Source organism: Phytophthora ramorum (genome assembly GCF_020800215.1).
Source record: "Phytophthora ramorum isolate Pr-102 chromosome Unknown Phyram_PR-102_s0002, whole genome shotgun sequence".
NCBI classification, from domain to species: domain Eukaryota; phylum Oomycota; class Peronosporomycetes; order Peronosporales; family Peronosporaceae; genus Phytophthora; species Phytophthora ramorum.
In genome coordinates this window covers 74,790-214,204 of record NW_027150648.1, presented here as the reverse complement: position 1 = coordinate 214,204, position 139,415 = coordinate 74,790, and the positions used below count along the sequence as shown (strand labels likewise).

Sequence of the window (139,415 nt, the reverse complement as noted above, 5' to 3'; positions counted from 1 at the left end):
TTTCGTTGTGTTCCGTCACGGTTCAAGCAGTGTCTTGTATTCACCACGTACGATCCAGCGACCAAGGGATACTATCCTTGTGCTTTCGTTCTCTGTACTTCTAAAAAATACGCTGTGTATTTCCACGCAATGCGACTCATATTCGATTTCACCGACGAATGTATGGATCCTGAGTTCGTTTACTGTGATTTTGAGGCCGGATTGATTAAAGCTGTTCGAGATCATTACCCGAATGCAGCACCAATTGGGTGTCTGTTCCATTTCAAACAGGCGTGCAAGAGGAAAATGAAGAAGTACAGAATTCCTGAAGCCGAGTCTAGAATTGCAATGAGGAGTGGGGTATTGGATATGTTAACCGTAGTACCTCAGATGAAAGTGGAGAAGCAAGGCGTGACCTGGGTGAAGTCCCACATTGCAGATAAGTGTGTCGCAGCAGGCTTAGTCTATTCAATGGACAAGTGGAACGAGTTCTGGGGGTATTTCCAGCGAACATGGATTGTCAAATTTCCGCCGAAACTTTGGAATGTGGAGCCGTACACGCGCAATGTCGTGAGTAGGACCAACAACCCGCTAGAGCGTTTCAATCGCGAATTGAACGCAGCCATTCCGGGGTCACATACTAACCTGCCCGACTTCGCTGCTAGCATCGAGAAATTAGCCCGTCGATACGCAAATCTTAAATCTGATATTGAGTATGGAAGAGCTAGACAACCTCAACGACCGCCGATCAGACTCCCTCGGCCTGTTCAGCTTCCTGACATCACCCCCGATATGACAACCAATAATCTTCAAGACGGCATTGCTGACGATTCCAGTGATGATGGTGAGCTGAATTTGATTCGAAGTGACTCTAGAAGACTGGTTGTTCGGAGCCGGGATTCATCAGCGCCTGAAAGCCTTTCTCGGGTATTACAGGCTGGAATTCCTTACGATAGCTCCGAAAACGAAGATTATGCAATCCGTAGCGAATCCGACTCCATTTACTAAGAATGTGTTGGAAATCAATACAAAGCGTTTAGTTTTAGTGTGTGTTCGCGCTTATTACGTTGTACTAGCTATTGGGGGTGTTGTCCGCAGGTTGAGCTTGGCCAAACCACGGGTAGCCATATGATAGTAGTGGAGCATCGAGATCCGCGTTGTAGTCTGCTGAAGCCTTCATCCTTGCTACTGATTCTCGGTATCGCGCGTAAGCCTGGCTCAGTCTCGCCAGCGCAAATTCCTCGCTCGGGCCATCGCTTGTCGGATCTGGTCCCTCCATCGTTGTCGCTCTGACGATGGCAAATACATCACATAATCTCGAAGCTATTGTGTTAAACGCCTCATCAGAAGTGGTCGATCGATCTTTATACTTTGCAACATGGACAGCTCCTTCGATGCTTCTGAGTAGAGCCTCAAGAACTCCCGCGAAACTTCCGTTGTTGTATGAGATCTGCATGCGCACGAGCTCTTCACTCGCTACTATTTCGTAGTAGCGAGTGCGCGCAGTTCGAAATTGCTGCTTCAGATTATCTCCAACCGTTGCAGATGAAGGCACTTGAACGGAGTTGGAAGTTGCAGAACAGGATTCTGTGATCAACTTGGCCATCGGCTTCCTTTTCACCTTCTTCATGGATCGTAAGGATGTACGTCTGTTCAGGCGCCTCTCATCGATAATCCCTGAAGTCGTAAAGGGAAAAGAAGAGTCAGGGGTTTCTTTCATCAAATTGATACGAGTGGGCTCTGGAATCGAAAGCCACGATCTCCGCAGCGCCAAGCCGCCTCGACTGCATAGCCACTTAGTGTCGCTAACGACTAGGTCGTCTCCGACGAGGGACTGTCGTTTCCGAGAGTACAGCTGAGCGAAGGCACTTCCGCTGCCCTCCGCAAACTTCCAGAGTGCTTGGTGGCCTCTCATTGCTAGGGTGAGTGGCACTCTACTGTGCAGTTTGAATATGAACAAACGTTTGTCCGTATCGACGCAGTACTGAACAAATAGCTTTGGAGTGATCTAATAGGCCAGTATAGAAAACCCAAGTAAAACAGCAGTGCTCTTAATATAACATTTTACATTGGAGAGAGTCGATAGGCCAGGAATATATCGTTTATAAATAGTTTTGTACGGCAGCGTAGTCTTAACGGAGTGTTTTGTATTGGGATGAACAAATAGGCCAGTAATACGCAGTATAGAAAACCCAAGTAAAACAGCAGTGCTCTTAATATAACATTTTACATTGGAGAGAGTCGATAGGCCAGGAATATATCGTTTATAAATAGTTTTGTACGGCAGCGTAGTCTTAACGGAGTGTTTTGTATTGGGATGAACAAATAGGCCAGTAATACGCAGTATAGAAAACCCAAGTAAAACAGCAGTGCTCTTAATATAACATTTTACATTGGAGAGAGTCGATAGGCCAGGAATATATCGTTTACAAATAGTTTTGTACGGCAGTGTAGTCTTAACGGAGTGTTTTGTATTGGGATGAACAAATAGGCCTGTAATATCTAGGATACAATAGGCAAGTATGACAACATCGTCTTTAAAAAACGTTTTTGCATTGACCAGAAATATACAGTCGACAACGCTTCAGTATAACAGCACCGAGCATAATATCCAGTATATCGTTGGCCAGGAGTAGACACTATGCTATGCTTATAACAGCTGCCGCCTTAAATTATAGGTTTGCCTTCCAGTATAATTAAATCTAATATAAAATTGACTTTTCTGATCCACTCATTTCTGCACTACGCAGATTTTGCTGTTCGCGAAAAAATATGCATTCGCCTTTAGCCCGCCCGTCTGACCATGTCAGATCGAAAGGCATTCCGCCAGGCCTGCGTCCTTCACCTTCGACCTCAAGGCCGTTACATGAGCGACCAAGCAAGCCGCCATCTGCGAAGCAGGCTTCTGCACGAGCTACATAATGCTACCGATACGGGTGAGCTTCTTGGGTCGGCAAGGGCTATTCTCGATCAAATACCTCTACGGCGTATTACGCTCGACGAGTTGAAACGATTTCTAAATCCTCAGGTTTTGCGAGGACCCCAAGAAGGCCAAGACGTAGAAGAAGCACAAGCCGAGCCGGAGATGCAGCCCCGCCAGCTACATATTGAAGCCAATACGACGAGTCCAAGAAACCCTCCGGCGCCTCCAACCCCACCGGCATCGCGTCCAAGCACTCCACCGGCTCCCGATCATCGCCGTGAGCGCGACAGTTCAAGGCTCAGAGTGTTCCCTGCAACCGGTGGCGGGGAATACCCATTCATGGCGCTTTTGGGGCAGCGTTACGTCGAAGGTGAGGTTGAAGTGCAAGTCCAGTGGATGCCCACGTGGGAGCCAGTCTCTAACCTAGACAGGGCTGATGTTGCAGCACTGCAGCGAGAGCTGCGGGGCCAACGCTGCTCCAGGCGCATCTAGGCATTTGCAGAGTGTACTCACAGCTATTCTAAAGGCGAATACAGATAAGGTTGTGTACATCGTTGGTCTAATTGCTTAATATCTCTGCCATTAAAATGCTAGTGTCTTATTGCATGGTAGTCTAACGTTCAACGCCAGTAGGCTACAGGCTCAACACCATCAGGCTACAGGTTCCACGCCAAAAGGCTACAGAATACCCACACCTTTAGGTTACAGAGGACCCACACCAATAGGCTACAGAACATCAACACAACCCGCCAAATGCACACCAATATAAATCCAATACATACAAGTATACAAGTCGAAGCAGTATGCAGCGACAAGAACCAAACAAGCGACGAGAGAAAGAAGTCGAGGTGTGATATTTATCTCTTTAGACTATAAGCAAACAAGCGTATAATAAAACATTGCATGAGTTAGTCTATCAGGCCACTGTAACAAGTGAAATATGAAGCAAAACGTACCGTGTATACAATAAACAAGCTCCCAGTGACTCTCCAGTGTCCACGGGGGCGCTTTCGATCTCCGCGGCGCTTCCGGACTCCTGCTGCTTCGGCGCGCTTCGAGTCTCCTCGTGCTTGGTGTCTCCGCGGCGAATGTTGGACTGATGCTGACTTTGTCCGCCACGCTGTTTTTTTAGAGCAGGCGAGACGACTGGCTACGGCAGTACCATGTAAAGACGGGTGTGTTCGCAATCGTATAAAGCGTAATCATGCGACAGTATACGTGCTTTTTCTGTTTGTGATTTTTTTTGACCTGATCTGCCTTTGATCAGTAAAGAATGCTATCCTATGGATTGCTGTATTGCACTCTGGGGGGGGGGGGGATCGTGAGCAGCGAGGGTCCCAACTCCTTTATGCGTTGGTGCTTGAACGGGAACGCGAGGGGCTTACCAGACCCGATACGTCTTGGTGTGTGAGATCTTGAGCACGTGGAGAGTCTCCATGCCCTTCGTGCTTTGGTGTTTGAGCTGCGTGTGCGCGAGGGTTCACCATGTCAATGCGCCTTGGTATTTGCTTGTCCTGAGCGCTCCGAGGGTTACTGGGTCCTTGGTGCGCCTTGGCGATGCGATCTTCTTCAACGCGAAGAGTCCGCCAGGTCCATCGCGAGTTGGTGTGTGTCCTTCTTTGAAGGTCCGCGGGGTCACCATGTCCGCCTCCCGTGGCTTATGAAGAACTGTGTGGCACTTGGCAGGTGGTGGCCTTCACCCCCTGACGCACGGAGAGCAGCTCCTCGTTCCAGCCTTGGTCCTACATGGGGGTTCACGTCCAAGAGAAGGAAAGATCCTGTTACGCCGGCCATTCGGAGAGCGCGAATTGCGAACTGCTTCTACACGTATATCCATGGGAGTTCTAGGTTATGAAGGCACTTGAGTATAAATACGTAGCTCAGCACAACACAGCGGACCAGCAGGTAAACGGAAACACCACTTGTGTAACCGATACCCATTCGACACAACATGAATGGCGAGACCCCATCCAGTATGGAATGACCCCATGATTGTATGTTTTCGCCCCACAATCTGTATAATCTGACACCCTCCTCCTCTTATCTTACTCTTTGCGCTATCCTCCGCTCTCGTAATCCTCTGCAAATCATTACATTTACTTTAACAATTGCGTCAGATCATAAACCGGCTTGCACTTCCAGAATTCAAATTGTATCAAGCACAACTCCTACATGTATGTACGATGCGGGAGATGAAAGTTCCGTCCTGAGGATCAGGCAACTGAGGCCTCGGCAGAGATGCTGACCCACTCGACCGTCGACAGTAACGCTTATCAATCTCGTGCTGCTCGAGATTGAAAAGCAAAATGCCCCCCAAGCGAATCTATCTTCGTGGCTTCTTTACCAGCCGAAGATTCTACAGTCCTCGACTCGCACGTGGCTTGTCTGGATCTTGTCATCCGATGAGCTATGTTCTAGTTTACCCGAAAGTACAGTCCAACCGTTTCCAAAGAAATGTACTGAATGGATTCACAGGCAACTCATCACGGTAATTGTGAGGTCGCGGACTACATTTACGTTGCTGTGGTATACTGCTATAACCACGGAGCATGCCACAAACTACTTACGAAGGTTCGAGGAAGGCTGAACAGTACCTGTTTCGCCGTTAAGCGTGTTGAAAGTCATCGACTGCTGCTCGGTCGACGGGGCTTGAGTCCACTGCGTAGACGGAGCCTGAGTCCATTGCGACGATGGAGCTTGGGTCCACGGAGTAGGGGTCCACTGGTTTGATGGTGCTTGGGTGGGCTGCTGCTCAGTTGACGGAGCTTGGGTCGCTTGCTGCTCAGGCGAAGGGGCCTGCGTCGGCTGTTGTTCCGGAGATGGAGCCTGGGTGGACTGCTGCTCCGATGAAGGGGTCTGCGTCGACGGGGCTTGGGTATCTTGTTGTTCGGCAGAAGGGGCCTGCGTCGGTTGTTGTTCCGGAGATGGAGCCTGGGTGGACTGCTGCTCCGATGAAGGGGCCTGCGTCGACGGAGCTTGAGTTGACTGCTGCTCAGTTGACGGGGCTTGGGTCTCTTGTTGTTCGGCAGAAGGGGCCTCAGCCGACTGCTGTTCCGAAGAAGCCTGGGTCGCCGGCGCCTGGGTCGAAGGGGTCTCAGTCGACTGCTGTTCCGAAGAAGGAGCCTGGGTGGACTGCTGCTCCGATGAAGGTGCTTCGGTTGCTGATGAGTCTGCTTCCCCCTGTTCCGACGAAGACCCCTGCGTCGCCGGTGTCTCTTGAGCGCTCGTGGATGAACCTGCGGTAGACTGCGTCTGAGTCGCAGACCCGCTTCCCGATAGGGGAACACAATTGACTGTTACAATAGACACACAGAAACACAAGTCAGAAACAGGCTCCACAGCACTGCAAACGTAGCCGACTTACCATACGCCTGCCATTGGGCGTTCTGGAACGCCAGCCAGTAGATGGTCAAGGTGCACTTCCCGTTGCACGACGAGTAGTCCACCGGCATGTCCGACGTTTGAGTCGACCCGACATCACCACCGGGGTAGTCGTCCTGGCAGTTGTCGCTGTGGAGCACCATCGTATCGTCGAGATAAATCTCACAGGGGCCAACGTGCGTGAAGCCACCACCTCCGTTGCCCAGCCATTTCGCTTTCCCATCGCTGGGAATTGGCTGAGGGCTTGCGCTGTCGTCGGTGTTACCGCACTTCTGGCCCTTGACAATATCCAGCACAACATCGCGGACAGTCATTTTCTTCTCCGCAGCCATGGTCTTGTACAGGCCGCATTGATCTCCACCCGAGCCGATATCCCAGTAGTTGTCAACCATGGTAATCCACCCAGGGTTGGCACTTCCACTGGTCCAGCTCGGCTTGGGCTCTTCGAGGTACCCGTGGGCGTTGGCAGGAGAGGTGAGCACCACCAGGGCAACGGCGGCCGACAGGGCAAGTCCAGAAAGCATTTCGATGCTTCTTGGTTGGTCGAGCGCAGATTTTCGAATGAGCTCTTCCTACCGATTCCTTGATAACCAACAGGGTGCCTCTGGCCCAGGGTCTGGGATACGATTGAACGAACGGGAAACGACAATTCGGACACTGGCTGGTGGCTTTTTACGAACGCAAACAGCGATGATGTTACACCATTATTTACGCGAAGACATCTCGGTCAAAGAGTGTCCGTGCTCACCAAAGAGCCATATGCTGCATGTGAACATGATGACGGGATGCCGAAACCATTAATACTAGTTTTAGTATGGCCGTGGCAAGTACACGGAGAGTATTTCTCACAATCGAAGGATCATGAATTTTTAGACCCCAGAGCTTGTCGCTTGTAAAAGCTCGCCTCTGTTTTCGGTGCGTCATATCGATGTTCGTTAGATCCGTTCGGGAGACTTCCCACCGAGTGGCATGTGTAATGCCGCGCCACACACGAAAACGAAAGGAACGTAGAACACATCAACACGTGCTTTTCCTTTCAAGACGAAGGAAGATGCATCCTTACGAGTGGATATCGCTTGCTTTAGGTTAATATAACCGATATGTAACAGGCTCGTGCCAAGACTGAAATTTATTTCAGGGTGAATCCCAACAATTTTGTTTAATAATAACAGGACCAATACTTGAGGACCTCGCTTGGCAGGATTTGATGATGCCACGTTTTGATGCCAAGTTTGTTTAGATAGATGTTGTGCCTTTCATTGCTTTTGGCAAACCGGACTTGAAAAAGTGCCCTTTTCAATGGTGCGGCTAGGTGTCAGGTGCTGAGTTGATACACAATATCTTACAAGTTATAATCTCTTTTGGCAGGGAGTGTACGGGGGGTTACATGAAGAGTGCCCATCACTCTTCCGAGTTGGGTACATGGTGTATCTAACACCACTGACACGTGGATGGTGGCTCACAGCAACTCATACATAAAATATATATAGGAGAAACTACAGTTAACTTAGGAATTGTATTGCAAGATGATCTCTAGGTAACTAACTATAAATATATCAGTGTATAATCTACGTTGTCTAAGTCAACCGTTCTCCAAGACCGGGAACTAGTGAACCATCGTTCACTTGGAGTTTGTATACTCCTAGCACTTCCTCAAGCGCAAGGTGCTGTGTGACTCCCGTCACACTTGGTAGCACTTGTAGTCAATCCACGCCGACGCGGGTAGGATTGGGCTACCTGAATCCTCTGTGGTCTCAAGTGTTGAGTGTAGCGGGGCTACACAGTCAGTTCACCTCCTACCTTAGTGCAGCATGCACTAATGGATACATTCAGGTGACCACCACAGGGTGGTCCACATTCATAGCAAAAGGCATATGACTGGTAGAAAGTAACACCTTTCTACCAACGAGAGTCATTCAATAGATAGGGGTTCTGCCAGCCATCCAATGGCAGAACCTCTCATTAGAAATATCAGTTTTAGGAGGAAACCCCATTTACAATCAATACAGTTCTCATTTACCACCAAAGCTTTCGTTTGGTTCATTTATCTAGGTTTAAGTATACTTGTGGATACAAGTATACTGAACTTAAGTAAATTACTCCTACGCTTCCTCCTACACGTGCGCACACGTGTAAGCTTAAGTAGTGGGTCTAAGCAGACCCATTACACCTGGTAGCACTTTGTAGTCCGTCCAACGACCGACTAACACGTTCGTATGGAATACGAACGCGGGGCTGAGAACCTGCCCTCGGACAGTAACATGTCCGTGGGTAGCCCAAACACGTCTGCAACGCATGTTGCGCGTGCAGACTGCCCCCACCTGTCGGAACCAGAGTGGGAGGCCCTCCAACGACTGTCAACAGTCATTGGGGAAGCGGCGGTAGCAACGATGTTGCGAACGCTATCGCCGACGGAGCAACACGGTGTTGCTCTGGGTTTCATCGTGAAGGAACAGCGTGAAACCGCTGCTCGAACTTCGGTGTCGCCATCGGCCACACCGCGCGTGGAGTCATTAAAACTCCACGTAAGCAACTACGTTGGAAGAGAGGGAGAGTCTCTCCTCCGTTGGCTTGTCGAGGTCGACACTGCCATTACGGCTCGACGTATCGTCGACCCGTTGTCGAAGGTTGCGTTCGCCATGTCATGTCTTGGCGGACGAGCGAGGAGTTGGGCGTACGGACGCCGACTCACAGATCCTACGTGCTTTAGCACGTACGAAGAGTTCAAGGAGGAGCTCAAACTAGCGTTTGAGCCCCCGCAAAACGAGTTCCGATCGAGGGCGGAGTTCCTCGATCTGCAACAGGGCAAGCATGACGTGCATGCTTACGCCCAAAGAGCACGGTACTTGGTCTCGAATATCGTGACCAACCCGATTGACGAGGCGACAAAGGTCGTCACGTTCATGAAGGGCCTTAGAGATGGGCCTGTGAAGACCTATCTCTTCCGAGAGTATCCAAATACTCTCGAGGCTGCAATTGCGCTTGCAATGCAAGAAGAGTTTAGCCTGCGGCAGGCTAAACTGCATGTGAACGCCCCACGGCTAATGCCACGACCGGTGGCAAGACCGTCGGGAGGTCCCGAACCAATGGACCTCTCGAGTGCGACCGCTGCTGGTTCCCAGCAGCGTCGTGGATCAACGAATGTGCGTTGTTTCCGCTGCGGAAACATCGGTCACTACGCCCGCGAGTGCACAGCACCTGTGCACGCGGCGAGGAGCCGTCGTGGCGATACCCAGTATCGCCACGGGCAATCAAAAAACTAAAGGGACCAGCAGGGCGCCCCGCGCCCTGCTGGTGATGCGATCGAGCGTGTCGACATCGGACACGCTGCAATGAAGATCGCTGCCCCCAGTGAGAGTCAATCTCACTGCAAGAAGCAAGATGACAAGTCGAACCTTGCCATCCAGAAGGTAAGCTCGAAGAGAGAGAAGTCTCTTCGTGCTCTAGTGGACTATGGAGCGTCGAACAACTTTGTTCGACTGCAGAGCCTTCCAAGGCTTGACTTCGAGGAGGTGGAAACACCTCGAAGTCTATTGGAAGTGAGGCTAGCAACGGGTGTCGTTGTTAGAACCGAGAAGCGTATCGTACGCGTACGCTTCTCTTACCAAGAGAAGGAGTTCGTCGACGAGCTTATCGTCCTCGAACTGGACGATAAGTTCGATATGGTGTTGGGCATACCGTGGCTTGCACGGCATGATCCGGTGATCGACTGGACGAAGCGCACGATCGTGCGCTTCGGGAGCAGCAGCAGCGCGACAGAGAGCGATGGCCCTGTCGGCGCAGCACATGCACCGCGTGGTGCATGCGGCCCTCCATCAGAGACAGCGCGGAATGCGGCTGTCTCCGGTCACCCCAAGCGAACGCCAACGACTGCGAGAGTCGTTGGAAGAAGATGTGAAACGAATCAGCAGGGCCTGGTTCAATCCGATTCGAGAGGGTCTCGAAGCGTCCGGGGCGACGCGGTAGTGTCGACAGGTAATGTCGACACACAATTTGTCGAAAGACACTCCGCCGTTAGGCGTAGAGGTAAAGAAGACGCGTCGGCTCTGGGAGCCGACGCTGCAAGCAGTGCGGACGGTTGCAAACGTCCCGCACCGGAAATGCTTGCGAGCTCGCGTGCAGCCGGGCTTGAACGCGTGCGCCCGCGGGCAAAACCCGCCGGCGAATACAAGGAACAACTGTCCACGGCCGGGCCTGAACAAGAAGAAACTCGCGGAGCCGGGCTCCGCACGAGAAGTGAACGACGCAAGCGAGCAAAGCTGCGCAAGTCTCGGTCAGGGACCGAGACGCTACAAGCAGTGTCTGCCGGGCAGACACAGGAGTTGGAGACGACCGTCGAGACATTGAGTGTCTTGACGCGTACAAGTATTGGTCTCCAATACAAGAAGATGAGGCTGGATAATCCTCCGACGTTAGCGTTGGAGTTGATGTCGCTCTCAGTCACAAGCTGGAAGCGTTTCGCTCGGGAACTGCACGATGGACGCATCGAGCAGATCTGCATCCTCTCTGACGTCGAGAGGATGACGTGTGAAGCAGAAGAGCTGAATCAGCTCATCTCTGAGGGCGCGGACGCCCTCAGCGCGAAGTCGAAGAAGGAACGCTTCGACGAGCAAGGCTGGGACTCGCTCAAGGCGAGCCCCTTTTACAAGGTCTTGCATGAGTACAAGGATGTACTCCCGGACGACATTCCTGCGGAGTTACCGCAGGACAAGGGTGTTCAGCACAAGATTGATCTCGTGCCGGGAACGAAGTATTGCGTTATGCGACAGTGGCCACTGCCGCGTGAGCAAGTCAAGGCAATCGACGACTTCTTTGAAAGTCGTCGCAATGCAGGACAAGTGCGGGAATCGAAGTCCCCGCACAGCGCGCCTACGTTCTGTGTCAAGAAGCCACAGGGCGGGTGGCGCATCGTTCATGCGTATAACAAGCTGAACGATGCGACGGTACCGGCGCAGACACCGATACCTCGAAAAGATGTGATCATCGATTCGATGACCTCGAGTACTATCTTCAGTACTCTGGATCTGAGAGACGGGTTCTATCAGATCCTCATGCGTGAGAGCGATATCCCTCTCACAGTGGTAAGCACTCCGAGCGGCATGCTCTGGGAGTGGCTCGTAATGCCGCATGGGCTGAATAACGCCCCAGCGGCGTCCAACAGGTGCGTTACGCACTTGTTGCGCTCGGTGCGCGACTTCGCACCGAGCTATTTCGACGACGTGTTCATTCACAGCCGGGCTGTGAATGGGAGATCGGATGTGGAGATGCATACAGAGCATCTCCGCAAGTTGCTTGAGCTCATGCGAAAGCACAAGCTCTACGCGAACCTGAAGAAGTGTATCTTCGGGGCGACTGAGATACCCGTCCTTGGGTGTCTCGTGGGGAAGAACGGCGTACGCCCTGACCCGGTAAAGGTCAGAGTGATCAATGAATGGCCTACGCCTTCAAATGTAAAGGAACTGCGGCAGTTCCTTGGACTCGCCACGTACTTGTGCAAGTACGTGAGCAACTACGCGGGCAAGATTCGCCCGCTGTCGCAGCTCTTAAAGAAAGAGGCTGCATGGGAATGGACTGCTGATTGTCAGCAGGCCTTCGAAGCAGTCAAGCAGGGCTTGACTGAGGCGCCGATCTTGGCGGTGGCCGACCAAGATCGCCCATTCCACGTGGTGTGCGATGCATCCGATTTAGCGATCGGATGCGCACTGATGCAACTCGATCACGAAGGTCGTGATCGTGTGGTTTACTACCAATCGCGTCAGCTGAAGCCAGCTGAGCGCAATTACCCGGTACATGACAAGGAACTCCTTGTCATGAAGTATGCACTCGCAAAGTTTCGAGTGTATCTACTTGGGAGTAGACCATTCGTGGTCTACACCGACCACGCATCGTTGTGTACGGTGATCAAGTTGCCGCACATATCACAAAGAATGGCACCGTGGCTGTCATTCTTTGCTGAATACAACTTCCAGGTTGAGTACAAACCTGGAAGGTTGAATGTCGTGGCCGACGCGCTTTCGCGTCGACCAGATTATGCGGTGCAAGAGACCGACGCCAACGCAGTTGGCGTCGTCAGGACGACTACACCCTCGTCGTCCTTGCTGGACGAAGTGAAGGCCGCATACGCACATGATGCGGATGCGAAGCAATTGTTGGAGTACTTCTCCACACCTTCTGACAAGTCCCGTCAGAAGCTGGCCAAACACCTTCGTGCCCGTGTACACCGTTATCGTGTACACAATGGTCTGCTGCTTTACAGCGCAGTCGACGACAACGCAGATCGCATTGTCGTGCCGGATGATCATGAACTGAAGCTCAAGATCACGTATGAGTACCACGATGCCCCGACATCGGGACATCCTGGCCGTGAGAAGACATATTTACTTCTCACGCGTGACTTCTATTGGAGTCACCAGTACAAATGGGTACGCAAGTGCGTTCGTGCTTGCGAGGTATGACAGCGTGTGAAGCCTGCGCCCAACTCGCAGGCTCCGCTTCAATCACTACCGACTCCGTCGGAGTGCTGGCAGTCCATTTCAATGGACTTTGTTTTTGGTCTTCCGCAAGACAACAAGCGGAGGACTGGTATTGTGGTCTTTGTTGACCGCTTCAGCAAGATGGTGCATCTTGCTGCAGTACCAGCCGAGGTGACAGCCAAACAGACGGCATGTCTGTTTGTCGACATGGTGTTTAGACACCATGGTATGCCACTCGACATCGTGTCGGATCGGGATCCGCGCTTTACAGCGCGATTCTGGCAAGAAGTGTTTACACTTCTTGGGACGCAGTTGTCCATGTCGACTGCGGATCACCCGCAGACCGACGGACAAACAGAGCGTGTCAACCGCGTGTTGGTTGACACCACGAAGAGCTACGCGCACTCGTTCCATCAATGGAGCGACTGCTTGCCGATGGCGGAGTTCTCCATCAACAACTTGGTGCATGTCTCGACAGGACACACACCGTTCTACGTGAATGCCATGAGGCACCCACGCGTACCGAGCGTACTCGGTGCGGTAGCTCCTTCCTTAAGTGGGGGAGGATATCCGGCTAATTCAAAACAACCGGATAAGCACGCTGATACAAGCAATGTATCAGCTGTGACGACTCGCGCACGTACTGCACGCAGTCATGGCGACGGCAACACAGTGTCTACGACGGGCGTAGACACTTCAAACGACAACGAACATCACGCGCAGTCCGGGCCTGCTGCGAACAAGGAGCATGAACTGAACCAGGGGTTCAGCTCGGATGCAATGGACTTTGTCCAGCGTAATTCGGTTTGTCCAAGATGCGATAGCAGCTTCTGTCGATCGACAGGAGCTGAATGCCGATAACACCGTCAGGGGAAACACAAATGAATTCAACGTTGGTTCATTAGTTCTGTTAGCTACGCAGAAGGTAGCTAAACATGCAGTTTCCGATTTCGGAGCAAGAAAGCTTGCTCCGCGCTTCATTGGGCCATTCACCGTGTTGGCGAAGCATGGCAACGCGTACACACTGGACATACCGTCCAGCATGCGCCTGCACCCAACGTTTTACGTTGGGCGACTGAAGCCGTACGTGCAGCACGAGTCACCTACGTCTGGTGACTCGCCAAAGCGCTCTCGAGCGCGGCGACGCGCTTCAAGGCGCCAGAGAGCCTCGTCCCGACCTCGACCTTTACGTTCGAGGTCGTCTGCGCAACCTCCGCGAGCTGAGCCTTTAACAAGCTCAGCTCCTGACGCAGAGCAGCGAACTGCGACGCTTGGAGACGCTCAACAGCCTCCAAACGAGACTCAAGGTTTGGTTGACCAAACCCGGGGCGTCTACCCGCCCCCCCCCCCCCCGCCCCCGTTGCGAGACGCACGCGGGGCAACTCGCTGGATCGTCCAGCGAATTGTTGGTCATCGGAACCAGACCCAAGGTCCGGTTCATTTTCGAATTCGTTGGAGAGGATTTCCTCCCCAACACGATACGTGGGAATCACGGATTGCCCTGATGGAGGACATTCCGGAAATGGTGACGGCGTACGAAGACCGCCACCGCCACCTCCGCCGCAGGGCGTAAAACTTGGGCGAGCGCTGTAGTCGCCTACAGCACTCGAATAAGTGCTGCGATTATCCGCAGCACTAGAAGATGCCTGCGCCTGAAAACTAGCGCTCAGGGTCTTGAGATCGTCAGGTACACACATGGACGTGTACCCGTTGACGTCCCGCTCGGTAATGCGTGCTGCCCCGGGGTAGCAGTACTCACAAGCAGTGTCATAAGGCACTGCGCAAGGAAGTCCAATGCCGACTGCACCATGGTGCAGTCGTTCAAGTTTACCACGCTTCGAGAACTTCTCGTAGCGCTCCCGCGCCTGGCTAATCCGGTCGCGATAGCCAGCGGGGTTCTTGTTGAAGTTTTCAACAAAGGCACTCCAACTTTGACAAAGTGCCTGCCACTCGGGCACTTTGCTTCTGCGAGAAGTCTTCTTGCTCGCAAACCATCGGAGCTCATGGAAGAGCCCGATGTAGTAATCGCGCCTTTGGTCCGTCATCGGATCAAAGTGCAATCGCTTCGCAACGTCATCGTCAACGATGGCGTTGCACGAATACAGCGCGTACAGATTCGGTGGCACGGTCGCACCGAATCGGCTGCTGATCTCAAACTGAGACGGCATCCACGGCTCGCGCACTGGCTCAGTGCGCGAGGCCGCAACAACAGCGGATGGAGTGGAGTCATCTCCATCCCGCGGAGTCGTTAAGGCTCCAGCGACAGCGAGCGGTGTTCCACTGCCGCTGCGCGAACGCTTCGAGCCCGAAGCGTTCGAGTCGTCCTCGCGTGGACGACGCAAACCCACATTGGGGTCAGTGTGGCCCGGAGACAAGGTGTCCTTGTCTCCTTCGAGTTCCCCCTCCTCGACTTCACTTCCATAGTCGAGGGGAACTCCCTCTCCACCCGGAGAGTAGATACCCACTCCGGTTTCGACAGCAATGATCTTGCCTGTCTTGTTTTGGATGGCATGTTTCTCATGCCATCTCGAGTGGTATCCAGCAACAGAGAGGCGACTCCCTGTTGCCGCGCTTGTCGACATCGCCGTCGAGGCGATGTCAGTAGCGGTCGTGGCTGAGGCAGCGGCCGTCGTCGCCTTGGAGGCGACGACAGCACTAGCTATTGCCGAAGCGACCGGCGTCTTAGACGAATACGTCGTTGGCGTGCTCATTGGGAATGAGCACGTGCTCTCCCGAAGAAAATACGGATTGACGTGTCGAGACCGGCACGTCAAATCCTAACGGGGGATGTTATAGCGGGGCTACACAGTCGGTTCACCTCCTACCTTAGTGCAACATGCACTAATGGATACATTCAGATTGACCACTCCACAGGGTGGCCCACATTCATCGCAAAAGCATATGACTGGTAGAAAGTAACATCTTTCTACCAATGAGAGTCATTTAATAGATAGGGGTTCTGCCAGCCATCCAATGGCAGAACCTCTCTGTTGATAGCAAGCGAACCGCACCCAGACTTGAGTCGGTTGGTATGCCTTTGAGCGGGCCGCAGACGTTGGACTAGACGCCGGCATGAATACAAACAACGGGTAGCAACAGCTTCACAGAGTCGTGGAGGACGGAGCCTTGCAGCTCGCACAGCAAAATGGAGCAAGTACAGCATGTCAGCGGCAAATGGACTGACGAAGCTTGACGGAAGGCGTTTGCGCAAGATTGTTGGAATGGGACCATGGGGAGAGCAGCTACTTCAGCGGCTCAAACTGCATGCGTTTTCTACATACGACCCTCTCAATGACAAAGTCGGTTGCCCCCATGAGGAATGCGTACATCTGACTGATGTCACCCTACATCACGTATTTTGGGAATGCGCGGCGGCCACACACCTACGTCGTCACATGCTACTACCTTGGCGTAGGCTTGGAGTCCCAGCGGCTGGCCTGGAGAGAGCGATTTTTGGACTAAGGCTTCAGGAGACACCATCAGGCATTTGGGATATCATGGACACTGTTTGGAATGTGTCGGATGACCCTTACCAACAGTTGACTGCAATAGTCACTATTATGACGGAATGTTGCTGGCAATTGTGTGCAGCGGTGTATCTGCAATCTGTATGGAGATGGTGTGTACACCATTTTGACCAACACAACAATATCACTAGAGGTAACCATACGGCAACGATGCTGAACAAGTTGAATCAGGGATACAGCACGGTGCAAAACTATAGCAAGGCGGCCGCTACACCACAAATTGGAGACGTGGCAGCGAACGTTCTACACAGAGCTCTACGGGGACCCACAATGGAACTTAACCCCCACTTGGCGACATCCACGGGCACCCGCTACCTACTCTTCTTCGGAGGGAGAGCGCGAGGAAACAAACGCGCGGCTGGCAGTGGAGCAATAGTGATTGCAATGGTCTACACCTTTCAAGACAACTCAGCGGTCTGGCAAGCCTCGATGTCGTATGCAACTGGAGGACTATCGGCCCACACGGCCAGCGGACTTGGGTTATATACGGGACTACGGGAATGCGCGAGAAAACAATACACACCACTACACGTGGTTGGGGATAACCCACACGTAGTGGCACAGCAACGACGACGGAACCCACCGCAGGCAAAGCACTTGCGTGCGACATACTGGAAGAGCCGCCGGCTCGCGGACAGGATTGCAATACAAGGCTGGCATCACCAGGCACGAGACGACAATAGGATGGTTGGGGAGCTGGCGCTGACGGCAATGGATCGGAAGCAAAGCTTCCAGACCAAAGTATTTTGTAGAGACGACACCTCGTCGGACTTGGGAAAGATCACAAAACATATGGGCACAGACCTGATGGCTTGGCTGGCAACAATGGAAGACACGGCACAGGAGGATGCCGTGGCCGCCTCCCAATAAGAGAGACGGCAAGCAGCGGTGAAGCGTGAGCTTGGGCCGTAAGGAAAGATAGTGATCGACTTAAGGACGGTAGCTAGAACGGACATAAGACGTCGTTAGGATACCTAAGTGACATCAATGTACCTCACTGAAAAACGAAAACGAATGGCAGAACCTCTCATTAGAAATATCATTTTTAGGAGGAAACCCCATTTACAATCAATGCAGTTCTCATTTGGCACCAAAGCTATCGTTCGGTCCCTTTATCTAGGTTTAAGTATACTTGCGGATACAAGTAGACTGAACTTAAGTAAATTACTCCCACGCTTCCTCATACACGTGCGCACACGTGTAAGCTTAAGTAGTGGGTCCATTACAATAAGCAGAAATAACAAAGCGAGCATAGGACACGAAGTTTATATTGATTTAAGTATGCATGTGAAAAAAAGAAAACGTACCCACAGAGGAAACTCATGGAGGGGCCCCGACGGCGCCTCCTGGAGCGCATGCATGCCGTAGCTAAGAAACCAACCATCAATTCAATTCATTCCAAAACATTCCAAGAACCCCACACGTCATCCAACGTACCTGCGCCTCCTCCGCCTCAACAACGTCTCTACAGAATATCTGCTGCCGGTTGTGCAGTCCAGCATCAATCAAACTCTAGTGCGCTCATTAATGAGGAAATCACCCATGACGTTTTCACAGGACTGGACAGAGAACCAGTGATCAATGTGATTTTGAAGCCAAGCACAACGGCGATAACATACGAGGTAGTGCAGGGAGATACGAGGAAGTATGACGTGCAATTTGAGGCGCTACGAGCAAGTTTAAGTGAGCTTCATGCCAAAGTCGAGACAAAGGAACATCGACGTCTTCAATAACAAGCAGCGAAGAAGGAAGAGCGCAAAACAGGTCATTGGTAGATCAAGTCAAGTTAGGTCAGGAAATAAACACGCCATGCAGCTGGTACTGCAGAACGAAATCTGCGGAGTGCAAAAGTAGTTTATGGAAATGTGCATACAGAACATTTAAGAGTAAGCAGAAATGATGTTAACCGCCCATCGGACCTCATTAACCGCCCGGGATCAAGCGACGCTGGCAACAGACATATAGAACGACAGTATATAACGCACGCCTTTTAAACGATTCCCTCATTCTTTCTTTTCCCGGGTATTCCTCACCTAGCAGAGTTTTGCGCCACGTCTTTGGAGGAGATAATGAGGCCTCGCCTGCGTCGATCGGCCAGGCTTCACCTGCGACAACTTCGAGACCATCATCTGAACAGCAGTCTACAGAGTCAAGCAATTCTCCTATCGGTAAAATATGTTGCTGGAACGTTTATGGGTTATATAGGAGGCTAACATTGTGTACTTGGCCAGACACACCGATGCTACCTCATACACAAGCCAATACAGCCCGACAAGTCGCTGTGCTTACGACGGAAAATGCAACCCTCCTTTCTACACAATTAAATATGAATTTCTTACTGAACCCTGCATCAAGTTCTGAGGACTCGCTAAGTGAACCGCGTGACGATAACTCGAGTAATTTTGACTCTGATTTTGAATTTGGGTTCGGTAATTTTGACGAAGTGGGTTTCACCGCTGGCCTCCACGATGATGACGACGGAAATCGCAATATCGATACAGAGTCTAACCGCAGAACTGGTCGAACCACTCGATGGATCGGTGGGTACAAGTATACACGCGCAAACAAATCCATGGCGAAGTTGTCGTACAGATGCAGTCACTATCGATTACAATGTAAGGGGAAATGTGATTTTGTTTTTCGTCTACAAAGGTACACAACCTTTGTCGCCCATACTTGTGGACGTTTTGCTGGAGATGCGGATGCCGATGATGATCAGCCTAGCATTGTGCGAGACGTAACTCTGGCAATGAAGCGGGAAGTGGATAGGATGGCTGTCACTTTAACGGTTACTAGATCCAGTATTTGGGAGATGGTAAGAGCGAAATTTTATGGCACGCGCGATCAAACTACAGGGGCTGTAGGCTTGACACGTGAGTACGTGCTCCGTCGTGTTAACCGTGTGCGCGCTGAAGAATTTGGTGGGTCTGTGTTTGGTCAGATTGAAGTTTCACCATGGTCTCAGGTCCTTGCAGAAGATGGGACGGCTACAGACACAAATTTCCACCTCTTTCACTTTTCCTACTACGACAAAGCCAGCAAGACTCGCGAGCGTCTACTCGGCTGGGGTCACCCTGTTCTTCTCAATATGTTGAAGCAAAACAAGTCATCCGTATTCATTGATGGCACTTTTCGTTGTGTTCCGTCACGGTTCAAGCAGTGCCTTGTATTCACCACGTACGATCCAGCGACCAAGGGATACTATCCTTGTGCTTTCGTTCTTGTACTTCTAAAAAATACGCTGTGTATTTCCACGTAATGCGACTCATATTCGATTTCACCGACGAATGTATGGATCCTGAGTTCGTTTACTGTGATTTTGAGGCCGGGTTGATCAAAGCTGTTCGAGATCACTATCCGAATGCAGCACCAATTGGGTGTCTGTTCCATTTCAAACAGGCGTGCAAGAGGAAAATGGAGAAGTACAGAATTCCTGAAGCCGAGTCTAGAATTGCAATGAGGAGTGGGGTATTGGACATGTTAACCGTAGTACCTCAGGTGAAAGTGGAGAAGCAAGGCGTGACCTGGGTGAAGTCCCACATTGCAGACAAGTGTGTCGCAGCAGGCTTAGTCTATTCAATGGACAAGTGGAACGAGTTTTGGGGGTATTTCCAGCGAACGTGGATTGTCAAATTTCCGCCGAAACCTTGGAATGCGGAGCCTTACACTCGCAATGTAGTGAGTAGGACCAACAACCCGCTAGAGCGTTTCAATCGCGAATTGAACGCAGCCATTCCGGGGTCACATACTAACCTGCCCGACTTCGCTGCTAGCATCGAGAAATTAGCCCGTCGATACGCAAATCTTAAATCTGATATTTAGTATGGAAGAGCTAGACAACCTCAACGACCGCCGATCAGACTCCCTCGGCCTGTTCAGCTTCCTGACATCACCCCCGATATGGCAACCAATAATCTTCAAGACGGCATTGCTGACGATTCCAGTGATGATGGTGAGCTGAATTTGATGTGAAGTGACTCTAGTAGACTGGTTGTTCGGAGCCGGGACTCATCAGCGCCTGAAAGCCTTTCTCGGGTATTACAGGCTGGAATTCCTTACGATAGCTCCGAAAACGAAGATTATGCAATCCGTAGCGAATTCGACTCCATTTACTAAGAACGTATTGGAAATCAATACAAAACGTTTTGTTTTAGTGTGTGTTCGCGCTTATTACGTTGTACTATCTATTGGGGGTGTTGTCCGCAGGCTGAGCTTGGCCAAACCACGGGTAGCCACATGATAGTAGTGGAGCATCGAGATCCGCGTTGTAGTCTGCTGATGCCTTCATCCTTGCTACTGATTCTCCGTATCGCGCGTAAGCCTGGCTCAGTCTCGCTAGCGCAAATTCCTCGCTCGGGCCATCGCTTGTCGGATCTGGTCCCTCCATCGTTGTCTCTCTGACGATGGCAAATACATAACATAATCTCGAAGCTATTGTCATCAGAAGTGGTCGATCGATCTTTATACTTTGCAACATGGACAGCTCCTTCGATGCTTCTGGGTAGAGCCTCAAGAACTCCCGCGAAACTTCCGCTGTTGTATGAGATCTGCATGCGCACGAGCTCTTCACTCGCTACTATTTCGTAGTAGCGAGTGCGCGCAGTTCGAAATTGCTGCTTCAGATTATCTCCAACCGTTGCAGATGAAGGCACTTGAACGGAGTTGGAAGTTGCAGAACAGGATTCTGTGATCAACTTGGCCATCGGCTTCCTTTTCACCTTCTTCATGGATCGTAAGGATGTACGTCTGTTCAGGCGCCTCTCATCGATAATCCCTGAAGTCGTAAAGGGAAAAGAAGAGTCAGGGGTTTCTTTCATCAAATTGATACGAGTGGGCTCTGGAATCAAAAGCCACGATCTCCGCAGCGCCAAGCCGCCTCGACTGCATAGCCACTTAGTGTCGCTAACGACTAGGTCGTCTCCGACGAGGGACTGGCGTTTCCGAGCGTACAGCTGAGCGAAGGCACTTCCGCTGCCCTCCGCAAACTTCCAGAGTGCTTGGTGGCCTCTCATTTCCAGGTTGAGTGGCACTCTACTGTGCAGTTTGAATATGAACAAACGTTTGTCCGTACCGACGCAGTACTGAACAAATAGCTTTGGAGTGAACTAATAGGCCAGGAATACGCAGTATAGAAAACCCAAGTAAAACAGCAGTGCTCTTAATATAACATTTTACATTGGAGAGAGTCGATCGGCCAGGAATATATCGTTTACAAATAGTTTTGTACGACAGCGTAGTCTTAACGGAGTGTATTGTATTGGGATGAACAAATAGGCCTGTAATATCCAGAATACAATGGGCAAGTATGACAGCATCGTCTTTAAAAAATGTTTTTGCATTGACCAGAAATATACAGTCGACAACGCTTCAGTATAACAGCACCAAGCATAATATCCAGTATATCGTTGGCCAGGAGTAGACATTATGCTATGCTTCTGGATACAGCTGCCGTCTTAAATTACAGCTTTGCCTTCCAGTATAATTAAATCCAATATAAAATTGACTTTTCTGATCCACTCATTTGTGCACTACGCAGATTTTGCTGTTCGCGAAAAATATGCATTCGCCTTGAGCCCGCCCGACTGACCATGTCAGATCGAAAGGCATTCCGCCAGGCTTGCGTCCTTCACCTTCGACCTCAAGGCCGTTACATGAGCGACCAAGCAAGCCGCCATCTGCGAAGCAGGCTTCTGCACGAGCTACATAATGCTACCGATACGGGTGAGCTTCTTGGGTCAGCAAGGGCGATTCTCGACCAAATACCTCTACGGCGTATTACGCTCGACGAGTTGAAACGATTTCTAAATCCCCAGGTTTTGCGAGGACCCCAAGAAGGCCTAGACGTAGAAGAAGCACAAGCCGAGCCGGAGATGCAGCCCCGCCAGCTACATATTGAAGCCAATACGACGAGCCCAAGAAACCCTCCGGCGACTCCAACCCCACCGGCATCGCGTCTGAGCACTCCACCGGCCCCCGATCATCGCCGCGAGCGCGACAGTTCAAGGCTCAGAGTGTTCCCTGCAACCGGTGGCGGGGAATACCCATTCATGGCGCTTTTCGGGCAGCGTTACGTCGAAGGTGAGGTTGAAGTGCAAGTCCAGTGGATGCCCACGTGGGAGCCAGTCTATAACCTAGACAGGGCTGATGTTGCAGCATTGCAGCGAGAGCTGCGGGACCAACGCTGCTCCAGGCGCATCTAGGCGCTTGCTGAGTGTACTCACAGCTATTCTGAAGGCGAATACAGATAAGGTTGTGTACATCGTTGGTCTAATTGCTTAATATCTCTGCCATTAAAATGCTAGTGTCTTATTGCATGGTAGTCTAACGTTCAACGCCAGTAGGCTACAGGCTCAACACCATCAGGCTACAGGTTCCACGCCAAAAGGCTACAGAATACCCACATCTTTAGGTTACAGAGGACCTACACCAATAGGCTACAGAACATCAACACAACCCGCCAAATGCACACCGATATAAATCCAATACATGCAAGTATACAAGTCGCAGCAGTATGCAGCGACAAGAACCAAACAAGCGACGAGAGAAAGAAGTCGAGGTGTGATATTTATCTCTTTAGACTATAAGCAAACAAACGTATAATAAAACATTGCATGAGTTAGTCAATCAGGCCACTGTAACAAGTGAAATATGAAGCAAAACGTACCGTGTATAAAATAGACAAGCTCTCAGTGACGCTCCAGTGTTCACGGGGGCGCTTTCGATCGCGGTGCTTCCGGACTCCTGCTGCTTCGGCGCGCTTCCAGTCTCCTTGTGCTTGGTGTCTCCGCGGCAAATGTTGGACTGATGCTGATTTTGTCCGCCACGCTGTTTTTTAGAGCAGGCGAGACGACTGGCTACGGCAGTACCATGTAAAGACGGGCGTGTTCGCAATCGTACAAAGCGTAATCATGCGACAATATACGTGCTTTTTCTGTTCGTGATCTTATTTGACCTGATCTGCCTTTGATCAGTTAAGAATGCTATCGCGAAGAAGGGACGTGAATGTACATTTTCCGTCGGTGACTTTGTCTTGTGGTCGAGAGCAGGGCCAAGAATGGCAGGTCGGAATCTGATGGTACGTTAGGTAGGGCCCTTTCGAATTGTCGAAGAGCTCCCGACTAGGTTCATGATTGAGCACTTGCTCACCAGTGAAACTTTTGACGTGCACGCGATCCGTCTAATACACTATGCGGACAGCCAAACTGGAAGTCACAGAGGAATTGAAGCACCACGTAGCTTTACAAGGGATCAAGTTGGGTGTTCGAGCAGTCCATGAGGGGAGATACAACCGACAAGCAAAAGAATGGCAATTGCCTGTGAGTTGGCAAGGGCTTGGAGATTCAGAGCAGTCGTGGGAAGCATTCGAAGGCATCTACAAGGCAGTTCAGAATATGGTGAAGCAGGTTGTTCACAACTGCGCAGACAGCAAGATCAAGAAGTATTGCAGAGGCCTTCAGGAGGACACTGGAAGGTAATCAAGACTTCGGGGTCACCCTCGACTGCTCGTACGCCGAGCTAACCACGATGGACGCATGTGTCATTTGGTGCGAGCAGTACGACGCCGGGATCCTGTCCGAGCGCGTTTGCTGCGCTTCGTGCGCTATTATTTTTCAAGTGGAAGACTCTGTTTGCAGGAGTATTGATGCTACCTGCGAGCACGTGGATATCCTTCACTGGTTTCGCGAATCTGGCAGCGTCCGGTTCACGACCATTGTGGAACTGGCTCGTGTCTGGTTGGCCAGAGCTCCTTCCAACGTGCTTCAAGAGCGCATCTTCGCGACTGGAGGTATTGCCATGAGCAACGTACGCAAGAACGGACAACGATCACGCAGGGATGCAAGTGCTATTGAAGTATAATTGAAAAGCCTGCCCGTCGAGTACCATACGATCTATCTGATCGTTTCTCTGGTCGACGGTAGTATTATCTCTATATTATATTGATAGTACTATAGTATTCTAGGTACAGATTCTAATGCTACTGTTCTAATAGTAGCTTTGTAGTCGCTACTAGAGAGCTACTATTGTAATTTGGAGGGGGGGAATCGTTCTACTGTCAATCCCTGCCCACAGCGTCCGTGTAGTGGGTGCTCAGAGTGCTAGTCGGGCGAGTACGTTATAATAGTAGTAGTAGTAGTGTCCGTCCCGCGTCAAACTCCCAGCTATTATAATAGTTGGATAGTAGTCGACTATTTGATATTACTGAAGTAGTATTCTACGACGATCCAGGTTATTGGCGCTGATTTACTATACATGTACAGTGCATCGATCATTATCAGACGCTGAAATGAGCTGCTCGAGACTCCAGCAGCTCTCTCAAGGCTCGAGGCTCGAGCGCACGAAAGCGGGAAGCTCGCCAGACCTGCGGGAATCTGGAGATTGGACGAGTCTTAATCGATTGTGAGATGTCGAGGCATCCAGCACCAACCAACGCGGGAAGTAATGCAGTTAAAGCGCCATGGTGCGTCAGCCTGGAATCTAGGAACTGTCCCTTTGATCCTTTGATCCACATGGCGTAGGAATTATCTTATCTCAGTTATGCAATGCACGCCAAAATCACCCACCACAGACCTTCACGGAACTCTGGTCGTCAATTCTTACGCCGCCACTATAATAATAGCCCATGATTAATGTATAGACCGACTGAAGTTCAGTCTGAACGGACCTGCCGAAAATGCAAAGGTGTTTGCGACCAGCCAATCTTCGCTGCCGCTCGATTCAAAAGCTTAAGATCTGCATCGGAGTCGCTAATCGCGCCTCCAGCCGCGTGCATTGTTTAAAGACCGATTTTGAGGAATTATTGTCGAGGTAGCCGACAAGCTGACGTTGGACTCCGCAAAGTCTTTCCCCTCGTCAATTTCCCCGTCGGTGTCGATATCAGTCGTCGCCAAACCGTCGTGAACGGACCTTATGCACATTATGCATGGACTTGACCTGCTTTCACAACGACGCAAAGGTCTGCAGCGTCTCGGCGAAGATGGCGTCGGCCATGTCCGTCAACGTCTCCTGCTGTGAATCAGACATATGATTGATTGCATCTGCAGGTGCGATTCCTCTGCTAGTAAAGTTGGTGCGTGCAGGCAACTCTCGTCAGAAAGAAATCGCTACAGCGGTACTGTGGAGTCTGTCCGACATTCCTGATACTCAGATAGCGATGGCAAATGCAGGTGGCGTTCCGACTTTGCAGGCGTTGATCAGAAGAAGAGGGCTTTAGACTCTGAAGTTCAGAGACAGTTGGCCGTTTGCGATTCTGCCCCACACGCCACTATGTATACGATCGATGATGACTCGGTCAGATTTAGTCTATCAAGTTTGCTCTTCACTTTATTCATGTCGATACAATTCACTTAGATAAGGTAATTCCTCCATGTGGCGTTGACGATGCACTGCGTTCGCCAGTGAGGTACAAGTGGAGTAATCACGCCAAATGTGACAGTGTCGGGCACTGAACAAGACAACCGATGGTTGTACATGCACATGTAGCACGACATGTTACCCTCCACCGGGTCTTAGCATTATAGTAGTTGAGTCAAGTCATGTACTGCGCCACAGCCTTCTCAATCCGCATACTAGTACCTGCTAGAGCTAACATCAAGGTGTCTACCCCAATAAAGGCGATTTCGAGTCTGGATTCTCACGTTTTACCAAACAATCCAGTGAAGATGAGTTTACGGCCGCAGGTTCCCGTGTTGTACCTTCGGACGCTGTGTCCGCTCATTTAGATCGAGGATTGTGCTCCCAGTCGCGAGGAACTGTCTTCCAGGAGGACCGTTTGTTTCCCACTGTCCTGGCGCGACCAACCACTGGTCAGCGCTGAGAGGTTTCTCCTTCATCTTCACGCCCCACTTTTCAATTTGCACGACCGTCTACAGCACACTCCAGAAAGATGCGTCTGGGCCATCTCCTGTTAGCGATGCTAATCGTCCTTCTTGCAATTTCCAACGGGATTGACGCGGCCAGCACGAATGGTGCCACAACGACGGTCACTACCGAGAAGATTCGCAATGTGGTATCTTTCGAGGACGCCAGCCCTAACAAACGGGAGTCGACTGGTCTTTCTTCGGCTGAAGAAGAGCGAGGAGCAGCCGGGACCGCAGCTGCGGCTGGAGCGCCTGCAGGAGTGAATTTTCCTGTTCGGGATGGGGTCTCTGAGGGACAGAAGACCATTGTGACTACCTACAACGGGAACGGTCTGTTGCAGAAATTTAAGAAGTGGTGGAGGCGGCACTTCGGCAACGACGCTAAAGCTTCGCGTTCGACTCGTCGACTCCGGCAAACAACGAAATGACGGTGTTATTGATATTTATCTCCGGCCGGTTTAATGGGCACTTCAAAAGTAGAAACAAATAGAGGCAATGTCGACATTGCCAAGTATGGATGTGGAAGTAGATTTAAAAATGATGCGTTCTTCAAAGTGCTTCGTGACCGATATTGAATCAACCACAGAGCGCCTCTCTCATGACAAGATCTGAAGGAGATTGCACGCAGTCAGGACGCTGAATCTAGTACGGAGGCTCAGTGCTTAGCTTTGGTCTAGAACACTTCTACTGTCAGGCACTTGACTTGACTTGTATTCCGCTGCTATGATGGGGTACAGTGCCGTGCATTGTACTTATCGAGAAGTCAAGCGTCTTGTACCAATCGCTCCGACGTAAATCTCCAGGCCCTTGTTCCGACGTTCTTGCTTTTGTCGTCCTCTCGTTTCCGCACAGGATCCCCAGCTCGCGATTAACATGTAAACACCGTAAACAACGGGGTGGGGCCATCCATTAATCGTCAATCGACGAGCCGTCGACCACCAGTTCTCTTCCCGAATCTACATGTAGGCTTTGCGATGGCGTTCGTGGCGAACTGTATGCTAAGTGCGTCAAATGCTTAGTCCTGGCACAGTACGTACTGTACGTTTCTTTCGGTCTTGACATGCCAGTCCGCATTTTGCGCTCAGCCACCAACATAGCGGATAGCTTCCTGTTCTCAAGAAAAATGCGTCTGAGTCAAGTTCTTCTCGCTGCAGCGGTTGTTCTACTTGCAAGCAGTAACGATATTGCTTCGGCCACCAAGACTGAAGTCTCAACTAATGCTGGCGCCGTCACTGCCAAAGCTGCTCGTACATTGATGTCCTTCGAGGAAATCAACTTGAATCAAGATCTGGTCGTCTCTAACGAGGAGGAACGAGCTGGAGGAACGGTTGGAGCGGCAGCGGCGCGCGCAGGAGCGGGAGACAACACTGGGTTTCACGATAGACATCAAGGAGATGGCGAGCAGGTTACTGTGACGACTTACCACAACAACGGCCTATTTCAGCAATTACAGAAGTGGTGGAAGCGGACGTTTCAGGGCGAGTCTGAATCTTCAACCAAGACTCAGCGCCTTCGGCATGACACGAAAACCCAAGAAAGTTGAAGATCGTCGAATTATTTATCGCTGCTGGCTGGTATTAGGAGACTTCACAAGATCCGACATACATATTAAACTGATGACTGTTCACGAACAACTTTATACGAGAACATGCAACCAGAGGGCACCCACTGCCCAATTTCATCATTTTTCTTGATAGATACTTATTATTATATTCCTGGACCAACCTACCGAACAAGAGCGACGTGGGCTGCAGGGATTCATTACTGTAGCTACCGCTAGGAGGATCTGTGCTGGCTAAGCAATGTATAGGGGGAGTTAGGATAATTCATTGCGTTCAATAGTTACTTGTTCAAGTAATCCGACGCTCGTGTTGGTTGCCATAGTACATGTAGCAGCGCAGCTTGCAGGCAATCCCGCTCTGTCTTTTATCTTGCTGGCTCAACTTCCGTGCAGGTTACATGCACACCGCAGACATCACAAGGGGCTGCACATCAGAGTACTGGTAAGGGTCAATTTTACCTACACGTACAGTGCACTAGACAACATCGCACGGGGCCCCTGAGTCAGGGCCTGACGTGCGATTTCAGAACAAAATCTGATCGAGGAAGATATCCAGCACAAATCTCTGATCCGCTCCATATCCTACCAAACATCGTTTTGCTTCGAAGTGTACAGATAAGTATCGTTCAACGTGTACATACCGTAGGTGTATGGCACAGTCAAACATTAGCCATCCAGGAGCCATCGGTGAAGTGTAGAATTGACCGGTCAACCAGCACCGTAATATCTAACCATCGCTATTACAATAGTACAAGCATTTACATGTACTGTCGCCACGACTTGAGTCAGCTTCTTTTCGCTGCCCTATGTAAGATTCATACAGACGAGCCTCTCTGACAATGAGTCAGTATTGCAGACGAATGGATAGCTCTGAGTCAGGCTCTTACGGGGGGTAAGAGGTCCTCTATTTGTGTTTAGCTAAGAAACTAAAGAGTCCTGGTATCGTTAGGGTCTTTGCCTGATTGATAAACCGTTCTGTGGCGCGTTGTCGCTGCTAGTTTTCAACAGCTCGTCTTGTATGCGGATCCGTAGTGTTGCGGGTACGCTGTCGTGGCGGACCAACTCTTTCGTATATTTTGCCAATTGGTGCGACTTGAGTAATGCTCCAACTGCTTTTTGTTAGTCAGTCAGGCTCTTACCGTAGGTTCGAAGAGACTTCTATCGCTGCTTTCAGTACATGTGTGTGAACTCACTGCATCCCATTTCTACAACGCCAATTGATTATACAGTGCATGTAGTGGGCGGCTTTAAGCATTGGAACCCACTTTGGACGGTGCTATCTCCGTAGTGTGGTATGCATTATTGACACTGATGGCACTGACCCGGTCCAAAGGATTGTGAATGTGAAGAACTGTCGTGTACGCTGTATCTATATGTATACATGTAGAGTTGGTTCCGTCCGTATATTTGGCCATGGTATGGCGAGCTGACACGGCCAACCAGGCTGAAAGCATCTTCATCGTCTCCACCAGCCATTTCGTAACTTGCGCCAGTCAGTAGATTCCTCCAGTCTGGTCTCGAGAAATATGCGTCTGGTTCGAGTCCTCGTGGTGGCCGTGGTCGTTATGCTCGCCTCTTTCGACGAAAGCACAGCCACCAGTAACAACGAAGTTCCTGCGGTGGCCACTACCACGACAGCCGACAACATTCGAAACTTCTTGTCTGCTGAGGACTCCAACTTGAATAAGCGCACCGAGTTGACAGGTCTCTCGTCGACGGAGGAAGAGCGACTCAGTCCAGGCGCCATTTCAGGGGAAGGAGGACGCACAGGAGCTGGTGGCACAGTGGTGTCGTCCAGCACTGCCAACACGGGTGGGACTATCACCATCTCAACGTATTACAACAACGGTCTCTTGCAGAGAATTCAGAGCTGGTGGAAAAATCTGTTTCAACACGGAGCTTCAAGCTCAACTCGCCGCCTTCGGCAGCTGACAAACGGCGAGAAGAAATGAAAGTGTAGTGCGTTTATTAGGGACTGCAGAGTAGGTCCCAAATACCAAGGGATAAGAATCAGAGCGATAAGTCACCACATGCAGCAAAAATGTTATTCGAAGTTACATATCTTCGTTTCGTTTTTCAGTGAGGTACATTGATGTCACTTAGTGGTGCTAACGACTTCCTATGTCCGTTCTAACCATCGCCCCTATGTCGGTAGTTAGCCTTCTCCAGGTCCTAGCTTACGCTTCCCCGTTACGTGCCGGTGTCCTTACTGACTGTCGGCCACGACGTCCGCTTGCGCCGCGTTGTCCTCGTGTGTTTTCCATTGTATCATGTCTCCATCTAGGTGGCGGAGTACTTTCCTCCATTTCCCTGAATCGGTGCCCGTGTCAGCCGTGTACTGTTGTACGCTCGTTCTGCTTTCGAGCGCTGCGTTTGTTAGCTCCATCGCCATACGGTTGGCTTCTTTGGCGTGGTGTAACCATTCTACTTCCCGGAACCGATCCACGATGCGCCGACTCCTCCAGTAGATTTGTGTTAAATGCCGTGCCTTTGGGGCTTGCGTTGCCGATGCTGTGCAATCAGCATCTTGTTCGTGCTCACCACCCATAGCGGCCAGTACCGCTTCTTCTCGCACGCCTTGAGTCCCATGAGGAGCCCTAAGTGTTCCGCTTCCGTGGTCGTCGGTGACGAGCTGGCGTATGACATGTGCCCGCTCGATATGTCATTACAGCTGACAATGATCGCCCCGCAAGCTCCTGATCGTTTTGTTCCTGCCACCCGTCCGGCCACGTACAGTATGTACCTGGTTCCTCCCTCGGCGTGATCCACTGCTGGCAGTGTGTCCCCTCCCGAGTGAAGGGCTCTACCGACGATCTTCGCCGCCGTCGCTCCAACTACTAGTGATGGCGCTGCCCGTAAGTGTGCCTGGACAGTATTGTAACCCTCTCGTAGCCGCTTGTTAAGGAGTGCCACGTGGTGCCCTTCCGTGATGTTGTTCGACTCGTCAAAGTGGTTGACCCGCCACCGCCAAGCTGCGTGGAGATAGATGGCTACCCCAATGCGCCAGCTGCTCTCAACGAGCAAAGTCACCTCCTCCGCAATCTGAGGGCGCAAGTCCATCACTTCCCGCTGTACTGTAGTCATGCTGCCCCATACGCCTGCCGGTATTTTCGTAAGTTGCATCCCGAATACCTCCTGCTGCAGTCCGTCGTCTGTCAGTCCGAGTTGTCGCCATGGCTGGAGTAGGTGCCTCCGTAATTTTCGCGTCGCTGGGCATCCCCAGAAGACGTGTTCCAGATCCACGTCCAGCAAGTGTACACAGGATTCATGTGGGCAGCCGATCTTGTCGTGTCGCCTGTCAAACATCGAGAGTGCTCTGAGCTTGAGGAGCAGTAGTAGTTGTTCTCCCCACGGATTGAGGCCCACTACTCTCCGGATGCGTTTCCATTCGAGTAGTGCAAGCCCTTCCGCCAGTTGTGGGCTCCGTTCCTGCCATTTTTTGGTCCTGCCGTCGAGATCTATAGCCCCTCGACGTCGTTTCGCCGCTGCCACGCGCTCTTTGTACTCACGGCGAGTCCGTGTCCACCTGCGGCGTCCCGCCCGAAGTTACATATCTTGAACTGAACTGGCGAATTTATTGTTGACTTTGGAGTTTATATTTACGCCTTATAAAACCTTGCATTCCTTCTCTTGGACTGCGTACTATCGAATAGATGTACTCGTAAGCCCTAGCATTAGTGGACGCGACAAAGATGGAGGTTAATTAGGAAGTCGTTATCACACCGGTACCTACGTGACATCAATGTATCTCACTGAAAAACGAAAACGAGGTTGAGATAGCATTCTGAAGACACTGCCCCCCCCCCCCCCCCCCCCCCGATGTCCCAGCTATATGGTAGCGGACACTTGTTAGCCGAAATACGTGACTCGTTCGATTCTAGCTTTGACCCTCGACGACCAAGCTCTGATAAAAGATGAAGGAAACTGGCGTTTTTGGTCTCTTTGCGACCCAGGCTTAGCTATAGAATTTCAATTCCTTAAGTACCTTAGTCTTCGCTCAGCCCCAGTATATTATATTGATCGGGTCACTTTTATTTATTTATTTGGGGGGGGGGGGACAGCAGTCATTTGAATCGACTGCGAGGGTCGCTTACCTATCGTCAAGATTGGGATTCCGATACACGACTGGCAATAGTACGCCGTCTCCTCACTTCATTGCATTCTCAATCTCCGACCTGATGAGGATGATGATAAGTAGCCTTCTATTTGCCGAGTACTAGCAGACAAATGCAACGTGCGCCATTGGACTCACCACTTACGAGCTTTCAACGAAACGGCTGACGGATTAGCCAACTTAGTCATGGACGCTACACGCACCAGACAAGCGGTACTGGAGGACACAGAGCGCACGGACGCCTTGTGGAGGACGGTAATTACGTACTGCGGAGAAGATGTACGGCATTGGCTCGACGGCAACAGACTGAAGAACAACTCGTACAAGAGGACTACTACCACGAAACTTCAGAAAAGTACTTTGGGATTACCCACTGGGACGATTCGCCAGCGACGCACATAGGCGATGGCGGATCATGTGTGATTAGCGGTCGTTAGGATACTAGATACTCTATAATAAGTGACTACAATACACCTTCCAAAACAAAGTGGTCTTCTATTTGATGTTTAAGAAGTTAGATACGCATACATTACCGGCCATTTGCAACCGGGGTAGTTTTTTCTGGAGACTGTATGGTGGTAAGGTGGCCTTCTATTTGATGTTTATGTGTTTTTTCCTATAGAAGTATGGAGACTGTATGCGTATCTTCTGCCTTGATGTTTATGTGTTTTTTCTCAGTCTCCGACCTGTGGCTACAAAATCGTAACTGGGTGAAGTGCGGCCCGCCAGTGGTTGCCTGTGACGCTCGGTCCTTCTATGTGGACTTCATCGAGCAATCGCAGTCAAGTTCAAGGTCGAGCGGGTTTTTGTTGCGCGAACGCGGTGCAGAAGATTGCCATACGGTACCGACATCCTCAGCATTCGTGAAGTTGGAAAACTATAAATACTACACAGTAATGGAAAACTTTTCCGAGGCAGACGCAACTGCTTCGTGCATGATTTCCAGGACTTCATAGCTTACCAGTCTATTCGCTGTCTTCGGACAGCCCTACGATGCAGTCCACCCTTCAGTCGCTTTTGTGACCTGAGGCGGGCGAACTGTATCCTGGGCTGTGTTCATCAGTTCCGTACGTATTCCGATCATAGAGCTTGGTCCTGGTATCATCTCTCTCGCCTTGAGCCTTCATTGTGTAATTCGCGTCCACCAAAGTAGCTGGTAGCTGAAGACCTGGCCTGACTCGAGAAGAATGCGCCTTATTCAAGTCGTCCACGTCGTCTTGGTGGCCATGGTTGCGCTACTTGCAAGCTGCGATAGTGTCGCAGGAGACAGTAACAACGCTATCACATCGGCTGGCACTACTTCCATTTTCGAGAGCATTCGCCGCATATTGTCTGACAAGGACACTATTTCAAATAAGCGAGGGTCGATCGGTCATTCCGCGACTGAGGAAGAGCGACTCAGTTCAGCTGCTACGGCAGCGGGCGAAGGAGGACGTACTGGAGCAGGAGGAAACTCGGGCACTTCTACGGCTACCACCACCACCACCAGTGGAGGAACCGTAACCGTGTCGAAGTACTGGAATAATGGTCTGGTGCAGAGATTCGAGAAATGGTTCAAGCACTTGTTTCACCGGAACTCTTCTAACAAGGTTCGGCGACTTCGTCAGCTGTGAAGAAATGAAAGCACCCGCCTGGCCCACTGGATAGTATAAAGCGTTTCCCAGCGCGTTCGTGTGACGTTGTAGACCATGAGCAGGTGTTTGCAAACGTTAGAATTGTTAGAGATGAAACCACAATAAAAGTGTGTCGTTCAGCTGATGTAAGTACATTCATTACCTTTGTTGGGCTACAACTATCAGATAACGATGCTTTAAAACAAACTCCGAACGCCACGCTCAGCTGCAGGCTCCGACCGACCAACACGGTGGTAGTACACCTCGCAAGAGCTGTTTGATAAAAGATAGGTATGCTTTCAAAGCGCGTTATTGCCGATGAGCGATAGTCTCGTCAAAGTGGATGCCGGCTATTATTCCTAACCTATAAACACTCTTTCTCCAGCAATGGCCAGTATTGAAGTACTCACAAACAACAGCATAAATATCTTGCGGTGCTTGTACCTTCTACCGTCGTCCACTGGTAGGCCAATCCGTCGTGAGGGCAGCCTAGCTCCGTGCAGCATGTAGCACAAGCAGAAAGATCTACGATACCGATATTGCGCGGTGTCGTACATGTAATAGCCAGCAAGGGATTGCTTCAGGTTTCACTTCGATCGTTGAATGGTACAGTACGCGAGTAAATAGTCTATCCAACGGCGATGCGAAGGGCAGTGGTGGCACCACTGATGCGTCCTTCCTGCTGATGAATTTTCTGGGTGATCTCGCCCTGTTTCGGTAGGAGGGCCACAAATCACTTTTGAAGTCGGGCAAAATTCCAAGCTTCTCGAGCTAATCGTCGTTTCAACAGAAAGTCAGCTTTCAAATCCCAAAACAAATCGAATGAAAACCCGCTGCTTTCCCGAAATTCCTTGTTGGCAGGTTATCCACAACTTTCATGTACAGTACGCGCCGAAATTATAGCCGCACCGGACAAGCGGAGCTCTTGCGCCGGGAACTGAGAACTTCCTGCAAACTGACGGCTCCGAGGCCGTCGTAAAGAAATAGAAAACTTATGCAGCAAGCGAAGTTGAAAAAGACCAAGATGGCTTGGAGCCAGGAGGCAAAATCTGGTTTCAGGTCGGGTCAGAAGTATAGCCGCACTTGGAAGCTCTACATGCTAACGGCTCTAGTAACCTGTCTTGGCTCGTTTTAACAGCCGCGTCGCTTCCAGACGCTTCGGGACGCTTCGCACTAACTTCTTAACATACGCAGGGTCAATGCGAGACCATTCCAACGTGATCTGTCTGATCAAGTCGGCAGGCTTGTCAAATTGGAGCCCGTTGGCGTGCACCCGGCGAGCCAGGAGCCCCCACACGTTCTCTATGATGTTCAGATTGGGGCTCGTGGCAGGCCACGGCAGCGTTTCGATGTTATGGGTGGCTAGGAATCCCTTGGTGAGCCTCGAGGCATGTACGGACGCGTTATCCTGCTGGAAAATTGGGGTCAAATTGCCCAATTTTGACCCCAGTTCTCGAAGGCAAGGAAGCATGCTGGAGGTCAGCGTCTCGGTGTACTTGACAGAGTTCTGCTTCCCCTTCAGGAAGAGCAGCTCGGTTTCGCCATGCCAGCTCACCCCCGCCCAAATCATGACGCTTCCGCCACCGTTGACCCGCTTCGACATGAGTTTGGGTTCTGCTCGCAAGTCGTGCCAGTAGAATCTAAACCCATCCAGGCCATCTAAGTTGAACTTCTTCTCATCCGTGAACAGCACGCGTCTCCAAAAGACCCTTTTACCGGCGTAACGCTCCGCAAAGCGACCCTAGCCTTCTTATGATGCGGCTTGATGGCAGGGGTGAGTTTTCTCTTCGCGTACGTGACGTAGCGGTTGCTACGCAGTACGCGGAGTACCGTAGACTTGCTTGGTTTCGATGGTAGCAGTCCTGCGATCTCTTGGGCGGACAGGTTTCGGACAATTGCCAGTCGAATGACGCGCCTGGCCTCCCGGCCAACTATTTTCGGCCTTCTTCCTGTCCTCTTCGTCACCGACGACGCCTTCCCGCGCTTCAAGTAGTTCCTCATAGCCTTCTCGTCGCGCCTGATGAGCCTCCCGATCTCTCGGTTGCTTTTGCCGCCTCTGAAGTGTGCGTTTATCTTCATGCACTCCTCCTCGGTTAGCTGCTTGCCTCGTGGCATCGTTTCCAGCTTCCTCACGAATCCAAGAACAGATTCTAAAAGGTCTTTCACAAAGCTGTCCACAGGTCTCATTTATTACGTTTAATAGCCCTTCAATTTTGTTTATTACTCCACTGAACTTTATAATACCAAGTGCGGCTATACTTCTGACTCGACCTGAAACCAGATTTTGCCTCCTGGCTCCAAGCCATCTTGGTCTTTTTCAACTTCGCTTGCTGCATAAGTTTTCTATTCCTTTACGACGGCCTCGGAGCCGTCAGTTTGCAGGAAGTTCTCAGTTCCCGGCGCAAGAGCTCCGCTTGTCCGGTGCGGCTATAATTTCGGCGCGTACTGTACACTGTAAGTAAATTACAGCGCCTGCTCCTTTCTCCAAGACCTTGATCTAACCGTGATACATGTACATTTGTATTGGAACCAGATTCCCCATACATGTAGCGATATTCGTATTGTAAATTAGTATTCGTTTCCGCGTTTATACTGCACGGCATGCGTACAATACATTGCACCCCATCACTCCCATGCCGCTTTTTTCGCGAGCTCAAGTTCAATCGCGCCGCTGATCGTTTCTCCAGTAAGGATTGTGACTCAAGTCAAGCCTTTGAAAAACTCTATCCTCAGTGCTCTGCTTTATACCGTATGTTTGATTTGGTATCAAGTCTGGTTAGGTCTGCAGACTCTGCAGTGCAGCCCCTCACAGTGTGAGGGGCACACGCCACTTCCCAATTTGCGTCACCAGAGCAACCGCAAACCCTGCTTTCAAGAAAGATGCGTCTGGGTCAAGTCGTGTTGGTGGCCATGGTGGCTCTGCTGGCGTGCAGCATTGGACGCGCTTCTGCCAACAAGAACGAGGTTGTTTCGACAACGGCGACGATTGCTCGAAACTTGTTGTCGTTCCTGGACGTTGACAAGAAATCCCCCACCAAGGAGGAGCGAGCTAGTACAGGTGTTGTTCCCGGGTCAGAAGGAGGACGCACTGGAGCTGGAACCACGGTGGTGACAGACAGCACTGCCAACGGAGGCGGTACCATCACTGTGACGGTCTACAGTAACAACGGCCTCTGGCAGAGAATCAAGCGGTGGTGGCTGGGTCTGTTTAGCCAGGAAGATCGAGCTAGCTCGGGTGTCGTCGCGGGAGAAGGAGGGCGTACAGGTGCTGGAGGTACTGTGGTGACATCGAACAACAACAACGGAGGCGGAACCGTGACCGTGACCATTTTCAACAACAATGGCCTCTTCACGCGAGTCAAGAAGTGGTGGAAGAATCTAATCGGCCAGCAAGGGGTTCCTAACTCTCGTCGACTTCGGTAAACGGTGTAAGATTGGTAAAAACGTTCGCTTCACTCGGTTTGGTATAATGGACCCGTACCGGATGGGGTTTACACAGGTTCAAGCGGCAGAATTGTTGTAGAATAGATGTAAGCAAAATGTGCTTCTCGAACCGATGCGGGTATGTTACAAGCGTTGACTGAACTCGGCGTCTCTTTGCCGAACTGTATCCGGATGCATTTTGCGTTTCCACACAGCGAGCTGGCGTTTTACAGTTGTATTGACATCGAAAACAAACGTAAGACATTCTTGTGCAGCGGCCTAAGGTTCCGGCCATTTTCATGTGTCCTGCACCTTGTGAAGTTCTCACGCACACACTGTACAGTAAAACCTAACTGTCTTCAAACTGGTACAAACCCCTTCCAGTCCCTTTAAAACGACAATCTATCAGTCGGGCAGCATACTACAACATGCCACCAAGCTGCTTACTGGTGCAGCGTCTTCATCTTGGCGATAATGGCAGCACCCATGGCCTTGGTTCCCACCACAGCAGACTGGTCCTTCGTCAGGTCACCCGTGCGCACGCCGTCCAGTAGCACCTGCTCCACGGCCTTCTCAATAAGCTGCGCCTCAGCCTCCATCTGGAACGAGTACCGCAGCAGAAGAGCGGCTGAGAGAATCTGCGCGATCGGGTTGGCGAAATCCTTGCCAGCGATGTCGGGCGCCGATCCGCCGATAGGCTCAAACAGATGCACCTTGTTGCCCAGACTGGCCGAGGGCATGAGCCCCAGCGAGCCCGGCAGCACCGAAGCAGCATCCGACAGAATGTCGCCGAACATGTTGCCCGTCACGATCACATCGAACTGCGATGGGTTGCGGATGAGCTGCATCACGGCGTTGTCAATGTACCTATGGCAACAACCCTCCCACTCAGTATTCCACTCTTACACAGTACCAGCCACCTCTGCTGTACGTACATGAAGTCGAACTGCACCTCCGGGTAGTCCTTCGCCACGTCCTTGGCGACCTTGCGCCACAGACGACTGCAGTCCAGCACGTTGGCCTTGTCCACCACGGTGAGTCTCTTAGAACGCTGCATCATAAAACAAAACAAAAACATCAGCCCCGTCCTCATAGTAAACATCTCAGCTAGAACGTACGTTCATGGCCGTCTCAAAGGCGAACTTCATAGGCTTGGCAATCTGTCACCAGTGCAACAGTGTAAGCATCTCAACGCAGCAAGGGTTCAACTAGCAGCCACGCACCTCCGCCTCCGTGTACTTCATCACGTCCGTGGCCGTGTCGCCGTTCGTCTCGTGCTCTCCGAAGTAGATGCCCGACACGAGCTCACGCACGATGACCATATCCACACCGTTGGCGATGACGCTGGGCTTGAGCGGCGACAGGTCCGGCAGCATGGAGTAGATCTTGGCCGGGCGGATGTTCACAGCCAGCTGGAAGTTCTTGCGCAGGCCCAGCAGACAGTTCTTCTCGGCGTCCTTCCACTTGGGGTCCTCCTGCGCGTCCGTGGGGCCGCCCACCGAGCCGAAGAGCACGGCGTCCGAGGCCGCCACTGTGTCCACCGTGGACTGCGGCAGGTGGGTCTTATGAGCCGCGTAGGCCGCGCCGCCGCACAGCGCAGTGGTGAAGGAGAAGTCGTGTTGGAAGAGTGCACCCGCGGTCTGCAGAACTTGCACTGCCTGGTCGCACACCTCCGGGCCGATGCCGTCGCCCGGCAGCACCGCGATCTTGTACGTCTTGCCGCTCATTCTGGGAGAGTCTTGTGTTTGCTATCGGGTAAATTGGATTGTGCCGCCTCAAGGCCACGCACGTCCTCTGCCAGAAGTACCGTTTACAAGATATTGTAGTATATAGTAGTAATGGTTTGTACAAGCTTAGGATATCATGATGTGATATGATTGGACGAAATCGAACGAATGCGCAAACACTTGGGGTGTTTAACACCAGAACAGATGTAGCCATTTGAGGGAAGTGAATGGCTACCTTGTTGAAAATGGAAAGGTTTGTGCTGCGTGGGGACGCCGCGGCGGCGTTGGCGGCTTCACTGGCGGATGTGGCACCGCCTGCGTCACAAAAGAAGCGGAAGCGACAGACGACCATCCACCACGGAGACAAGGTGGTGGCCCAGGAGCACGTGCAGTACCTGAAAGAGGAGCTGGACGACGCCAAGACCAGCGCAAACATGCTCGTGGTGTTGGAGGCGTTGGAGCAGCTCTTCGTGTCGCTCGAGATGCTGGAGAAGACGCGCATCGGCGCTGCACTCACGAGACTCTCGCGCCGAGCGGAGTCAACTGAGGTGCAGGAGAGAGCCACGAAGCTGCTCAAGGTGTGGAAGTCCCGGGCCAAAACGGCCATGCGCCGCCGAGCCAGAAGAGTTGAGACCTACGGACGCAACTACGCCGAGTGAAGCTGCCGCGCTTTATCATTTATGTAGCTCAGGTGAAGAGCTCTTTTTTCTCTATTTCTTTGCATCTTTTAGTGCACTTCTACAGTCTTGTCGTAGTACTAAACGTCTTGGGAGATGCGGCGAGAGCTGGAGGCTGTGCGCGCGCGTTGAGCAGACAGAGTCATGTCGGCGCGAGCTAGGTACCCCAGGAAGCCAAAGTACAAGCAACAGGTGCCTCCTAGCGCGACAAGCCCGACAGCACCGAGAGCGAGCCCTTCGAGGTTCGTGAAGATCAGGTACAGGTTGATGACGCACACGAGGCCGCCTAGCATCCAGCCAGCCACAACTGTTGCTTTGCTGTTTGCAAAGTCGCCCATGATCGCAGGTGAGCTCGTGAAAATGAGCACGGGAAGCAGTGCGAAAGGAAGCTGGATCGACTGCAGTACATTGAGCAACTCGTCCATATGGTCGCTGTCCGCCGGGTTTTGCTGGCTCAGGATGGCCACTGTCATCGCAGGGACGAGCGACACGCATCGTGTTAGTGCCACACGCTTCCACGGCGAGATGTGAAGCTGCAGAAATCCCTCCATGACGAATTGACCTGCGTACGTTCCCGTCATGGTAGAGCTTTGGCCTGCTGCCAAAAGGCCGACAGCCCAAATGATGTCTGCGTACTGACCGAGCATTCCACTTAGCGCCACACCAGCTTGGGATAGGCCGATCTCCTGACACATGCCCTCGCCGCCGCTAGCGAGTTGGCAGTGGCCGTAGGTTTCGCCATCAGCAATCGCTCCAGGCACACAAGCTGTGTTGACTCCAGTCGAGTCATAGGAGCTCGTGCAGTCTGGTGAGAAGAAACCCTTCGCGAAAACTGCCAGCACTGCCAGGTTAATCAGAAACGACACGAACAACGCGAAGCCTGACTCGATCGCAAAGTATTTGTTGGCCTCGCGCACTTTGCGCCCATCATGCCGGTTCACTTGCCTCGTCTGGACGAGCGCCGAATGCAAGAAGATGTTGTGCGGCATGATCACCGCGCCAAGAATCCCCACAGCCTGCGTCACGGCGTAGCGATCCACTCGAGGCACAAAGCCACTCACGACATCCTCAGACGCAACCTCTCCGCGCACCAAATTGGCGCAGAAGCATACCAGCATCACCCCAATCAGCACCACGAAGAACGCCTCCAGCTTCCGGATGCCATAACGGTGCAGCAGCAAGAACGTGAACGTGTCGAAGCCCGTGATCAGGCATCCGACCCACAGCGGGAAGCCAAACAGAACCTGGAAGGCAATGGACGACCCGAGCACCTCCTGCACGTCACTGGCCACAATTGCAATCTCCGTCATGATCCACAGCGTTAACGACGCCCAGCGCGGATACACCGCCGTGCACATCTCGGCCAAGTTCTTCCCCGTGACCACCCCGAGCCGTGCAGCCAGCACCTGCAGGAAGAATCCCATGGCCGTCGCTCCAAACAGCACCCACGTCAACTGGTAGCCGGCATAAGCTCCCGCTTGAAGGTCACTCTCCAGGTTGCCGGGGTCCACGTACGCGATGCTCATGAGCCAGCCCGGCCCTGCATACGCCCACAGCGTCCGCCAGCTGCAGCCAAACGCCTGTGAGTCTCATTGCAACCAACTATTCAACCAATTGCATATGTATACCTGAAGCCGCGTGTCGTGGGCTCCTCGTCCGGGGCCTGAATCTCCCCCACCGACAGAGCGATGGCCTTGTCCACTGCGTCGTAAGTGGCCACGTCCTCCACGTCGTCCCCCAGCAGCAGATCCAGCTCCGATGCCCGCGTCTGGGGCATCCCCGGGCTCGTCGCAGCGGGGCTCATGGTGCAAGTGTCTGCAACGTACGTCTCTAGCAAGTGCTGAGACATGGCAACGTGTCGTCGGGCGGTTATTGGGAACTTGTAAAGTTTAAATTGTATTGTAAATTTGTGGTCCAGCTAGGTGCGACCCACAGTTAAGTGCGACCTCGATTAGGTGCGATCGAAAAATGCCCGTTTCCCGGCGCCAACTTCTTCCTCGGGCGAGAGTTAAGGCTAACTGCTGGTATAATCCCAACACGTCTCTTCGCAAGCAAGTGCACGAGGTGTGCAGCAAGTATAAGTAGCGAGAGCAGGACTACTTTTGCCTGATGACAGAGCACTAAACGAGAAAGGCTACAGGAGTGGCATATGGGCAGGAGTAGTTGATGCCAAGGCTGAGGTAACATTCCCCGACTTCACTCCGCCCAAGGAAAAGAACCCATCGTCGCGGTCGAGCGAGCACCCGGAGGAGCAAATACCTTTTTCCGACTTATGTACTGACGCATACAGTGGATGCGTTTTTGCATGGCGATACTCTTTACTTCAAAGCGCTGGTTGTTTTGGGCGAGGAAGAGCGTCTTCCGTTGGAATGGAACGCACTTGGTGTCGATGGGTCGCCCTCTTTGGAAAAGCTTCATTGACGAAGATACGGCATTGTCCGTGCAGCAGAAAGCTGTGTTGGACCTTGCGGCGTCCAAACTGTTGCTGGGCCAGCCGATTCGGGATGGAAAGAGTTACAGCGAATGCACGATGTACGGCGTCGCACCGCTATTATGCCGACTCGGATTGCGACCACATTCGAGCTCGGCTCTGTCAACACAGGTCGTGGCAGCTTTCATGGGTGTGCTCAGCTACGTGGCCTTCGTAAATGACAATCATATCACCAGCTATCTATTGGAGCCTGTTCTTGCTTTCAACCAACTTCGTTGGAGAAATATCTTCCACCTCCTTGACGGTGCAGAACTACCCCGCAAAGACAACATTTTCCTTCGCCGTCGGCCCAGGCAGACCTTTGCCAGCAGCAGGAAAGTACGTGCTACGCGATATCGACGACGCGCTGTATGAGCATTTCTTGGAAACGCCCCCGCGGCCTGAGGAGGTCGAACAAGAAGAAGAAGAGCCCCTCAGCGGGGGACACAAAGTTATCACGTGTTAAGTAACCGCTACGATCACTTCATTCCACAACAGGAAAGCGATCACAGGGCCTGGATGGACAAATGGGAGAACTGGAAGATGGGATTTGGTCAATTCCAAGATCTAGACGAGGAGCCTACGGAGCCTACGTTGTGGCAATTGTTAGGTCGACGTGCCGCTGGAATGCTTCGTCGATCTCAAGCAGGTATCGACTTGCTGATCCCCATCTTCTCCGGGGAAGAGGCCTCGTTTGTCGTGCTTCAGGTGAAAAACCGAGAGAAGGATACCAGTGTCCCGTCCAGTTTTCTGCCCAAGCTGCTTCCTTCAATGGAACGAACCCACTTTCGACGACGTAGCCTCGGGATATCCTCTCAATCTACACCAGCTTGCGCGAAGAATCCACCGAGCTTGTGCCCGAGCAGATGTATATGGACACGACGACCAAGCCCTTGACCGAACGCCAAAGCGGCAAGCTTGAAGGTAAAAATGCAGTGGCAAAAAGTAAACCGCCGGGATACACGCTGTGCCTTAGAAGTACATGTCGGCAATGCCAGTCTTCCAAAGAGGCTGAAGAGTCAATCCCGTGGTCTTTCGTATCATCAGCAGCGTCGAATTGCTTGGAGCAAATGTGCAACTCGGCTTGGTGGGACGCAGAAGAACGGGTCCGAAGTGACCCCGATAAACCGTTTTGCCAAGCGAAGATACTTTCCCAGGAGGAGCTGTTGGAGGCTGTGAGGTGCACAATGATCATCAAGCGGCAAAACGACCGCAAGAAACGTAAACGCGGCTCCGAGGGCAAATGATGTAAAATTCTTGCCGCGCAGAAGGAAGAAATACGAACAATTGGTTTAAAAAATTCCAACGACCTCGTGATTGTGTAGTGCCAAGGATTGCCCAGTACTCAATTCAAGCGACACAAAAATGAATGAAGAAAGGTGTCATGATTTAGTTTTGAACACTACAGTGTTTTCCTCGGTACAGATAGGCCGAACACAAAATCATCTTACTCCAGTCGGAGTCTGCGCGAGTTCAACTTGTCGCTACCGAAGGCGTCGTTCCACCATGACTTGGCATTCTTCCAGAAACCCCATCCGCCACTGCTGGAACCACTTCCGCTTCCCTGTGTCGTTGGTGCCGTCGTTGGCGAGGGAGTATCACTGCTTCCCGAATCAGCAGTGTTGGCCTTGGTCGATACCGGGCTGGGCGACACCGTCTCCTTGGGCAGGAGGTCACTGCCGCTCAGCGACATCAAGCCGCTCAAGAAACTACTGTCACCGCTCGATTCCGAGGACGATGCTGCCGGCTTTTTCGTCTTCTTGGGGGTTGCTTCAGAAGAACTGCCAGACGTGCTGCCGAGCGAAGACAACAGAGCGTCCAAGTCCAGGCTCCCAGAGTCACTCGAATCCAACAGAGCGCTCCAGTCGATGCTTCCAGAAGTGCTGTCACTCGCATCCAGCAAGGCGCTCCAGTCAATGCTTCCAGACTCGCTGTCGCTCGAAAGCAAGCCACTCAAGTCGAGACTGCCAGAGTCACTGTCGCTCGAAAGCAAGCCACTCAAGTCGAGACTGCCAGAGTCGCTGTCGCTCGCTAGTAGCGAATCAGCACGGTCTTCGCTTGACCCTGACGCAGACGCAACCGTTGCCTTGGATTTGGTCTTGGTCGGCGCCTTCGTCGCTGCCTCAGAAGAACTACCGCTGCTTCCAGAGGCACTGGCACTCGACGAGTCCAAGTCGAGACTTCCGGAGTTGCTGTCGCTCGCAACGAGCATATCACTGCCGTATCCCCTCGATCCCGACGCAGACGCAACCGTTGCCTTCGTCTTGGTCTTGGTCGGAGCCTTCGTCGCTGCCTCAGAAGAACTACCGCTGCTTCCAGAGGCACTGGCACTCGACGAGTCCAAGTCGAGACTTCCGGAGTTGCTGTCGCTCGCAACGAGCATATCACTGCCGTATCCCCTCGATCCCGACGCAGACGCAACCGTTGCCTTCGTCTTGGTCTTGGTCGGAGCCTTCGTCGCTGCCTCAGAAGAACTACCGCTGCTTCCAGAGGCACTGGCACTCGACGAGTCCAAGTCGAGACTTCCGGAGTTGCTGTCGCTCGCAACGAGCATATCACTGCCGTATCCCCTCGATCCCGACGCAGACGCAACCGTTGCCTTCGTCTTGGTCTTGGTCGGAGCCTTCGTCGCTGCCTCAGAAGAACTACCGCTGCTTCCAGAGGCACTGGCACTCGACGAGTCCAAGTCGAGACTTCCGGAGTTGCTGTCGCTCGCAACGAGCATATCACTGCCGTATCCCCTCGATCCCGACGCAGACGCAACCGTTGCCTTCGTCTTGGTCTTGGTCGGAGCCTTCGTCGCTGCCTCAGAAGAACTACCGCTGCTTCCAGAGGCACTGGCACTCGACGAGTCCAAGTCGAGACTTCCGGAGTTGCTGTCGCTCGCAACGAGCATATCACTGCCGTATCCCCTCGATCCCGACGCAGACGCAACCGTTGCCTTCGTCTTGGTCTTGGTCGGAGCCTTCGTCGCTGCCTCAGAAGAACTACCACTGCTTCCAGAGGCACTGGCGCTCGAGGACAGCAGGGAGTCCAAGTCGAGGCTACTGGAAGTGCTGTCACTCGAAAGGAAAGCGCTCAAGTCGATGCTTCCCGAAGTGCTATCACTTGAAAGGAAAGCGCTCAAGTCAAAGCTGTCAGAAGTGCTGTCGCTCGAGTCCAACAAGGCGCTCAAGTCAAGACTGCCGGAATCGCTGTCACTCCCAAATAGCGAATCACTTGCATCTCCACTCGATCCTGAGGCCGGTGTTGCCGGTGCCTTTGTCGCCTTTAAAGCCTTCGGGGCCTTCGTTGCTACAGCATCAGAGGAGCTACCGCTGCTCACCGCCGGTGCCTTTGTCGACTTTGAAGCCTTCGAAGCCTTCGTTGCTACAGCATCGGTGGAGGAGCTACCGCTGCCCACTGCTGGTGCCTTTGTCGCCTTTGAAGCTTTAGAAGCCTTTGTTGCTACACCATCAGAGGAGCTGCCACTGCTCGTGGGGACTGTTTGCACCTGAGTGACGTCGTTTAATTCACTGCCGGCTCCGCTGGAGCCTGCCTTTTGCTTCGTAGCGCTGCGGGCTTCGGTGATGTCGCTGAAGGACAGCAATTCGCGGGCACCCTCACCAGTGGCGAGGTTGGCTTCGCTGCCTGAAAACAGGGCCACCGCAGCAGCCAAAACAACGTAACTCGGACGCATTCCTCTCGTTTATCGTGCGACTTACTCGATGGGGCGAAGGTTATGAAGTGATTTCAAAGAACTGCGAGCAGAGCAATCCGGACACAGCACAACAGATCTCGGGAAGCCTGCGTTGGAAACAGGAATTTTCGTAATCTTCAGATAGGCACTGAAAGACAGTTTAAAGTCGCTCACAAAAGCACTACCCGAATGGAAGAGCCAAGAAATCTTGAAAGGCAGATGCAGTGCGCCATCGTAATCCAGGAAGCAATGCGTTGGGGGGTCCTGACTTCAGTATTTTAATATTAAAATACATATTCACACAGGAAACGCTGCCGGTATGCCACTGGCGGCACGGGAACACGGGAACGGAAACCAACACATCCTGACATGCAAGCAAGCCGCTAAAACAGCCGAGATTACAAAAAGGATCAGTAGAAGCTCCACCAAAACGATAATCAAGTCTGACGATGAGCGCAAGTTCGAGCCGTGACGATCAAGGTCACAAGCAGGCCGCCAGTGGTGAATGCACTGCATGAACAGCTCCTAGGGATGTCGTTCTGTTCGTCTGGCAACAAATGACAGTGAACGAAACACGATGAAACGTGGGGGGGGGGGGGGGGGCGTGTTTGGGGCCCTTTTCGAACATGACGGCCGAACCACCTTGCCAGAAGTTTTGGACCAACATATTATGGATTGACGATACTGTATGAATGAACTCTATGTTGCCCCGACCGCTGTTACATTCGTGAACCACTTACGCACCTTGGGTTATGCCGTAGGGCCGCCACTTTTCGGGGATGCTGCCCAGACCCGCTTGGCCGACGAGTATGAATAACAGCAAGAAGCCGACATACAACCAGCAAATACCAATGAGCGTGACCAATCCCGCGACCAAGCATATGTATAGATTAATGACACACACGAGGCCATCCAGCAGCCAGACGCTAACTACCGCAATCCGGTTGTTCACAAAGTTGCCCATAATGGCAGGCAATTTTGTAAAGATGAAGGTGGGGGGCAACACGAACGACAATTGGATTGACTGCAGCACGAAGTTGCTCCAACGGCACATTCCACGGTGTCAATTGAAGTTGCTCCAACGGCACATTCCCATTGGTTGGTCTCTGTCTATAATCACAGCGTTTAACATAAAAACGACCAATCATAAATCGCTCTGTACTTGCACACCAATTTCATGCTCGTAAATTCTCAGCCAAGCAAAACTTTTGTGTAGCCATGTATGCTGGCGTGGACAAGTACGGCGGTGCGCTGGTTGGTGAAGGCCAGCCCGACGGCAGTTCCGACGCGAACGTTGCCGCTCCAAGCTCTGGATTGTCATTGGAGGAGGCGATCGAGACTGCCGCCGCGGAAGAGACTGTGGTGGTGGATGTTCCCTACTCGTACCTGGAGGACGAAGATGACCCGGATTCCGTGGTCTCGGGGGTCTCCAAAGTGCTCTTGTCCGCCCAATTGAACCCCGAGGCCGGCGGTCTCATGTGGGTGGAGCAGAGCAGTCCGCAAGAAGCCTACAAGAACGTGGTGGCCATGTCCCAGATGACCTCGATGCTGCGGGACAAGGACCGCAACGACTGCTACGAGCGGGGCCTCAAGCGAGCCATCACGAAATTCACACAGGAACAGGGACGCGCTCCATTGGTGCTGGACATCGGCACGGGGACGGGGTTGCTGTCCATGTTTGCAGCTACGCACGGGGCTGAGCACGTCTACGCGTGCGAGATGTTCGTGCCCATGGCTGAAATCGCAGAGCAAGTGACGCAAGCCAACCATCCCGACAAAATCACCGTGTTCAAGCTGCGATCGACGGACTTGAAGGTTGCACCGGAGAAAGAGGAGGAGAAGGACCCCAATGCAATGTACCACCTCCCACGACGTGCGGATATGCTCGTGTCGGAGCTGTTCGACTCAGTGTTGCTGGGCGAAGCGGTGCTGCCCACGATTCGCCATGCCATGCAGCACCTGCTGACACCCGATGCGGTTATTGTGCCGGAAAGAGCAACGGTGTTTGCCCAGATTGTCGAGAGCGAGCCGATTTACCACTTCAACAGCTTTGCCGTGCCGGAGGAGCGGCAGATAGAGGGGTCGACTGCTCCGCGAGCAGCAAAATTGGCGAGAAGTGGCACGGCGTGGGAGTGTGAAGGCGGCAAGCCGGCGCTGCCCGTGCATTTCCGTGCTTTGGAGAAGGACTCGAAAGTGTTGACGAAGGCCACGAAGGTGCTGGACTTTGACTTTACGAAGCCGACGACGGGGGCTGCGGAGTACCAAGAGACAGTGGTGGATGTAGTCGAGGCTGGAAAGGTGCAGGCTGTTCTCATGTGGTGGGAGGTGAGCTTTGACGATGAAAACAGTGTTGTGTACTCGACGAAACCTGGAGCGCAGAACTGGCAGGATCACTGGGTGCAGGTTGTCTTCCCGCTCGTGGAGAACATCCCCGCCCAGCTGAACGGGAAGCTTGTGCTGCGTGCGCACCATGATGACATCCGCGTTTGGTTCGACGTTGAACCCGCCCCGCTGGCGGATTCGCCGAAGAAGGCGAAGCGCACTGTGGTGAGTGAAAAGCCGCCATGCACCTGCGGAATGCACCTCATTTGCAATGCCGAGCGTATTTCCATGCTCACAGACGAAGCACGTCGCGAAGCCTACGCTGCGTCGGTCTCCTCTGCAGTCGCTGAGCTCACCAAGGATGATCCGCTGCGCTCCATTTCTTGTCTGGACATCAGCGATGGATCCCTGGGGGCGCTGCTGGCGGCGACACACAAAAAGGTTTCCAGTGTTACGTCTATCGAGTCCAAGGAGGTGTCAGCTCGGATTTTCGACCAGATTCTGACATACAACGACTCCAATGCAGAGGTGCTTAACAGCGGTGTCAAGGGCTTGCTACCTGAGCACCTCCAAGGTGAACCATCTAGCGTGGACCTGCTGGTTGGCGAGCCCTTCTACTACTCGATGCAAAACCTTCCGCTTTGGCAGGCATTCAACTTTTGGCTGCGACGTTCAGCTGTAGATGCTCTCTTGCACCCGAATGCTCGTGTGCTGCCTGCTCGCGCGCGTGTACTAGCCCAAGCCGTACGCTTCGAGCACCTGCACCAGTGCTTCGGCGCAGTGGGAAATGTATCGGGATATGACCACAGCTGCTTTGACCAGTTCCAGGATGAATACTACACCCGCAACTTCCCCTTCCCGGCGTACATGTATCCGTACGAACAAGCGTCGGAGGTAGTGGAGCTCGCGGCGATGGACTTCATGCTGACGGCTCACACGGTATCCACTAACGGCAATATTGAACTGACAGACGCCACTGCAAATGCAGTGGTCGTCTGGGTCGAGTATGTCTTGGATACTGCTGGCCAGCACGTGGTGGCGACGGGCCCTGCTGTACGATATGCGAAGCAACTGATTCGCTTCCTCCCTCCTGTATCGCCTGCAGCCTCTGGCGCGGCTCCAAAGCGTGTGGTTGCCACCAGCTTTTGCTTCGACTCCCTGGAAGGCACGATCGAACTGAACTTTGACATCAACTAGGCGGCAAAGAACGTATTCAACCAATATACACTACGGAGGTGGAAGAGTGGATTTTGAGTTTTTGGATGGAGTCATCACTCTTCGGCAAGTCGACCAGTACTTTTCTTCTTGATTTCGAAGACGCTTGCCTACGAGGTCTCGCTCGAAGATTTCAAGAGCTCAAAGCCTGACAAGACTGAGGCTTTGAGAACGTAACGATGTCGCGGTGAAATTGTCTGATAAAGTGGCGCAGATTGTGTCGACGAATTTATTGTATTGCTCATGATATCAAGAACCGCGCACTGCATGGTATAGAAAGCACCGAAGTGCTGATACCAGCTAGTACAGCCTAACGAGGGATTAGTTGCTGCCGCGCTGTCTGCCCGCAACTTCCAATAACAAAGTAAAGGTACACAGCTTTTCCAAGGGACAACATACTTTATTTGTCTTATACGAGGACAAGCGTAATCTTACGCGTGCAGCCCCATAGCGACAAGGGCCACCAGCTGCAATGCCACCAGTGATGCCCCTAGCGATTGTGCTGCGTTACTGCCAGAAGCAGACGAGTTGGACGCGGCGGTCTCTTCGTGGTCGTGGTCGTGGTCGTGGTCGTGATCGTGGTGGTCATGGTCATGGTCATGATCGCCCACAGTGGCGGCGCCGGCGGCTGAGCTGCTCGAGTTGCTGCTGCCAGCCGTAGAGCTGGCCGTCAGGTCGGCCGGATCCACACCGTCCCCGTGGCAGAACTCTTCGAGCTGGACGTAGTAGTCCAGGTCGGTGACCGGACCGAGACCAAGTTCAACATAGCACTCGCGCACCTCGTCCTCCACGAGCGAGTGGAGGGCCTCGTGGCAGGCTTCGCTGTCGCACTTGAGCTGCGAGACGTCCGCGACCGAGTCGCACGCATTTCTTGCTGCCGTCAGGAACTTGGCGGTGCACTCAGAAGAGTGCGAGTGTGAGTCTTGAGCCGCAGCAGAGGCAATGGCGACAAGCGCGATCGTGGCAGCGGTCAGGGCCTTCATGATAACTTTCGGGTCGAGGGCTTGGTGGCAAATTGAGAACTGGCGACTTGGACTCGCGCACACAAGTGCACTTGGTGCAATTACTGCAACGTTAGGTTGGTGGACACAACGAACAGCGAGAAGATTCAAGGGAGACTGACTTCGATTGCGATCATCTGTCTACCACCGCCGTCGGACAAGTTAATCAAGTTCAACGATCGCGTATTAATTAATCCCTACGTCGTCGGATAGCGCACCTGCCTGGTGGCCTGATACGTGGGCTAGTTACGCACTTCGTCGCCGTCGGCGAATGCCTTCGCCTCGGTGGTACATGTATCCACCACTTGCTCGAACAGCATGACCAGCCATTTCTCGGCTCGACTTCCAACCACGATGCCGTCGCAACTTCGTGTTCTCGGGGCGCTCTTGCTGGTTACGGTTGCAATCCTGTCGCCCACTGTGGCGCAGGAGGAATGCAGTGGCCACGGCCAACTCCACGGAAACCACTGCCATTGTGAGACTGGGTACGAGAGTGAGGGCGCCAAGTGTGTCGCCACGGCAGGATCCGCGGCTTCATGTCCCGCTGGCGGCATTTCGTGGGAGCTGTCGATGGCGATGGCTCTCGAGAACGGAACGTACACGATCTCTCTCGCGAACAACACGGAAAACATGGCGGTGTTTGTGTTGCCGATGGACGTCGCAGTGACTGCCAACGTTACGCTAGCAGACCTCGAGGCGTCCGTGGAGACGACAACGCTTCTGCTGGACGACGTAACACTGTCCCGCAACGTCGTCAAGGCGTCACGTGACATGGCTCCGACCGACCAAGTGCTGTACGTTGTGCAGCGTAACAACGCGGAGGAGCTCGCGGTACTACAAGCCGAGTGTGAGGCGAATAACAACACGTGGCACATCGATCACTGCGACGAGGCAGGAGCACACACACTTCGCCGTCTCGCAACGGAGCCCATGACTGTCAACTTGGTCGTCGATGAGGCCAGATACTACGCGTTCCACATGCAGCATAATGCTATCGAGGAGTTTGGCATGCAAGTGCTTGACACTGAAGGACAAGAGGTGGGAGTGGCATTGACGCTGGCGGGGGAAGCCGAGGCTGAGGAAGAGGCAACGTCCTCATCCAGGAAGGCGTCAGCGTCGGTGTGGCTCAAGACTATGGGAGCTGTGGCGATCGTCGCCGTCCTTTCGTTCGTCGGGATCCTCCTCATGGCTGTCCGTGTCCGGAAGATGTCAAAAATAATGGACGCTATGATCGCCCTCTCCGCCGGGGCGCTGTTTGGTGCTGCCTTCCTGCACGTTCTACCGGAATCCATCGAGTTCTACAGCGAGTACGGCCAAATGGATCTCACGTTGAGCATGATGTTCACGATTGGGTTCGTCGTCGCGATGGTCGTGGAGATGGCGCTGGAGCTCTGGGTCAGTCTCGTACAAGGCGAGTCTTCTCATGCTCATAGACACCTCCCAACCTCCGTGCGGCTTAGCTCGTCTACGAACGCTCTCGCCGATACTCCTGACAAGCAGTCGGGAACACCCGAGACTGGCAACTACATCGCTGATGACACCGCACTGCACAAGGTCCCGGGCGCATCAATGTTCAGCCTGAAAGTGGACTGGCGCGCCATCAAGCCCATGGCGTACATCATCTTGCTAGGCGACCTGTTCCACAACTTCGTGGACGGCGTGCTCATCGCCACGGCGTTCCTTGCGTGCGACGACTCGCTCGGTGTGTCGGTCACGGTCTCTGCTATTCTGCATGAGCTGCCGCAAGAATTCGCCGACTTCATCATTCTCGTCGACTCGGGGTTTACGCCGTTCCAGGCTGTACTATTTAACTTTCTCAGTGCGCTGACAGCTTTCATCGGGGCTACTGTGGTGCTCGCGGCCGTACCAGTCACGAACGAGACCATGGGGCTGCTACTCGCTGTCGGCTCGGTACGTTGACGACTCCTATTGTACTACACCTTTGCGCTAACTTCACTCGTTGTTTGGCAAACAGGGGACACTTGTGTATATCGCTGGTACGGATCTGCTACCCGGAGTTCTGCGCGTCAAGTCGGTTGGCCAGTTCGTGGCACACCTGCTCATGTTTGGAATCGGCATCGGCGCGCTGGCGCTTACTACATTGCACCATGTTCACTGCAACGCCGACTAAGCTTCAGCATAGTGCCGTACGTATGAAAAGTCAGAACACCTTACGTGAGAATTCAAAATGTGCCACCGACCACCGTTTGATTTGTTCTAAAGCCTGGTGTCACCGCACGAAATGCTCGCGTGTACCTACTCTTCAAGCTAAGGATTTTAGAGGTTATTTGCAGCGATTTCCAAGTGTACTTATGCAGGAGCTGCAGCCTGTTATTTTAGTGTGCATGAAGCAAATTGCTCGTAAGCAGCAACTTCTACGCGGCCAAGCACCCCCGCTACGGCTTGGATACTGTACCTAGAGCATGATTCCAGTGAATATTTTGACCAGAGTTTTCAACTTTACGCTTTGTCAAGATTGAGTGAGTTGAACACGTCGGGGAATTTTATTTGCTCCGCCACGTTTGCAGCAGACTATTCGTCACGTCATTAGCCCCCGTCACTGTTTAATTTCCGTAGGTCTTTGTCTACCTTTCAGCCAGAGCTATCATGCTGTTTAAATCTACGTAGGTGAACCGCTTTGTCAAGTTCTTATTTGTCACCTCCGTCGAGCTTCATCCTTCGAAAATGGCGTCCTCGGCTTTCCTTCCACCGTCAATGCTGGACACGAACGTTGTCGGTTGCCTTAAAAAACGATTGCCTGGAATGTATATATCATTGGCGTTGAGCCACCAGTAGAAAAATGGTTTAGCCTGATGCTATCACCACGCACACTTGGTTCAAAGTGTTTTTGTTAAACAGGTACACGCTGACACGCTGGTGGATACAATGAAGCTGAGATTCATGCACTGGAATGCCATCGAGGCCAGAGTGAATGGTAGTCTGGCATTCCTCGATTGCCCGAAACGTATTCTCAGCATTTCAGCACAAGTCCTTCGGCATTTTACTCGTTCACGGCAGCATTACAGAGTGCTAACTACTAGGGATAGTGCCCGCTTTGATCATTTTGTAGTACACGGTGTACACGCGCACAATTCCAGCGTCAGTTTTCGTAGGCAGCATTTTGGCGACCATTGTTGGCGTTCTCCACTGATGCACCCACTGACTGAACTGCGCTATCTGCAATTCTGTCGCCTGCTTTTTCGTATTCGGCATCCTCTTTGCAGCGTCAAGCATCCTCGCTACCGCTTCGTTCCCGTACGACGCAGTGAATGCCTTGACCATCATGGTTTGCTGACCGCGGGTGCTCTCACTGAGCATACCCAGATAGCCCACCCACGTCTGGAAAACTGGGTTGGAAAAGGCTCCTTGCACTCCTCCGGCGTCAAGTTTGAGCAGCTTGAAAACGTCGTCAGCCGATAGTTTCTTGCTCAGCCACTGTCGCAGCATGGTATTCTCCAGCCTCGAACTAAGGAGCCTCAAGTTTCTGATAGGGGGTTTTGCCGTAAGGAGCATTTTGGCCAAAGTGGCTGCACCGTAATGAGACTCCAGTTCGGAGACCGCAGTTGCTCTTGGGTTTTTGCCGGTTATTTTTTTATGTAGATCATCCATGTGCTGAGCTCGTAGCGTGTGAAAAGATCATTTTTCGCTGTGCCAAGGTTTAGCAGCTTGAAGATGTCCTGGATGGTTTTCCCCTCCAGCTTCCAAGTCTCCAGTTGATCTCTCGACAATCGTCGAGCCATCTTTTGCGTGCTTTGAGCATTCTTCGCCAGCTCCAGGGTCCTCGCCACGGCTACATCTCCGTACTTGTTCGTGAACATACCGATGACCGAAATCTTCTTTTTGGGGAACTTCTTGTTGTACAAGTCCACGTAGGTGAACCACGTGTTCAGGTTCAGGTTTTTGTTTTTGAGAGCCTTCTCCAGTCCACCGTCGAGCTTTAGCTTTGTGAAGATGCCGTCCGGGGTTTTTGTGTTCTTCTGAACCCAATAGCGTACCCGAACGCTATCGGTAACCTTTTGAGTTCCTCGCTTCAGTATGTCTGGAAGTGTGGCGCCAACCATGACCCTCTCTTCATGATCAAGCATCTCGTTGGTCCTAAGTTGCCTCCTGGCGGGAACGTCGGGGAGATTGAAGAGTAAATGATCCGCAGCGACCTTGATTGCCTTCGCATCCACAGTTGTCACGACAGCATTGACGCTCGCCAGCAAGGCGGAAGCCACTAGCAGTGAAATGAAGAGCAACCGCATGGTCAAGTGAATATTGGCAGTCGCCCTTGAAGCCTGCGAATTGTGAAATGAGACTAACCAAACGCGTGAACCACTTTGCCTGCCTGCATCCTCCCGGAGCAGCCATCTGCTCGCATTGCACACTGTATCCTTAATCATTGGAAGGTGACCCACGTGTTATCACACGTAAATTTCGCGAAGTCGACTCTACCCGAGTTCATCATTGGGCTCAGTTTTCTGTGCAAGTCGATCTCAAGATGACGAGTTCCAGCGAATCGATGTCGCTGACAGCACCACGTTGGCCTCAAGTTGTTGCCAACAATGCCTTTGCCACAGGCTGTGGCCCACAGCTGAGTTACAACGATGGCGACGAGAGGGTCTTGAGGATTTTGGTGTGGTATTAGTGGCCTTCTACTGTCCTATAGAAGCCTGAGGCCAGTTCTTATTTTCCCGCTCCCCGCCTCCCGGGAGATAATTCTGCATTGCTATTGGCTACAAGAAGAGAGCGACGTATTTGCAGCCGTACACGAATCTCCCGAGAGTCTCCTGCTCCCGTCATTATTTCACGTCGCCGGGAGCGGGACGAGTGGTGCTTGACAGGCCCCCACATGGAGGAGCTAGGACTTAGTGTGAACAACATACTTTCCCAGCTTGGTTCTTATTTTGGGACTTTGGGACGCCTCCCGCCCGGGACACCTCCCGAGAAAATAAGAACGGCCCTGAATGCCATTCGTCTTTGGGTATTGCTGGCCCTGTGCCTGCGGTGAAGAAGCTTCAATGGTTGTTTTTTTAAACGGTTGCTGGGGTTGTCGTTCCTCCTGTGCTCCGGCTGTTATAAATGATCGTTGTGTTCGTTTTTGCCATTTGCCGCTGTGTATGAGAGGCTTGAGGATTGTACTGCCGCACCGAAAAATGCTGAAGGCGGCTGGTATTAATATCATTTTTTTTGCATTTTACTAAGGTAATATATCCTGAATACATGCAGTAGCGGATCGCCAATTGACCAAACAGCCCTGCAGGGAGGGATTGATATCATAGTCAAACAATCGTGAGTCGCAGGGCTCCCGGTCCTATCAGGCGACAAATTTCCCATGTGATTCTTGGTATCATCGGATTCGAGCTTTAACCCCCACAGAGGGAACGACAAGTCTGAAATCCAGAGGCGACACGTGAATGCCGGCTATTGTTTGATGAACTTTCGTCCATGGGCCCCAGTGATTTGTACCATCACGCAACTACCGTATCCAAAAGAAATGGCTTCTGTAAATCGATTTCGTGCTCGGTAGACAAACATAGATTCTCTCTATCCAAAATCAATCGCACGCCCCACAACTAAGCCTTATTTTGTTCTGTCTTGGCTTTGCGCTCTTGGAGCTTGCGCAGGTACTGCTTGCGCTTGGCCTGCTCTTCCTTGTACTCTTGCGTTCGGCGCTGCTTAATAGCTTCAAGCTCCTCAAAAAGCGCTAGGGCCACATTTTCCTGCAGGTCCAGTGACCAAGCCTTGGTACGCGAGTGGGTAGTCAGCTGGTGCAAGATATCACGGTTCTCTTCGCGAGACAACGTGGTCACGATGCTGTGCAGGAATTCCCACAGATTCAAAGGTGCCTCATCGACGCCATCACTGCGAGGTAGATGTGCCATATCCACGATAGTCAGGAAAAAGGCCCCCAACTCTGTCTCCAGCTCTGTCGGCGTAGTCTGCTCTGGCTCTGGCATCGTTACTGACAGCAACGGCTTCTGGGTAAAAAACTGCTGCACGAGCTCGAGGAACTCCAGCGTCTCGACATCTTCGGGCTCCGTCTCGAACCCAAGCTTGCGTGCCACCTCCACGTTCTGCTTGACCTGCGCAGCAGCGTTGATCCGCGCCCGCAGACGGCTCACGAAGGTCCAGCGCGTAGCCGACTGGAACGGCGGACCACGCACAGACGCACCAGGCGCTAGCACGTCAACAGGCGGAAACACGCGGTTGCGTGCCAATGAAGACTCCAAGCCAACATAATCATCGACGAGAGACACCACGCGCTCCTGGAACTCGGACGGAATCTCCTGGCTGTCTGGGGCATCCACAAGCACTAGCGACGTAAGCGACGGGCCTTCCTCCTTCTTCGACGCACCCCTGAACTGAGCCGAGCGCTCCATGAGCACCGCGTGGGCGCTAAGGCTGATCTGAGCGGCACGCGGCAGACGCAGCACCTGCACCAGCCCCTCTACGACTGTCGTATGTGTGGCCAAGTCATCGTACACCACGACACTGCGCCGAGACTTGCCATTGTACATCAAAAACTCTGCAACCGCGCACCCTGTAAACGGCGCCAAGTACTGTAGCACGGGCGAGTCGCGGTCGCTCGCCGCAACAATCGTCGTGTGCTCGAGCGCCCCCGTGACTTTCAGTGCGTCCCGAATCTGATGAATCCTCGCCGTGCTCTTGCCAATGCACACATAAACTACCTGCGGCGGTAGTTCCTTCTTGGCTTTCGCGCTCGCCACTTGGTGGGCGATCACGTCTAGCGCCACGCGCGTCTTGCCCGAGTTCCTGGGACCCAAGACGCCGAAGCGGTGGCCGTGAGCCATGGGATGCAGACAGTCCACGGCCAACAAGCCCGTTTCAAAGGGCGAGCGCAGCGGCGCGCGTGTCATGAGCCCAGGCACGCTCTGCGCTCCCCACGTCACCTTGACCCTGTCACTAGCAGATTGCACATGCCCCTGCTCTTCTCCTAGCTGCACCGCTCGTCCCAGAGGGTCCACCACGGCGCCCGCAAAGGCCGTGACGCTGCCCGGAATCTCGAGCTGCTCGCGCACTAGCTGCACGTCCATCCCCTTGCTCACGGGCTGCGCTTGGCCATTGGCGCCCAGAAGCGCCACGTGCGCCACCTTCTTCTCCAAAAACAGCACCAAACCCTGGCACACAGATGTACCCAAGGCGTCCGAGACGTCCACGACGCTGCCGATAGTGGCGTGGCGCAGCCCCGAGACGCGCGCGAGGCCGTTCTGCACGCCCATGACGACTCCAAGCACAGGCAGTTCAGCCTGCACTCCTGAGAGCGTCTCCAGGGAGACATCTTCGCCTTCTTCATCCTCTGCGAGCTTCATAAAGTCGAGCAATTGCTGGGCCAGCGTCGCTTCCGAGTCGTCCGCGGCGTTGCGTCTCCCGCTGGCCAGAGCGGCGCTGGACGAGCGGAAACTGCGAGATGAAGTAGAGGAGACGCATGATGAGGAAGTGGGACGGGTGCGACCGGATGAAACGCGCACGAGAAGCCGCTGGCGCGCGCGCAACACGCGCGAGATACCTGTGCGACGAGCTGCTTGCATTGACTGCGTTGGTGATTGACACGAGGGGTGGAGGATCATTTCGGACTTTAGAGGGAAGTCAGTAAGCAGGGGGAGAAGAGGCACTATTGAATTTCATAATTTCGGAGTAAATTACATGTAGGTCACCAAGACCAACTCGTGGGGTTGCAGTTGGTCAATGCTCACGATGTTTCCATACTCTCCGACGTCAAGACAGGACAACGGGGTTTCAATCTACTACCCTTTCATCCGATGCGTGGGTTTGAGTGTTTGCCAAACCTCATTCACCCAAACTAGGTTGGCTTCGATGGCGCTTGACTCCTGTCGTTCACGATGCTGCGACTTTTCTTACTGTTATTTCTTTATAATTTCGACATGAGGTACATTAATATCATTTAGAGCTTTTTAACACCAACTAAGACTTTTCTTATGGGACCTAGACTTGTACAGCAATCAAAACAATCAAGCATTGCTAATATGTAGCAAGCAGTGCGGAAACCGTGCCACGGTCCGTGGAGTCAAACCTTTGCAAAAGATCTGGATTGGAAGGTGTTACTTTCCTGCAACGCGTGTTGTCGATGTGCATTGAAGACAACATCACCACATTATATGTTTTCTTTGGAGAGTGCATATAACTCGCGCAACATGGCGACTACGCACCCTTTTCGTGAAACCCAAACTGAACAGCTGAATGTGCACAGCCTCACTGCCTCATTTGGCACAACCCTAAACTAGTTGTTAATCTCCTCACTTCCTTCCTCCATACGTGTACTTCAGTGTATCGCACCCACAAATACTGGCCTGACCACTGTTATGCCTGTTGCTCCAATTATTATTTTTTTTGGGGGGGTGGGGGGGGGGGTTAAGAGGGCCATTGTTTATCTAAGAAACTATAGAGTCCGGTATCGCTGGAGGCTTTCGCGTATTGATAAATCTATGCTCCAATTTCCATGCCATCACTATCCAAAGATGGCCAACCTGCGTGCTGTTCGGGGGTGCATCGGAAGTTACAACAATTGAGCCGGTCTTATCATCCCCAGGGTTTCTGGGAAATCTGGCATCTTGAGATTAGACGCACAGAGACCGGAAGCAGCGGTTACGTGCATGGTTACTAGGCTGGTGGCCTGCACTCCATTGGTGGCCTGTACCCGGTCATCACCAGTCCTGATTGTTCTCGGATACCGATTCATTATTTGAAATTTGAAGTTGTGCACGTTTTCATTAGACAACAACATTTATTCGACAAACGAAAAGTATACTGTGGCGCTGTGCTGTACATGTATTGCAGGCGCCTGCACTACATGCAAGACTAGCCGAGCGCCGCCCGCGTTGCGGGCGGTGGGTGCATGGTTGGTTGGTGCCCGTTCGCTCGCTCATCCAGCTCGCTTCACTACTATTTTTACTATGACAGGGTTATGTTTTATATCAGTATATTTTACAGTAGACTTGTATCAAAACCCTAAGCCCGCTACAGCTCGCAAGCTTCGCCTTCGCTTGTCTACCATGCACTGTTTGGTCCTGGGTTTTCACCCGCGTGCTTCGCACACGGACTTCAAACCGCAGGCGTACTCGCTGCGCTCGTCTCACGTGGTTCCCGTGTGTACGAACCCTAAGCCCGCTACGGCTCGCAAGCTTCGCCTCCGCTTGTCTAGCATGCACTGCTTGGTCCTGGGTTTTCACCCGCGTGCTTCGCACACGGACTTCAAACCGCAGGCGTACTCGCTGCGCTCGTCTCACGTGGTTCCCGTGTGTACGAACCCTAAGTCCGCTACGGCTCGCAAGCTTCGCCTCCGCTTGTCTAGCATGCACTGCTTGGTCCTGGGTTTTCACCCGCGTGCTTCGCACACGGACTTCAAACCGCAGGCGTACTCGCTGCGCTCGTCTCACGTGGTTCCCGTGTGTACGAACCCTAAGTCCGCTACGGCTCGCAAGCTTCGCCTCCGCTTGTCTAGCATGCACTGCTTGGTCCTGGGTTTTCACCCGCGTGCTTCGCACACGGACTTCAAACCACAGGCGTACTCGCTGCGCTCGCCTCCTCAGTATGTGTCGCTGCCTACGCCCTCTCGAACAGCTGTCGGTACACTATGTTCGCCGTGTACACTCCGTCTTGTTCCTCCCGCTCTGGATACTCGACCAATGCCTTGAATCTCGACCTCGACGTAACCCTTGACATGGCCACATACAGCTGACCGTGGGAAAAGCAAGGAGTCGCCAAGTACAGTCCCAGGTACTGCACCGTTTGTCCCTGCGCCTTGTTGATCGTCATGGCAAAGGCAGTCTGGATAGGAAACTGCCTGCGTCTCAGTCAAAATGGGAAATCGCGGATGTCGCCATCGCTGATGAACACGATGCGCGGGATCAACACATGCTGGCCTTGCCTGTCGCCGGCCATGATAGTGGCGTGGATGACATGATCTTTGAGTTCGACGATTCGCAGGCGTGTTCCGTTGCACAACCCCAGGTCGGGATTTAAGTTCCGCATCATGATGATCGGCATCCCCTTCTTGAGTTTCAGCTTGTGGGGTGGGATGCCACTGATGTTCAGGGAGTTGAGCACCTCCTGCTCGAATAAGTTCCCGTCCTCGTCATCCTCCACTGAGTCCGTGGACACATATTCTCGAGCTGGTCCAGTCATGCGATCCGCTACGGCTTCGTTGATACGATGGACTATCGCGTTCGTGGTGGTGAGGATGGTGCGACTCGCAAAGTACTCGTCCGTTGCGACTTCCGAATTGTTGATGTCGGCGTACATCTCGTCGATCATGCGCCGCATACCTCGCGGAGTAGCTCCCGGTCGGATCTCCTCGTCCTCATCTGGATCACCGGCGGGGTTGTCGATGAGCATGTCACGTGGAATCTTCATGTAGTCATTTCCCAGATCATTGTGTACCTCGTGTCTCCCCTCTCCAACCTTCAGCAGGTACTCGGAAAACGCAGCCATTTCTGCAGCACTATCGGACGTGGCAGCCGTGCGAACACGCATGTTCTCTGTCAGACGCACCTTCTGGAAAAGTGGCCACAGTTCGGATGACTTCAGGCATGCGTCGATTGTCTCTGTCGCCGAGCCGCCCTTCACCACCGGGAGAATTTGCCTGGAATCTCTCTGAAACTCGACCACGTATGGGAATGAAAAGAAACGTTGTTGAAAGGCGGTTTATTTTGTCCAATCAGCAGCGATTTCATTCGGCTAGTTCCGATGTGGTGTAGTCCACTCTACGCATTATAATAGCCAATCGCGCAGAGGCTCCACTAAATAGCCAATGAGAGGGCTCGAATTATAGTATTGGCGAATGGGAGGGCCGCCTTCGCTGCGCTCGGCAGCTATTTATAGCCAACGGAAAGTCCGGATTTGCGTTACGCTCGAGGTGCGTACGGAATGACGGACAGACGGACGGACGGACGGACGGACGGACAGGTTACTCTGTTACTTGTAGGGGATAAAGCAAAGCAAAGTGCAAAATCTGGATAAGCATGTAAGCTATGGCTTCGCGATTAAGCGATGATTGCGCCGAGCGTTACTCTCCACCGTTGAATCCATCAGCTACTCGCTCCGCTCTCACTTCGCGATTCATCCACAGCCCCCACGCATCAAGCGCGCAAATCTATCATGCGGTTTGCCTTCGTCTTTCTGTTGGTGGCAACCACTTTGCTGGTGAGTATCGATGCTGTCTCCAGAAGTATGGGCTCGAAGGTGACAACACGTGGCTTCCCATCTGTGGCCCGTTCGCTCACCATTGACAAGAAAGCCCCCACAACAAGGTTGTTGAGATCTAATGATGACCAAGACAATGACGAGAGAGCCATTGTTGGCATCGGAGAGATGGCCAAACAAGCGACAAACGCACAACTGTTGAAGGCCACGGACAGTGTTCGCGTACGCTACTGGCTTCTGAAAGGGAAAACCGCAGACGCTATCTTCAAACGCTTGAAACTCGACAAAGGTGTGAATGACGTGCTAAAGAACAAGAAACTGTCAACTTGGTTCACCTACGTAAAGTTGTACAACAAGAAGCACCCCGACAAAAGAATAACGATAACGGAAATGCTGACCAAGACCTATGGAGACGAAGCTGTGGCGAAGATGCTTGAGATCGCAAAGGATGCTCCCGGTACGAATGGAGTGGCGAATAAATTGTTGAGAAAGATGAAGAGTACATGGCGGCGCGATAAGAAATGGCCGGACGATGTGTTTGACTTGCTCAACCTTGACAAGGCGGGGGTTAATCTTTTCTCAAGGCGGGAGTTCAACACGTGGGTCACCTATACTAGTTCCATGGCCATGACAGACCCTCGCGTCTCCGTTATTAACATACTGACACAACGACTCGGCGCCGACAAGTTGGCAAGGATCTTCGCCACAGCAAAGCCCCAAGACCCGGAATTGAAGGTTCTCGCAGTTAAGCTTCAGACTACGATGTTGAAAGAGTGGGAGCGGAAGGGACTACCTGTCGATGATGTTTTTGCGCTGCTAAAGCTTGATGACGGTTTGGAAAATGTATTTGCCAATCCGACATTAGAGATGTGGATGGGCTACGTGAACCTGCTTAGTGGCGGTAACAGCCAAACGCAACTAACCACAATGACCAAGACGCTCACTGCATCTTATGGCACAGAGGCCGTGGCGAGGATGCTAGAAGCAGCTAGGAAGATGGAGGGTACGAGCACGTTGGCGACGAACTTGCAGAGTGCACAATTTAATCTCTGGCGACATGAATGGAAAACTCCAGCAGTGATCTCTAACACATTCGACGCGAGTAATGAGGTGGACGCTGCAATTATACGTGCATACAGCGCGTTCTACAAATAGAATCTATGCAAATACTTTTCAGTTCCTCAGATAACATTTGAAGTGGAAAAAAAAATCTAACATGATCGCCATTGCTGTGAACACGACGAAGTACTGCCATGCAGCGCAGCGTGGTTAGGACAGCTGCGGGACGCAACACTTCACAGTAGAACGTCATCCATGCTGAGCTCTGAGTCACTCGAAGTAAGAGGAGCAAGGCCTTTTGCAGTTCCTTCTGTCACCTGCCAAGCTTGCTTTCGACTTCGTAGGAGAACAAGCGCTCGTTTTTCTGTTCGAGAAAATATTCTGTAGACGGTGGCAACAAGTGTTCCAGTCGAGACCTTTCAAATGTCAACCAGCAAGCTAGAGGCCCAAGCCACGAAGCTTGCCAGAAGCCACACAAACCGTTTGCTAATCATTCGTAAAAAATTATGGGCATCGTAAAAATACTGAGCATTCAATCAAGCAACCTTCACTCACACTCACCTTCAGAGTGACGGTAATGTCCTGTCAAAAAATCAATCACTTGTCAAAAATCCGTCGCCATGGCATTTGCGATGGCTTTAGACGCCGATCTGCAGACATCCCTCTCCAGTGGCGCGCTGCAGACGCTACTGCCGTCGCTCGACGACTTTTTGACGCGTGGAACGGCGCTGCAGTCACTCCGAGACGGCGACGAGGCCCAATCAAGAGCCAGAGCGCTCTCGACCGACGCGCGCGCCGTTTTCTCGCTCTTCCTGCGGCTGGCGGACGTCCCCGAGCTACTGCAGCAGGCGGCAGACGGCGGTCTCCTCCACGTGATGAGATTGGCCCCTTTCTGCCAGATCTACGCGCCCAAGAACGCGGCATCGGTGTCGAAGTTGCTGGAAGCTGTTGTCAAAAATGTGCCGGCGTTTACGACAACACTTGGTGTGTTACGGCAACTTTACATTCAGCAACTTAACGACCTACATGCTCGAGTACAGCAAGGGAAGAGGAACCAAGTGGTGGAGTTGATCCACGGCTGCTATGAGGTAGTACTGTCTGTGATGGGGATGGTGACGGCAACGTCGGTGGCGGACGTGCTGCTCCTGGACGGGAAGAACTTGGAGGCGGAGCTTATGTTGCAGGAACAGTCGCTGTTGTACGGCCTGGTGCAGTGCTACGAGGCGGACTTGCCGGCTCTGCAGAAGCAGTTGTCCACTTTCGACGACAAGGTGGCGCTCCAGAAGCAGCCGGTGATCGCAGAGACCCGCCAAGCATTTTTGACAGTGCTCGGTCGGGGTGTGGACGTCATTTTTGACAAGCAGAAGACAACTTCGACGGGGGAGGAGGTACTGGCTGGACTGCACGCTCTGAGCAATGGCTGTCTGGAAGACGACGCCGAACACGGGTCGTTCCTGAGTGACTTGTGGCACTTGTGCGAGTACAAGGACAAGGTGGCCGAGTTCTTTGATCAGTGTAAACTGGATCTCGAGAACTTTTCGTACCTGGACATGGTGATTGAGGAGCTCCCACGACGACGCATTCTTCCTACGATGCTGGTGGATGAACTGGCTGCAGAGACCAAGCCAAAAGTGGTGCTGTCGGCTGATGCAAAGGAGTGGGAGGCATCGGAAGATCAGGCTGCCGTGGAGGAGGCCAAGCCTACAGCTCCGCAAAATGACGACGTGGAGACAGTACTCGCCCCGATGGTGAATCAAGTGAGGGACTTCTTCCCAGATCTCGGAGAGGGCTACGTCGAGCTCTGTCTCCTCAGCTCGAATCTGCAAGTGGAGGCTGTGATCAACTTCCTGCTAGAAAGTAACCCGCCACCCGTGCTGCTCGACGCACCCCAGGATTTGAAGCGCTCGGATGTTGAATTCGGGCGGCTGGAGGCGCAGATCACCGGTAAGCCAGCACCAGCACCAAAGGTCGAGGAGTCGAAGAAACTGGACCCTAGTCGAGTATGGGTGGGCAAGAAATCGATGGAGAAGACGTACGATCCTCAAATTGCGAAGAAGGATCAGCAACTGGTAGAGAAGATGAAGCAGCTCGTTGAAATGTACGAAAAAGAAGACGAGGACGGGATGCTTCCGAGTAGCGAAGGCCGTTATGGTGGTGGAGATGATGGGGTGACTACGCTAGACGAGTACGACGACGACTACAACGACGAGTTTGATGATTTCGTGCCTTTCAGCATCCGCGATGGCGGTAGTGCAGATGATCAAGACGCGATCCGCGAGCAGAACCGCAGGATGCGCGTCAAGGAAGAGAAGGACGCATTCTGGGAAGGAATGAAGAACCGGAATCGCGATAACCCTGTGAATGCGGCTCAACATGACAAAGACGAAGAGGGGGAAGAAAAGGAAGAAAACCCTGGCGAACAAAAGTCATGGCGTTCTAACCCGACCGTTGGCCCTTCGCAGCAAGGTTCTTCTGGTCCTAATCACAAGTCTACCCGACGGAAAGACAAGAGGCAAGAACCTACCGAGAAGAAGCCAGACGAGGCACTGACGCCGCAGCAAATACAGCGCCAGCGAGCAAGGAAAGACAAGAACAAGGCCAAGGTAGCAAACCACAACCGGAAGGACCGTGCGATGAAGAAAATGGGCTGAGCATAGGTGTTGCAGAACCAAATAGCTCGTGAATAATCAAGCCGATGCCATTAAATTAGTGGCCCAAACAACGGCTGAATGGTTGTGGAGATGTGGGTCCCCTCGTGCAGTACCCCCAGGGATTAAACTTGGCGCCCGCAATGCTGATGGTTTGGGTCGTGCATTGATGTGCTAGAATGTGATGCGGCGCAGTCTCGCTACGAGTTTGGCGTTTTGTCTCAAGCGTCTACGTGCTGCGCGCTCTGCTTCGTGCGCATGGGTCAAATCTGGGTTCAGGTAGATGCTCGGAATGGGGAGCAAGACCTGCTGCGGGGACAGCTCCGGCAGTGCTAGGCGTGCAGGCCTTGTTTTCGATGTTTCGCTGTGTCCATCATCGTCAGATTTCATCTGCTTGGCTTCGAGCACCTGCTCCAGCCTCGTTTTCGTTGGACTGCGCTCGAAGAGACGATCTTGGCTTCCTTGGCCATCGTCGTCACTTACAAAGGGCCCCCAGCCTTCATTGTTGCTCTCGCTCTCGTTTTGCCCTCTGCGAGCTGATGTCAGTTCTGGTAGACGTCGTTCTCTCGGTGTAGGGGGCGACGAGCTGGGCGGCGGCAAAAGAGCATTTGCCGAGCGTGTCTTCTTCCGGATAAATGGCGGTCTTGGAGCACCCATGACCGGCCCAAGGGCTCCAGGATTTTCGTTTGAATCCAAGTTTTGGTTGTCGGGATCGTCGTCAGGTGGCGTGTCGTCGTCAAAGGAGCGGATTTTGTCCAGCTCGGCAAACGCAGTTATCCACTGCAGCTTTACGTGGTCGAAGATGGTCATGGTCACTCGCTCGAAGAGCTTGTTCAGGAAGGAGGCGTACTCTTCAGCGCTGATGTCAACCGTCCAGATGTCAGCCTACCAGCACAGCAACACAACAAACACCGTGAGATTTGGGAGCGATTCCAGAGCGACGACCAGAGTGACGACCTAGAGCTTCCACGCACCACTTCGAAGAGCGCGCCGAAGAAGAGTAACCTGGACATGCTCTCGCCATCGATTGAGTCCCGAGCCCAGTCCTTCTCGACGATGAACCGCGCTTCACCGATGGAAAACTCACTTGGAGCGACCAGCGCCTTATAAAACTTCGTGAATACGTCTACGTAGTCGTGCACCAGGATGGTGTCGCCGCCTCGACGTATACACGGGAATGTCTCCCAGAAGCGCTCGATAGACTTGAGGACAGCCGGGTCTTCCATCAGCTTTTGGCGCTTCTGTAAATTGTCTTCGGTATAAAAATTGTGGTTGCCCTGCTTCCGATACGGCAATGCGTTCGGAGACGTAGGCCCTACGCTCACACCTGGCGACTCGTAGTTGAACAAAAGTTTCTGCGTCTTGCCCTGGCACATGACGCTGGTTTTGACCTTGGATAGTTGGGGTACGAAGAATGGCACACCCTCTTCATACACTTTGGTAACGGGTTTGTCATTGCGCAGCGAGTTCGTGTACGTATTCATGCCCGACATGGCCGGCTCAAGTGATTCTCGTCGATCGGGCTACAACCGTTTGTATGATACGAGGCTGTTTCCAGACTGGCAAGCCTCGCTCGCGATCGAACTATTCCTGGCCAAGCCAGACCAGAACATTCGTCGACTTCTCCATATATCGCTGACTGCTAGCGACGTGCCATTCAGGGATTCATTATTTGAGCCCGCGTAGGTTGATGGTGGTGTAATTTCGGCCACCGATGCAGGTTTTTAGACTGCAATCTTCTCAACAGAGACGCGATCGAGTCTTTGATAGTGAAAATGCTGCTCCAGTGCCAAGTAGTACATTTTTCGAAATGGTCTCAATGTGGAAATTCCTGAAACCAACGCTCTGGTTGTGCACTCACTTGCAAGGACACCACACGCCCAGTTTGAATGGATCGCATCGATAGAATTTCAACTAACTAACTAACAGCAGCGTGTTGATTTACAAAAGTGCAAAATGACCGTCTGCATTTTGGATAAACAAGCCGGCACTCTCGCAATCACTGCTCCGCCTAATCGTGTCCATTGCAAAGGCAACCACGTTGATTCATATATTTTCTCACAATCACATTTTCCCCAGCGTGAGATGATAAGATCGAGAACACATTCTACTTCTAACATATTGGACATGTAAGAATTGAAATTCGTTCACGTTGTAGTTGAACCAAAGGAGCCAAGGTTCTACTTTAGAACGCGCTGTATGCACGTAGAATCGCAACGTCCATCTCATCATTCACGTTAAACATTTTGGAGAGCACCGCTGGGAATTTGAACTTCTCCCGCCACATCCTGAATTGTGCTTTCTGCAAGTTCGTCGCCAGCTCTTTCGTATTTTCCATCTTCTTCGCAGTTTCTAGCATCCTTGCCACGGGGACCGTTTTAAAAGATGCAGTGAACGTGTTGACCATCGTGGTTAGTTGTGCTTGGCTGTTACCACCACTTAAAAAACTTAACAGGTTCACGTAGCCCATCCACATCTCTAAAGCCGGATTGACAAGTATTTTCTCCACTCCGTCATCAAGCTTTAGCAGCGCAAAAACACCCTCGACAGTTAGTCCCTTCCGCTGCCACTCTTTCAACATCGTAGTCTGAAGCTTAACTGCGAGAACCTTCAATTCCGGGTCTTGGGGCTTTGCTGTGGCGAAGATCCTTGCCAACTTGTCGGCGCCGAGTCGTTGTGTCAGTATGTCGATCATGACTACCTCAGGGTCCCTGGATAAAAACTTGCTATAAGTGACCCACGTGTTGAACTCTCGCCTCTGGAAAACGTTAACCCCCGCCTTGTCAAGGTTGAGCAAGCCAAACACGTCGTCCGCCGATTTCTCGTTACGCCACCATGTATATCCCATACGTGTCAACATTTTATCTGCCACTCGATTCTTACTAGGGACATCCCTTGCGATCTCAAGCATCTTGGCCATTGCTTCATCTCCATAGGTCTTGGTCAGCATGTCTGTTATCGTTATCCTTTTGTCGGGGTGCTTGTTGTTGTACAACTTTACGTAGGTGAACCAAGTTGCCAAGTTCTTGTTGCTCAGCACCTCGTCCACTCCTTTGTCGAGCTTCAGGCGTTTGAAGACAGCTTCTGCGGTTTTCCCCCTCCGAAGCCAGAATCGTACGCGAACGCTGTCGGCGACCTTCAGCATTTGTGCGTCCGTCGCTTGTTTGATCAGCCCGCCGGCGGTAATGGCTCTCTCGTCGTTGTCTTGGTCATCATTAGATCTCAACAACCTTGTTGTGGGGGCTTTCTTGTCAATGGTGAGCGAACGGGCCACAGACGGGAAGCCACGTGTTGTCACCTTCGAGCCCATACTTCTGGAGACAGCATCGATACTCACCAGCAAAGTGGTTGCCACCAACAGAAAGACGAAGGCAAACCGCATGATAGATCTGCGCGCTTGATGCGTGGGGGCTGTGGATGAATCGCGAAGTGAGAGTGGAGTGACTCCAGTAGTGGAATAATGGGTTGCTTATCCCAAGATGTCATTTCCCAGAAATCGTCGGGGATGATAAGACTGGCTCAATTCTTGCATTGATACATCGTCTACATGTACTCCCCAGGCGGCCCCTGCAAAACGACAGGTTGACCTGGAATCCAGGCTGGATAGCATTCGGCGATGATATGAAACTTAAAGCATTCGGCATGACGCAGTTACACGAAAGAGAGGGACATGATCAATATTTGTAGGTGCAGTAATATGAATCAGGCGGGTGCAATAGCGACTTGCGAAGGCGGTCATTTTGTTCGTGTTCAGCATTTTGAACAAGTGCACTTTAGATAAAGAGTACTAGTACACGTGTAAGGGTAAAAGCTTACATACACACCTCATACTGTACTTGAAGAAATAGCATGCATTTGGGCGTCTGAGCTTACTTGTGCTGGTACATGCATTACTCGCTCAGAGCATCATCAATGGCTGGCAGAGCGAGTCGTTCTGCCAGCCATTGATGATGCTGATTTTGGGTCCCGTAGTCTCATTGGATGGTGCACAATGCCACGATGATACAGTTGTGCCCCCGAATTTGCCACCATATAAATCTATTAACCTGTAAACATTAATCAGCACAACACTGTAATTATCTATGTTTTGTCTGTGCAAACTCAATGAATTTCAAATACTGATAAAGTTTATCCTGACGAATACGGGGGCCACAACTGTAATATACGACGACCAGAATATGATACAGTATTATTATGGTCGTCGTAATACGTGTACCGGACAATCTCGAGCCTCACTCATTCCCCGAAAACGCAGACCTGTAATTACCAACACAAACAGGGATTCAATATAAATTCACGAGCTTCATCGCCACGACTTGGGAAGATATCTCCGTGTCGCTTGAGAACTCTGCTCCCAAATACCCAAAACTCTCAGTTATGTTGACAATGGAGAATACTTGAAGTATGCACCACCTGCTGCGCAAGTTCATTGCAGGCAACGCACTCTTGGTCAAGTATCCGAGAGCAAGGGCAAAGAGCATACAGTACACTGATTCTGAACGAGTATGGCGGTGATCTGTAGTGCTTATTTCTTGCTGGTCTTGAAGCCATACCAAACGAGAACGGTGCGCGTCCTACAAAATCACTTGTATTGTGCTGCCGCGAGTCCACGCAGTTTCTTCTAAATACCGTCATAGGAGCCACAGCAATCGGCTGGTGTGTGCATCTGTAGAATTGTCGGGGCAAATTGATCATGTGCGGCAATTCCCTTTGCGATTCAACGTGGATCCATAAGCTGTCGGATACAGTGCTTGCAGTTCCTTAGTCATTTTCACACGAGCCTTTATCATTCATTATTTTGCAACGATTTTATTTTTGCGTGGCCAACATTCGTGCTAAGTTAGCTCAAGACTCCCCCGAAGATTTTCTTCAATCCTGGTATGGCGTCCGGATTCTTGTTGTTAATCTCGTTGAGCTTAGTCGCATACGAGACCCCCAGGTTGTTTCAATAGTCTCCATTTTATTGTCGAGTTTGAGCAGGTTGTAAACGTCGTTCGCGGTTTTCCGACTCCCCCTTCCCCACGGTTTTACTGCAATGGTTTTGTACTCCCAATAGCTTGCTCAATCATCTAGAGAGCGGAGAAGATAGCTGTACAACGTAATGAGACTGCTCATAATGAATCCTGACTGGAAAACGAGGATACTGCACGTGCGGGTGAGTGTCTTCTGAAACTGTACAAACAAAGTGGCGGTGTCCCGATGTTAAGCTATCGGTACGTGACGAAGCCGAATAAGAAGAACCCAGAAGAGGTAATGCTCTTGTTGAGACTCTCAACACTGGTTCAACTTGAGACCATTGCCAATTTCGTACTTAGCGTTCCAAAATCTCCGATTCATATCTGTCACTCCGGATCTGCCGCTTCAAGTCGACCCCCCCAAAGCACCATGAAATCCTTCCCACAGCGTCCCTGCTACCCAAAGAGGAGACGCTAGCCGACCGGTTCCTCGCGCAGTACCCGGACTACGACGGGCGCAACACCGTCGTGGCCATCTTTGACACAGGCGTGGACCCTGGCGCCATCGGCCTCCAGTCGACGCCCGACGGCCGCCCCAAGATCATCGACTTCGTGGACGCCACAGGCGCCGGAGACGTGGACACGTCTACAGTCCTAGAGCCCAAGGATGGCAAATTGACGCTGGTCAATGGCCGCGTTCTGACGCTCAACCCCGAGTGGAAATCGAGTCGAGACGGCAAATTCCACGTCGGGACGGTGGCCGGCTATCATTTGTTCCCTGGCCCACTAGTGGCCCGCCTTAAGAATGAACGTAAAGAGAAGTTCGATATTGAGCAGCGCGCTGCTACGAACGAGGTGCAGGAGCAACTGGCCCAGTGGGCCACGGCCCACGCTGCCACGACCCATGACACGGCCGAGTTGAGACAGAAGAAGGACCTCCAGGCCAGACTCTCGCAGCTACAGGAGCTGAGCAAGAACTACGAAGACCCAGGACCAATCTACGATGCGGTCGTGTTCCATGACGGCGCATGCTGGCGCGCGGCCTTGGACACGAACGAAACTGGGGACTTCACTGGAGTTCCGGCCTTGACCAACTTTAGGGACGAACGGCAGTACGCCACGTTCTCGGACGAGTCGCAGTTGAATTACGTGCTGAATATTTATGATGAAGGCAAGACGCTGAGTGTTGTGAATGATGTGGGAGCTCACGGAACTCATGTGGCGGGCATTGTGGCAGCACACTACCCGGACCAACCGGAGTGCAATGGCGTCGCTCCTGGAGCGCAGATTGTTGCGGTGAAGATCGGCGATGGCAGACTGGGCAGTATGGAGACGTCGTCTGCCCTAAGCCGCGCGATTCTGGCCGTCATGGACTCGAACGTGGACGTGGTGAACATGAGCTACGGTGAGTACGCGTCGCAGCACGACTACGGACGCATTGTGGAGCTGAGCAACGAGCTGGTGAACGAGCACAACGTGACTTTTGTGGTGAGTGCGGGCAACAACGGACCTGCGCTGGGCACGGTGGGCGCTCCGGGCGGCACGACTTCTAGCATGCTGGCAGTTGGAGCGTATGTCTCGCCGAAAATGATGGACGCCGAGTACATCATGCGCGATAATGACCTGTCAGGTATTGCCTACACGTGGTCTTCGCGAGGCCCAACGTTCGACGGAGATCTGGGTGTGAACATCTGTGCGCCTGGAGCTGCTATCGCACCGGTGCCCAACTGGACGCTGAACAAGAAGCAGCTCATGAATGGCACGTCCATGTCTTCGCCGAACTGTGCAGGAAACATCGCGCTTCTTGTCAGCGCAATGAAAGCCCAGGGGATCGAGTACACACCCTACTCGATCCGCCGGGCGTTGGAGAATACTGCAGTAAAGGTCCCCAATGTGGAAGTGTACGCACAGGGCAAAGGTCTTATCCAAGTGCTGCCAGCATTCGAGTACTTGTCGCGCAGCACCGCCTTCGACGGAACGAAGCAATTTCCTCTGCACTACGAAGTCAAGACGTCGTCGGGCGATGGAAATGCCCGCGGAGTATTCCTCCGTGACAGCGCCGACTTTGGCCACGATAGTACCGAAGTGAATGTCAGTGTGACGCCTATTTTCCACAAGAAGGCAGTCCAGGATGACAAGGTCCACTTCGAGCAGCACGTGCGGCTTGTTCCGTCTGCACGTTGGATTGATGTGGGTCGGAGCTTGGCCTTGATGCACAGCGGGCGCGCGTTCAAGGTGCTTGTGGAGACCAAGCATCTAAGTGCTGGCGAGCACTACGGCGAGATTGTTGCGTACGATACGAAGAATGAGGCTCGAGGCGCTCTATTCACCATTCCCGTGACTGTGATCAAGCCCGAAGCCGTTGCGTCAACGATCACCTACCAAAACAAGTTCCAGCCTGGTGACATTTCTCGTCGCTTTATCACACCTCCTCAGGGTGCTACGTGGGCTGACATTATCTTTTCACGTGCTAGCGCGAATGGAGAGCGTGAGGTGGATTCGAACTCCTCGGGCAAGCTGTACATGTTTGACGCACTGCAGTTCCAGCCGTTTGTGCGCCAGAGCCAATCGTCGCTCCACAAGGCGTTCAACCTGAAGCCTGGACAAGAAATCGCCTTCAGTATGGATCTGTTGGGAGGCTTGACGACCGAGTTCTGCTTGGGACAGTTCTGGAGCGCTCTGGGGGACTCGATCGTGCAGATTGAGATCCGCTTCCACGGTATTAAACCCAATCAGGAGAAGATTGTAGTTACCGGCGGCGAGGAATCCCACAAGGTGCTGGTCTTCAGCTCTGTGGAGAACGAGACTCTCGCGCCGAAGGTCAGCTTTACGAAGTACGTGCAGCGAATCCGCCCCAAGACGGCTGAGATTTCACCGCTAAGCTCGAGCCGCGACCAGTTCCCCGACAAGCGTCAAGTGTACCAGCTGATCCTGACGTACCCGTTCACGAAGAAGGAAGCGGGTAAGGTGGTGCCGCGCTTACCACTGCTGAATGGCCGTCTGTATGAGTCCCCGTTCGAAGCGCAGTTGATGATGATCTTCGACGACAAGAAGCAGTATTTGGGTTGCTCGGACGCGTACGGTGACGAAACGACATTGAAGAAGGGTTCGTACGTTGTTCGAGCTCAAATTCGTCACGAGGACGTAAGCAAGCTTGAAAAGCTCAAGCAGATGCTTCTCATCCTGAACCACGAGGTCAAGGAAGTTTCGGCGGCGGTGTTTGGTCACCAGGACGATGTCGCGCTTGGCGGCAAAGCACTGGACAAGAAGAGCTTGTCTACTGGAAAGTACGTGCCTCTCTTCATCGGAGAGCCCGCCCACGACAAGCTTCCCGCTGGCAATGCCGTTGGAGACGTTCTGACGGGCAAGATCCACTTCGGACAGAAGGACGGTGCTATCAAGGGGTACGTTGTCTCGCTTCGAGTCGAGAACTAAGGTGATACTTACTAACAACTGCTGTGTTGATTTCTACAGGAGCGGCAGACGTCCTGGTGGCTTCGACATCACTTACGTCATTCCGCCGGCGCCCACGCCCGTGAAGGAGCCCGAGCCGGAAGAGCCGAAGGACGAGCGTGACGAAGAGGAAATCGCGAAGGAGGCCGTCCGCGACTTGCTCCTAGAGCGTACGACCAAGCTCGAGGGTAAGAGCACTTTCTTGCCAGCGTGGCAGCGCCTCGTGGATCAGTTCCCGAACCACCTGCCGGCAATGCAGACGAAACTTCACCACTTCGACGCTGAGGCCACCCGCTCTTCGCAGCTCACGGAGGTGATCGCGGCGGCGGACGCTGTGCTCGCCCTTATCAAGCAGGACGAGCTGGCGCTGTTCTTCGGTACACGCAGCGTTCCTGGCGACCAGCCTGCAGTTGAGAAGAAGCTGCGCAAGGAAAAGGAGAAAGAGAAGGCGATCCTGGCCGACGCGTTGGCTCGCAAGGCGCGAGCTCTGGGTGACTCGGCCAACTGGGACGAGTTCCTGCTCGCGTACGCCGCGCTGCAAAAGTGGGAAGACGTGGAGGCGGCCACGTACCTGCACGTTTCCCTGCTGCACGACGGCCACTTGAACGCTCTTGGCCTCGCACTGCAGCGTCTGCGCAAGGTGCAGGACCTGGACCAGGCCGACAAGAGCAAGATCATTTCGGACGAGAAACTCGCGATGCAGATCGCCAGCACCCTCCACGCCCTGAACTGGAAGCACTGGGCCACATACGAAGCCCAATGGGACCGCCGTCGCTCGCCGTCCTCCTACCGCATCTTCTAGGCAGCAGAGCTGGACTTGAGATTTTGACATAACCTGTATGTCCCTTGAAAAAACCCATGTGGCCAGTCAAAAAGGTATCCATTTGCGATCTTCCCGCAGCTTCTTTAGCTCACTCTTGATTTTGCGTTTTTAGCACAAGTCCCACCTAGCGTAACTCCCAGAGAACTCAAAATGGAGGTGTGCTCCTTGGTGGCGGAGTTCGTGATCCCCGAGCTGGGCGAAGCCATCTCGGAGGCGCTGGGCAACGTGCTGGGCTTTATCCAGGAGATGAAGGAGAACGAGGAGATCTGCCGCCGCGTGTACGAGCGCATGCAGTTCGTCAAGGACGAGCTGTACAAGATCACGGACGAGACGGTGCTGCGCCAGAACCGCGTGCTCTTCATGTACGGCCGCACCATCTCGGACTTTGTCAAGTTCCTCAAGAAGCAGTCGCAGAAGGGCCTCATCAAGCGGCTGGCCAGCAACCGCAAGGTCGTGGACGCCATCCAGGACTTCCACGACGACATGGACGAGCTCTTCCGGCTGCTCAACATCGCGCACATGGTGGAGATGGCCAAGTGGAAGCAGGAGTGGGAGAAGGACCGCAAGCGCATCCACCAGCAGATGGCCGAGATCCTGGCCAATGGCCAGACCATCCACGCGGAGATCCAGAACTCGGGCTCTGGGCTGCAGGAGGGATTGGCCATGATCAAGTTCGAACTCGAGCACAAGAAGGAGCAGAACGACCCGGAGCAGCTGCAGCTCATGCACAAGGCCTTCAAGAAGGTCGTGAGCACGTCCAAGGCCAAGGTGCCCGTGGTGCCCGACTGGTTCATCAGCAGCGACGACGTGGAGTTTGACGCCAAGGACTCGTTCGACTGCGGCTCCTACGGGTCTGTGCATCGTGGCATCTGGGGCAAGGGGACCAAGGTCGTCATCAAGTGTTTGCTCATGGACGACGACCAGGCCATGAAGTCCTTCTTCAAGGAGGTGGAGGTCTGGAACAAGCTCAGCAACCCGCACATCGTCACGCTCTTTGGCGCGTGCCATGTGAGCACGCCCGCCTTCTTCGTGTGTGAAGACGCCATTCACGGAAACTTTGCCGAGTACTTGACACAGGACAAGAGCGAGATCTGGAAACTGTTCCACGAGGCAGCGCTGGGGCTCCACTTTCTGCACTCGAAGAAGGTGGTGCACGGCGACTTGAAGTGCAACAACATCGTCATTGGCGCTGACGACAGGGCCAGGATCTGCGACTTTGGCTTCTCTTATATTCGAAGCCAATCCGTGGGGCTCAGCGCCAAGGCGCAGACGGATACTGTGCGTTGGAAGGCGCCGGAGTGTCTGATGCCAATGGGTGAGACGGCCGACTCGGAACACAACCCACGTTTCGCATCCGACGTGTTTTCGTTTGGTATGTGCATCATTGAGGCGTTCTCGAACGAGCCCCCGTACGCTTTAGATGACGATGACACTATCCTGGAGAAGGTATTCTCGGATGAAGAGTATCCGCGGCCGGACGGGCTGAAGGACGACGAGTGGGCGCTCGTGCAGCGACTCACGGACTCCGACTGGAAGCAGCGGATCAGTTTGTCTGCTGCAGTTGATGAGCTGGCCAGGTTTGCGGAGCGAGAGAAGGACGCGCAGCAAGCGACGCAGGACTGTCCGAGCTGCTCCATAAGTGTCCCAGCAGGATTCAAGTTCTGTGGCAAATGCGGATCGCCGTTGGAGGCGGCTAAGACGAATGTTGTTGCGTCGGTGTGAGCGGAAATTGTGCACTGTGACCGTGAATGAAAGTTGCTTGATGAACGTATCGGCCGTTTTGTTTCTTGACTGCCGTACCACACTCCCCCAGTTTACGTATCGAAATCATGGTCAAATGTACAGCACCGATAGTGGTAAAACAAGAAATGACAAAAATATAACACCAAGATGGGAGTGATAGAATTTTTCTTGATGAACATGTTTTGGTGCCAAGACTGGTCTTGGTTTGCCAATTCACTGCCGAAGGCGACGAGTCTCGTCATCCTCGGAATCCCCCTTCCACCACGCCTTGAACTTTTCCCAAAGACTTGGTTCCTCGTCCATATAGGTATCGCCGCCCGTACGGGCCCCAGCTGCAGCACCTGATATCCCAACCATTCTCTCTTCCTCAACCGAGGAGTTCTTGATCGTCTCGTGTTCACCGACTTGATCGTCACCAAAGGATAGTAGCATGCGAGCTGTCTCGGGTGTGGTCGCCGTGATACTGCCACATGTAGCAAGCAGAGCAACCGACGTTGCCAATACAACACGACCTAGACGCATCGTGATTTGAGGTATGTATCTATATGTTGCTCTTCGATCAACTCGTAGAATGGTTGCGTACAGTTCACCCGCATGCTCCCGATGCGATCAAACTAGTGATCGGCAAGCACAAATATTTGTATACGGGACAGGAAAACATACGGGACAGGAAAGCATAAACTTCAATGGTATCCTTGGAACTATTAATATTGACTGAAGTTTGTAAGCACTCGGCAAATCTAAATGGAAGACAACAGCCCATAACTACAAATGGACCAAGAACTTCATCAGTTTTTTGTTGTCCAATGGGGAACTCCAGTAAAAGTAAGCCTCAAAGAAGTACGTCTGATGGCGAAAGCACAAACAGCAAAAACCTACAGTCTACGAGACCCAACAGGAACATCACGAGACCCACTACTCGCATATCTCCGCCAATTCGAATGCCACGACCGAAAGTAAAACACTCCAAGACAGACGAACGACATAATGTCACGTCTTATATATTATAAGGCTTCTATAGGAAAATAACATGAACATCAAATAAAAAGCCACTTAACCTTGGAGCTCTTGGCAAAAATCCATACAGATAGCAGGCGTCAAACTGAAGTCTTTTACATTATTAAAAGGCTTCTATAGAAATAACATAACATCAAATAGAAGGCCACATAACCTTAAAAAAGGCGTCAAACTGAAACCATGTGCTCCGTGTTTACGAACCTCAAATCGAAGTGGAGTCTTCCGCTGGCTGCAATGCAATGACGCGCATGTCTGCTAGGGAATACTAGTAGGAAATGGAAAGGAAATACAATCTCACTGCTCAGATCACCGTTACGATTAATAGGGCTGAGGTTTTGATTCCGCTCAAAAATTGTCCCACAATATGTAGTGTGTCAGGTACATTGTCGACTTTGCCGATATCGACGGAGGGTCTTGTTTGCGAGGTGTCGGAACTTGCTTGACGATGACGGTTCTGGAGGTTGTAGTTGTTGTAGTTGATGCGCGGTGTTGAGGGCAAAATGGTTATATTTTTTGTTTTGTTTTTGTGCCCTGTTGTTTCTTGCTTTCCTAGGGCTCCGCTCTAGGAACGACACTTTTCAAAACAAACACTGAGTCTTGGTTGTCTTCTTCAGCCTCTTGATTATGTTCGTGGCAATGCTCGCCGTCGGCCTGAACACTGGGTTCGCGTGGGTTGTAGATTTGCAATTTGAAGCGCTTCGCTGGCAACCTGGTAGTCTACTACACGAGCATGGGCTGCGAAAGCTTTCCTGTTGACGCCACCACCATCAACGAGTGTGTCATGGGTTGTTGCCCATGCGACTCGACTTGACTGTCCGCGAGTCTGAGCACTAGCGTGGCTTGCGTTGCGCACAGCCGAAGGCTGACAATCTCCCCCAGAAGAAATGCTCTTACTGCGTTGCTGCCCCCGCAGCTCCTTCAGTAATCGATGCCAATGAACGACATGTTTGATGTCCTTCTCTAATTCCCATGTACACTCCGACATCGGCTCACCAAGCCACTTCATGAAATACTCTGGCTTTCGGTTAAACTGCCTTTTTGCAATGAGCCGCTTCACGATACGCATGCCGTCGTCGACATCTTCGTCGGGCAGTTCTACTGGGGTGTCCTTGAATTTTGGGCGTGAGCGGAACTGTTCGTGCTGCTCTGGGTACGGCGGCTGTGTGGCTCCTGAGCTTGGCTGGCGACCGCTAGCGAGTTTATATACAAATGGCAAGCGAGTTGGCGTCGTTATGGATCTCTTCGACCCTTTGGTTACGGCCAGCAACTCGTGGAGCTTCGTCACCGACTCTCCAACTACCCTGCCAGCGTCTAGACTCGGTTGGTGTCCGGGTAATGACATCCGGCTGATTCTGGATTTTCAACTAATATCGTACCGTGCAACACTGGTCCTAAGACACTGTTTGTCGAGCTCGTGTAGGACAGCTGATCCCCTACCGTGGAATTCCAGTCCCAAGACTTGACTTGTGGTTTACCGAGCTCTCACAGCAGATTACAGACACTAAGACTCAGATGAGCCCAAATTAGGCTTATCCTGGTCTCAGTGTGGACCGAAACTTGAAATTAGTACTTCTCTGGCCCACCTAAGAACCAACATTTGCATGTTCAAGGCAAAACATTTGGATAACTTTTTATTAGGGCGTGCTATCGCAAGGTAAAACAAGGATTCTGGGTTATCGCGTGATGCTAGTGGCTTTTAAAAACGAATAAACGAGAAGAGGGTAGTCCAATTCGTTTAGGCGAACTGGGGTGTCATTTTGTTTTACGAAATGCCTTCAATTTTTGGTGATACTAACTATAATTGGTACGTCCATAGTCTACCAACAATTTCAATGCGATTATGTATACCGTACTTGTTTGACGCACCATAAGGCTTCATTGCTTTAGATTTTACGGGGTATTGCGTTGGTGTTGCTGCAGTCAATATTCATGTTCAATCGCAAGATTTGAAGCACATTTTAGTAACAGAGAGCCTCTGTAAGAACTGGGCAAAAATAGCTGATTGTGGGGGGGACTCGATTTTCATTAATTCCGGGAAAAACAAGACAGACTTGAAACCAACACAGTCGAAACGACTGGTATTTACAATGTTATATCGCGCTGGCTGCGTTCGCTCAACGCCAAATGCCCTCCCACAACAGCAGCGCGAAAAGCATGCCTCGATAGCATTTTGTATGGCAATTTGAATGGAAATTTGTGCAATGGAAGCTGACCTAATTTTAGTTCTCAGCCAATTCATGGTGTTCTGGCTGTGGTATCGTGATATCCAGACTTGTTTGCGAAGAAGCAAATTTATTAATGAGCAAAATGTAAAACCCAGAACTAGACAACTAGCTCCGCTACATGCAAGGCACCAGGGGCTCCTAGTGCCCGGGGGACTTGTGCAGCGTCAACACAATATCTTCGTAAACAGGCTCGTAATCGAACGACTCCATAATCACCATCATAATCATCCTTACCGCACAATCTTAGAGTCCGTAGGACCTGCCGACTTGAAGTGCTTGGACAGGAGATAATCGTGCTTGAACCTTGCCCTGGCGACATGTGGTCGTATTAGCTACAGACTGAACGAGCTTATCGAGGAGAACGTCGATGAATTGCTCTTCGACGACGGCAAGCCGTGCTCGGTGGCCAAGACCGCTGACCTGGGTCTCGTCATCGAGACTCTTCGCTACTACGCTGGCTGGCTCGACAAGATCGACGGCTCCGCCATACCCATGTCAAGACCATACCTCTGCTACACCAAGACTGAGCCTGTCAGTGTTTGCGATCAGATTACCCCGTGGAAGTTTCCGTTGCTGCTTACGGCGTGGAAGCTGGGTCCCGTGGTGTGGGTAACACGATCGTGCTGAAGCCTGCCGAACAGACACCGCTATCTGCCCTGCGCGTGGGTGAGCTCATCGTAGAGGCTGGATTCCCCAAGGGTGTGATCAATATTGTGCCTGGCGTTTTGCGTCGCGTTGGGATAACTAATTCACGAAGGTCGGGATACTTTCTAAGGAAACGATTTAACCATTTGCGTTTTGGAAATGATTTTGCGGTAACCTTAGAATTGCGTGTGGCTGTCGCGTGAACAAGTACGGCAAGCTCGTCAAAGTTGAAATTTGCGTTCTTTTCAGCGCGCTCACGAACGAGAATTTGAATGCGTTCTTCATCCTGATCGGTCAGGTATCTTCGGTGAGCGGATGGGAGTCGCGAGGCTAATATTTTCGTGTCACTCGTCACCTCAGTGCCGACCTGTCTGCACCATGTTGTCGTGCAGACAAGGTTGCGTTAAAGCCATCTTCCGTTGCTGCACATGTACCTGATCGCCATGTAACTTCGTCGTTATCTCCCATGGTTCTGGTGATGCCATGACCGCGCCACATGAAAGATACATAAAGAAGGACATTGCGACCCCTCAAAATGCACTTAATATGGCAAAGAGTATGAATTCATCTGGACGTCGATATGAAGGACAACGGCACAGGTTTGATACACCACACATGACCATGTTGATGAAGACGGAAAGGTGAGTACGTGTGCCAAGTTTGACACCAATTGGTGCTTTTCCGGATTTTTTTCACTTTGCAATTACCCCCTTTGTCTGCCCAGTTCTTACGGAGACTATCTGTTCATTAAAATGACCAATCAATTGCTATCAAAAAAACTTAGGCTAACCGCAAATGTTGGTTATGAGGTGGGCCAAAGTAGTACACCATGTAAAATAAAATAAAACTAATGCCGTGCTTTCCCCGGGAAGCTTTGGATATTTATGATGAGAGTGAATGCTACATACTTCAACGTGAATGCGCGGAATGCAACGAAGTGTGGTGATGTCTGACATGAGGAGCTGAGCACTATTATGATATGGGAACAGGCTCAGACAAACCACTCGGTATTGATCCCCATCTCTCTTAACAGTAATTTCACAGCCATTTCTCTTTTCCACAATCTACTGCCAGTATAGCAGAGCCTCTGGTTGTATCTATACTGGTAATTTACTTGAGGTATTGTGGTTTTCATCCATTTTGGCAAACTTGAGGTCTCTTAGGGGTCAGAAATAGAGATAAGTAGCAAATGACCAAGTCCGAAATGTAGCAAGGGGGTAGGTTTGTTCTGCTACTACAACCCTGTTATAGAGACAACCTTTCGTTTTGCCGCTTTTGAACGGTATAAATGAGTGACATACCTGCTTCAGCCCGCCACCTACACGCCAGAGCTGCACTACTCCGTGACCTATCCCTATTGAAGGCCCGAATTGTAAAACGGCCTCTCCGAGATGCGATGCTAAGACAGGTGGCAAAAAGGTCAAATCTCAATGCTTAAGGTTGATTTATGGTAATCAAAGAAAACGTACTCAAAACTGATCTAAATGAGTTAATTTAAATATTCTGGTTTAAACAATTTGCTCTACAATCGGTAATTACCAAGGTAGTTTACCATTCTGTAGTCAAATCTAGTAGCTCCATAGGCGAAGTGCCAACTACACACTGTCCCCGAGTACGTTCCCGCAGCGTCACAGTGAAGGCAGAGGCAAAGAGCCTGCCGCCGGAGTTAAAAGCGTGGGCGATCCGAGCGGACCGAGGTTTTATCTCTATATCGCGATCGCGACCGGAGCACCGCTAACCTGCTCTAAATACCGCTCTAACTAATTTGCCGCAGTATCTTTCAGCTATTTTCGTGGATCAGTTTAGACCAGATGTTAGGTACGTTTTTTTGGCTTCGTGCAAACAGACTGGATAGGCAGACTCGACGTCCAGTTCGCTCTTACTGCAGGCCTCAGTCTGCAATTTGCTCGCCTCAAGACACCTCACCAAAGAAGTTCACTGCTGTCCGACAAGAGCATGCGCCTGATCCGCCTCGTCTTGGCTGTTGTGGTCGCTCTGGCGGCAACCAGTGTTGCGACCGCCGTTGCCGCCAATGACGCCGCTACGACAACGTCAACGGATTTGGAGGAAAGAAGAGGAGGAGGAGGAGGAGGAGGAAGAGGCGGGGGAAGAGGTGGGGGCAGAACCACGAGAGGCCAAATTCACGGAACACATACGAGTATCGGCTTAATGTACCCGAGTGACACTCCGTATCTCCGGAAGCAATTCGAAGAATGGAAGAGGAAGCGGGAGATTGCCAAGAAGAACAAGAAGAAGAAGAAAGCGACAGCCGAATCTACCCGTCGTCTTCGGCAAGAGTAGAGAGTCATGGTGGTCTACAGAGATTCCACTCAATGTGGCTCATTGCTGTTTCGTTTTTAAAGGTCGGTCTCTTTTTATGATACGTTCCTGTCTACTTATTCACAGTTGTGTTCCTCATGGAGCAAACGTCGCGCTCGTACGATATTATAGACCTCGAGTGAACCGCTTTGCAATGCAGAGATCCAATTAATAGCGAACCAGTTAACAAGCTCAACTATCACGCTTTTCTTTTTGTGCAAAATAATTTAATTCAAAGTACAGTACTGCTAAGTACTTCTACTACAAACAACGCGATGGAGCAACCCTGTGCTCACTTGACATGAAGATCACAAAATAACGTTTGTCGTCGACAGTGGAGTTCCAGTAACAAGCTTGGCAACCTTGTCGCGATCGTCTCCGTGCCAGGAAATCTGGTCTCATGGGCGTAATCTCGGCGCAGGACCGACCAAGCGAATGTGGGAGCGGCCAAATTGTGTTCCAGCTGCAGTGAGAAATCACGTGAGGAACACCCAGGGAGACCAATCAGTGGCAAGGCGTGAGCACGGGAAGTCGTTCAAGAAGACCAAGGAAAACCAGATCAGGCGATCCGGCAGGACTGATGGTCGTCCGAGTAAGCCATTGGCAGTCGTTCCGCGACCGGAGCAGGCCCGGCAAAGAGCAATCCAGGATCACCAGACCAACGAGGGAGACAGAAGCAACTGGCGAGGAAATACAAAGTTTTTGGTGTCGTTGCGCTGCGTTAGTATTCCGGGTGAACTGACAATTACTTCAATGTAAAATTACGGCATTTGCCAGAACACTTTTTGCAGCCCATGGCCGTGCCGTCCAACGCATCTTACCTATTCATGACGAAGTCGGCGCGTAGTTTTCTTCTTGCTTCCGAACCAGCCTACGACTTTTCCAAACCCTTTTTCAATATCCGAGGCAAGGATGGTCTTCAAAGGGTTCAAGAAACCGAGGCTTGTATGGGTGCTGCGAATCCCTCCACTTCTTCTTCCACCTCCGCCTCCGCGTCCTCCCCGCCTCAGCTCGCGCGAAGTTGCCTTCATGTCCACAGACAGCGAAGTTGTTCCGATGTCGGTACTGGCAGTGGTGTTCGTGATACAAGCAGCGATCAAAGCAATTGCAATAGACAAGATGAGGCGGGTCAAACGCATCGTTTCTCGAAAACAGCAAGAGCGTCTTTGATCCGGGTGACTTGAACGATGCGATTTTGGAAAGTGAACGGCGTCGAACAAGATATAATAACCCTTCGTCACGAAGTCTGACCCAGCCGTAGTGCCTGGCCGCTCTGGAATACACGTCCATTGGTGTTGCATGCCGGTTCATGTAATCCGGTGTGTCGTTACCAGCCCGGGTTGTCAATATGTAGTATATAATCGTACCAAATTACAGCCGGGGTCCTCAACCATAGTAATCATCTGAGCCACAGAAAGGATTATCAATAAGGCAAAGCCTCCAGCGATACCAGGACTCTATAGTTTCTTAGTTAAACACAAATAGAGGACCCCCCCCCCCCCAACCATAGTAATCATCTGAACCACAGAATAGGATTACATCTAGAATTGTTTTTGTAACACTGAACCGATTCCCGGCATTCCGTCAAATCTCTCCTGTACAGATCGCGTACGATCCGCTGTTTGGGCGTAAATTCGGACGTGATGGCCAATGGTGCGGGCACCATAGTAAACCCAAGTTTCCTTGGGATTCTAGGTACAAGCAAAGGTACAAGCAAAGGTGCCAATTTATACACAAAATCTATGCTGCGGGAGCCCATTTAGCGGTGTATTTTCACCTTTTTTTTTTAGCAAATTGTCGTGTGTGTGGCAACCGTAAATCGGATCACTACCAAAAAATGGTGGCCAACTTGCCCTTCTCTTACGTGCACGTATTTAATAGTGCCGCTCATATTTCACCGAAGCTCTCGTTATACTACTCCGATCCACAACTGCTGTCACGTACCACTCTTAAGCCAAATCCACAACTATTGTCAGGTAATGTGACTTGCTTTTATTATTGAGTTCCATGGGCAAGCCAGCCGCGGTGACAACGGTCTGGACAACATCACGAGAGCAGAAAAGCCTCACGGGAAGTCTTCCCTCCCGAGCAAGCTTGCATTTTGACATATGCGCAGAGCGGAAGTTGTTGCCGCCGCCATCTTTCATGCATGCCTCCATCGTCGCTTGGAGTGAGAGAAAGGTATTGTTTAGCGTTGAACTTGGCAGCTCCCAAAACGCTTCTGTCACCGCCATCACCAGTTCGTCCAGCGTTCTGGTTGTCTTCTTTATCTGCCGTGCTTAAATTGCATTGAACACCCCCAAGTCACAGACATTCAAAAGGATGGGCGACATCTGAAGTGTGTTCCCGCTCGATCGGTTGTCGACCATTCATCGACGGCACATTCGAACCTCCTGCTCACGAGTTTCGTTTTAGCCCAATCAGAGCCTTCTAATGCACATTTTGACGAATATAGACCAATGGGATGCGGCTTCCTGACAGCTGTTGTGGATCGGATCGTATAAGCTTACGGCACATATAATTCAGCCGATCTCGTCTTGCATCTCGAGACAGTTTCCTGCCCAGCACATGTAGCAAATCGGTTGGATGCATAATTTGCTGCAATGCAGCCAGAGACTCTGGCCCAGATCTCGCCACCATCTAAATGCCATTTCTCATTTCCCGCCTCAACCAACCCGAGGCCAACCCGCTGGCTCCATGGGTCTCGTTCACCTCGTGCTGGCTGCTATCATCGCTCTGCTGGCTACCAGTATCACGACTGCAGCTGCGATCGAGGGAACATCCACGGCGGAACATGCAATTGAGCCCAAGCAGGAACCACGCAAGCTTTCGAACTCCGAGCCCTCCGTGATAGAGGAACGAGCGAGACGAGCTGGAGGTCACGTTCCCATCACACACACGAGCATTGGCTTCATGTACCCCAGCGATACGCCATACTTGAAGAAGGCTTTGAAGAAATTCGTCAACTGGTTCAAGCGGATATTTGGCAAGAAAACAACGGCCGAAAGTACGCGTCGACTTCGACTGGAGAACTGGTAGACAGAGCTCGGCACGCGTCGTCCTATCCTATTGGGTTTACAGAGCAACACACCAAGCGATTGCAACGAGTATCGAATGACTTCCTGCTTTATACGAGCACATAGTTTAACTGTACAAAGGTGATATTGGCGTGTAGCAGCTTCCAGATGAAAATATACGATTCCAGTGGTACTTTACTTGTTGGCCATCCTTCTCCAGTAGGCACGCGCTGAAGAGGATGTAAACAAGACCTGGAGATACTGTACGTGTAGTAGCACAAACACGTATGTCAAAGCAATCCCTGCATCTTGTGGAGACGCTTGCTTTTTTAAGATGACCCTGCACGGGAAATATTCACTCAGAGCACCGAAGCCCTTGTGCTACTTAGTTATCTTGTTGGTCAGCTCCAAGATTAATTGTCTCATATAGTTATCGTCCCGAGGAACGAAGGAATGATTTCAGCCAGGAGATTCGCAACCTTGTCCTGAAGTTGTATGAACCGAAAGTTAGCGCATAAGGCCTGGTAGCTGGGCCTTCGTCCGTCGAACAAGCAATTGCGTCGAAAAACTGATGCGTTAATGCGAGCAGGTTGGTTAGCCTGTCTGGAAGAATTCATTGGCGTGTTTTGGTTGCACCACGCATTATTCAAATTACTAAAAAAAATGTTAATGGTTCGAGCCATTCAAATCCTAGTGTTTTCTTTATCACCAGCAGCAATTGCGGCTGGCGTGTAAGTTGCATTGCACAGCACTCTCCGATTTCGCGATGTCACACAGCAATACTTTGGCTACGGCTTTGGCCGGGAATATAGCAATAAACTGAGATTCCCGGCGAAAACTCGTCGAAGCTTGCACAAAGTGCATCGAGCCTAGGATGAGAGAATGAAAAATGCGCGGGTATTTGGAAGGCTGTACCGAAGGAATGGACAGCGAGAGAAGAGTACGGTAAAATTCAGAGAGGCTTTGCAGCTGGGCAGATATCCCTCGTTGTTAACTTCACCTTTCCGTGATTGGCGCTGCGATCCACCTCGAAAAGCGTAGAATTCGAGCAACAACAACAAAAAACAGGAGGGGTAAAGCATAGCTGGAGGAGGACCAGCTACACCGCCGGACCTATAGCCGCCAGAACGCAGGAAAACTCGATAACAACGTGCCAAATACCGAATTTCGATAAGTCATACACTTTTTGGAAACTATATTTCTCGTTTTTTGAACCCATCCTTCATCCGTCATCTCACTGGTCGATTCAACCCATTCCGATCTAGTCGTGCGGTCCATCATTCGCCTACCCGCGCCGCATCGCTCAAGTGGTAAAGGATGTCTACTGTCTGTTCGCTCGTGGCCACGTTCGTGGTCCCGGGTGTGGGGGGTCTCATCGTGGAAGTGCTGGGCAACATCGTTGAGCTGTGCCAGGAGCTGGAGGAGAACGAGGCCATGTGCACGTCCGTGTTCAAGCGCCTGCAGTTCGTGAGCGAGGAGCTCAGCAAGATCTCGGACGAAGAGGCCATGCGCCAGAACCGCGTCTTGTTCATGTACGGCAACACGATCGCCACGTTCTTGAAATTCCTGCAAAAGCAATCCAAAAAGAGCTTCATCAAGCGGCTGGCGAGCAACCGCAAGGTCGTGGACGCCATCCGGGACTTTAACGAGCACATCGACGAGCTGTACAAGCTCCTGAACCTGGTGCACATGCAGGAGATGGCCAGGTGGCGACGAGAATGGGACGAGGACCGACGCCAACAAGAACAAATGCTGCTGAGCATCGCAGCCAACCAGCAACGCATCCACGCGGACATGCAGAGCAAAGACAGCAACTTGGTCGAGAGCTTGGCCATGCTAAAATTTGAAATGACCCATAAGAAGGCTCAAAATTCCATGGCCACGCTAGCTATGATGAAGAGAACGTTCAATAAGATCACGAGGACGTCCGGGGCCAAGGTGCCCGCGGTGCCCGAGTGGTTCATCTCCAGCGACGACGTCGAGTTCGATTCAAAGGAGTCGTTCGACTGCGGCTCCTACGGGGCCGTGACGAGAGGCACGTGGGGCAAAGGCGCCAAGGTCGTGATCAAGTCCTTGCTGATGGACGACGACCAGGCCAAGGAGTCGTTCTTCAAGGAGGTGGAGGTCTGGAAGAGGCTGAGCAACCCGCACGTGGTGGAGCTCTTTGGCGCGTGCCACGTGAGCACCCCGGCTTTCTTCGTGTGCGAGGACGCCATCCACGGCAATTTTGCCGACTACTTTGTGAAGGACAAGAGCGAGATCTGGAAGCTCTTCTGTGAAGCGGCCGTGGGGCTCGACTACATCCATTCGCAGAAGGTGGTGCACGGCGACTTGAAGTGCAACAACATCCTCATTGGGGCTGATGACCAGGCCAAGATCTGTGATTTCGGCTTCTCGTACATTCGAATCCAGTCGGTGGGGCTCAGCAAGAAGGCGCAAACGGACACAGTGCGCTGGAAGGCGCCCGAGTGTTTGATACCGATGGGGGACACGGTAGATGCGACGAACAACCCGCGGTTCGCGTCGGATGTGTACTCGTTTGGGATGTGCATCATCGAGGCGTTCTCGGACGAGCCTCCGTTCGCACTGGATGATGACGATACTATTCTGGAGAAGGTGTTCTCGGGCGAGCCTTATCCTCGTCCGGATGGCCTGGCTGACGATGAGTGGGAACTCGTGAAGAGGCTCACGGATCCCGACTGGCAGCAGCGCATGAGTCTATCGTCTGCTATTTCGGAGTTGAAGGGTTTTGCGGAGAGGGAGAAGGAGCGCAACAATGTCGACAAGACCGATCGCGTGTGCCCTGGCTGCAGTGCCATGGTGGGGCTCGAATTCTCTTTTTGCGGAGCTTGCGGACACCGAGTCGCGGCTTCTGCGTGAGATCGTTGTAAGAAGTTGGTAGAAATTTGCGTAATACGTAGCTATCAGATTGCTTACATTCATTCGAGTGCGTTATGATAAGGGTCAGGATGTCCAATAGAGTAGCGTTAGGTACTGGGCTGCTCAATCCGTGGTGCGAAACAAGACTAGCGAAGAAAGGGAAGCAATGCACAACGAGATTAATCTGAAACCGCGCTTTGTTGGCATACTATCGTTGGGGTACGTCTAACCAATCATCGTTGCATTGGCTTTCAAAAAGTCGGAGTAGTCGAGGATCATTTTTGTGTTCCTTGTATCGAATTGAGCTCTAGTTATCCCATTGAGGGCGGTTCCATCATCGAGCCACCGCTTTTGCATTTTGTCCGACATACGATTGAGGGTCACTCTATCACTGAGCCACTGCTTGAACTGTAGATCCTGCAATTGAGTGGCAACCTTCTTCGAGACTTCAGTAGACGCTTTCTGTTTTGCAACACCAATCATCCTGACCAATTCCATTTCGCCAAAACGCTTCTCAAGTTGCGAGATCGCGTCCGGACTTTTCTTGTTGAGTTTGTTGAGCCTTGTCACGTACGAAATCCAAGTGCGAAGCGCCGGACCCTCAAAGAACTTCTGTCCTTCTTCGTCCAGCTTCAACAGTTTGAAAATATCGTTTCCATCTTTTCCTTGACTTCGCCACAGCTCTTCCTCCAACTTCCTGCCAACGTCCTTCGTACTCCGTCTCTTTGCTGGCCTATAGTAACTATCTTCGTCACACCTTCATCATCACCGTAGTGCTTTTTCAGCACCACGAACATCAATTCGTCCGCGTTCTCTTTGTCCAGTTTGGTCAAATAGGAGCTCCAGACGCTCCAAATTGAACTCTCAACAGTTGTATCTCCACCCCTTGTTCAATTGAAGAAGCTTGAAAACATCGTCTGCTGATTTTTAAGCAATAGCGATATAGTGGAGCGTATCCTTTATGCTGAGTGTCCAGGCAGGACAACTTCACTCAGGACAGCACGTTCTTGTTAATCTAAGCCCAGAGGTAGTCGAAAGTGCCAACCCCGCGTCTTGAGTCCCTCTCTGGACTTCTCAGGCGTCCTCAGCAATGTCAAACGATGCTTATCCAGTTTCTCTGAGGTGGTACAGAGGACAGCTTGCCTTTGGGGGTGGAAGAGCTCATAACTGTCTGGACCAACTTCGTGAAGCTCCCAGAGTGACATCAAATCTTGCGGGTCTTCATTTGCACACTTGGGACTGTCGCACTTACAGCACTTGTTTATTTCGTGACGAGGTGCAGGGCTTCTAAGAGTACTGCTATCTGGCCGAGGTCGCGAAGTAACCACGTAACAGCTAGATGAACAATGCTGGCTCAGCGCTAGCATTTCTTCATACGGGTACCGGTAGTTGGTGATACGAAAGCGAGTGCACGATGCGTCTACCGGCACAAATTGCCACTGAGCCTCGAGAATGTCGGTCCCTAGTACCCAATCATCCCGGCTACGTCGACGCCCACCGATGTGAAATCTGGTTTTGTTTTCCCCACAAAACTTACTAACCACTGGCCGCAGCTTGTCATCCGAGCTCAGTTTGCCTTCGGGCGAAACTAGATACTCGGGAACTCCGCTGCCATTCGTCTTGAGCAGTACTCCGTGACCAACTACCATAGACTTCACAACAGGAGAAAACCAATGGCACCAGTACTGCTCAGCCAGTTTTCTCGTGTTAACCGGTAAGTTCGTAGCCAATTCATAGATGAAAAAGGGCAGCACGAGGCCGTCGCGACGCGACGTGCAGTTCTTGGATGCCTCTACGTCGAGAGCACGAGCAATCGAGCAAGCAAACAGTATATGCTTGGTCTCCGGTAGCTTTCTGATGAAAGCCACCACCGCTCCGACATCATGACCGGAACTTTCGAAGAGATCGCGAACCACCAACTCTAACGCGGCAAACTCTCGAGCAGCTTCAGGCACGTGTGGTGGGCTGGCACAACCATCTTGACCATCGCCAGTAAGACATTTCATGTGATGATCAGCATCCTGATCTGTGCACGTTCTCAGTCTCCACGTGCAACGACGCATAGTTGGTGCTTCGGATAAACTAACTGCATTTTGAGGCAGAATATGAACCAGACGTCGCTGCGAGTCGAGATTATACTCGTTGGTACAAAGGTACCCACCAGTGTGAGGATTAAATAGAGAGAACGATCCAGAGTCACCGCCACCTAAACCTGTAACGGGCTGGAGCTCCCATAGCGCCTCTGGTGCTCTCTCAGCACGGCTTTCATCTCGACCTCGAGGCGGTTGCGATGACAATGCAAGAGTGATTCCGTTGCCTTCCTGGCAGGCCACGCTGGTTGCGTACATCCACTCGTACGGGTAGCGGAAATTCACGATGCGAAACAGTGTCTTCGTATCGTTCTCCGGAACGAGTCGCCACTGCGCCTCCAACTCATCTTCGGAAGGTTTCCACTTTATTCCATCACCAGTCCAAGTTACAATATGACGCCAAGTGGTATCAAGTTTGAACTCGTTGCCGGGAGCGTACAATATGTCCGAGTTTGCAGCATTTTCAACCACAAGACCGTGTCCCTGTACCAAGGCTCTAATGTATGACGGAAACCACTCCACCCAGTACCGCTCTGCCATTTGACGCGCATACACGGAACGGGGATCACTTTTCCCGCCCAGTGAGTGAGTGAACTCTTGAATGAAACTTGGTAGTGCAAGACAAAGCACTTCAGGTTGAAGCTCGACCTCCAGCTCGTGCAGAACGACTGCACCTCGAAGGGCCAAACTAGCACTCGGAACCGATCGGAGCAAATTCAGCACACTGCAGACGTCGTATCCGTTCTCCGCAATGTGATCACGAATTGCTTCTTCGAGCTCTTTTTCACGAACGACCAGACGCTGCTCAGTGTCCAAGAAATCATTTCCGTGTAGAAGCTTCTGACCTTGTACGTGAACGTCTAGCGTCTGATCTTCGCTGCTATTGCTGCCATCGGACGAGCAGGTGCTGGTGCTGAGAGTTGCCAAACTATTGCTGGGACTACCAGCGTTGTGGACACACCGAGCCTCAGCCAGTGCGTCACGAAGCATGTTTCGTTGCAAGGTGCGGTCCTGCTCCCATTCCTTCCGCCACACCGACATCTCTGCCATGTGCACAATACTCAGTAACTTGAAAAGCTGATCAATCTCTTCGTGAAATTCCTGAATGCGTTCAGCCACACGAGAACTCTCGATCAGGCGGCGGAGCAACCGCTTTTGCGAGTTCTTCTCCAAGAACTCCAAGAATTGAGAGATGGCACACCCATACAAAGCGAGCACGCGGCTTTCATGCAACGAAGACGCGTCAGAGCACCTTTGCAGCTCCTCACACACAAAGCGCAGGCGGTCATACACTCGTCGACACACCACCTCGTTCTCCTTCATTTCTCCACACAGCGTCGCCATCGTCGAAAGTGCCTCGAAGATGGACCCTCCCACAACAGGAACGACAAAGTCGCACAGAAGCGAAGCCGCCATCTTGCTCATTGCACAGCCCAGACCACTGAGGCGTTCGTGACCTCCGTCGTCCCTGGAAAATCGACGTGTGCCGATGGCATGCCACCGAGCGGGATCCGACTGCGAGTCGGGTGGAACAGACAGGAACTCCGGCGAAGCTGCAGCCGACCACAACGCCGGTAGAAAGGTGTCGCAGCAAGCCACCAACGCACTTGCGCCAGGGTTTTCTCATGTGCTCGACACAGTGTCCACAGGCAAATGAAGCAACACTCAAGCTACGTTTCATTTCGCCTTAGGAGGGGCCCGACCTTACATGTCACTCGTCTAGCAGGAACTTGACGGTGGCATTGATACCGGTCGGAAGAGCAGCGCGCGTAGCTCACGCTTCGTCCTTGGATCCTCTCCACCGGACACATGCACTTCGAAGGCTGGCGGCACTCGCCACAGTCACCACTGGCAAACGAAAAGAAAACGGAGATAGCGACTCATAAATCAAATGGGCTAGAGCTCAGACCTTGCATCTTCGGATGGGGTCTGACGATCTGCAAAGCCACCGCTTGCCACCGCCTCCACCTACACGAAGTACATTGCGCCCTTCATCGCTTGGTGTACGTTGTGCATGCGGGTGTCGGTCTCTGGGGCGGTATCGCTGAAGCCTGAGACGCTCGACGCAGTGTCGCTGCCATCCTCCAGGAAAAAGCGCGCACGGAATGCCACCAAGTGCGAGTAGTAGGCCGACGGCACCATCGAGACGGAGCGCGTGCACCGCGCAAACGTGTAGCACAGTTTGTACGTGAGCGTCTGCAGCTCATCGGCTGTAAACCCGATTCTCGTTCAGCAGCACATGGTAGTGCGTCGGGCGACTCGTGCCTTGCAGGCCGGCGTGACTCATGAGGTAGAAGTCGTTCTCAATCGGGTGGCAGATACCCGAGTCCACAACCGTTCCCGCCTTCACGTTGCCACTACGATCGGCATCCTTCGGGTTGTCAGGGAACAAGCGCGTGTTGTGGCGCTTCTGAACAATGACGAAGGTGATCGGAGGTAAGTAGTCCACTTCCAACGTCTGACAAGCCTCGCGAATAGCAGTCACTTCGTGATTCAGGACCATTTGGAATTGGCCTTCGCTCACGCCGTCGCGGTAGAACACGATGCGATCTGGCTTGCCGCGAGTAGAACGGTAGAACTGCTTCATCAGCTCTACCACCATATCCTTCAGGTTCAGTGATCTGCTCCACTCGATGTCCTTGCGCGCGAATCGCGGATGCGTGACGAATAAAGTTCGGGTCCATAGACGCTGTAACTGCGGCAATCGATGGACGAGTCCTGTCCATCGGGCTCGGGTGCGTCACATCGGCGCCAAAGATGATCGTGCGAGATGCCGACACGCGCGGCAGAGGTCCACTGATAACCCCGTTCTTGCCTCCCAGCTTCGTATTCACCTTCATCAAGATGTTGGCGATGTACTGTGGGTTGCACTTCGGGATGTGCTTGGCCAGCATGCACTGCGAGACGATACCAACACCAGCTTCCGTGTCGGACATGACCTTCAGTTCCCCGTACGCGCGCGCATCAGCCATAGGATTGATCATCCACACGATCTGAGGCGGCGATTTGAACGTGTTGGTAGCCGCCTTCACCGCTTCGCCGAAGAGGTGCCGCACTGAATCCTGTCGGTTCTGCTTCACCAGGACCGGTGGTGGCGTTCGGGGGCAACCCATGCCCAGTTGACCCATCTGCGCCATCACCGCCTTGAAGAACTTCTGGATATCTCCGAGGCCGCAGCGATTCGGGTCACACATGCTGATGACAGCCCACGACTTGAACTGCGCCGGCGTGTTGAACCGCTTGTTGCGCATGTTCCACGCGCCATCGCGAGGGCTCTCTCGAGCGCCTCCACTGTACTCGATCGTGGGAGGTGGCAACTGGCGGCCCGTCGTCTCCACCATTCTCGGCTCCACATCCAGTCCGAACGCCTTGAGGGTCGGGTCCGTGTTGAAGCCAGCCTCGCGGAACTTCTGCTCGATAGAGCGCTTGCGGTCGTCGGGACGCGTGCACGTAAACCGAATCATATTGGCCACCTGCTTGTCCGTGACCTTGCGAGGGCACTTCTGGCCCGCCATGATGTGACAGACCTCCATGGGCAAATAGTTCTTCTTCTGCGGGGCGCCCACGTGCAGACACGGCAGCTTTGGGTAGCGCAGACGAATGTTGTACGTTTGCTGGAAGTACTGGGCGATGGACATGCGCTGCCCTTCGTCGTTCTCAAAGAACGTATTATCGGCGCTGTCACGCGACAATCCGTTCACACGGTAGCTGCGCTTCACCCCTGGACGATGGGTGATGTTCACTTTGACGCCTCGAATGGCCTTGCTGAAGGCTGAATGCTGGTACTTGGCCAGCGACGTGGGCATGTTCCTCAACGCCAGCGTCTCGCACAGAAAGTCCGTAACGTCCATGGCCTCCACGAACGCCGTGGCTGCCAGATCCAAGTTGACTACGAGGCGGTTCTGCGTGGCCCGTAGACTCTGAAAGTAGCCGAACCAGAGCTCGGCGCCTTCTCCGAGCGTCTTGGCCCCGTGGCCATGAAACAGGTTGCGGCCCACGACCGTGAACCGCTGCGAGGCCGAGTGGCGCAGCGCCACGTCCAGTGCCTGCAGCGCGTCGTACGGCGTGTAGTTGAGTCTCCCCTCGAAGAGCTCCTCCAGTTGCTGCATGCGGATGGCCACGGGGTCGGCCTCCTTCACGACGGCAGAGAAGTCCCTGGCTCGGCCGCCGTCTTCTGGCAGCTGCAGTCCTGCGAACTCCTGCAGCTGGAAGGGCAACCGCTTGGGCGCATAGACGTTCTTGCGCGCGTCCGAGACCAGCTGGAACGACGGGAAGAGCCGCCGCAGCTCGGCCATGAGCACCGCCATGATCTTGTTGGCCAGCGCCTTAGGGGGACCATCATTCCCGAAACTGCGTCCGCCCTCGGCCATCATGACGTCGTAGTGGAACACGTCGCCGGCCAAGTTGAAGTTCACCTTGAAGTGATTGGCATAAAGTCTCACACGTTTCCCCAGAGATCCGAAGCCTGGTCGCGGCGGGAAGTGAGTGCGCACGAGTGGCTGCACCAGCTGCGGCTCATCGTGGGGCATGCGCGCCTTCTCCTCCAGCTCCTGCGCCAGCACCTCGACGCGGGGAGAAGCTGGGGCGGGGGCAACACGGGCGGGCGCAGGCGGCGGCGCCACGGAGCGCGCGGGGGACGCAGCGGAAGGTGCGGTAGCTCCACGGCCTCGACCGCGGTTGCCTCGTCCGCCTTGGGTGCGGCCCCGACCGCCGCCGCGGGCGCGACCGATGACGAATTCTTGCTCCTGCTGCTGCTTGTTCCGCCGACCTGGCATTTTGGAAGATGAGAAGAATGGGAAAAAGGGTTGAAAACCCTGTTGAAAGTGATTCGCGTTACTTCAAGGATCTTGTGGGCGAACACGAATATTGTCAATCGCTTGCTGTCCCCTTCTTCTTTTCCAATGTAGGCGACAATCTCTCCACCGTGCGCCAACTGATCGTGACGCTGCTGCGCGCCAGCAACCTGCCCGTGGCCGACACCTTCGTCCAGGGCAGCGCGAGCGACCCGTTCGTGACCTTCCAGCTGGGCGACGAGTACCTGCGCTCGTCGTGTGAGAGCGGGGTGCTGGAGCCCGTGTGGCAGCCAGCGGAGACGTTCGAGTTTGAAGTGGGGCACCAGTCGCAGGCCACGGATCGTCAACTGGTGGTGCACGTGGTGGACAATGACCGGTTCAAGCAAGACGACCTGCTGGGGGAGCTGTATCTCCCATTGTCCACCTTTGAGAGACGCCCTAATGAAGTTGTGGTGGACACGTACGAGCTACAAGTTCCCGAAGGCCTCCGACAGGCGGTCAAGCACCCGGACAAAAAGACAACCGTCCAGTTGGACATTTGCTTTGCAGAAGAGACAGATGGACAGAAGACACTCTGTGTCTGGGAGAACGAGGACTATGTGGACGGCAAGTGGACGCCCTCGCACAGCAACGAGCGTCGTCATTGGAGCACGTTCGACCTGCAGGTCTCGTCCGACAACTTTGACCACGTGGCGCCAGAAGTGCCCGAAGGACTTGAGGGGGTGGGATGGGCCTACTCGACCAAGAAGGGGGACGCCACGGGTGGCTCTACGCCAGCACATACACGGGTCCCTGGTCGTCTGCGTCCTCTCCGACCTGCTACGCGCGCCGTCGTCTGTGGCAGAACAACTGCCGCCCCGCAGTGACTTGTGAGTGAGAGAGGGATGATGGGAAGGAAAGCTCTGGGTATGTGCATGAAATGTGAGCTTTGTGAAAATAAAAATGAAAATCGAGTGACTGCTGCATTGATTAGAGAGAGAGGTGACTGGATCTACAATTTATTGACTAACCTTTGCATGCCAAACTGAACTGCACAGATGTAGTCGCAGCATTTACTTTCACTGTCTTGTTCTTGCCATCATACTTAAATTGAAGTTGTGTTTTCCTGCTTTGTAGGGTAGCTGCTCTGTCCAAGTCTCAACCTCAGCAGTCCAGGAGGCCGATGTGGTACGCCTTCATCAGTGCGTCGAGCTGCTTCAACTCGTTTTGGGCGTTGTATTGGCAGTTCACCTGCGAACAAGGGCCGACGGCAGTCCCTTGTTCGTAAGGGGTGGATTGCCGATGAGCAGTGAAAAGAAGTTGAATTTTTATCTGGACGTCCTGCGCGAGCATGACACAGCGTCGCTTGGGCAGTGCTCGCACTGTGCTTTTCGTACTCGTTCCGAGTGTGAGACTCGAGCTGCATCAATTTATCAGTAGTGACCAAGATTGGGGTGCCACGGGACGGCGTGACTCCCATCGATTGGCCTTCACCACTCCGTCACAGTCCGGCTTGTGCTTTTGCACATACTCTCAAACCACTCCCGGTTGCACACTTGCAGTGCCTTGCACGGACTGCACCATTTGTGCAAGGGATTTCCGCCGTTTGCACACACCGCCTTCTTCATCGTATCCAGCGTCTTGTGCTTGTTGTTGCAAGTCAAAAAATGAACCGGTACCCCGTCACTTTCAAAGACTCCTTTCCACAGCGCGTGAAACTCAACGGCAGTAGTTTGTCTAGTCCAGCCTAGAGCGGAAAGCTACGTCGGGTGACAGAGGGCAGCGAATCGATTTGCTTCGTGTGAATAGGCAGGCTTTGGGCATGATCTCAAAGCACGGCTTAACCAACATGCCAGAGCGCGGATCGTCGATGGATATGAATCAAAAGCTGGCACTGTTCGGGGACTTGCTGGACGAACATAACATTTCTTCGACCGCAAACAAGGACGTACCGCTGGTTGAGAAGCTGTTTCTGGATCGCTTCTATCGGATTTATTGCCACGCCCTGGATAACTTCAAGGCGAAGGAAATCATGGAACGTGATCGCTTGATGCAGTTTTAGCTGATGTTCCTGGAGTAAAAGGCCTCAAAATCTTTCGGCGTAAATGCATTGATGTCAATTTCACCGTTAGAGTCAAAGTACCTCGCAGAATCCGTCTTAGTCGCATGAATCCATGCAGCAATGCCGCGCCGATAGCTGCGGTAAGCCGTTTGAGACCTGGAGGTTGTACATGCGCGGCGAACGTTCTCCGCGTTGAGAGACTCGGTGGGTGGCATTGAGGAGCTCGAAGTAGCACCATTGCTTCTCGCAATAATGGTGGGGTCTTCGGGGGAGGACGATCGCACAGAACGGGATGGGAGCATGGGGAAATGCTGGCTGAGGGCTGGCAACTGGAGAATATGTGAGGTGCTCTGAGCGATTCTAGTCAATGATATAGCCCAGTCTATCGTACGACGAGTTGTCGTACGAAATGCACATCAAAAACATTCTTATCTTCGTGATCCAGCTTTTCTTTCCGGGATGAAATCCAAACCAGCCCATTTTGTCGACCTCCTTGCTCAATTTAAGAAACACGTTACCAGCGGCATTCCCATCGGTTAAACTCCTGCATCGCCATTTCTTTACAATGAAGTCTCTTGGAGCTGCAACCAGCATCTTCACCTATCCTTCGTCACTGTAGCGTGCCAGCAATTTCTGCAACAACAATTTATGCGGTTTAGACAAGCGTATTCTCCAAGTTGTTCGGTGTGGCGTCTTTCAGAACAGTATCACGTGCAGCTCTGTCATGACTCGCCTCATTCTTCAAATGTTGTTCCTCCATTATCGTGGTAATGTCCCATCCACGGTGTTCTTCGCTACCACTCGGCAGAGCCGTAGCATGTGGTTAATATCATCACCAAGAACTCGTACCGGGTTCTGATTCAATGGTTGTACATCAGCGACCCAAGTGTTCCAGGAGTGTTCCACGTTCGACTGCTCAAGAGATTATTCTCCCCCTTCCTTAGTTGGAGACGGTTGACGGCATTTCCTGCTGTTTTGCGTCCTTCGCCCAAATCGTGAACTATTTGTATTAGCAATAGCCGTTGGTTAATAACAACATCACCGCCTTGCTCGTCTTATTCAGTGCCAACGAAAAACTTCGTGTGGGTCCTCATTTTCCAGCTTACACGTATGGGATCCACGCTTTAACACTCTAAATTGCTGTCTGATCAAATTTAGGAGATCAAAAAACGTCGTCGGTCATTTTCTTATGACTTTCTCAGTACATGTAGTTCTAGGAACCTGCTGTCGCGGGAGGGTACTTCTCTGCTGTAGCAAAGATGGTTTCTAGTATGTCATCACCATATCGGCTCGTCAGAGTTGCGATAATTACGACTTCAGGCCGCATGAAAGTGAAGTGCGGGAAATACTATTCTTGAACTTCGTGAAGTCTATCCTTTTTACTGTCTTGTGTCGACCGGGGCGTGGGGCTTTCAGAGACTTTCGTGTGTTTCCGACAGAAACCTCATAACGACAAGCCTCATTTTCGTTTTTTGTCTGATGGTATTTGAAGAAGTACTCCGCTTAATTAAAAGGTCATGCAGGTGAACACGACGGAGAGCACGCTGAGAAGCTCCAGCAGTTGTCATGATTCCTTTCAGGAGCAGCACGGGCACTAACTACTGTAGAGCGACAACCCTGCTATCTACGGCACGAAATCGAAATGTGCATGTGGGCCAGTCACTCAGAATTGCCAGGTATCCTGATACAGGAAACGAAGCTAGGAACAGCGTGAGGACGTTAACTAGGACGGGCATAGAACGTCGTTAGGGAGAGCTAAGTGATACCAATGTGCCTTATTGAAAAATAAAACAAAACAGGTCAGTCTCTCTTATAGCCATGTTTCAATCTCTAAATTTCACTGTAGTACAAGTCACATTAGACAACGGTATTTTGCATCTAACGAGCGATGGACATGTATTGCAGGATATGCACTACAGTTTGGCCATATCTCTGACTTACCTAAGCGACCCCACTTGGTAACCAGCCCTCGCTGCGCACCCACATCAACCGCCGCCTTGCTTAGATCATTCAGTGAAGCCTCACGAAATCGACGTAGTCGAGAACCACTTTGGCGTTCCTCTCATCGAACCCAGTCAATTCCATTTTATCCGATAAGCCTCTGGGGGTCATTCTAGCAGCGAGCCACTGCTTGAACTGTAGATCTTGCAATTGAGCGATAACCTTTTCCGTGGCTTCAGTAGTCACTTTTTCTTTTGCAACACCAATCATCCGGGCCAATTCCATTTCGCCAAAACGCTTCTCAAGTTGCGAGATCGCGTCCGGACTTTTCTTGTTGAATTTGTTGAGCCTTGTCACGTACGAAATCCAAGTGCGAAGCGCCGGACTCTCAAAGAACTTCTGTCCTTCTTCGTCCAGCTTCAACAGTTTGAAAATATCGTTTCCATCTTTTCCTTGACTTCGCCACAGCTCTTCCTCCAACTTCCTGCCAACGTCCTTCGTACTCACGCCTTTGTTGGCCACAGTAACAATCTTCGCCACACCTTCATCACCGTAGTGCTTTTTCAGCACCACGAACATCAATTCGTCCGCGTTCTCTTTGTCCAGTTTGGTCAAATAGGAGCTCCAGACGCTCCAAATTGAACTCGCAAGAATTGTATCTCCATCCTTGTTCAATTGAAGAAGCTTGAAAACATCGTCTGCAGTTTTGCCGCTACTCAGCCAGTTTTTCAACTGCACCTCCCCCAACTTGGTACCGGTAAATCCCGTAGCAGAACTCCGTTTTGCTGCTACAAACATCTTTGTCAGAGTTGCATCATCGTAGTGCTTCAGCAAATTAGCCAGCAGTAACTCGTACGGGTTCTCATCCAACTTCGTCGTGTAGGAGATCCACGTGGTGAGCATCGGGTTTTTCAAAATATCATCTCCGTCCAGGTTCAGCTTGAGAAGGTTGTATACGTTGTCGGCCGATTTGCCATCACTCTGCCAATTTTTAAACTGCACCTCCTCCAACTTCCGGGCAATAAAATGCGTTTTACCATCCTCTTTTGCCGCAACGAGCATCTTCGCAAGGCCTGTCTCGTCATAATGCGCCGAGAGTTTTACCAAAAGCAGGTCATACGGGTTCTTACCCTGCAAATCAACGTAAGAGATCCAAGTCCTCAACATCGGGCTCTGAAGGAGTTTTTCACCTTCCTTGTTCAGTTTGAATAACTTGAAAATGTCATCGATAGTTTTGCCTTCACTCATCCATTTGCTCAGCTGCAAGTACTCCAATTTGTTTGCCGTGGCACCAACGTTTGCACTATTCTTCGCACCTACAATCATCTTTGCGAGAACTTCGTCGCTGTACAGTTTCTTGAGGGACGAAAATATAACCTCGCCCGGGTTCTCCTTATTCAGCCAAGTAACGTAAGACATCCAAATGGGAGCCAGCGGGGTTTCAAACAGCTTTTCGCCTTTGTCACTCAGCTTCAGAAGCTCGAAGACATCATCTCCCGTTTTGCCAGCGCTCTTCCAATTCTGAAGTAGTCCATTTTCAAGCTGAGTAGCAACAGTTCTCGATTGGTAGTTCTGCTTCGCCGTAACAAGCAACGCCGCCAGAGCCTCATCACCGTAATGACTCACCAGCGCGGAAGCCATCGACGTTGGAACTTTCTCGGGGGTTTTCTTGAAGTTCTTGGCCACCGTGGTCGCCCACTTCTCAAACTGCGTGCTCTGAAAGAGTTTGTCGCCAGTTCCCTCAACCTGAAGGTTCTTGAACAACTTGTCTGTGGTCGCTTGGTTGTTCGACGTCAACTTGTTCTTTGCAGCTTGAGCCATCTTCTTCGCAAACTCGTTGAAGACTCTCTCCTCAGAGTCGTCGTCGTCTTTCGTTGCCTCCACGAAAGTCCTCAAGCTACGCTTGCCTTGGAAGCCACGTAGCTGACGCCCTAGGGCACGATCCAACGGTTTTGGTTTGGCGACGTTCGACTCCGATGCCACCGAGACAGCGCCGACGCATGTCAGTAGAGCGAAAATGGCCAAGAGTATCGCGCAGCGACTGCGCGAACACGGACTGAACTTGGCCATCATGCTGGAAGCTGGTTCAGCGAGCTTCGAAGCAAATCGATAAATGAGCAGCTACACTGCCACCAAATCTCGAGCCTCGAACAGGTTTTAGGGTAGAGATCAAGTCTTTAATGTAGCAGCCCGTTCTGTGTCGGCTCACGTCCTATTATGAACTAGGAGTTATTGTAAATACCAAGCGTTCGGAATTGACGGAGAGTATTAGATCGGGTAGTAGCTTTTGTGACCATACTTACGGTTAATTAAGAATGATGATTGCGGGACAAAATGATTTGTGGACATTTCTCACGGGGACTCGCACACGAAATGAAGATGCGCATTTAATTAAGACCGAAGAGAAGCTAGACATCGGCTTTTCTGAGGACGGTAGCTAGCCTTCGTTAGGAAAGACTATGTGACACCACTGAATAACAAAAACGATATCGTCGATACCGGTCGGAAATGCTGTAGTTTTAACCTTCCCACAGTTGATACAGTACCTACCAACAGCGGGGCTGATGCAGACCTACCAAAGTTGTAGCAATAGAGCGCCTCATTTTTTATTTTTATTTTTGCGGGGAGGGAGGGTCTATTTTGGAAATTATCAGGGTGCTCTCGTGTGGAGTTGGGAGTTCAGCGAGTGCCGTAAAACGACAAGAAGACGCAGTAAGAACATGTAGCCATCGTGCCTTTTACCATCTCTAACGGAGACACTGTCTTCACTCGTCGTTTGAGAGGGAACTAGAGCACCAGAGCGATCGTGGTGGATACTGTATACTATTGGAAACCCACACACAAGCCACTACACAAAGCAGTCGCATCATTACTCAAGTCGCATCAAATATTCAAACGAGGTGCTCCGCCCTGACAACGTATCCGCGACACTTCGGATCCGCATAGAAGACGAGGTGTTGGGAACTAACAGCGAAAATGCACTAGAGAAATATCAATAAGCCAAAGCCTGTAGCGATACCAGGACTGTAATTTCTTAGCTCCTAAGATGACGACAGCATTGAAGAAGCTGCTGAGACGGCTGACATAATGGCTCGCGAGTTCGACACAAACCTACGTGAACTTTGTGAGACGCATAGCGCTGAAAGTACGGCGCAGAAAGACAATTGCCAATTATCTTTATCCTATTGGAGTCCAGGGTTTCGTAACCCTTGTATAAGGTATCCGATATGCTAAGATTTTGAGTCTGTAATCCGGACAGAACATATGACAGAGCATTATCACGTTCTGTCCGGCTAGTCACTCCTTTGTGTTCCTCCTGCGGGCGTAAACCCAGGACCATCTGCTAGCGACGACGGAAGGCATACACATTCCAAGTGCTGCTTCCGGACACGAGGCGGGCCTCGGAGTGCCCTGATGATAAGTCCCCATCAGAGACAGGCATCATTTGCATTTTGGTGGCACGATATCTCCGGCAGAGCGCAGCGCGCAGAGGTGTACAGACAACGACTAAAAAAGCCGGCAACGCAAACCTCGGCAACCAGCAGTGGTAGGTACCACTTCAACGACTATACTACACCTTTTCAACTTCAAAATGGCAAAAAGCAAATTCAATACGTCATAAGGCAAATCAATTCAGAATCACTTGGTGGCATTCACCAGGTGGTGGCCATCACCCTCTGGAGGAAACGTTAGAATCACATGTAAGCTCATGAATAACACACGAAATCCTCAACATATTATCCTTAAATTCGCAGCGACGGTGCAGACCAAGCTGGCCTGTCTTGGAGGCGCCGCGCGACATCGTATCCCTTGCTCATAGCGATGCGAATACCAGGTGTCTCGTAGGTTGCGCGAATGTGCGCCAGTTTGCTAGCCTTTCAAAACAGTACCGACTGGATGGCAGCAGACGCAACGGCAGCGCGTGCGCGTCAAGAACAAGCTGCAGGGCCATGACGGGCTTAACCGCCAGTGAACTTCCTCCGGAGACTCTCCAACCTGGAGACACAATAGAGTATTACTCCATGGCGTTTGTATGCGGAGACATGCGGGAGTATCACGTTGCAGTGGTCGTTGACGTCAAGCCTTCCTACTCACAGTGGACACCGGAGAGCTGCTACCCGCGTTAAACATGATGAGAAGAGTTGCTGACCGCTCCGGCACCCCTGTAGAACCCGGATCGGTCAAGTGGCGCAAGGTACGCTCCTACAACGGAAGGTTTGAGGGTCGTGATCGTCGCCGCGCCTTTGCTCTGGAGCTGCCGCACACTATGCAGCAAGCCGTGGCCGCAACAGTGGAGCAGCTAAGAGGTATGAGCAAGGAAATGCAGGAAAACCGGCCTGGAGATCCAGATTTGAATGACACGGAACCTGGGCCAGAAGTGTCGTCGGGGGGGGGGGGGGGCAGTCTCGGCGACTAGCACAATGAAACGTGTAGAAAAATCGTTTGATCTGCGATACAGTCTGACAGACCTCAAACAAGAGAGGAAATGTCCCGAGTGGGAACGGAAGCAACCGTCTCGGGACCGAGGCGAACCGGCCGGCTGCTCTAACGGAAGAGTTGCTGGCGGAACAACTGCGTGAAGACGATCTAGCCGCCCGGTCGCAGGTAGGACGGGTCAGTCCTACGCTGACGCCACTTTAGCTTTTGGCTCAAGTCAGTGTGGAGAAGTGACCAGAAGTTTTTGGAGATGGATTGATCGTGTCCGACCAGGTGATTGGTCGATGGGTACGGATGGATGGCTTTGGACCTGGGATGGGCGGCATCAACGGTCGGACGACCGGATGGTGGATGTGAAGACTATCATTCAGATCTTGGCAGATTGGGTCGCGGTACCACATGTTGGGTACATGAGTTCAGATCGACCGATCAGATTGACATGGGTACAAATCAGCCGATCAGATCAGCACGTACCACAAATACCGGCACATCGGAGGTCCAAGAATGTCAGCAATCATGAGATACGCGAGAGAGATGGGGGATAGGCACGTAGTTCTTAATGGATAAACAGAGAGAGATTTTCCTTGTAGCACGCAAGTGGTCTTCCGAATTCCGGGGAAGGAAGTATATTGGCCTACCCGACGACCGGACAACCACCTGAAGTGACTCAAGCGAGAACGCGGAAGCCCCTGGATAGCTTGGCCAGGTGCGCTCCCCTTCCCCCTCCAACTCATCAAGACCCCGCCATAGGAGGCGGCAAGCATCGAAAAGGACCCCGTAAAGGACACCCCCCGTGATCGATCACACACGATCGACACCCGAACCGACTGCTGCGTGAAGCATATCCGCGTGGAAGCCAACCACCCCCCATACCTGAAGGTCCCTCAAGCCCCAGTTCTGCCCTGTTCACCACTGACTTCCCTCGCGTGAGTACCGGAAGAACGTAACCCGCCAAGCCGTCGGGTAAACAAGGTGAGCTGTAAGGTCAAGATCCGCCGGATCAACGGAGTACCCCCTCCGACAGTCGGCAGTCCGGGCAACCGTTGGTGAGTTGCGATCGCGTCAGCAATTTCGTGATCCCGCTCCACCACAATGGTGCGCGTGCCCGGATCTTCTGGTAACTCACAGGGATTTCACCGTGAGTCTACTCAAGAGGATGTCAAGAGCAAGATAGAACCAGGAATGGAGTCGTCGACGGAAGATGGATCGCCGTCGACGGCGCTGAAAGGGCCAGGATCATCTGATCGACAGAGTGCCGGGAGGAGCTCTGACGATGCGAAGGAGGCGGGTTCAGAAATGGACCTAGAAGAGAAGCCTTACCCCCCTCCCCAGGCCCCTACGGGGGCCCCCGCGGATCACGATGCGAATCGTGATCCGCCGGATGAAGGTCCGACGGTGAAAACCGAAGGACTTTCATCCACAACTACTCCTCCAATCTCTCGATCGGCACCGAAGAAGAAGTCGAAGACATCGCGCATGAAGATGAAAGCGCCAGAATCGGATGCTAAGGACCAGACGGACAATGACGGCTGGACACAAGAGCAGTTGTGTGACGGGGGTCACACGCACCTTAGCCTTAGAGGAAGCGTTAACGCGCTAACCGCAACAGACGCCTGGCGTCTCTGTTGTAAGCTTGCCTTCCAGTCGTTTCCGTGTACCGAGTACCAAACGACTTGCGAACTTCCAGGTTAGAGTTAAACTGTCTGTATTAATCTCACTTGTAAGGTTCTAACTACTGTAAACTATCTGCATACTGAACTCCTGTCTAAACTGACGATCTTCCAAATGGGTGGTGATCCGCTACGGTAAGTCCGACTCCGTACGTAGTGTGATGTACACCATCGTACTTAACGTGCTGCCGAGTGCCACACACCAACTCGTGTGAAGTACGTACTCGTACTTAAGGTGACCCGTGTGAATCACACCGAAGAACAATGAGTTTCCCCCTTTCACAAGTTCTTTTGCTCGACAACGGTGTAGGCCAGCGTGGTCCCATCACCCCCCCCCCCCCCCCCCCCCCCCCCCCCCCACACACACACACCCAAACGGGAAGCACCTGTCCCAGGGGGAATCCAGCGACGAAGAAGGCCCTGCCTCATCCCGCATTCTGCGCCTGAGCGAACACGCACCGAGGGCACACCAGGTCCAACGGGCACGCGATCCAGACGCCCACATCCAGGATGACGAAGACATGCGGCGCCAAAGCGCGTAGCGCTGCCGATGCCAAGAAGAAAGGCGATGCCGCCCAGGCGCAGAAGCCTCCCAAACACTCGAGAGCAAAGTCCGCTTCCAAGAAGCCGGGCGATCCGCCCTCTCGAGCCAAGCCTGCCAAGACCAAGTCCCGATCCAGCAGGAAGCGCACAACAGTGCAACTGCCCGGTCCGCAAGAGGCCAGCAGCAGCAGCGAGTCGGACACCGACTGTACGAACCCTGGGCTCATTCTTGGCGACGAGGATAGCCCGGATGTCGACATGGAGAAGGCTCCAGGAGCGGACGATTAGCACACGCCGCCGGCACCTACGACAACGCCTACAACGACCTCGGCCAGCGGCAAGGAAACTCCAAGAGCTACTGGCGGAGCCTCTACGCCCGATGAAACCCAGCCGGGTACTCGACAATCGAAGGAGAGGCTCACAGAGCGCACGACGCCCCTGATTCGCAACCTGCGGACGACAAGCAGGCTGACGCCGATTGGGCTTCGTCCGTCACGGAGATGGAGATTGATCAAGGCCCGATTCGGGACGCGAAGCGTTCGCCTCCGGAGGACGTCTCGAACGAGGTCGACTACGACGAGTCGGATTCCGAGAAAGGACTCGAGCAAGGGGAGGTCAACGACCCCAATGCTTCCCCGAAGCTCACGGAGCAGCAACTCGCTCTCCATCCAGGAAGTCCCATGACTCCTCGCAGCAAGGCTGCCGTTGAGCGCAACGCGGAGCGAGCGAAGGCCGAGCCTGCGCGTCGAATCACATAGACCGATCGGGAACCGCAAGTCATCACCAACGTCTGTAGTGAGGACGACGTCCCGCTTGAGCTGCTGCAGCGCGACAACCGACAACACCTCAGCGAGCGCGCTCGAGATGTGAAGGTCGCCACCGAGCAGCGTCGAGACTCGAAGCGCGATCACGAGTCTGCGACTCCTCGAACGCGAGAGCAACTTCTCGCATTGCGATACTGGTCCGTCCGAGACTACAGCGAGTATCTCCGGCGGAGTCGGGAACCTGGGCACAGGTTGCCGCACTACGACGAGTGTCCGGTCGTCTTGTACGACGACACGGGCCTGGCCCGCCAATCCTACGAACTTGAGTTCACGCAGTGGCTCCGCCACTTGGGATACCCCATGCCAGAGTTTCCGGATTCTCCGTATCGCCTCGATTGGCTCGCCCAGCGGCGTCTTCGGTTTCGTATGGCGAAGATGGTCGTCAACGGCCAGTGGCGCACCCGCAGTTTCGACCGCAATCTGCCCACCCCGGGGGTCATCCTCGAGGAGGTCCTTCAGAAGGTCCAGAAGTCCTGGCAGTCCCAGCCGATAGAACCTCGAAGTGTTCTTGGCTGGGTTAACGCCGACCGGCTCCATGGGAACGCTCATAAGCGTCCACGAGGTCGGCGCAGTCCTCCGAGAGGCGGCTTCCAGACTCCCACGTGTTTTGATCCTCTGGATAACCGCGCCACTTCACCAGATACTGGTAGTGACCGATACGCCCGCGGCGCTTCAGTATCCTCTCGACATGATAGTAGAGAGCGCCCTCATTACCAATCAGTGGGGGCGGGGGACGCCACGGACGTGTCGACGGACCAGGACGCCTCGCGTCACTCGTCGGCCCGGGGGAGCCTCCTGACTGCTGTGGAGGGCTGCCAGAGGCTGCTGGAGACGCAGCGAACGGACCTTGTGTCCCTACGCGGTCGCGTGCATCTTGTCGAGTCGACTGTTGAGTCAAGACGGGACGTCCCTCACGATTTAGGTCGTCTCGAGCGCGGAGCGCATGATCTGCGACAGCGGGCTGATGGCCTCGAGCAGGAGCTTCGTCAGGTCGCTCGCCGCTGCTCGGAGAGCGAACAAGCCCTTCAGGAGGACCGAGGTGCCCTTCGGGATCACCTTCACTGGATCCGACAGCTCTATGCCCGCGTGGGCGCACTGGAGGATCAGATCCCTCAGAGGACCGCTGCTCCGCCGGCTGCTCCAGCCCCACCCCAAGCTGACTTGATGCAGATGATGGCGAGCGTCTTGCGGCAGTACTCGAACTCGTCGGACATCTGCCTCAGCAGGGTGATAAGGCTTGAGCAAGCCCATGTAGAACGTTGGATGCGTGGCCATGGCCGATGGCAGGTCCAGTGTGTACGCGTTGCCGTGGACCCCAATGACCGTGAACGGCCCCACGAATCGTGGCCGAGGCTTGGTGCTGCCCACCGCAGTGACTGCCTGGATAGGGAGATTCTTAGCGTTAAGAAGATGTGGTGGAGCGGGATCACGAAATTGCTGACGCGATCGCAACTCACCAACGGTTGCCCGGACTGCCGACTGTCGGAGGGGGTACTCCGTTGATCCGGCGGATCTTGACCTTACAGCTCACCTTGTTTACCCGACGGCTTGGCGGGTTACGTTCTTCCGGTACTCACGCGAGGGAAGTCAGTGGTGAACAGGGCAGAACTGGGGCTTGAGGGACCTTCAGGTATGGGGGGTGGTTGGCTGCCACGCGGATATGCTTCACGCAGCAGTCGGTTCGGGTGTCGATCGTGTGTGATCGATCACGGGGGGTGTCCTTTACGGGGTCCTTTTCGATGCTTGCTGCCTCCTATGGCGGGGTCTTGATGAGTTGGAGGGAGAAGGGGAGCGCACCTGGCCAAGCTATCCAGGGGCTTCCGCGTTCTCGCTTGAGTCACTTCAGGTGGTTGTCCGGTCGTCGGGTAGGCCAATATACTTCCTTCCCCGGAATTCGGAAGACCACTTGCGTGCTACAAGGAAAATCTCTCTCTGTTTATCCATTAAGAACTACGTGCCTATCCCCCATCTCTCTCGCGTATCTCATGATTGCTGACATTCTTGGACCTCCGATGTGCCGGTATTTGTGGTACGTGCTGATCTGATCGGCTGATTTGTACCCATGTCAATCTGATCGGTCGATCGGAACCCATGTTGATCCGATCGGTTGATCTGAACTCATGTACCCAACATGTGGTACCGCGATCAAATCTGCCAAGATCGGAATGATGGTCTTCGCATTCACCACCCGGTCGTCCGACCGTTGATGCCGCCCATCCCAGGTCCAAAGCCATCCATCCGTACCCATCAACCAATCACCTGGTCGGACACGATCAATCCATCTCCAAAAACTTCTGGTCACTTCTCCACAACCGCCCCCTGTGCGAGAGGCGATTGTACAGCACTCAACTCTCGCCACAGTCTCCAACTTGCCGCAGTGCACCTACTCCTCCGACCGGGTCTGCTCGTGCGCCGTTCACGGCCATCTGCCATCTGCCTCCGCCATGTCATCCAGCGACCGATCGTCGGCAACCCCTTCGCCTTCATCCGCTTCAAGCACTGCTTCTCCTGATGTAATCGACGCCGAACCTGCGTTGTCTCCCGTCGTCCCAGACATTACACGCGCTATCCCCCAGGCATTGCGCCATGGCACGCTGCGTGGGCTCTGTGCGTATGCTGCATCGCCTCCAGCCGGTATTACACCGGCTGCGCAAGCTCCGGCGACCGCCCCCGTCCCGATGTCGATCACCACGTTGTCCCAAGCGGATCGCGATACACTGCATGTAATTCCATTTTCACCTCTTTTTCTCCAGTTGTCTTCCTTGATCGGGTCGATCGAACCTCGTAATCGGTTCTCTCCCCCTTCACGCCACTAATTTTTTGTACATATACCTCCTCCTTCTTTCTGAGTGCAGCCACCCTGCACCCATTTCACTCCCAACTCGCAGCGATCACTACGAGTTGTCCTCCTCCGCCTCGTGCGATTGCATCACTCCAAAGCGATTCCGTCTAGTGCGCTCGCGCTCAAACTCGTGCATCAAAGCCCCGCAGTTGAGGTCAGCCTCATCGACCCAAGACGGTTCGGTGTATCCCTTCCAGAAGACCTGGAATTCCCGATGGACGCGTCCATATCTGGTCTTACGGCCCGATCGGACATCTGTGATCCGCTCCACTTCAAACTCGTCATCACTCCGATCACCTTCCCAGCTGTCCTCCGGCAACAACGCCTCATCAAAATCAAATCGACCATCCTCGTCCGTTGCTAGCGTCACGTCAGGACGATCAGAGAAAACCTTCACGGCCTTAAGCTTCGAAACGTGTACAATTGGAAAAAGACGATACTCGGTGCCGGCCACCTCTAGCCGGGCCGCGTAGGGGCCAATCATCTCGCGCACCCGGAACGGTCCGTGCCACATGTGTGCAAGCTTTCGGGCATAGCCCTCCTTAACTCGATCCAAATATAGCCACACTTGCGACCCGGCCTCAATCTGGTGCGGCCTTATCCCGTCGTTGTGGCGATCGGCCCTCGCTTGGATCGCCTCCTTCAGGCGCGCGTTGACCTCCTCGCGAGCTCGCTGGTACTGTTGCTGGATACGATATCTCCATCTGCGCGGCTCGCGATCGTGACGTCGCGTGCTGCCTAACGGTAGCGACGCTTCCAAGGTCGATCGTGGGTCCCAGCCATGGACAAGGTAGAACGGCGTCTTTCCTCGTACTCGATCGTGAGCAGTGTTGATCGCGAAAGTCAGGCGTTCCGCGTATTCGTCCCAGTCTTGTTGATTCACATCGGCGACATACATCTTCAAAGCGCGAGTAAGCGTTTGCACCATCCGCTCAGCGGTACCGTTTGCTTGTGGTCGATAGGCCATGGTGGCTCGCTGTCGTTGTCCCACTATACGGCTGAATGCGCGGAAGAAATCAGACATAAAACCGGGCTCCCGATCATGTCGGATCGCTTCACTGGCTCCGAAGCGGCGGAAAACGCATTCCTCGTAGTTCTCCGCGATGGTCTGCGCTGTCCGAGACGCGCCGGCCTTAGCGATCACGTACCCTGAGAACAGATCGACCCACACGAGGAGCTCCGTGTTGCCCTTGAATGATTTTAGCAGAGATGGGATGTGGTCCATCGCGATGATTTGGAAGGGATAGGTGGCCCGTACATTCCCAGGTGATTCTCCTTGAACCACGGAGCGCCCCTTCCCTGTCTCGCAATCCACGCATTCACCCACAAACTGCTGGACACTCTTGAACAGCCCCCGCCAGTGGAAGTGCGTTTTGATCCGTTGGTACGTCCTCCCGATTCCCTGGTGCCCTCCTTCAAGGCTGGCGTGATAATGGTGAAGGAAATCTTGGTGTAACGTTGCAGGTACCACCAGACGCGCGATCGAATCTCGGTCCTCGTCTAACCGGGTGGTGTTCACACAGTAGAACAGCAGGCCGTCTTCCCCCACTTCGTAATCTCCAGCGATCTTGGCGCACGCTTTTGCATCCCTGGTAGTCAAGGCTGCTACGTCGCCCCGTAGGTACGACTTCAGGTCCACGATCCACTTCTCTTCATCCTGAGCTTGTACTAACCTCTCACTCCTCATGCGTTGGACGATCTCTTCTTGCATAGCTGCCGGCACTTGACGGTGCCGTCGGGCTGATCGGGTCACTGCTGACACTTGAACGACGGGGTCGTCATTACTCGGGTGGAGCAACTCGCCCAGGCGGTTGATCGTGACGAGATCGACAATTTCGCCCTCATCAGTTACGATCACGCCTGCTTCTCGTCGCACTTGCCAACCGATCGGCGCTCTGATTCCAATCGCGCTTCACATGGAGGAATTCGTGCTTCGGCCAGGCTTTCACTTGATCCATCGCTTTCTGACGTAGTATCTGGAGACCCGGTGCCTTGCAATCGATTTCACCACGCATCTGTCGGATGATCAGATTGGAATCTCCGCAGATCACAACTCGCCCCCTGTTCTGATCGGACAGTAGCTTGAAGCCTAGCAGAAGTCCGCGATATTCGGCTTCGTTGACAGTCAGATCGTCGGCGAATTCGGATGCGGCAGATATGATCGACCACTCCGGGAGCTTCCAAACAATTGCACTATACGCTCCGGCGCTCCGCTTGACGCGTGCTGACCCATCAAAACTGACGACGAGCAACTCTTCATCCAGCTCTACCGTCGGCGGAACCATCGCGATCGTTCGTTTGGGCTCTTTCACCGGTGCAATCATGATCAAGGCCTCACTTTCATGGAAACACACCTCTTCGTCTTCTGGAGTCCTAGGCTCACCAATCTGCACTTCCTCAGCTGAGTCCGTACCAGCGATCGCCCCCGTTGAGGAGGACGGGATCACCGAAGCCACCACGGGTTTTGATCCTTCATGATCACGTCGCAGGATTTTGGCCGGCAGGTCATACCGAGGTCGATCCACCATTGGTCCTTCTGGCAAAGGTTCGGGTTCTTCGTCGCTGACCTGATCGGTTGTCGCTTGGAACGCTAAATTCTGCCATTCATTGTATCGACGTGAGCCGATCAGGACAAATCCTGGAATGCGAGGTACTTGACCACCGGAGAGCCACATGCCAATACGCGTATCGTCTTGGAGTATCAGCTTCTGATCGCTGACGTTCGTGACCTTCAAATAACGCGTCTTCCCTAGTCCAGCCACCAGGCTCGGCACCCAACGATCACCACGGGTGACCCAGAGTTTCCGATGGTCCGAGAGAATGAGTCCCTTCCGGAGCTCGACCGACCGTCCAACTTCGATCACACTGTGTTCGCCCAGATCGATCGGTTGCACCTTCTCTCCGAAGAGTTCCGCCGTCCAGCTAACTGGATTCGCACCTCATCCGGGAGATTGATCGATCCGTCAGCTAGGTCAAGACGAATGCCTGCTGGCACCATGAAGTCCATACCAAGTATCAAATCCTGACCACCAGTGGGTGGTCCAACCCAAACATCGAAGTAATACACCAGCGATCCCGCGAGCGTGATCTTGATTCTGGTACGTCCTTCCGCCATATAGGGATTCTTGCCAACACCCTCACACTCCAACTCCTGATTGTTATCTATGTAGCACCCAACCTTACGAGCAAAGGCGGCATCCAAAAATAGACACCTCGGCGCCACTGTCAAACAGCAGAGTGGCTTTTTCGTTGTTGATCTTCCCCACGGCTTTCGCCTGGCGAAACTTCTTGTCTGGCACGTGATACTTCCAATATCCTCGGGATTCTCCATGCAAGAGATCCAAGGCCATCGTCACTTCCGATCGCGAATATTCGTCGACTTGGTGGATGCTGGAGATCGCCACGGTACGCTTGTCATGAAGATCACATGTATTGTCAGTCGGCCGAATCAGCTTACTCACCTCTGACTTCGACTGTTTCTCGACATATGCATAGATGCAAAATTGAGAACGCTCGTCTCGTACCGGATTCAAACCCGGCGGGCGTTCTAGTTTAACATCTTTTCAGCCGCTTGAGGGAGCATCCATCCGTGCTTGTTCGGGTTATACCACTGACGGATCAAGTTGTAAAACTCTTCCATCGGGCACTCTCCAGCTCCGTGGATCTCGCCGCAGGCTTTGCAGAGTGAAAAGACAGCGATCGGTCGGATGACCCTTCTTGCCACACTTTTCGCACGTCAATCGCTGGCAACAGCCTAAGTCCGTATGCTTGGTCGATCCGCAGTGGGAACACGGCTTCCTCGGCAACTCTCCTTCCGGCATCCCAGTCGGCTTGTCGTATCTGCGGCTGTTCGCATCTCGGTTCGTGCGTCGCTGATCTTGCTCCTGCGTCGATCGCACCCCTTGATCAGCCGTAGCGGCCAGGTGGATCTTGCACAGATCGCTTTCTCCATCTGATCCGCTGACTTCTGGCTCGGAATCACTCGAACTCGCTGCTTTTCTGATCGCGCGAATTGCACGAGCATTTGCAGATGGAGCGACACCAGTTGGCGCCTTCGTTTTCGGCTTGATCGCTCCATGTACCGCTTTCCCTTGTCGGGCTTTGGCTCTCTGTCGCGCCCGTAGCGTCTCCTCCAAGGTGTCTGCGTCGGGAACCCTCAGCAAGGCTAGTTGGTTAGCCAAATCGCGATCGTCGAGAGTTTCGATGAAGTGATCAACGTGTTCACGTCGAACTTCGATCGACCCATCCTTGATCGGAAGATGCGCTCTTAGACCGGCGACGTTCAGACGGTGCAGATATTCCAGCGGCGATTCTTCCGATCGCTTCCGTGCATGGTAGTATTGTCTCGCGGCAGATACTCCCCTGCCACAGTATTGCGTCTGGAACGTTTGAGATAAACTCTTCCAGTCACTCCGTGTGGTCCTGCTTAGCTGTCGGTACCAGTTACGCGCTGGTCCCGTGAGCAGATCGCCGAACACCAAACACTTTTCGCTATCAGGTGCTTGGTCGCGGATGAAGGCAGACTTCATCTTGCTAAGCCAACCCCTGGCGCGATCTTCGTCATTGTCCTTTCCGGAAAACTCCTTTAGTTCAGAGATCGCCGACACTTTGATTCGAGTAGCAAAGAGCGATCCGCCACCAGAATTTTCGGCGGACGCGACCGCTGCGCGAGTGGGAGCTCCTACGCTCAGATCATCCGGATCGTATTCGCTTGGATGAGAGTGGACCACGTGATTTGATTCCACTGATTCCATCTCGACGTCTTGAGCTCCGGGCGATTTGGTCCGATCGGTAACAGGGCGATCGGCCGTCTGCGGGACTGCCGGCGTCTGTTGCTCTTTCAGAAAACGCTCCATAGCTGCATTGAAGAAGGTTTGCATGCGATCGGGCGTTGCTTGGGCTTGGCCAGATCTTGGGTCAGCTGATGTCTTGGCTTCCGATCTATCTTTGTGTGATCGTAACATGGCTACTCCAGTTGACCGAGTGTCATTCGTTGCAGTTCGACCGAGCTGTCTGACCCCGCCTCTGACGTGGCAGACGCGTATTGGGAAGATCCCGTCTGGCTGCGGACCGTAGGCAGTCTTGATTGCTGGATCGGGACCACGCTGCCCACCATAGGCGTCAGCTTGGCGAAGAGAGTTAGAGTTGCCTCTCTGATCGTTTCCAGTTCCAGATCGAACAGTTCATTCGCATCGAACGCACCGAGGACTATTCCAGCCTCCTTGAGCATTCGCATCAGGGCTTTGACTGCGTCCAACTTGTTCGACACTTCTCTGGGTGCCTTCACCGGACCTTGGAGATCGCCGATCAGCTTCAGCTGCATGATCTTCATCGTTCGATCTTCGGTCAGGAACTTGTACAGGTCTTTCCGATAGAAAACAGATTCCAACTGCTCTTGTGTCCAGCCGTCATTGTCCGTCTGGTCCTCAGCATCCGATTCTGGCGCTTTCATCTTCATGCGCGATGTCTTCGACTTCTTCTTCGGTGCCGATCGAGAGGTTGGAGGAGTAGTTGTGGATGAAAGTCCTTCGGTTTTCACCGTTGGACCTTCATCCGGCGGATCACGATTCGCATCGTGATCCGCGGGGGCCCCCGTAGGGGCCTGGGGAGGGGGGTAAGGCTTCTCTTCTAGGTCCATTTCTGAACCCGCCTCCTTCGCATCGTCAGAGCTCCTCCCGGCACTCTGTCGATCAGATGATCCTGGCCCTTTCAGCGCCGTCGACGGCGATCCATCTTCCGTCGACGACTCCATTCCTGGTTCTATCTTGCTTTTGACATCCTCTTGAGTAGACTCACGGTGAAATCCCTGTGAGTTACCAGAAGATCCGGGCACGCGCACCATTGTGGTGGAGCGGGATCACGAAATTGCTGACGCGATCGCAACTCACCAACGGTTGCCCGGACTGCCGACTGTCGGAGGGGGTACTCCGTTGATCCGGCGGATCTTGACCTTACAGCTCACCTTGTTTACCCGACGGCTTGGCGGGTTACGTTCTTCCGGTACTCACGCGAGGGAAGTCAGTGGTGAACAGGGCAGAACTGGGGCTTGAGGGACCTTCAGGTATGGGGGGTGGTTGGCTGCCACGCGGATATGCTTCACGCAGCAGTCGGTTCGGGTGTCGATCGTGTGTGATCGATCACGGGGGGTGTCCTTTACGGGGTCCTTTTCGATGCTTGCCGCCTCCTATGGCGGGGTCTTGATGAGTTGGAGGGGGAAGGGGAGCGCACCTGGCCAAGCTATCCAGGGGCTTCCGCGTTCTCGCTTGAGTCACTTCAGGTGGTTGTCCGGTCGTCGGGTGGGCCAATATACTTCCTTCCCCGGAATTCGGAAGACCACTTGCGTGCTACAAGGAAAATCTCTCTCTGTTTATCCATTAAGAACTACGTGCCTATCCCCCATCTCTCTCGCGTATCTCATGATTGCTGACATTCTTGGACCTCCGATGTGCCGGTATTTGTGGTACGTGCTGATCTGATCGGCTGATTTGTACCCATGTCAATCTGATCGGTCGATCGGAACCCATGTTGATCCGATCGGTTGATCTGAACTCATGTACCCAACATGTGGTACCGCGATCAAATCTGCCAAGATCGGAATGATGGTCTTCGCATTCACCATCCGGTCGTCCGACCGTTGATGCCGCCCATCCCAGGTCCAAAGCCATCCATCCGTACCCATCAACCAATCACCTGGTCGGACACGATCAATCCATCTCCAAAAACTTCTGGTCACTTCTCCACAAAGACCTGGTCCCCAAGTTTAAACACGTGCGTGTTTATACGCCCTTGCCTGTCACTGTGTTCCTTTTGCGTGTCTTGAGCAGCGGCCATAGCGTCCCGGACGCGCTGTCGTACTGCTTCACTTGTCTCGATGAACGTGAGGAGGTTCCGTTTGACGGACGAACGGAGGCCTTGGAGGCCACGCGGATCTTCGGCGATAGCCTCTCCCCCACCCAAACTCGAAGCCGGTGGCAACGATAGCGGCGTACGCGGATGCCGCAAGCCATTTACGTAAAATGGGGTGAAACCTGTCGACGAATGCACAGCATTATTCAGCGCAAACTCCACTTGGGGTAGCAGCGTGCTCCACTTGGTGGGTTCTTCAGCGCAGACGCTGCGCAGTACGTCTTCCAGGACGCGGTTCACGCGCTCCGTCTGACCATCGGTCTGTGGATGGTCCGCTGTGGACATGTCCAATCTCGTACCGAGAAGTCGGAACAAGTGTGTCCAAAAGTGGGACACAAAGCGCTGATCTCGATCACTCACGAATGCCTCCGGGAGGCCATGGTGTCGAAAGACATTGTCGACGAAGAGCTGTGCCGCTTGCGGCGCCGTCACGCTCTTCTTTACCGCGACAAGCTGCACCATCTTGCTCAGTCGACAGACGAAGACTAAGACGCCAGTGTGGCCGCGCGTGTCCGCCGGGAGCTCAAAGATGAAATCCATGCTCACCGAGCGCCAACAGTCAGCCGGCACCGGCAAACTCATCAAGGGAGCCGACGACGATGGGGCGGGCTTCACGCGTTGGCACGTCTCACATGTCTGCACGTACGTGCGCACCCACTTATACGTATGTGGCCACCAGAAGTTGCGCGCCACAGACGTATACGTCTTCTCTCGGCCAAGATGACCACTGAGCGGCGTGTCATGTGCCTCGTAGAGGACTCGATGCCGTAAGTTCTCGTCGTTGGGAACCACGATACGGGGCTCGTCGCTTTCGTCTACCTGATAGTAGAGAAGACCATCTGCTAGTGAGTAGCGATGCAACCGTGAGCGCTGCCGAGCAGTGAGTTTCACAGCCTTTTCAGGCACCTTCAGTGAAGTTACGAGATCGGCGAGATCGCCATTCTCTGCGTACGCCTCGCGTAGCAGCTCATAGAGTGGGGACTCGAGATACGCAACGTGCGCCAGCTCATAGTCCGGACGCCGGGACAACGCGTCCGCGAGGACGTTCTGCTTCCCTGGTTTGTACTCCACCGTGAAGTTATTCTCCGCAAAGAAGGAGAGCCACCTCGCCATACGCTGGGAGAGGTGGGGCGACGACGTCGCTGTCCGCAAGGACGCATGATCTGTGTAGATCACAAAGGGTTTGCTGCCAAGCAGGTGTACCCGGAACTTTACGAGCGCGTACTTCATCGCCAGAAGCTCCTTGTCATGGACAGGATAGTTCTTTTCAGCCGCCTTGAGTTGGCGCGACTGGAAAGATACTACCCGTTCTCTGCCATCGGCATCGACCTGCAGCAGGGCACAGCCTATGGCGAAGTCGGATGCGTCGCATACCACACTGAAGGAACGATCATCGTCGGGCAAAGCCAAAATCGGAGCGCTCTGCAGGCTGCTTTTGATTGCCTCGAAAGCCTGCTGGGCTTCATTGTCCCACGACCATTCCGCCTTCTTCTTCAAGAGGTTCGTCAGTGGCCGTGCCATCTGAGCGTAGTTGGCGCTGTACTTGTGTAAGTAGTTGGCAAGGCCAAACCACTTGCGCAAGTCCTTCTGAGATACTGGGACTGGCCATTGTGCGATCGCGCATATCTTCTCAGGGTCCACACGGACACCATCCTTGCCAAGGATACATCCCAAGAAGGGAATCTCTTCGGCTCCGAAGATACACTTGTTGATGTTCGCATACAAGCGATTCTCGCGCATGCACATCAATACCTCGCGGAAGTGGTTAACGTGCACTTCGACAGCCGTCTTACCTCCTGAGGCACGACTGTGCACGAAGATATCATCAAAGTACGTCTGTGTGAACTGCCGCATCGGCCGGAAGAGTTGAGTCACCAGTCAATTGAACGTGGTTGGTGCGTTCGACAGCCTCTGGGGCATCACGAGCCATTCCCACAGCATCCCGCTGGGTGTGCTCACCGCTGTGAGCGGGACGTCTGATTCCCGCATCAGCAGCTGATAGTAGCCATCGACCATGTCGGGCGCACTGAAGATGGTGCAGCCCGCCATGTTGTTCTGTAACACGCCCTTGCGAGGGATTGGCGTGGACGCCGGGATGGTTGCTGCATTCAACTTATTGAATGCATGTACCATACGCCACTTCCCATTGGGTTTACGCACGCAAAACGTCGGGGACGAGTGCGGCGACTTTGACTCGCGCACCATGCCCACGGCATATTCGCCGCGAAGAATGTGTCGATCACATCGACTTGCTCTTTTGGTAGTGGCCATTGGCGCGTGGTGCAATATTTGGTGCCCGGCATCAAATCGATCTCGTGTCGCACGCCTCGATCTGGAGGTAACACCGACGGTGGGTTATCGCTGACGACATCCGAGAACTCCTTCAAAAGGGGGTAGTACGGATCCGACGGGTCTTTCAAAATGGCCGCGCCATATCGTTTCTGCCGCGAGGAGGTCCTCTCGTCCTTCCAACACCTCGGGGTCCATGACCGAGGAGGTGTTGAGCTCGACCGAACCGAGTTCGCGACGGATCAGGACCATCTCCTCGAGCTCGCCCGCCTTCAGGGAGTCGAGAAACTCGACATACGAGAGATCCTCGAGTTCCAGTAGCTCTGCTACCGCAGGCAGAATAGCTAACCCCCCGCCGTCCTTGTACTCGCCCGTGAGCACGTCCAATACCGTTGGTCCGACCACCCTATCTGAGGGGTCTGCATTGCGGCGTACTACGCCTGAACGTAGTCCCGCTGTAGTTGTGCCAGCCTTAGCGTCTTCCGACGTGAGAGTCTCTGCTTGACCACACGTCCGTGCGCGAGCCCCAGCTCTAGCGTCTTCTCCTGCGTGAGCTGCCGCAGCTCGAACGCTTTGTATGCCACCCGCCCCGTGGGCAAAGGCGACGTTCTCGTTCATGAGAGTTTCATGAGCCTCATCCTGAGGAGCACACAAAGATCCCATTCTTTCTCCCACATCCACCGAAGGCTCATGAGCTCTCGAAGATGTAGAAGACGCAGTCGGCATAGCCGAAGGCAGTCCAAGTACTTCCGAAGCACCTGCAAAGTGCCGTCCGCCGCGTGGCACACGATGTTCATGCACAAACCCGTCTCGGGAAGAGGAGGGGACATGACCCGCCAGGGCTCTGTCCGCGAGGGGCTTGTGACTAGCACCAATGGTGCGACTTCGCCAATCAATCCACGGCTCATGTTTAGCAAGCCAAGGCATGCCGAGGATAAGATCGTACCGATCGTCCATGGCGAGGACAATGAACGGTTCGAACGAGTTGAAATCGTCAAATTTGACGTTTAGGGATAGAAGGATCTTCCGTGTAGACACGATGGATCCAGTCGCCAGGCGAACAGATACGTTTGTATTTCGCTTAGATGCTTCCAAAGCACTAGCATACAATGCATTGTTCCTAGCCACACTGGCCTTCGTGGCGAAGTTGTAGGACGCTCCCGAATCAATCAGGACCTTCAACGGCTTGTCATATCCCTTAACGCTGGCTGTGACAACCACGAGGTTAGACCGCGCGGCTGCCACGAAGAGACACAGAAGTGTCGTCCCTGGGACTTGCTCCCCAGGAAGTGGAGGTGGCAGAGCTACCGACCTCGAGGAGGAGCGATGTCTCCCAGCAGGGCGTCTCGCACCTACTGGGAGTCGCCGTTTTCCGAAACCGCAGACTCGATCACATTGAGTGACGGAGCGGCCTTGCCGCGACCCGTCTTCCACGGATTCGTTGGGCAGTTCCGACGGAAATGACCCAGCTGGTTACAGCCAAAACAGCGACCACTCGTGCGTTGATTGCGCTGGGGACGACCCGACTCGGCCGACGAGATCTCCATAGGAGTGGGACCTTCCGTCGCCTCTGCGCGACCCGCGTAACCCTGCGCCGAGCGCACGCAATGATCTTCCAACATGGCGATGGGTACGGCATCGTTGAACGGCTTTGGCTGTCTGCGGAAGAGCTCAGTCCGGACCGGACCCGGACGGACGCCATCCATGAAGACCGTCACATTAACGTCCTTAGAGAGGGGAGCACCTGCCATGGCCGCATCGAGATTCTGCAGCTCCATGACGTAGTCTTGAAGCGTGCGCTTTCCTTGCTTGCACCGCAAAAGGAGTGACCGGTAACGGTAGGCCACATTGGCCAGGAGGGAAGTCGAACGCAGTTCTTGTTCCATGAACGCCCACGAGGTGAAATACCCCGGAGACGAAGTCTCTCGTGCCATCGCTCATGCGCGTGCACGCCCTCCCAGATTGGAAAGCGCGAAGGCAACTTGGGTTCTTGATTTGTAGATCTGCCCAGCGCTCAGCGCTATCTCGATCTCACGAATCCAGAAGACAAGACTGCCTGCTTCTTTACCGTCGAACGTCGGTACCGACATCCTGACGGGCTTCGTAGTTCCTTGCCGCGCTGCGTATGAAGCAGGACCCAAGGGGTTCGCCCGCGCCACACTCTGCACCTCAGCTCGCATCACCGTGCGAGCAGCTTCCTGTGCTGCAGTACTCACGTGAGCAATCAGCGACGACTCGTACTTGTCGAAGCGTTCCACGCGTGACCTCTGCTGCTCTGCAGGAAGGTTGGGGAATCCAGCAAACGCTGCTTCGCCCAGGAGACTGACCATCTTTTCCAGTGTAGCCCAGTGGGCATCTGAAAGATGAGGAAAGTCCTGCCGGGACGGTACCCTGCTCTCTGAGTCTTCCATACTCAGAGAGATCTTGATTGTAGCGATCCGCGCCGGTCGCGGGAGTGACTACAAGCGCTACCAGGTGTGACGGGGGTCACACGCACCTTAACCTTAGAGGAAGCGTTAACGCGCTAACCACAACAGACGCCTGGCGTCTCTGTTGTAAGCTTGCCTTCCAGTCGTTTCCGTGTACCGAGTACCAAACGACTTGCGAACTTCCAGGTTAGAGTTAAACTGTCTGTATTAATCTCACTTGTAAGGTTCTAACTACTGTAAACTATCTGCATACTGAACTCCTGTCTAAACTGACGATCTTCCAAATGGGTGGTGATCCGCTACGGTAAGTCCGACTCCGTACGTAGTGTGATGTACACCATCGTACTTAACGTGCTGCCGAGTGCCACACACCAACTCGTGTGAAGTACGTACTCGTACTTAAGGTGACCCGTGTGAATCACACCGAAGAACAATGAGTTTCCCCCTTTCACAAGTTCTTTTGCTCGGCAACGGTGTAGGCCAGCGTGGCCCCATTACAACTTGGAATCTGTTTTCTATCGGAAAGACCTGTACAAGTTCCTGACCGAAGATCGAACGATGAAGATCATGCAGCTGAAGCTGATCGGCGATCTCCAAGGTCCGGTGAAGGCACCCAGAGAAGTGTCGAATAAGTTGGACGCAGTCAAAGCCCTGATGCGAATGCTCAAGGAGGCTGGAATAGTTCTTGGTGCGTTCGATGCGAACGAACTGTTCGATCTGGAACTGGAAACGATCAGAGAGGCAACTCTAACTCTCTTCGCCAAGCTGACGCCTATGGTGGGCAGCGTGGTCCCGATCCAGCAATCAAGACTGCCTACGGTCCGCAGCCAGACGGGATCTTCCCAATACGCGTCTGCCACGTCAGAGGCGGGGTCAGACAGCTCGGTCGAACTGCAACGAATGACACTCGGTCAACTGGAGTAGCCATGTTACGATCACACAAAGATAGATCGGAAGCCAAGACATCAGCTGACCCAAGATCTGGCCAAGCCCAAGCAACGCCCGATCGCATGCAAACCTTCTTCAATGCAGCTATGGAGCGTTTTCTGAAAGAGCAACAGACGCCGGCAGTCCCGCAGACGGCCGATCGCCCTGTTACCGATCGGACCAAATCGCCCGGAGCTCAAGACGTCGAGATGGAATCAGTGGAATCAAATCACGTGGTCCACTCTCATCCAAGCGAATACGATCCGGATGATCTGAGCGTAGGAGCTCCCACTCGCGCAGCGGTCGCGTCCGCCGAAAATTCTGGTGGCGGATCGCTCTTTGCTACTCGAATCAAAGTGTCGGCGATCTCTGAACTAAAGGAGTTTTCCGGAAAGGACAATGACGAAGATCGCGCCAGGGGTTGGCTTAGCAAGATGAAGTCTGCCTTCATCCGCGACCAAGCACCTGATAGCGAAAAGTGTTTGGTGTTCGGCGATCTGCTCACGGGACCAGCGCGTAACTGGTACCGACAGCTAAGCAGGACCACACGGAGTGACTGGAAGAGTTTATCTCAAACGTTCCAGACGCAATACTGTGGCAGGGGAGTATCTGCCGCGAGACAATACTACCATGCACGGAAGCGATCGGAAGAATCGCCGCTGGAATATCTGCACCGTCTGAACGTCGCCGGTCTAAGAGCGCATCTTCCGATCAAGGATGGGTCGATCGAAGTTCGACGTGAACACGTTGATCACTTCATCGAAACTCTCGACGATCGCGATTTGGCTAACCAACTAGCCTTGCTGAGGGTTCCCGACGCAGACACCTTGGAGGAGACGCTACGGGCGCGACAGAGAGCCAAAGCCCGACAAGGGAAAGCGGTACATGGAGCGATCAAGCCGAAAACGAAGGCGCCAACTGGTGTCGCTCCATCTGCAAATGCTCGTGCAATTCGCGCGATCAGAAAAGCAGCGAGTTCGAGTGATTCCGAGCCAGAAGTCAGCGGATCAGATGGAGAAAGCGATCTGTGCAAGATCCACCTGGCCGCTACGGCTGATCAAGGGGTGCGATCGACGCAGGAGCAAGATCAGCGACGCACGAACCGAGATGCGAACAGCCGCAGATACGACAAGCCGACTGGGATGCCGGAAGGAGAGTTGCCGAGGAAGCCGTGTTCCCACTGCGGATCGACCAAGCATACGGACTTAGGCTGTTGCCAGCGATTGACGTGCGAAAAGTGTGGCAAGAAGGGTCATCCGACCGATCGCTGTCTTTTCACCTGCAAAGCCTGCGGCGAGATCCACGGAGCTGGAGAGTGCCCGATGGAAGAGTTTTACAACTTGATCCGTCAGTGGTATAACCCGAACAAGCACGGATGGATGCTCCCTCAAGCGGCTGAAAAGATGTTAAACTAGAACGCCCGCCGGGTTTGAATCCGGTACGAGACGAGCGTTCTCAATTTTGCATCTATGCATATGTCGAGAAACAGTCGAAGTCAGAGGTGAGTAAGCTGATTCGGCCGACTGACAATACATGTGATCTTCATGACAAGCGTACCGTGGCGATCTCCAGCATCCACCAAGTCGACGAATATTCGCGATCGGAAGTGACGATGGCCTTGGATCTCTTGCATGGAGAATCCCGAGGATATTGGAAGTATCACGTGCCAGACAAGAAGTTTCGCCAGGCGAAAGCCGTGGGGAAGATCAACAACGAAAAAGCCACTCTGCTGTTTGACAGTGGCGCCGAGGTGTCTATTTTTGGATGCCGCCTTTGCTCGTAAGGTTGGGTGCTACATAGATAACAATCAGGAGTTGGAGTGTGAGGGTGTTGGCAAGAATCCCTATATGGCGGAAGGACGTACCAGAATCAAGATCACGCTCGCGGGATCGCTGGTGTATTACTTCGATGTTTGGGTTGGTCCACCCACAGGTGGCCAAGACCTGATCCTGGGGATGGACTTCATGGTGCCAGCTGGCATTCGCCTCGATCTGGCTGACGGATCGATAAATCTTCCAGACGAGGTGCGGATTCAGCTAGCCGGCCGACGTCAGCTCTATGGAGAGAAAGTTACGCAGGTCAAGCTCGGAGAGCATGGCCAGCTGGAAGTCGGAGCGTCGATCGAGGTTCGAAAGGGTTTCATCCTGTCGAGCCACCGAAAGTTGTGGGTTACCCGAGGGGAACGATGGGTACCGAGTCTAGTCGCCGGATTAGGGAAAACACGCTATCTGAAGATCACGAACATCAGCGATCAGAAGTTAGTATTGCAAGACGACACCCGGTCAGCATGTGGCTCGAAGGAGGACGCGTACCTCGTACTCCCGGTTTCGTGTTACTTGGGTCGCGCAGGTATGCCGAGTGGCAGAATCTGGCTTCCAGTCCACTACAGACTATGTGGAGGTAGAAGAACGCGAACTCGCTCCTGCCGGACCCATGGTAGATCGACCTCAGTACGACGCACCGATGAAAATCTTGCGTCGTGACCGCGAAACCTCGAGATCGGTCGTCGCACAACTAACCGTGCCTCGACCCGCCGAGATGAAACCAGAAACTGAGGGATCCCCAAGAGATCAGGAAGGTGATACCAGCGATCAGGACGCGAGAGAATCTCCACCGATTGAGCAGGCAACACGAAGCGAAATGACGGCTGACCAGAAGGAGTCTGTGCCCCGGGCCGAAACGCCTCCGATCGTTGATTCGGAACCGCTGGATGACTGTAGCGGGGCTACACATTCGGATCACCTCATACCTTAGTGCAACATGCACTAAGGGATACATTCAGGTGACCACTCCACAGGGTGGTCCACATTCATAGCAAAAGGCATATGACTGGTAGAAAGTAACATCTTTCTACCAATGAGAGCCATTCAATAGATAGGGGTTCTGCCAGCCATCCAATGGCAGAACCTCTCATTAGAAATATCAGTTTTAGGAGGAAACCCCATTTACAATCAATACAGTTCTCATGTGGCACCAAAGCTATCGTTCGGTTCATTTATCTAGGTTTAAGTATACTTGCGGATACAAGTATACTGAAATTAAGCTAAATACACCTACGCTTCCTCATATACGTGCGCACACGTGTAAGCTCAAGTAGTCGGTCTAAGCAGACCCATTACAGCTACTGCTAGAAATTCTGTCGTAATAGGGGGGCTGTCCTTGACGCTATTGCCTCTTCTAATTCTTGTCGTCTGTCGGTGCTGGTTGTTGTTCCAGTCCATTTGTCGATCCATTGTGCCCATGCTGCTTGAGCATGTGCACATTCCCAAACTATGTGGTCGATCGTCTCATAGGTGGCTGTGCAGCCTTCTCGTTGACAGCTTTGGTCGATTTCTCGTTCAGTGTGCCAGAGATTGATTGCTCCGATTGCCACTCTATAGAGTGTCCAGTTCTGAAAGTCTGTGAAAAGTCCGTGTCGGTCCCATAGGTCGCTAGGGCTTCTGTGTAAGAGCCGCTCCTCCCCAGATTGAGTTTCCTGCTCTGGTCATGATCATGTCAATGATCGGTTGTAGCTGTAAATCTTGAGTTTTGCGGAAGTGTTTTTGATCGTTGCCGTCGCAAGTTTGCTGGAATGTTTTTCGCAATGGTTGTCTTGTTCGTTGACCACGGGTGCAATGCTGTTTGTGGGTCTGCTTCGAAAACTAGCCCAACAACTCGTTGCCAAGCTAACAGTTCCTTGTGATCCTTAGAATTGGTGTGTGATGCTGCTGTCCACACGATTCTCCATGCCCACCCGTCTTCGTTCAGTTCAAGTCTTAAAACGGGGCTTGTTTCTGGGTTGTTCTTAAGTACGGCGATGATGCTGCCCTCCAGTACTGTATCCATCGTCCATTGGAGTTGATGTTGTAGTTCCGGTAGGGCTGTCGCCTGGATCGTTGTTTGTTCTAATTCCCATATGATCCACGGTAGACTAAGTAGGATGTAATTGCACCAGTGTCGAATCGTCTCCTCTTGGCGCCCTCTGAGTTGGGTTTCGTGAAGAATTGGTCTGATGATGATGCTGTGTTCCTCTACTTCCTGCAGGTACTTCATGTTCAGTACCTCGATGTCCTTGATCCTGCATTCCTTTATTAATGGGAAATTCTCCTTTTTCAGTGGTTTCCCCTTGGTGTCCAATACGCACGCGTTGTCAGTCCAAGGGGCTGCTAGCAGGAAGGCTGCTTGGTCCGGTAGTGTAGCTGATCTTGATACTCCACTAGATCTAAAGTAAATCGTGTTATCGTCAATCCAGTGGCTGGATGTGGTCGCTGCTCCAGAGGCTAGTGCCTGTATTAGTTGTTGCTGTTTTCCTTCGTCATTTGCGAATTGTTGCGAGTGTGTTTCCCATAGTTCCAGTTTCCCCAGTGCCTGACTCGAAATTCTTGGTAAACCGTTCCGCTCTCGTAACTTGTTGTTGATCATGTGCTCTGTTGTTGGTCGAAATACACAGCACAACTCATCGTATGATTGTCTTGGGTGCACGAGAGCATGCCACGCTTCCGTGTATTCGTCTGCCGGTGTGTTGATCCATCGTTCCGCCAAATTGCTCCTGGTCGCCTTGAGGGCTCTCTCTATGTCCTGTAGGCCGAGACCGCCTGCTGTCTTGGGTGTAAGTAGCAGTGCCGGATTGATTTTGAGCTTGCTGGATTCTGTTCTTGCTTCTACATATTCTTGAGTCTACTAATTACGGGTTTTGGTGGCACATATTGTTTGCGCGTGTACAGTATGGCTGGCAGTGCAACTGCATTGAAGAGCGTTATGCGTTGTATTACCGAGTTGCCCACCGTGGTCGCGATTCGAAGGCGTCGTTGTAGTTTTTAGATCCGAATATTCCAGTTCTCCATGGTTGGATCTGAGTTTCCTACCCAGTACCCCTGATATCTTGTTGTCTTCTTGGTTGTAACACCAGGAATCTATGCCATTTCGTAGGAGTCCCAGCCGTGTTCAATCCTATTAGTACGCTTTTCTGCGGTTGTACTTGTAGTCCAGATAATTCCCCAAACGCCTTCAGGATTTTCTGTACAATCGGTATTTCCTTCGCTGATTTCAAGTACACTGTGCTGCATCAACAAATGCTGAGAATTTATAGTGGAGCGTTTTGCTGCCAGGGATGGCTAATCCCGTTAGGTTTGGATGTTGGTTGATTACTCTGCTGAGCATGTCAACCGCCAGAATGAACAAGAGTGGCGCGAGAGGACATCCTTGTCTGATGCCCGAAGCCACTGTCCATTTAGTTGATAACTGCCCGTTAACCAAGAAGATGATCGCTGTCGTTCTATTATGTAGTCGCTGTATCACTGCTATAAACCTTTCCGAGAATCCATATCGTCTCAGGACCATGAGGAGGAATGCCAGATCTAGCGTGTCGTACGCTTTCCGTAGGTCTAAGCTTAGTACTGCCGCAAAGTCTGCCCATGCTTTGGTTGGGTTGTGTTCGCTTTCTGCTAGTATTGCTCGTAGTATGGTTATTGTCTTGTCGATAGATCGTCCTCTGACAAACCCCTGCTGCGCTGCACTAATTAATTTGGGTAGAAGTTGATGTAGTCGTTCTGCTAATATTCGCCCGAAAACTTTGTATGCTGTGTTGAGGAGAGCTGTTGGTCTGTAGTCCATTGCTTCCGCTGAGTCCCCCTTTTTCCGAAGTGGGACTACGGTCGCGTCTAGGAACGTTTGTGGTACGTACCCTGCTCCATCCAGAAAAGCGTTAAAAAGTTTAGTGAGTCCTGGTGTGAGTTCGTTCTGAAAGTCTTTGTAGAAATCGTGATTTAGTCCAGTGGTTCCAGCTGACTTGTTCCTATTTAGGTGTTCAATCGCCATTCTGGTTTCTCCTTCCAAGATCTGCTTCACTAGTTTTTCGGCTTCTGCTGGTGTGAATTTGTGGCTTTCGGGGATGGTAACAAATTGTTTGAACGTCTCTTCTCTACTGTTTGGCTCCACTTTTGCGTGAGACTGTCCGAAGACGTGGCTCCACTCGGACGCCATTCTCTCTTCCACTGGGTATTCATCCGCGTAAAAGTGTCCAGGTGACGAGTCGATTGTTGTGATTGTTTGATCCCGTTGGCAGTCTGAGTTTAGTTTGAAAAGGCGCCGTGTGTTTTCTGTTGTCAGTTGTAGGTGTTGTCCGAAGGATCTTGCCGCTCTGGTTCGTGTTTTTTTTCGATCTGCTTCATGGATCTCTGCTCTAGTTGTTCTAACCGTTCTTGTTGATGCTCACAGGTTTTCAAAGTATCTTCGACTTTGTTTGTCATCATGTCGTTTCACTTTTTGTAGTAGTTGTCGTATTTCTTCTGTGATGTGACCCCATGTTTCAATAGCGTTGGTTGCCTGTTGAAACCACTCCATTACCTCTGCTAAGCCGGTGGCTATTGCTTGTGGTACACGTGTGGGTCGTCCTGTGCGGATTGTGTAGTGGATTTGTTGTTTTCCGGTTCGTGGGGCTTGCTTTCCTGTGGATAGCTCGAGTCGTACTTCTCCGTGATCGGAGTCGTGTGCTGCGGTTATTACATCAACCCACTGTACCGCTGTGAATGGTTCACCTTTTACGTAGAAGCGATCTAGTCTGCTGGCTCCATCTTGGGCCCAGCATGTGTAGAAATGCATTGGGTCATGGTCTTCTTCCTCGTCGTTGAGGTGTCTGGTGAGGCTGATCGCGTCGGAGTAATCCCATTTATCCAGCATCGTTTGAAGTATTTTGCTTTCATTCGGGGACGAGCTGGGCTTGCGTCCAGTTATGCGATCTTGATGTGGTGTCAGTACACAGTTGTAGTCTCCTCCGATGATCACAGATTTGTGTTGAGATATCCAAGGTTCGAGGTCGGCGTAGAATTGGTCTTGTTCACTTCGTTGAGCTGGTGCATATACATTTACTATTAGTCAGTCATCTAGTTCCACTGCTATTACACGTGATGTCCACCTTGCTTGCTACCAAGGTTTTATCCGTGCGCTGATGGCTGGGCTGGCTAGAATTCCTAGGCCTGCTGGTTTTGTTTTATTTTGTGTCCAGTAGCTCATGTCGTTGTCAGATTTGGTTACCTGCCATACACGCTGCCATTGGTTCGTCATATTCGTAATTTCTGGGTTTGTTTTCATTTGTGTGTCTTGGAGGAGTAAGATGTCAGGCATTCGAGTCCCTCGTTTCCTTCTTCACTGTGGTGTTGTGATTCACAAAAACTTCGTTAGTGCGGCTTCCACGCAACAACACAACAAATCGCCGAGTCAGGTCGGCGTTGTTGGGCTTGCGCGGGGTTCTGTTGGTTCCCTCTGCGGTTCGGCCCAGCCGGGTCCAGTTGAGGCCCTGTTCTCGCTGGGTACCAATCCAAACTCCAGAAGCTCGCCTGAGCGGGGCAGCTTCCGTTCCTCAAACCCTGTGACCTCCACCAAAGGATGGACGTCGGCGCGCTAGCGCTTTTACAGGTCACCGAGCGCAGAGTACGCTCAGCTAGAAGATTGCGGTGTCCTGGGTTGTGCAGACCCACCGACTCGTCGATTCGACGAGGTTTGTCTTCGCTGGTAGCGAGAATTGCCCACCCCGGGCCGACCTTGATCTCTTGGCGCTACCAGTCGATTCCCCTACAAGCTATGCCTCTCGGGGAACGACGGCAGACATAATCCAGCCCACGCAGGGACTTACCGGAAAGTATACGCTGTTCTTGGACTTAGAAGATTCTGCTCTGTTTGTTATCTCTGTGTCTTCGGGCAGTCCTTTCGGGCTCCCCCTTTTGGTCGCCTATCGATCCTATACAAATACCTAGTGAAATGGAGTCGTTAAAGATCTCCCTGCGACCCTTCGCTCAGCTTCCTAGTTGACCTTTGCCGAGTCGGGTCGTTATGGATCTCGGCCAACCCGTCGCTCCGATTCCTGATTTATCCTCTTCCACTTGGAATAACTCTCAATTGGAATACGCTCGCTGAGCCCTGTTGCTCACTGAGTCTTGGTGCTCGCCGAGTCTGACCGCTTCGCCGAGTCCGACCGCTTCGCCGAGCCCGCCGCTTAGGTGCGAACTTCGATTAGGTACGACGTACTTAGCTGAGCCAGAATGGGTGGTCTACCCGAAATATGAGTTTCCCTACACCAGAACTGCCCCGGGCGTGATACGAGCTGGGCTGGTAAGTGACTCGACCATAATTCAGCTGTCAACTGTCCAACGGTCAGAAACTCACTTCGTCACTTTGTTCTCCAACCGTCCAATGGTGAGAAACTCTCTCCGTCTCGTTTGGTACGCACACCAAGCGCCTTGTCGTCTTCCTCTGGTAACCAGGTACGCCTTCCTGCTCCGTATATCGCTTGTTCTTCCCGATGGACTGCTAATCATTTACCATTGTGCGTCTGGTCGCATTTCTATGGACCCCCGCACCTGCCGTCATTTCTGCTGACGTGTCCGATCGTGCCAAGACTCTTCACCTCCTCTGGATCTCGTTTCCGCAATGTCGGACAGCGTGAGCCCTCCCCGGACGTCGACAAGTTCGTCGCTGAGCTGGACAGACCAGTGTTTCCCCCCCCCCCCCCCCCCCCCCCCCCCGCAAACGTCCGACAAGTCGCTGGATCAAGATGAGCCTTCGACTGCGGCTCTCTCGTCGACTCCTATCGCACCCTCGGAGGACTCGTCGACACCTGGTAGAGCTGGAGCCTCTGCTCGCTCCCACTCGCTGAGCTTCTCGGCCCGGTCCGGCCCGACTCGTCGAATTTCCGATAACTCGTCGGATCTCGCAGCAGGCAATTCTGTTGGCCTCGCTGAGATTCAACGTTTTATCTGCAGCCAAGAGGAGAGCCAGGAACAGCCGCCCGCGTCTTTGGCTTAGCTTTTCTCTTTCCGTGTGACGGGTTCGACACGTCCGGACGAAGTTTCGTCACGTCAGTCCATCCAGAGCGCCAATCCACTGACTGAGTACTGAAACAAGGCGCAACACGGCCACCCGGCTTCCTGGTACGACCAATAGCTGAGATTGGGACGAAAATCGCCAAGTCAGGACTCGCTGAGCTTCGGGCGGAACTCGCTAGCTCGACGAGTCCAGCGAAATTACTCCCCACATTCGTCCCGTCAACACGTTGATTCGTACTTCCGCCGGCTCGGCGAACAAGGCTCCGGTTAAGTCGGCGATTTTCGCTCCCATGATCGTTTCGGCAGCTTCTGCTACTACTCCGAGGCAGTCTCGCTCCAAGCACTCGAACGATTTTCGCTCCCATGATCGTTTCGGCAGCTTCTGCTACTACTCCGAGGCAGTCTCGCTCCAAGCACTCGAACGTTCGATCCCTAGCAAGAAAGGCTTCGGCCCAGCGACGGCTTCTCATAGCACAGCGGTGTTCGACGAGTAGTCGGCTTCTTTCAGGCGTAGCTACGCCAAAACTCGGCGAATCCGGCAAGCGTTCGCTGGTCTCGCTGAGTACGACCAATTCAAGCACGGACATCTCGTCGGTTATGCTGATGGGCTTATCACGCGCTCAAGTGACTCATTTCGATAGCTCCAGTCCTTCGTCGAGTGTTGCGTCTACATCTGCACATCATCCAAAAAGACAGCTTTATCTGCGCTGCCTCAGAACGCATCTAGTAGAGCTTAGGCGGTATCAGCTCAGCTTTCGTCGCTTTCGGCAAGTGTTTCCTCGAGAACGAAGCCAAACAGCTCGGCGATATTAGCTCATTCGCCTACTCCCACTGTTTCGACACCGGTGCAAGCTCGTTTTGTTGCTCAGTTTGCTGTGAAATGTGGAAGGGCTCCAGCTGCTTCCGACAAGCCATCTAAGAACGTGCAGCGTCGACGTTTTCTCGCCGAGTTACCAAGAAGGCCAGGAGCTCGTCGAAACCTGGGCCAGGCCGAATGTTGGTTTGACTGCCCCTGTTAGCAATTCATTTATGACCGCTATGCATTCTTCGGTTCGACTGGTCCTAGCAAGGTTCGCTCAGCAAATCATACCCGGCCGCTTCGAGTGTTTATCCGTCAAGTTCACCCCATGTTCGAGGACATTTGTGACGAGTCTTAGCCTGGCTTGCCGAGATTCAGCCGGCAGATTTTCACCGAGTAGCTCTCCCCGGGCCACCAAGATTTAGGCTCGTCCAGTTGCTGATTTCGACGAGTCTTGATTTTTTTCTCTCTTGTTCTTTCGTAATCCGCACCTGATCCATTTCGTAATACCAATTCATATAATTGACGCAGTAGCTTTCATCCACTCGTCCTGCCTGCTGTCTTCACAGGTCGGTGGTCTATCTTCATATGCAATAGCCTTTAACACTCGTCTGCAACTTGCACCATTTGCAGACAGCTTTCACGTTTTATTTGGCAGATGTAGCCAAAAAGAAGGCTTCCCCACCATAGATTCGACAACGGTTCCCAGCTGGGTTCATCGCAACCGACCCATTTGCTAGGAACCGACGTTGAGTTCGGCCGGTACTCGTCAAATTCGTCTTGCAAGTACTTCTAAAGATCTGGCCACTTCCATTTCTCGTCCTGTGTCGCTGATACTAGTTCACGTTGTTCTGTCTGAACGACTACTGGGTCGATATCGTGTTCACTTCGTGATTCCAGTCGTATGTGTTCAGGGTGACCTCGCTCAGCCACTCGCTGAGGTTTTGGAGGCTTGTTCGCCACTTCCAAGACATCATCGGAACTACCAGTATCGCGAAAATTCGGCGAGACGTCATTGTATCGTGCATCTGGCACTACCGGTTCATTCGCCACATCATCTAGCTCTTCCTCGGCGAATCTGACTCGGCGAACGTGGTGAGCTTGGCTTCGCGTCGTCGCCGAGACTTTTGGAACTTCTTCTCCTTCGTTCGTTGAGTCTTCGACTACATACAGCTTCTCTTGGATTCGGTTTAATGTTCGCAGCTCCGTTTTTCGATCTCCGCTGAGGATAACACGTCCTGCCATGGCTTCAAGAGCTTCAGTGGCTAATTCATCTGCCGCCAAATTATAACGGCGGACTACATGTAAGTAGCGGACCGAACTTAGGCGTCCGACGAGTTTTTTGTGGCGTGCTAATTCAAATTGCAGGGTCTCCTTCTTGCATGCCATCACCCCCATGGATTGCTGGATTGCGAGTCTGGAGTCGCCCACAATGATCAGATCGGTTACTCCTCGTTCCAGTGCCGCGAGGACTCCGTGGTTTATCCCGGTGTACTCAGCGATGTTGACCGTGGTTGACGGCAGGTGAGCACTCGCAGCGATCACAATGTCCCAATTCGGTAAACGCCACAAAATCCACGAACAACTCCCATAGCCGCCGTACTTCTCCGGTTTCGCTGACCCGTCGAAAGACAGGACGTGCCCCTCAAAATCACGTGGCACTCGGGTGTGCAATAACTCGGGATCCAACCATTCACTCGCCGTGTTAGCTTCGGACAGCATCGTCCGACGATCACGCGTCGGAACTGTAGAGTCACCTTCACCCGGGTCCCATTGGTCACCTCAGTCCATCTCGCTGGAACACCTTTTTTGTTTACCATTGCTTGGAGATGAACGAACCATGGGGTGTTTGGGACCTAACAAGTGCTCTCCATCAATATTTCCATCGGATACAGCTACTGTTAACGTCGGTGGTGGCTCATCAGTAAGACTCAGCGAGCTTCGTTTGTGACTGACTGGTTTGGGTCCCGGAGTCTGACTCGCTGAGTCTGTTCTGAGCTCACTGTATGGTGGATCATCGTAAACTCTCGCTGGGTCCATCTTCAGTAGATTCGCTGAGTCGTCATTTTCTTTTTCGCAGTTAGCAAGCGCGGAACTCCCATGATAGTCCCCGGGCTCGCTGAGTTCTTCCGATGCTTGTACCCTTGCTTCATCTGTACACTCGCTACGACTCGATCGCTTCTGAATCGCCTTGGGAGTTTTGTAATTATGCTGCTCGACTGCGGGAGGCTGTCGACGCAGCAATTCCATGTACAAGCGCTGCTCGCGCTTGAGAAGCCTGTTGTCGAGAGCGCCTTCGTAGGCAAGTATTTGCCAATCACGATATTTCGCTGAGTTTACTCGCACATACCCTTCGTCCCGTGGCAACACTCCGTGAGGAATCCACATGATCACCGGAAAGTGAGCAGGACACCACGTGAGTCTCGACGAGATATTCGTCAGCAACACTCGCACCGCTCGTCCCTTCGCATTATGTTCGATCGTCGGGATCACCCCTTTCATCTGTCGAACCCACAGTTCGTGAGTTGACTCGCTGGGTTGCCTCCGTCGAAGCTTGAACTGGGCGGTAGCTCGGCTTGTAATATCTAATGATTCCGGTGGACCACCGATTACTTCACGCGTCTCGTCAAAATCTCTTGACGACTTGATCAAAGGAACTACAACCTCATCGGGAAGCTTTGCCGTTGAGTTGTACAGGTTCAACGTAATACCAGCTGGTATCATGAAGTCGGTACCCAGGATCAGGTCCACCCCCCTGCGTGGTGGGGCATAATCCACACCTCGAATTCGTAAGCTACTTCCCATCCCAGCGTGAGTTTAACCATTGCTCGAGAAGTAGTCACCACTTTGGACTTCGCAATTCCTTGAACATCGATTCTCTTGTCCAGGCTGGTCAATCGCTTCAACCGTAGCCTCCTTGCAAAGGCCTCGGGTATTGCCGAGACGTTTGCCCCAGTATCCAACAATATCTTGGTTCGTTCATCATTCACAGCTCCCATAACAAGAGCTCGCATCCGTACTTGGCGATCGAACTTCCTCGACGACCACCAACCGAGTCGCGCACCAGGGAGCAGTTTCCATCTCTTGGCGTGACCAATCGAGATCATCGATTGCTGAGTTATATCCATACTACCAATTACTCGTTCGTCATCTTCGTTCGACTCGCCGAGTCCGTCATTCGTATCCATATCCATCCGTTCCGTCTTACCGTCAATCTTTCTCCACTCGTTGGGCCGTTCCGCTTCACCAACGAAAGCGAACACGTAGTTCGCTTCCACTGCTGGTTCAGCTGACTGTGACAGCCCGGTTTTATCCAACCCAGTCAGAGTTGGCGAGCCCACTAGTTTAAATGGCTCGACGAGTAAATGTCCTGGAGATCTTCCGGGACGGTGGACTTATCGACCGACGTCTTGACAAACTTGGCGAGTTTCTCGAAACGTTGGAATAGCTCGCACCGGCCTACGTCATGCACTTGATTGCAGAATTTGCAGCGTTTGCGGCAGAAGTGTGCGTCGTGGCCTGGGGCTCCGCATGCTCCGCATGGGCCATAAGCTCGTCGCTCTCGAGATCTATCCTGGCGGTCCCGGCGATCCGGCCGGTCTCGACGTTCATTTGATCGGTCGGGGCGACTCGCTGAGTTCGGATGGGACCGGTATGAATCACTGCGTTCATTTGACGAGCGGGGTCAATCGCTGGTATTACCGGCGTCGATGTAGTCGGACCCATAGTCAGATTCAGACTCGCTGAGTTGATGTTGATCACTTCCGCCATTCGACGAGTCGTATAGGTCAGTGTCTCCCGTTGCACGACGATTGTCGAGTGCGGTCCACAGGTCGTTCACAGAAGCGTCTGCTAACGTGACACGGCGATCGTCGCGTCGGTTATCTCTGCGAGACTCGTTCCGACGACTTGGATCGCTTCTCGGGTCCCCTCGCCGAGGTTCTCGGCTACGGGCCGTACTCAGACGGTCGCGCTGTTTCTTGCGCTTCTCGCCGAGTTGTCGCTGATTGATTATCTTCTCGACTTTGTGGATATCGCTAAGTAGCTGTGGATACAGCAGGTCCATGACGTCGTCATCTCCGCAGCTTAGCAGGAAATGCTCGACGTGATCAGCAGCGTCTGCGCCCCCTCTCTCATATTGGATCTGTGCCGTCCGGGCATAACCATTCAGTCGCAGCAAGAAGTCGCAAACGTGTTCATTTTCCCGACGCCTCGCTGAGTAGTAGCGGGACCTGGCCGACCGGTCGAATTGCGAACAGTAATAGTCCAGGAAAGCTTCGCTGAGAAGACTCCACTTTCGCTGGGTCTTCTTTGGAAGCTGGCGATACCATCCTTTGGCAGCCTTGCCCAGACTCAGCGAAAATGGTTCGCACCACTCATCTTGTGACTTGCACGTCCCTTTCATCTCATAGATGAATCACTTGATCCATTGCAACGCGTCGTCAGACCGATAACGCTTGCCATCAAATGTTGCAATCTTTTCGAGCGGCGCATGCGTCCGAATCTCCAATACTTGACCTCGGTCGCTCTCAGCCCCATCAAAGCTGAGTTGGCGAATGTGGTCATACGGTGACTCGTCATATTCACGCCGATCCGCGTAATTGTCATCCTCGCTTAGCTCGTCGTCTCTGCCTGACGTCATTACAGCATCAGCACGCACCAAGCGTCTGAATTCTGCAGCTTCTTCATCCGTTAGGAATTCCGCCATCGGACGTCGGCCGCGTTGTTCTCTGACCTTATTGGGAGTTTGCATGTGCGAGTCGGCGAAGTACGGTGTCCCCTCGGAGCGTCGAAACACTCCGCGCTTGGTCTCGGGGGTCTTTGGTAGCGGGACCTTGGATGGGTCCTCGCTGAGTTCCGGGAACACATACGGTTCCGTGACGTACGGTTGTGCGGTCGCGGGTGGAGGTGCCTTCTGCTCGTCGAGCAATTCATCAGCTCAGCGGGACTTCGACACTTGTCCCTTAAGTCCCCCTTGCATGCCGAACTAGTCTTCCAGCTTGCGCTTCCATCTCATCAGCTCAACCCCGACCGAACTCACATTACACGTTGTCAGCGCGGGTTTGCTGGGCTTGTGGCCACATCGGTAGCCCATCGCTCGGAGTAACAGCACTGTGTCCTCGACGAGTTGCTCAATAGTCTGGCTATTGAACGGCTGGCTCAATTCTTCGCTGAGTTCAGGCCATTTCGCCTGGCACATGTACATGGACGCGAACATGTTCATCCACCGGCTCCCAGTTCTCATTTCTTCGACGAGTCGGGCCAGGACTCGATTAGCCTTCAGAGTCTCGGCGTTCCTCGTGGCCTTCGGAACCAGTGGCGGTCGGTCACCCGGGACCAGGCCTTGTTCATCATCAGCATCTTCGCTGAGTTCCGCCGCTAGGCTGCGCTCGACAGGTCGAGGGTTCCCTACGCGGCTGACTTGCAGCGACATTTCTTCCACTTCTTCGCGGAGTTTGGCGGCCGTCTTCACGCCGTCGTACCCCGTCTTCTCATCATCATCATCCTTCTCTTCTTCTTCTTCTTCCCTTCCTTGGTCATCGTCATCGAACTCATCGAAATGGACGGTCCGCGTCACATCCGCCTCCATGGCTGCGACGCTTGCCCTCGTCGAGCTCGACTCAGCGAGCGGCGATTCTCCGACCGTCGCTAGACTTGCATCGCTCGGACTTGTCGATCCCTTGACCATCTTCTCTCACTTTTTGCTCGAAACTTGATTACTTGGTACCTACGAAAACAAAGCACACTCCTGAATCCCGGGTCGCGACACCAGTTGTGGTGTTGTGATTCACAAAAACTTCGTTAGTGCGGCTTCCACGCAACAACACAACAATTCGCCGCGTCAGGTCGGCATTGTTGGGCTTGCGCGGGGTTCTGTTAGTTCCCTTTGCGGTTCGGCCCAGCCGGGTCCAGTTGAGGCCCTGTTCTAGCTGGGTACCAATCCAAACTCCAGAAGCTCGCCTGAGCGGGGCAGCTTCCATTCCTCAAACCCTGTGACCTCCACCAAAGGATGGACGTCGGCGCGCTAGCGCTTTTACAGGTCACCGAGCGCAGAGTACGCTCAGCTAGAAGATTGCGGTGTCCTGGGTTGTGCAGACCCACCGACTCGTCGATTCGACGAGGTTTGTCTTCGCTGGTAGCGAGAATTGCCCACCCCGGGCCGACCTTGATCTCTTGGCGCTACCAGTCGATTCCCCTACAAGCTATGCCTCTCGGGGAACGACGGCAGACATAATCCAGCCCACGCAGGGACTTACCGGAAAGTATACGCTGTTCTTGGACTTAGAAGATTCTGCTCTGTTTGTTATCTCTGTGTCTTTGGGCAGTCCTTTCGGGCTCCCCCTTTTGGTCTCCTATCGATCCTATACAAATACCTAGTGAAATGGAGTCGTTATAGATGTAACGGGGTTACCTGAAGAGTGCCCGTCACTCTTCCGGGTTGGGTATATAGTGCACCCAACACCACTGACACGTGGTGGTGGCTCACAGCCACCCATACATAAAACATATAGGATAAACTATAGTTGACTTAGGAATTGTATTGCAAGACGATCTCTAGGTAACTAACTATAAATATATCAGTCTATAAACTACGTTGTCTAAGTCAACCGTTCCCCAAGACCGGGAACTAGTGAACCGTCGTTCACTTGGAGTTTGTATACTCCTAGCACTTCCTTGAGCGCAAGGTGCTGTGTGACTCCCGTCACACTTGGTAGCACTTGTAGTCAATCCTCGCCTACGCGGGTAGGATTGGACTACCTGAATCCTCTGTGGTCTCAAGTATTGAGCCACCATGGATCGCAGTGAGTTTCCTCACTTGAACGACTCGCAGTTCGAGTCCGTTCGGAAGATGGCGGGCATCTTCGGGATGGATGCCCTCCAGAGCTTGGCGGCAGCAACACCTGCCGAGCAGCTCGAGCGCGTAAGCGCTTTCGACACGTATGACCAAGGGCTAATCGCCCATGTACGTGGGAGCCTACAGGCTCCTGTGGCTGAACGAAAACCAGTTCAGCCCAAGCCTTTGAGGCTGAAGGTTAACCCCTACGAAGGGAAGGAAGGGGAAAACCTTCACTTCTGGGTCCGAGAGGTCGAGCTCGCTATGGACGCGGCTCTCGTCTCGGACGAGCGACTCCGCGTCGCTTTTGCTCTCTCCCACCTTAGTGGTCGAGCAAAGAGCTGGGCGTATACGCGCGAAGCGACAACGCCTGGATGCTTTGCATCCTGGGCTCAGCTGTGTGAACAGCTTCGAGCCGCCTTCCTCCCGGCGAACTACGAGTATCGCCAGCGCTCACGCTTCCTTGCGTGCAAGCAAGGGAGACGTGAGCTGCACGAGTACATCCAGGAGATGAGGGAGCTCACCGCATCTCTGGTGGGAAACCCACTCCATGAACACATCAAGGTGACGGTGTTCATGGACGGCCTGCGAGTAGGCCCAGCGCGCACGCAGCTGTTTCGGGTGCAAGCAAGCACCCTGGAAGAAGCGATTCAGATCGCTCTTCAGGAGGAGTACAGCCATCGACAGGCTCGCACTCCTGCCACTGCGTGGCTTGGGGGCTCCACTCAGGGCGGGCCCCAAAGTAGAGGCCCCTTTAACGGTCCTGTGCCGATGGACCTGAGCCTTGCCGAACAGCACGACATCCGCTGGCAAACTGGGGAACATGAAACGTGCGTGCCCCGCGGGAGGAACAACACGGCGATTTCCTCCCAAGCCCTTTGGTCCTAGGGAACGCAGGGAACCAGTAGGGGCGGGGCACCCTACTGGGGAAGATCTAAGTCTTCATGAGTGGTGCGCGGGTGGTGCGCACCATGAAGGCTTAGCCCCTGAGAGTCTCTGTACTCTCGAAGCGGAGGGCTGCTTGTAGTACATACAAATGTACGGGGATACGATCATCCCATGAGAATCTTGATCGATTCTGGGGCGTCAAAGAACTTTGCACGCCGCCAGACGGCCGCTCGCAAGAGCGACCAGTTCTCCGATGCTTTACGAGAAAGCAAAGGGAACGGACATGTCCTAGTCAGACTGGCTGACGGGACTGTAGTGGAGGTGCCCAAGGTCTTTATGGACCTGTCCGTCAAGTTTGAGGACTTTAATTCCACTGAACGATTCCTCGTTCTTGATATGGACAAGTACGACTTGATCCTGGGCATGCCATGGCTTGAGAAGCATGAGCCCTGGATAGACTGGCGCGGCAAA

At 52.8% G+C, this 139,415-nt stretch overlaps 25 protein-coding genes across 25 annotated transcripts; 13 read left to right on the top strand and 12 right to left on the bottom strand.

Moving 5' to 3' along the window:
- Positions 1-5,461: 5,461 nt before the first annotated feature.
- KRP23_1621 (Zinc metalloprotease ZmpB) lies at positions 5,462-6,354 on the bottom strand (the record flags this gene model as incomplete). The annotated part of the gene is made up of 2 exons (XM_067886278.1): positions 5,462-6,195; positions 6,267-6,354. 2 exons carry the CDS (start codon positions 6,352-6,354, stop codon positions 5,462-5,464), a joined length of 822 nt encoding a protein of 273 aa, XP_067748954.1.
- A 22,873-nt stretch (positions 6,355-29,227) lies between these two features.
- KRP23_1620 (uncharacterized protein) lies at positions 29,228-29,653 on the top strand (the record flags this gene model as incomplete). Its single annotated transcript, XM_067886276.1, has 1 exon — positions 29,228-29,653. The coding sequence occupies one exon, from the start codon at positions 29,228-29,230 to the stop codon at positions 29,651-29,653; it is 426 nt and encodes a 141-aa protein (XP_067748953.1).
- A 6,655-nt stretch (positions 29,654-36,308) lies between these two features.
- On the top strand, positions 36,309-36,851 carry KRP23_1619 (uncharacterized protein; the record flags this gene model as incomplete). The annotated part of the gene is made up of 1 exon (XM_067886275.1): positions 36,309-36,851. One exon carries the CDS (start codon positions 36,309-36,311, stop codon positions 36,849-36,851), a length of 543 nt encoding a protein of 180 aa, XP_067748952.1.
- Positions 36,852-37,294: 443 nt separating this feature from the next.
- On the bottom strand, positions 37,295-38,578 carry KRP23_1618 (3-isopropylmalate dehydrogenase; the record flags this gene model as incomplete). The annotated part of the gene is made up of 4 exons (XM_067886274.1): positions 37,295-37,718; positions 37,787-37,902; positions 37,970-38,011; positions 38,075-38,578. 4 exons carry the CDS (start codon positions 38,576-38,578, stop codon positions 37,295-37,297), a joined length of 1,086 nt encoding a protein of 361 aa, XP_067748951.1.
- A 227-nt stretch (positions 38,579-38,805) lies between these two features.
- KRP23_1617 (uncharacterized protein) lies at positions 38,806-39,237 on the top strand (the record flags this gene model as incomplete). The annotated part of the gene is made up of 1 exon (XM_067886273.1): positions 38,806-39,237. The coding sequence occupies one exon, from the start codon at positions 38,806-38,808 to the stop codon at positions 39,235-39,237; it is 432 nt and encodes a 143-aa protein (XP_067748950.1).
- Positions 39,238-39,335: 98 nt separating this feature from the next.
- KRP23_1616 (Metal transporter nramp1-like protein) lies at positions 39,336-41,059 on the bottom strand (the record flags this gene model as incomplete). The annotated part of the gene is made up of 2 exons (XM_067886272.1): positions 39,336-40,821; positions 40,884-41,059. The coding sequence occupies 2 exons, from the start codon at positions 41,057-41,059 to the stop codon at positions 39,336-39,338; spliced, it is 1,662 nt and encodes a 553-aa protein (XP_067748949.1).
- Positions 41,060-43,172: 2,113 nt separating this feature from the next.
- On the bottom strand, positions 43,173-45,404 carry KRP23_1615 (uncharacterized protein; the record flags this gene model as incomplete). Its single annotated transcript, XM_067886271.1, has 1 exon — positions 43,173-45,404. The coding sequence occupies one exon, from the start codon at positions 45,402-45,404 to the stop codon at positions 43,173-43,175; it is 2,232 nt and encodes a 743-aa protein (XP_067748948.1).
- Positions 45,405-46,622: 1,218 nt separating this feature from the next.
- Positions 46,623-48,923, top strand: KRP23_1614 (Protein arginine N-methyltransferase 7; the record flags this gene model as incomplete). Its single annotated transcript, XM_067886270.1, has 1 exon — positions 46,623-48,923. One exon carries the CDS (start codon positions 46,623-46,625, stop codon positions 48,921-48,923), a length of 2,301 nt encoding a protein of 766 aa, XP_067748947.1.
- Positions 48,924-49,372: 449 nt separating this feature from the next.
- Positions 49,373-49,924, bottom strand: KRP23_1613 (uncharacterized protein; the record flags this gene model as incomplete). The annotated part of the gene is made up of 1 exon (XM_067886269.1): positions 49,373-49,924. The coding sequence occupies one exon, from the start codon at positions 49,922-49,924 to the stop codon at positions 49,373-49,375; it is 552 nt and encodes a 183-aa protein (XP_067748946.1).
- Positions 49,925-50,296: 372 nt separating this feature from the next.
- On the top strand, positions 50,297-52,073 carry KRP23_1612 (Zinc transporter ZIP12; the record flags this gene model as incomplete). The annotated part of the gene is made up of 2 exons (XM_067886268.1): positions 50,297-51,853; positions 51,918-52,073. The coding sequence occupies 2 exons, from the start codon at positions 50,297-50,299 to the stop codon at positions 52,071-52,073; spliced, it is 1,713 nt and encodes a 570-aa protein (XP_067748945.1).
- A 1,453-nt stretch (positions 52,074-53,526) lies between these two features.
- On the bottom strand, positions 53,527-54,327 carry KRP23_1611 (RxLR effector protein; the record flags this gene model as incomplete). The annotated part of the gene is made up of 1 exon (XM_067896028.1): positions 53,527-54,327. One exon carries the CDS (start codon positions 54,325-54,327, stop codon positions 53,527-53,529), a length of 801 nt encoding a protein of 266 aa, XP_067748944.1.
- Positions 54,328-55,500: 1,173 nt separating this feature from the next.
- KRP23_1610 (ATP synthase subunit alpha) lies at positions 55,501-57,477 on the bottom strand (the record flags this gene model as incomplete). The annotated part of the gene is made up of 1 exon (XM_067886267.1): positions 55,501-57,477. The coding sequence occupies one exon, from the start codon at positions 57,475-57,477 to the stop codon at positions 55,501-55,503; it is 1,977 nt and encodes a 658-aa protein (XP_067748943.1).
- A 3,586-nt stretch (positions 57,478-61,063) lies between these two features.
- KRP23_1609 (RxLR effector protein) lies at positions 61,064-62,263 on the top strand (the record flags this gene model as incomplete). The annotated part of the gene is made up of 1 exon (XM_067896027.1): positions 61,064-62,263. One exon carries the CDS (start codon positions 61,064-61,066, stop codon positions 62,261-62,263), a length of 1,200 nt encoding a protein of 399 aa, XP_067748942.1.
- A 524-nt stretch (positions 62,264-62,787) lies between these two features.
- Positions 62,788-64,818, top strand: KRP23_1608 (uncharacterized protein; the record flags this gene model as incomplete). The annotated part of the gene is made up of 1 exon (XM_067886265.1): positions 62,788-64,818. The coding sequence occupies one exon, from the start codon at positions 62,788-62,790 to the stop codon at positions 64,816-64,818; it is 2,031 nt and encodes a 676-aa protein (XP_067748941.1).
- A 171-nt stretch (positions 64,819-64,989) lies between these two features.
- KRP23_1607 (uncharacterized protein) lies at positions 64,990-66,308 on the bottom strand (the record flags this gene model as incomplete). The annotated part of the gene is made up of 2 exons (XM_067886264.1): positions 64,990-65,700; positions 65,790-66,308. 2 exons carry the CDS (start codon positions 66,306-66,308, stop codon positions 64,990-64,992), a joined length of 1,230 nt encoding a protein of 409 aa, XP_067748940.1.
- On the top strand, positions 66,190-66,501 carry KRP23_1606 (uncharacterized protein; the record flags this gene model as incomplete). Its single annotated transcript, XM_067895798.1, has 1 exon — positions 66,190-66,501. One exon carries the CDS (start codon positions 66,190-66,192, stop codon positions 66,499-66,501), a length of 312 nt encoding a protein of 103 aa, XP_067748939.1.
- A 499-nt stretch (positions 66,502-67,000) lies between these two features.
- Positions 67,001-68,197, bottom strand: KRP23_1605 (RxLR effector protein; the record flags this gene model as incomplete). The annotated part of the gene is made up of 1 exon (XM_067896026.1): positions 67,001-68,197. The coding sequence occupies one exon, from the start codon at positions 68,195-68,197 to the stop codon at positions 67,001-67,003; it is 1,197 nt and encodes a 398-aa protein (XP_067748938.1).
- Positions 68,198-70,014: 1,817 nt separating this feature from the next.
- KRP23_1604 (Tripeptidyl-peptidase 2) lies at positions 70,015-74,025 on the top strand (the record flags this gene model as incomplete). The annotated part of the gene is made up of 3 exons (XM_067886263.1): positions 70,015-70,065; positions 70,131-73,174; positions 73,245-74,025. 3 exons carry the CDS (start codon positions 70,015-70,017, stop codon positions 74,023-74,025), a joined length of 3,876 nt encoding a protein of 1,291 aa, XP_067748937.1.
- A 171-nt stretch (positions 74,026-74,196) lies between these two features.
- Positions 74,197-75,768, top strand: KRP23_1603 (Tyrosine-protein kinase Fer; the record flags this gene model as incomplete). Its single annotated transcript, XM_067886262.1, has 1 exon — positions 74,197-75,768. One exon carries the CDS (start codon positions 74,197-74,199, stop codon positions 75,766-75,768), a length of 1,572 nt encoding a protein of 523 aa, XP_067748936.1.
- An 8,924-nt stretch (positions 75,769-84,692) lies between these two features.
- KRP23_1602 (uncharacterized protein) lies at positions 84,693-85,034 on the top strand (the record flags this gene model as incomplete). Its single annotated transcript, XM_067886261.1, has 1 exon — positions 84,693-85,034. One exon carries the CDS (start codon positions 84,693-84,695, stop codon positions 85,032-85,034), a length of 342 nt encoding a protein of 113 aa, XP_067748935.1.
- Positions 85,035-86,329: 1,295 nt separating this feature from the next.
- On the top strand, positions 86,330-87,892 carry KRP23_1601 (Tyrosine-protein kinase transforming protein Abl; the record flags this gene model as incomplete). The annotated part of the gene is made up of 1 exon (XM_067886260.1): positions 86,330-87,892. The coding sequence occupies one exon, from the start codon at positions 86,330-86,332 to the stop codon at positions 87,890-87,892; it is 1,563 nt and encodes a 520-aa protein (XP_067748934.1).
- Positions 87,893-89,480: 1,588 nt separating this feature from the next.
- Positions 89,481-91,407, bottom strand: KRP23_1600 (uncharacterized protein; the record flags this gene model as incomplete). Its single annotated transcript, XM_067886259.1, has 3 exons — positions 89,481-89,534; positions 89,605-89,684; positions 90,657-91,407. The coding sequence occupies 3 exons, from the start codon at positions 91,405-91,407 to the stop codon at positions 89,481-89,483; spliced, it is 885 nt and encodes a 294-aa protein (XP_067748933.1).
- Positions 91,408-91,950: 543 nt separating this feature from the next.
- Positions 91,951-94,511, bottom strand: KRP23_1599 (Protein argonaute-2; the record flags this gene model as incomplete). Its single annotated transcript, XM_067886258.1, has 3 exons — positions 91,951-92,192; positions 92,266-92,574; positions 92,648-94,511. 3 exons carry the CDS (start codon positions 94,509-94,511, stop codon positions 91,951-91,953), a joined length of 2,415 nt encoding a protein of 804 aa, XP_067748932.1.
- Positions 94,512-94,774: 263 nt separating this feature from the next.
- On the top strand, positions 94,775-95,641 carry KRP23_1598 (Synaptotagmin-2; the record flags this gene model as incomplete). The annotated part of the gene is made up of 1 exon (XM_067886257.1): positions 94,775-95,641. One exon carries the CDS (start codon positions 94,775-94,777, stop codon positions 95,639-95,641), a length of 867 nt encoding a protein of 288 aa, XP_067748931.1.
- Positions 95,642-98,826: 3,185 nt separating this feature from the next.
- Positions 98,827-100,830, bottom strand: KRP23_1597 (RxLR effector protein PSR2; the record flags this gene model as incomplete). The annotated part of the gene is made up of 1 exon (XM_067896024.1): positions 98,827-100,830. One exon carries the CDS (start codon positions 100,828-100,830, stop codon positions 98,827-98,829), a length of 2,004 nt encoding a protein of 667 aa, XP_067748930.1.
- Positions 100,831-139,415: the final 38,585 nt, after the last annotated feature.